The following is a 137,304-nucleotide window of genomic DNA, read 5'->3' as shown; positions in this document are numbered from 1 at the left end:
CCCGGGGAAGGAATGAGGGACGGGAGACTCACCGAGCCCATCCCGGCCCCTCACGGAGCGGAGACACCGGGCGGGAGCCCCGGGGAAGGAATGAGGGACGGGAGACTCACCGAGCCCATCCCGGCCCCTCACGGAACGGAGACACCGGGCGGGAGCCCCGGGGAAGGAATGAGGGACGGGAGACTCACCGAGCCCATCCCGGCCCCGCCCGGCCCCTCACGGAACGGAGACACCGGGCAGGAGCCCCGGGGATGGAATGAGGGACGGGAGACTCACCGAGCCCATCCCGGCCCCTCACGGAGCGGAGACACCGGGCGGGAGCCCCGGGGAAGGGATGAGGGACGGGAGACTCACCGAGCCCATCCCGGCCCCTCACGGAGCGGAGACACCGGGCAGGAGCCCCGGGGAAGGAATGAGGGACGGGAGACTCACCGAGCCCATCCCGGCCCCTCACGGAGCGGAGACACCGGGCAGGAGCCCCGGGGATGGAATGAGGGAGGGCAGGATCCCAGTGTCATAATTAATGAATGATTCGTGTTAATCATAAGAGTTCTGGAGTTTGTATAAACCAGAACACTTTAAAAAAAAGAAGAAAGAAAAGAACATGGACCCCTGTTATATTGCGTATACCAGTTTGTAAAAGAATAAACATTAAAATAATAAAAGGGTTTGCCATAGTCTGAAAGGATTTTTGCAGAATCAGATTTCCTGCCTTTGTGTGATCAATCACAATTTGCTAAGATCACACTTCCCACTTCTGTTTTTATCTCCCAAGACCAGATGGTTCCATGACCAATTGTCCCAAGAGCTGTTCCACAAAGTTTGGAAGTTTCTTTGCCCACCACTGCTCACCTGGCAGAATTATTACAACAAAACAATAACAATTATTGATTACTGCAAGGAAAATAATTCTATAAAAAGGGAGCTGCAAGCCAAGTTGGGTGAAGTGTGGAGTGGGGGTGACCCCTTGTTTTCTCTGCCTATATAAAAAGAGGCCCTCTCCATACTCTGTTTGGTTAAATCAAACTTTATTTTTTTGTAGAAAATCCATGCTTACCTCCAGAAACTGAGGGATTTCCAGAGAATCCCATTCCACATGGGAAGAGAGACCTCCCAGAGTCCAGGTTTCCTTCACTGAATTGTGTCAAAGCAGCCCAAACTAAATAATGCATAAATCCCTCTGTGGTATAGAATAAACCAACAAACCTCATAAATAATAAATAACTTTATTAAAGAATTGCAGTTCCAGATGCTTTCACAGAGCACAACTGGAGAACAGTCTTGGTGTAGCAGAGGGATCAGGAGGGAATATTCACCTCTTCCCACAGTCATTTCAAAACTCTAGTTTTAATTCTCACAAAATGAGTTGTCAGGTGAATTTTCCATTTAACAGCAGCAGCTCTCCAAAATTCCTGCTCCAATTCCAGCATAGCAAACATTGCTGCTGTTAATTACTGAGATTATCTAATAAATTAATTGCAGAATCCAGGGTGGATGATGAGCCCAGGGCTGAGCTCTGACTTTAAGGGGTGTCCAAACCCCCCTGACCTTCACTGCTCATTAAATGGTTCAATTATTGCCACTAATATTGATCACATCAACTTATTGCCACTGATACTTCTCTAATTCAGGGAGAGACCACAAGCTAATAATTGTCCTTCCCTTTTCAGAGCTCAACAAAAGTGCTGCTAATTGGGTTTGCACATTAATGAACATCCATTCATTAAAATTAAATATTCTGGGAAACTGCAGGAAGATTAAATATGATTTAGAGGCTTTGTGGCCAAACAAATATTACTCTCAACTGACTAAACCCTATTTTATCATACAAACAGTACTACATTATAATGGAGCCTTGAATTTATGTAATGCTTTAATGTTATTAAATTATTTAATGTTATTTAATTTACAGAAATTCTTTCTGCTACAGCACAGGGATAATTCTGAACACCTGGAATCCCAGGATTTTCCTGCTCTCAGACACTGCTGGCTCTTCTAAATTCCTAGCAAATGTAGATTTGGGGTTTTCTACCTTCAGTAAAACACAAAGAACACAGAAAGGAGAGGGGCTCCTGTATCCAGGGCTCTTCAGAACACCAGAAATGGTGAAATCATTCCAGTTTAACTCATTTCTCCCACAAGTTTTTCCCATGAGGAATTCCTAGTTGCAGCTGATCTCAGGACACTGTTATTACTGCAGGATAATTAAAGTAATTAAATACTACAGACAATCCTCAAAACAGAAAATGATGGGCCAAGTCCACAGAAAACAAACAAAGGATCAGGAATACAAAGGTGACAGTTCAGGCACAGGAAATGAGGTGCAAGCACAGCTTATCAACATAAAAACTCTTATTAATTTAAAGTATTGCCCTATTTCAGCATCTCCAAGGTGAGTGTGGGGGTTCTGTAACAATTTAGAATATGATTTTAAAGGTATAGATAATAGTGCTTTATAGTGTATTTAAGTTCTAGAAAAATCAGTAATTATTTCAGCAACCCAAAATAAAGGAAATTTACTTTCTGTGCAAGTCAGAGTGGGAAGGAGGAGCTGCAGTACCAGGCTTAGTAAAGCCTGAGATTGGAGCAGAACAACTCTGCACATCCAAGCTGGTTTCACCAGCATTAGAGACATTCCATAAAGTGCTTTTAGGCAGAAAGTTGAAGTGGGTGGGGAGCTGAAGGACACTGAGAAGCAGGAGGAGCAAAGGCACAACACAGAACAGAGATTGGTCACAAATCCAGGTGTATTTGTATGGACACAGCACTGAGCACCAGCACTGCTCCAGGCAATCTCCAGCCCAGGGAATGGGAGTTATTTCTTGGAGCCCTTCAGGGGGAGCTGTGTTCCTTTCACATTGAGAGTCTCCAAGGAATCCCTGGGCATTCTGGATCCTGGAGCTCCAAGTGGCTTCTCTCTGGAAAAAGAACAATGATCACAATCTCCATGAAAAAAAGAAGAATAAAACCTGCAGTTCCCCTTGCTTCAGAACTGGATTTTCCTTCTGCTGCTGGAATTTCCTCGTCCTGCATTTTTACCTTCTTGATCCACTTTCCCTGGGGCTGTATTGGATACTTCTTGCATTTTGTCTTGGATTTTCCACAGTTTCTCTGCTTCTGCAAGGCCTGAACTTCATGATCTCTTTCTGCCACTCCTCATCAAAGGTGTCAGCCTCAGCTGAAAAACAGATACATTTATTTGAAATGTTAATAGAGAAGAAAACATTTAATGAGTTGGGCAGTGATTTTCAACTTTGTGATCCACACCCCTCTACATGTCCTGCAACTGTTTTTTGGGAATCTATGAAAGAGAATTTGGATTTAGAGACTTTCAGTCTAAAAAAGCATTTTAAGGTATCTCAAGCTGGAACTTCCAAATCAAGAATGTGAAACAGTGCAAAGCCTGAAAAGACCTACATTCATCCAGGTTGATGAATTCTTGGTTCATCTCCTCATCCCCAGTTTTGGAGTTCCTGGATTTTTTGACAACATGAGCCCGATCCTGAATGTGGTGACCAATGGCGATTTTCTCCACACCACTTTCAGAATCCTTCAGTGCTCTTCTTGTTTCCTTAATCTGTCAAAAAAAAAGGGAACTGAGTGTCCTTGCAAGTGAAAATGAGGTAAAAGCTCACAGAATGCCAGGATGGTCTGGGTTGGAGGGAATTAAAGCCCATGCAGTGCCATGGGCACAGGGACACCTCCCACTGTCCCAATCCCTGCCCAGCCTGCCCTGGGACACTTCCATGCAAAGGGTTATTTCCTCTCCCAAGAGTTTTCTATCTTTTCTTTAAAAAAAGTCAGGTTTTCCAGGCTTGCCCAATTCTCTCATTTCCTGTGTTGGCTGCAAACACACCAACAAAACACAAATCAAGCCTGTTTTCTTTTAGCCACCAGAGAGGAAGATGAAACAACACCTGAAGTTTTTAAACTGGGTATTAATTATTGGGGGAAAACCCAATACAATTTTAAAATTTAAAAATGCAGCAGAGCCAAGTTTCCAACATTCTCCTTGCCAAAATCCCCAGCGTGAGGAACAACCAATTTTTGGGCTGTGGTGCTGAGTGGCTTGGGAGGCAGGCTGCCCCTTATCAGTGTGCTGGGTATTTTTAGAATCCTGTGATAACAGGGTGTGCTGGAGCTGGGACACATCCCCAGCCAATCCTGCCCTGGCCTTTAGGATCCTGGCTAGGCTTTCATGGCCAGTGCCAGCTTCACATTCCCACTGCCAGTTCCCAGCAGGATTAGACACAACAGCTGCAAGGCAGCTCCAGCTCAGGGTTATGTAAGTGCCTGGCCAAAGGGGTGCTCTGAAGGCAGGGCTTGCATAAATCAGAGACTCTCCTGGAGCTTGAGTGGACAGGAAAAGGATTCATTACAGCAAAGAGAAGGGCACTGGAAAATTGCTGCTCTGTGCTCTGTTTTCCCAGCCTTGGATGGGTCTGTAATTTTTTTTCTGGGGTGCACTTAAAGCACAAGATTACAGAGAGGAAATCAGATCTTTAATACAGAGTAGGGGTTGAGAGCCCTGTGTTTTCCTCAACTCCAAAATTCTCTTTGTGCAGTCAGGGGGGTTGGGCCCTGCTCCCAGGGAACAGGGACAGGAGGAGAGGGAACAGCCTCAGACTGGGCCAGGGGAGGACATCAGCAGGAATCTGGCCATGGAAAGGGTTGTTAAACACTGCAAGGGGCTCCCAGGGAGGTTTGGAGGTGTCCCTGAAGGTGTCCAAGGAATTCCTGGATGTGGCACTCAGTGCCAAGGTGGGGGTTGGGCACAGCCTGGACTCAATCCAATCTCAGCAATGCCAGGATTGTGTAAATCCCAGCAGTGACTGCAGCAAAACAGCTGGGGACACTGCTGGGGACACTGCTGGGGACACTGCTGGGGACACTGCTGGGGACAATGCTGGGGACACTGCTGGGGACACTGCTGGGGACACTGCTGGGGACAATGCTGGGGACACTGCTGGGGACACTGCTGGGGACAATGCTGGGGACAATGCTGGGGACACTGCTGGGGACACTGCTGGGGACACTGCTGGGGACACTGCTGGGGTGTGGCTGGGGACAATGCTGGGGACAGTGCTGGGGACAATGCTGGGGACAATGCTGGGGGCACTGCTGGGGACACTGCTGGGGACACTGCTGGGGACACTGCTGGGGACACTGCTGGGGTGTGGCTGGGGACAATGCTGGGGACAGTGCTGGGGACAATGCTGGGGACAATGCTGGGGACACTGCTGGGGACACTGCTGGGGACACTGCTGGGGACACTGCTGGGGACAGTGCCCTGCTGTGGCTGGGGACACTGCTGGGGACACTGCCCTGCTGTGGCTGGGGGCACTGCTGGGGACACTGCTGGGGACACTGCCCTGCTGTGGCTGGGGGCACTGCTGGGGACACTGCTGGGGACAGTGCTGGGGACAGTGCTGGGGACAATGCTGGGGACACTGCTGGGGTGTGGCTGGGGACACTGCTGGGGTGTGGCTGGGGACAATGCTGGGGACAGTGCCCTGCTGTGGCTGGGGACACTGCTGGGGACAGTGCTGGGGACACTGCCCTGCTGTGGCTGGGGACAGTGCTGGGGACACTGCTGGGGCTGTGGCTGGGGACACTGCTGGGGACAGTGCTGGGGACACTGCCCTGCTGTGGCTGGGGACACTGCTGGGGACAGTGCCCTGGTGTGGCTGGGGACAGTGCCCTGGGGACAGTGCCCTGCTGTGGCTCCTGTGCTGGACCCAGCATCACTCACCCCTCCTGGAGCCGTGCGTGTCTGGGCTGAGGCTTGGAAGATTTTGGGGGGCTCATCCCCCACCTTGGAATAGGACATCATGGAGGAGGAGCTGAAACTGTGTCCTCCACTGGGCTGCATGGACAGGTCATCCTACAAAGCAAGGCAGGCTCAGAAATGCAAGTCAAAACTTGTGGCCAAGAGTTATTCCTTATTATTTTATTATGGAAAATATCCCTTCACAAAATTAACCCTCCTGGCACCACGTCAAACTTCAGTTTTATCAGTTTTATCTTCAAAGAATAATAAAAAAAAATTATAATCTGGGCAAAAATCCCTCAAATCTTACCAGCTAGTTGAGATTAGTCCCATTTTTCTTGGCATTATGTTCTGAGGAATATTTGAAATAACTGGCACTCTCCAGTGTGATAAATTTGAGAATAATTTTTAAAAGAACTCACAAATTTCCTGTGCATTTCCAGCATGCTGTTCCTCATGTTTGACATCATCCTGTCCATTGCAGAAAATGGATCCCCAAAATCTACATCCTGCTAAAAAAAAAGGGAAAAAAAAGAGACTAGAGTTAAACCAGTCTCAGCTGTCCCAGTGCTGAAGTTGGTTTTCACATGCATTTTTTACTCAAAAATCTTTTCAGACTGCACTTCACACACACAGACAAGCCAAAATGCATCTTTTCAAAAGGAAATTAAGGGAGCTGATTAAGATGGAGATATGGGGAAGATGAAAAGTGGAAGATTTGTCACTCAGATGTCACACTGGCCACAAAATGAGTTTATTTAACCAAAATATTCCAATATCCAATTATTTCACAAATGTGTTCATAAACCTTCTGACCTCAGCAGCTTCTGCTCTGAGAGTCCTGCATGACCCTTGAGGGTTTAAATCTAAATAAATTCATTTCCACAGTTATGTCTTTCAGCATTGCAAACTTAAAGCTGCATTTAAGCCCAAAATGAAGTCAAATTAAAGGACAGAAAATCTTCAAGTTATTTTTGGAGTACAAGAAATTGGAATCTTCCTGGACAGATGATGGGTATTTTACAGGATATTGCCAAAGCACAGCTGAAACCACTTCAATCCCATTTTTAGGGTAATTTTATTTTTAGGGGCTGCTCTACCTTACTGTGTCACCCTCACAAAACCATTCTCCAGCAGCACCCAAAGGCTGCAGTTTCCCCCAGGGATTATCCCATGCCCCAGGAAGGATTTTTTTTTTTCCTGGATTTTCTCATTCCCAAAGAATGGGAAACATTGCAAAGAGCACCAAAAGCAATGCAAAGCCCCAGAGCTCAGCCTCTGCCATGCTTTGGTTACACACAGCTTACACAGGAGCTACTCCAGGGATACTAACCCCTCTCCCAAAACCTGCAAAAGGCATGAGGGAAAAGCTGGTGGCCTGGAAAAAAAAAAAAAAAAAGGAGCAACATCTGGAATTATTATCAAGCACAGCAGGAATTATTTTTATACACAGCAGATTACATGAAACATTTCCCATCTAATCAAAATCACTCAGGAGGGGCTTGGCAGTTCATTAATTAATCCCTGGGTATGCAGAACTAATATATTTGTACTGATGATATGAGAAAGTGCCAAGTGGCAGCACATCTACTAAACATTGAGAAGTGTGTGTGGAAAGGAGGTTGGCAAACATCTGAAGCCCACAAGAAGCTTTTGCTGATTCCACACTTCAGGCCCCACCCTGCAATGCTCCATTGCAGTCAGGCAGCACTGAAAGCTGATTCAAATCAACAAATCAAGCAATTATCCCAGGAGGTTGAGTATTCCTGCATGGCAGGGCATGGGATGCTGGGAAACACTGAGGTGTTTCCAGGAAAGCCAGGCAAGAACTGTAATGGAGAAAGAAAGAATTCTCCAATTCTGAAACAGCTTTAGGGATTCTTCTGGTTTCTGTCAGGACAGATTAGGCAGAGCTGTAAATAATAATATATATTTTTTCTCTCAGTATCAAGTCCTCACCAGTAAGAATTATTAGGCATACTCTGTTTTTTTTAATACTAAAAAGCCACTAAAAGCCTGATATTCAGGATAATCATATATCAAAAAAACCCCAATGAACAGCATCTCTTAATATCATTCCTCCTTCCCTAAAAACTGAACCTGCTGGAGAAAGGAAAAGCAGTTTTAAATTTGAATCCTCAGTGGCACTCATGGAGTTGTCCCAACTAGTCTGGTTCTTTTAAAGCAGTTTTAGGCCTGCTGCAATTTTATTAAACACAGAATTTCAACACTAGTCATCAGTGTTAAGTAATTTGAAGGAAGTGTATTTGACATGGTAGCAAAGCTCCATCTTTTCCTACATAAAAATGTGATTTTAGGGGTTTAAAGCCTTGGTGGAGCAGCAGTTTGAGGTGACATGTGACAGCTCTTCAGTGCAGCAGCAGATCCTGGCAGGGGTTGGCAGCTCTGGAATTCTGTGCTAACACAGAGCTCCTGCACCTTGAACTTTTGCTGCAGCCACAGATAAAGAGTTTGGGCCTCACATTTGTCCCTCACTGCAGGAACAGGGACACAACCCCTGAGCTTTAAAGGTGAGCCATGACAGGTTCTTCTTCTAAAGGAAAAAACTGATGTGGCTTTAGGCAGCTCTGCCTAGGAGCAGCAGAGGGAAGCTCTGCCCTCACTGGGTGCAGTTTCTGTCCTTGGCAGGGACTGGGTGAGCAGGGGAAGGAATGTGCCAGTTCCCCTGTGCAGCTGCAGGTGACAGGCTCTGCTCCAGCTCTGGCCTGGCCACCAGCCCCTGGCACCTGCCTCTGAAAATCCAGGGGGATTCACTAAAGCAGCAGGAGGCAGCTGCTCAGTCTCAGCAGGGAAAGGAGCTCCCAACGTTCATCCTCTATAAATACAGCTCTAGATAAGGGAGAGATGTGATTGTCCTGCATGCCCAGAGCTGAAAAACACTTTAATTAAACACAGATCATCATTTCACTTGGTAACACACAGAAATGCTACATTTCACACCAATTTCCCTGAGCTTTAATTCTTACAGGTTTGTATCTAAGGGAATATTAACAATCAGCCCCAGTTCAGAGCATGAAGTGTTTATTCCCAGCTGCAAAGCTGACACAGGGTTTAAAATCCATGGATGGATATTCCTGAGGTAGTGAAACCCAGGCATGTGGAAATCCAACTGAAACAGCTGCACACAAGGGACTGAAGTGCACAGGGAGGGCACAAATCCATCATGGCATTTTGGAATGGGCTGCAAGGGGCATAAGGCAGCCACATCCAGGCTCCTTTTAAAGTCAAGTGAACATAAAAAGGAAATACATGTGCAAAGAAGGTGGGACATTTTCAGTGCCTTTATCTAACAGAGATATTGAATACAGGATATTTATGGAAGCAAGCACTGGGTAAGTGATCAGTTTGTTCATGAAATATTATCTGTTGAGTGATCAGTAACACCCAGGCTCTGAGCAGCCCTGACAGATGTTCAGCAGAGATAAGGAATGTGCCAGGAAGGAACCAACAGAGGAATCATTGCCACTCCCCTGAGTGAGGAAACAGCTGGAAGGAGGTTCAAGAGCAGAGCCAGGCTTGTTTCCCAGTGTGAAAAATGAGGTTCAGTTTCCTGGTAGATTTTCAAAAAGTTTAATAAAAGAGAATAATAAAGCAAAAGGTTATAAGGGCCTTCCACCAAGAGTGCTCCTTAACTCAGAGAACCCTTCCTTAAATATATCAACTTGTTGTATATTCATAGACCTTTCATGAATTATTCTAAATCACCCTGTAAATCAACATTTTTGCTTCTTTTTTTTAACTTGTGGCTCCTTCCTGTGGGTGATAACAGAGATCAATAAATCCTTTCCCTGGAGTTCTGGTGTCTTCATCCAGATAGAATAATCCAAGAATGTGAAAAATTTCCTGATTAACTTTTTACCATTCTCCGAGTCAGTTACATGAACAAAGATTTTTACATCACCACGTTATAGTCCAAAAAATATATTTATCACACTAATTTTCTAAGTTTTATTAATAGCAGAACTCTATTCATACAGCAAAGTTTCCCAATGTTATACATACAGTATTCAGTTGAATATCTGTGAAAAGACAAGAAGGGAAGGGAAGGGAAGGGAAGGGAAGGGAAGGGAAGGGAAGGGAAGGGAAGGGAAGGGAAGGGAAGGGAAGGGAAGGGAAGGGAAGGGAAGGGAAGGGAAGGGAAGGGAAGGGAAGGGGGGTTGGAGCAGGGGGGTTGGAGCAGGGGGGTTGGAGCAGGGGGGTTGGAGCAGGGGGGTTGGAGCAGGGGGGTTGGAACAGGGGGGTTGGAACAGGGGGGTTGGAGCAGGGGGGTTGAACAGGGGGTTGGAACAGGGGGTTGAACAGGGGGTTGAACAGGGGGGTTGGAACGGGGGGTTGAACAGGGGGTTGAACAGGGGGGTTGAACAGGGGGTTGGAACAGGGGGTTGGAACAGGGGGTTGAACAGGGGGGTTGGAACGGGGGGTTGAACAGGGGGTTGAACAGGGGGGTTGAACAGGGGGGGTTGAACAGGGGGTTGAACAGGGGGGTTGAACAGGGGGGTTGGAACAGGGGGGTTGGAGCAGGGGGGTTGAACGGGGGGGTGGAACAGGGGGTTGAACAGGGGGGTTGGAACGGGGGGTTGAACAGGGGGTTGAACAGGGGGGTTGAACAGGGGGGGTTGAACAGGGGGGTTGAACAGGGGGGTTGAACAGGGGGGGTTGAACAGGGGGGTGAACAGGGGGGTTGAACAGGGGGGTTGAACAGGGGGGGTTGAACAGGGGGGGTTGAACAGGGGGGTTGAACAGGGGGGGTTGAACAGGGGGGGTTGAACAGGGGGGTTGAACAGGGGGGTTGAACAGGGGGGTTGAACAGGGGGGTTGAACAGGGGGGTTGAACAGGGGGGTTGAACGGGGGGGTGAACAGGGGGGTTGAACAGGGGGTTGGAACAGGGGGTTGAACAGCCCAGCAGAAGTGCTGAGAGACACTCACCCTGCCAGGGCCCCTCAGGGCCAGCTGGGATCCCTGCTGGGCTCTGGCCTGGCCTGGGGCTCTCTCCCTTCCCTCAGGGAGGCTCAGGAATGGCTCCTGCCCAAAGGGCTCCGAGAAGCTCCTCAGCATCTGCCTCATGTGCTCATGGTGGGCAGCAAAGGGGTCCCTGTGTTCAGAGAGACACTTACTGTAAGCTTACTGCAGCTCAGGGACACCAGGAGACTTCTAACTCCAGTTTTTAATATTGTGCCAAGTGCTTTAGCCAAAATGTTTACTTTAATAGGGCTGCCCTCACTGCTGTCCTGGGTGTCCCCATTCCTTTTCCTCATATTCCCCAGAAATGTCCTTATCCCTCCTTGGCTGCACCTCTCACTCCAGCCTGTGTTTCATACCTGCCACAACCATCAACTGACCCATATTTTATTTATCACTATTTTCACCTCCAACACCTGATATGAAAATAATTCCTTTTAAATGTCCCCCCTTTATCTTCCAAAGCTTAGCACAACCCCATTCACTGAACTCCTCATGTCCCACTGGATCCTCCTCATCCCTCCAATTTTTTTTCTGCTGGCAGTTCCCATCTTACTTTTCCTTCTCCCTGTCCCACATGCTTAAAAATACCCATTATCCTGTAAAATCAGGCCATTTCCATCTCCTGTACTGGAGTTGTGCTTAGGAAAGAGATTCTCACTGCATTTTTGTTTTCCTCTTATTTCCCCCCCTCCTCTCCTCTGCCAAAAACCTGCAGAACTCCACTGGTAATCCCAAAGCTTGACCTGCAAGGAAAACATTGCTCAACTTCCCAACTCTCTAAGTTAATTAGGAATATCAGGTCTTGTCAAGGCCAAAAGAGGAGTAATTCAGGAATTTTTCAGAAGTAGAAAGTATGAGCAGTGCTGCTGCCTGAGGGCCAGGCTGCAATGGAACACTTCCCCCACAAAAACAAACAAACAAACCAAAAAACAAAACCAAAACACTTCCCCCACAAAAAAAAACACCAAAAAAACCCCAAAAACCAGAACACTTCCCACCCAAAGGAACATTTCTCCCACAAAAAAGTCACACTTAACATTTATTTTTTTTCCACTTTCAAGTGAAAAAGACAAACATGAGGTTGGATTCATTTTGAAACAAGATTTTTATTTTTTTTAACACCAAAGCTATGCCCAGACTTCAACTCAACCCAAAAGAGACTTTTGAAGTATTTTAGTGATGGCTCCAGCCCTGGGTGATAAGGAGTTGTGTTCCAGCAGAACCCAAACCCCAGAGAGCTCTGGGTACCAAACCAGAGTTTATCCCTGGAAATAAAAGTTCCTCAGTACCAGGGACAGGGAAATCAGATAAAAACTGAGGAATTCCAGGTGAGGAACAGAAGGGAAGGATCCCAGTTCCCGGGAGTAATTAATAAAAAGAATTAATGTTGTCACACCTCAAAAGAAACATCCCAATTTTGGTATGATCTGGAGCGGGGTAAAACCAATGGAAAGGGAACAGAAAATCCATTTGGAAGACAAAATTCCCAAGGAATTAAACCTTGATGGTTCCAATGACTGAATTCAAACCAGAGTTCCAGGAGGAGGAGCTCACCCTAACAAACACACATGCACTGAACAAGGCAAAGTCTCTGCAGGGGATTTTAAATCCCTGCAGGATTTTAAGATCTTTGCCCAAGCACATATTTTATGGGATGCCAGCAGGTGTAGGATACTCCAATTTAACCATTATTGATTTAAAATATGACCTTTTTTTGGGAGGGAAGATACTTTTGGTGAGAAGGATGTGATTTCTGTTACAGCATGAAAGTGATGAGGAGAAAGTGAGGGTTTGCACACCAAATCTGTGCTCTTCATGTGTTAAACACTGAATTATTTTTTAAATTGAATTCTGAATGGAGACAAACAATTTATACATTTATTGTTCCAGCACTCTGCAGTAACAGAATTTTGTCTAACATGTAATAACCTAACATTAAACATGCAAGTACAATGTCACTGCTCACTTCAGTGCATGAAAAAATCAGTCCTAGAACAATAAACTCCACTTATTACTTTTGTAAGCTGTACTTTGTATTAAATGTGATTCTTTTGATTAGATATCAGATGGATTTTTTTTTTCCCCAACTCAGGAAGTTATGTAAGGCCACAGCTGCAGATTCCCTCTGGAGAGAACAGCTGGCACAACAAACTAAGAGAATTTTAAGAGAATTCTAACTAAGAGTGAGCAGTTGGCAGGGATGGATCCCAGCACCTTTGGGTGAGTGACTGCTGCTCCCCTGGGACAGCTGCTCTCTCAGGCTCCAGCCCAGGACTATTTCCAGTCCAGCACCCAACTCTGTCCTTATCAGGCAGCTGGAGCCTATTATGACACTATTTTGGAAGCTAATCTTATCTGAGGTAATCAGCTCATCTCTTTCTCTATATGCAAAGCAGACTGACAGGACAGTGCTGAGAAAAGGAGTCTCAATTTCCAGCTCATCTTTCACACACACTCCCTGCCCCCACCTCCTGCAATCCTTTTTTTCCCTACACCAGTGGTTACAATAACAAGGGATAAATTAATAAATAAGCAATTGTTAATTCAAATAAGACTTAATTTCTATTACTTTAATTTCATGCAGAAGATCTGCATAGGGAAGTTTCCTGCATAGAACTCACAAGTTGTTATAAAAGCAAGAAAATTCCTAGAAACCAAGAGTGCTAATGGATGTGGCCCAGCTTTGGGAATTCTCCTGGAATGTGCTGGGGCTCAGCAGCAGATTCTCCTCTAAGCTCAGCCAGAGCTCCTGGTAACCAGGAGATGCAGACAACAAACCACATCACAGGGCCTGTGCTCCCTTCCTCACCCACCCCTTATCTTGGCTGCTAATTAAATCCCTGAGAGCTTTATCAAAGATTTAAAATAATAATTAAGCTCCTCAGAGTGCTCTGATCCCATTTTCACCCACTACAAATGACAGTTTCTGACCAAAGACATGAAATGGAGCCAGACCAGGTAATTCAGCAGTTCTGGCTGAGGGGAGAAGCTCTTGCACCAGTCTCTGCTTACATTTAGATCCCAAAGCAAAGAATAAATAAACTGGGCTCAGACTTGAATACACAGACAGGAGCCAGCACTGTGCTCTGGAAATGGAATCACAGAATGGTTTGGGCAGGGAAGGACCTTAGAGATGAGCCTGTTCCTGTCCAGGAACCTTCCCCCAGCCCAGGCTGCTCCAACCTGGAACAATTCCAGGGATTTGGCAGCCACAGCTCCCCTGGACAACCTGAGCTAAAGCAGCACCATCCCCTCGGGAATGACAAGGAGACAATGTGCCATCAGTGCTCTCACACGTGTCAGCAAAGTTTTCATTGAAGAACACCCGCAGTTCTAAGCAGGGCTGGCATTGAGGAGTTCAGAGCCAGCCTGTGGCTGAGTGATTAATTAAAAACACAAATCCGGATGAGCTACACTGCTCAAACCTGCACTTAGGAAACTGAAGAGCAAAAGAAGCTGCAGCCGAGGAGGTGAAGCTCTGCTCTGTATGAAATGTAGATTCAACTCCTCCCTGCTGAGAGGGGAGGCAGCTCAGTGTGCGCTACTGACCCGGCTGAGGGTGCTGAACCTGCCCGGCTTTGGGGGCTCGGGAGGGGCCGGCTGCGGGCACAGGGGCAGTTCAACGGCCCCAAAGGGCCCTGCACCGGCACCGAGCGCTTAACCCGGGTCAGACCCGGTCCTGAAACCCGCACCGAGCGCTTAACCCGGGTCAGACCCGGCCCTGCACCGGCACCGAGCGCTTAACCCGGGTCAGACCCGGCCCTGCACCGGCACCGAGCCATTTTCAACCCGGGTCAGACCCGGTCCTGCACCGGCACCGAGCGCTTAACCCGGGTCAGACCCGGCCCTGGCACCGAGCGTTTAACCCGGGTCAGTCCCGGCCCTGCAACGGCACCGAGCGCTTAACCCGGGTCAGTCCCGGCCCTGCACCGGTACCGAGCGCTTAACCCGGGTCAGACCCGGTCCTGAAACCCGCACCGAGCGCTTAACCCGGGTCAGACCCGGCCCTGGCACCGGTACCGAGCCCTTTAACCCGGGTCAGTCCCGGTCCTGCACCGGTACCGAGCGCTTAACCCGGGTCAGACCCGGCCCTGGCACCGAGCCCTTTAACCCGGGTCAGACCCGGCCCTGCACCGGTACCGAGCGCTTAACCCGGGTCAGACCCGGTCCTGGCACCGAGCCCTTTAACCCGGGTCAGACCCGGCCCTGCACCGGTACCGAGCGCTTAACCCGGGTCAGACCCGGCCCTGCACCGGTACCGAGCGCTTAACCCGGGTCAGACCCGGCCCTGCACCGGCACCGAGCGCTTTAACCCGGGTCAGTCCCGGTCCTGACACCGGCACCGAGCCCTTTAATCCGGTCCCGGTCCCTTTAACCCGCATCGACCCCGCTCCTTCCTCCTGCACCTGCACAGATCCCTTTAACCTTCACTGAACCCGCTTCTCCACCGACCCCTTTAACCCGGTCCAATTCTGCTTCTGGCACCTGCACACATCCCTTTAACCCGGCCCGGTCCTTCCTCCTGCATCTCCCGCCCCGACCCCTTTAACCATCACCGGCCCCATCTCCTCCCACCCACACCCGGACCCCCCTCAGCCAACGGTCGCCCCCAGACACGCACCCCGCCCGTCCGTTCACAGCCCCGGCCCATCGGAGCCCCCGCCGCCTCAGCGCCCCTCAGCCGTTCCCCCCCTGCATCTCACCGCCTCACCCCGCAGCCTCCCGCCCCTCACCTGAAGAAGGGATCGTCCTCAAAGCACCTCCCGAACCCCCCGAACATGGCGGCAGCTGCTGCGCTCTGCGCGCCCCCGGCCCCGCACGGCCCCTCCTCACCGCGCCGCGCGCCCCGCCCGCGCACGTGACCGCCGCTGCCCGCTCCCATTGGCTGGTGCGCAGCGAGGGGCGGGGCTTCCCCGCGCGCCGCCGTTGCCATGGTGACCGCGGGGCCGCCGCTCCAGAAGGTTCCCGGGAATCGGGAAACTTCGGGAATTCGGGAATTTGGGAATTCGGGAATTGCGGCCCCTCTGCCCCTCCCTGGCCCCGCTCTCCGCCCCGGTGCTGGGCAGTGTGAGGCGGGCACGGCCCCGGCGCGTCCCGCTGCTCGGCGATTTTCGAAAGAATTCTGGTTTTTTTCCAGTAGATGGCAGTAAAATAAAGCTGCGGCTTCTCCCCGGGAACTGGCGGAACGGGGAAAAGCAGCGAGAGGCTGGAGTGAAGTATCCGTGACCAGCCGCTCCTGGGAAAGAGCAGAGAGGGAGGGAGCAGGGACAGGGGACAGGGACAGAACAGGGACAGGGATGGGACAGGGATGGAGCAGGGACAGGAATGGGACAGGGATGGAACAGGGATGCTCCAGCTGCAGGATCAGGATTCCAGGGCACATCCCCTTCCCAAGACTGTGGCAGCTTCCCTGCCCTGCTCTGGGTTGGGAAAAGGAAAAAATAACTCTTGGTTTTAGCAGGAAGAAGCAGATAATGGGAAATAATAATTGAAATAATAATTGGAATAATCATCAGAGGGAGGTTTCAGTAAAATCATAGATTTGGGAGATCTTTCCCAGCCTTTATCTCATGGGACATTTTGGGAAGATGATGTTTCAGGAGCAGGAGAATTGGCAGGATTTTCTGTTTACAGGAATTATGTTAAAGAAAATCCACCTGGCTGGTTTGTGCCAAGTGAACATTCCAGCCTGGAATGGCTGCCCTAAAACCAACCAGAGCATCTCTGCTAATCACAATATTGACAAGTAATTAATAAACAACCACTGTAAATGATTTAATCACTACACTAAACACACTGCTTATGGTGTTTTTAGTGTGAACAGACTTTACCTTCAGAGCAGTTTTAAAGTTGTAAAATCTTTTTCATTTTTCACTTTTTCACTTTCCATTTTCCTGGACCCTGTGCAGGACCTGAGGGATGAGATGTCAGTGGTTTTTCCTTTTCTATTTTTTTGGATCCTGTGCAGATTTGAGGAATGAGGGCTGCAGTTCTTGTTCCTCTCCCATTTTTTTGGATCCTGTGCACAATTTGAGGAGTGAGGGCTGCAGTTCTTGTTCCTCTCCCATTTTTTTGGGATCTCTTTCACTGCTCAGCCCTTCTCCAGGGCTGGGGCTGTGCAGCTGCAGCTCCTTTGTGCAGATTAAAAGAGTTGTGGAAGGAACTCTTCGTGCTGCAGCTCTGCCAGGCTGGAGGGCATCTCCAATGAGATTAATGATGTCTGCCTTAATAGAAGAAAACTTTGCATAAATGAGATTATGGCTTCTGCTGAAACCTGCCAACTCTTATTCATTTGCAGTAAATATTATCTTTAATTAAAAGTTTTAAGGTAGCTTGTTCCTGAGCTAATGAGATCTACAGTGATTTCCCTTAGGAATTAATTTACCTTCTTAATTCTTATTCATTTTGGTGATAGGACTATTTAAATCTGCTCCAGACTTCAGAGCTTTGCTGAGCACATTGAGCCAGAACAAAAGGTCATTTTGGCACATTGATGTTTTGTTGGTATTTGTAATTCCCTTGTTCTCTCTCCATTCCAAAGATCCCTGTTCAGGTTCCTGCCCCAAATATTTCTTTCCAACCCCTGAGTTCCTCTGAACTCAGAGTTTTTTATTTCCACAGCCATTTCCCTTTGGATTTGTGTTTTCTGTTCCCTCCAGAGTAAAAATCCATTCTGGTGATACTGAAAAAGTCTCTGATTGTGATCAACTTTTTATATAAAACACACTAAAATCAGGGAGAATGCAGCTGCTAAAAAACACTGGAATCTTTCTGCCTTTCTGGGAAATCATCCACTCTAACTCCTCTCCAAGGATTATTTGGATGTTTCAACACTTGGAGGTGAAAATTGCATTCCTGCACGTGTGTTTGAATGGGCAGAGTGCCAACCTGGAGCCAGAACCCTTCCTGAGGATGAGCACAATGCTGTGGCCACATTTCTATTAATTCTATTAATTCTATTCATTAATTCAACAACAAGAGAACAAGGTTAGCTCCTTTTAAACACAAATACAGATGGAAATTAAACAGTCAATTTTAAAGGAAATACCTGGTTTGTACCCACAAAGAAGAAACCAAAAGAAAACAAGAATTAATGCTCCTTAGCTTGTTATCAGCAGATTTTTCTGTTGAAGTCCAATCTGAGTCTCCTCTGAAGATGCTGGGTCTGACAAGGTTTAAAAGTTGAGTAATTAATTATCCTAATGAGGGAAATGGAGCAATCACAGCCAGCTGTTGGGCAGAAGTGGTTTTGTTAAAAAAATAGCAAATACCTGCTCAGAATTATCCTTAAACTGAACTCTATTTTATATAAGATGCAGGGAAAGACAATTCCTCCTTTCTAGAGGAAAAAATTAATATTATTTTTTACTGTTATTCCAATTTTTTCCCATTTCTCACCCAACAAAAAACCTCCCCATGTGCTCTCTTTGTGTATAATTAGGAAATATCCCTAAAAATTCCCCTTGTGTGTCTGCAGCTGATAAAAGGAGTCACTCAGAGGCTGCAGGAACTCCTAACCCTGAACTTGCAGCACCAAAAAAGGGGAAGAAACACATTTTGGGGCCTGGGCTGGGTTATAAATAGAGCTGTCACCAACTCCTGCAGGCTGCTGCTGATTTTCCTTTTATAGCTCACTGCTTCCTCCAGCCCACCCAAATTAGAGATTATAATAATTATAATAATTAATAATTAATGCTGGCAGGGCAGCAAATGTCCTCTGAGAGCAACCCTGGGGTTGTGTTTTGGCTGCTCTGAGATTTCTGTGTCCAGAACATCTCAGCAAAGTGGGAAAATTGGATTTTTTTTGGCTGTGTTTCTTTGAGGGAACTGGGAATTGGTGACAAATCCCAATGTAAAAAACCAAAATTCCAGGAATGGATCAGCTGGGATGTTTTGGAAGGAATTGCCAGAGTGTCCCCAGGAGCTGATGGGAGACAGAGCCTGGCACATCCCATCCCATTCCCTAAACAGTCAGAACCAAATTTGGAGTTTTTTAAACCCTTTTAATTTTTTTGGGATGTTGCTTTTCAAATCATCTCTACAGCAATGGAGAATTCCCAAGGTTTGGGCTTTAATGAATTCCTGACTTTAATTTTCCAGCATTTCCTTTAATCAGCCCTGATTTTGTGACTTTATCTTCTCCTCTTGGTTTTGTTTAGCAGAGTGAAAACTGAGGGACAGAAATATTCTTTACTGTGACCAAGAGCTGGTTCAGTGGGAGCTGCTGATTCCAGAATTTGAGATTTATTGAAATGGGCTCTGCTGCCATCATGGGCTGGTGATGGATAAAACTTTTGGAAGCACAGGGAATTCTGATCCTGAGCTGCAGCTCATTCCCAAGTCACCAAAAATATAAAAAAAATAAAATAAAAAAACACAAAAAACCCCAACCCCCCCTCCAAATTACCAAAAAATAAAACAAAATAAAAAAACCCCACAAAAAACAAAACAAACAAACAAAAAAAACCCAACCAAAAATGACCAAAAAAACCCCCAGAAACACCCACTGAAAGTGCTTGAACATCTAATGACAGAGTTATTCCTGAAATCCTGGAAACTTCTCAGTGGCTCTGGAGGGAAAAGAAAAAATTCCTGCTCCAGCCTCAGCTCCAGCAGGGGTGAGGAGGGAAAACCCACCTGGATTTTGGTGCCTCCTTCAGTTTCCCAACACCTGTGGGAAGCCACAGATTCCTCTCCAAAGCTGGAGAGACACAGGAGCAGAAATCTGGGATTTGGGGGATTTTGGAGGTTTTTGCCCAGGGAAAATCTGTCTCAGGTTAATGAAGGTCATCAAAACTGAGCCCATGCTGAAAAATCAAAAAAAAAATTCCAAAAAAAAATACAAAAAAAAAAAAAAAAAAAAAAAAAAAAAAAAAATCTCAGGAGCTGCTTGGTTTATTTAGGGCTCCAGGAGCCTTTTCCCACAAATCCAAATTTTCCTGGGACTGGCAGCAGGTGAAGGCACTTCCAGCCCCTGTTTAAATCCTGTGCCCAGTTCAGGCCAAGCTGTGTTTGTTCCAAAGGTTTTCCTGCCTCAGGCTGCAGCTAAAAATGCCTCTTGCTACTTCAGCAGATCTCATTAATTCCATGTTCCAATTAGCCCTGGACAAACTGAGTGTACTCAGTGCACAAGTTATCACAACATCCAGTTACCAGCTCAGGTTCTGGCTGATTTCACAGGAGGGCAGGGATTAATTGTCAGTTCTCATCAGCCAGGAGAGGATTCACTGCTCACTTGAGGGAAAAAAAAATAAAAACCAACCCAGCTTTTATTACACAATTACTTCTTAATTACATTTCTTGCAGCCCCAAACTTCCAAACATTTCACTGTGCTTACCCAGCTAGTGAGAAATAACAGAGTCAGTAAAAATAGGGGTTTTTCCAAGTATTTTGGGGAAAATGGGAGCACCTGGGGGCCCTGCTCTGTTCTCTGGCCAGCAATGTCAGCAGCAAGGCTGAGGGAAACCTGAGAGGCTCCATCCCAGCAGCTCCTATTTCCCTTTGCCATGGACTGGCAGAATTGGGGTGTCCTCAATTCCTCCTCCTCTCCAGGTGGGCTCAGAGCTGCTCTGCCATTTCCAGAGGCTGAAGTGCATTTTCAGTCATTTTGGATTGTGCTGTGACATCAGCTTCTGCCAAGGCACTTGGTGATAAATTCCTGGTTAAATGTCAGATAAAAGCAAGGACTGCAGGGAGATGTGTAAGAACATGGAAATTAATATTTGATTTAAATATCTCTTCAGGTCCCAGTTGCCCAGTTCAGGAATTTGTACAAGGCCTGAAATAAGACTACAAGAATTTATAACAAAATGCTGTTAAATCCACTGGTACAGAACCAGAGAACCATGGAATGGTTTTCCATTTTCATTTCCATTTCCAATGCTGGTTAATTGTGGTTTTAGGATTTTGTATCATTTCAGCTGAGGACTCTGCCCAGCCCTGGGTTCAGTCCCAGCTCACAAAGGTTTCTGGAGTTCAAGGATCCCCACTAAAAATAACTCCCTCCTTGTAACCTGACAAATGGAGAGCTGTCAGCAAGAGAGGGGCTGGTTTTGGGTTTCTGCAGGGACAGAGCTCTGGGATCAGCCAGGGAGTGACTGCAGCAGCAGGAGCAACACCTGATCTGGCTGGGAGAGCTCCCCTTGACAGCACCACTGAGCAGCAACATCTTCCTAAAATATTGCACCAAAAAGAATTGAAAAAACCAGCCCCAGCTCCCTCCATCCCCACAGGGAAGGAGGAGCAGGGAGCATCCCCTGTGTGATGGGAGTGGGGGCTGCTCTGCAGGGATGAGTTTGCTCCTCTGCAGGGATGAATTTGCTCCTCTGCAGGGATGAATTTGCTCCTCAACTCCTGGGGAAAAGGCTCTGCTGGTTCCAGGAGGCAGAAAAGCTCCAGTGGCAGCTTCACCTCCCCCTCCTGCACTGCACAGCTCCCAGTCTGGAAATTTGTGCATCAGACTCCTGAGTGACAAAGGCACAGCTGAAATCCTGGTTTTTCCAGGGAAAACTGACCCAGCTGCTGCTTCCCTTTCCTGTTCAGGAATCTGTTCCCTTTCACCAGCAGCAAAGTGGAAATGCAAAAAAAAAAAAAAAAAAAAAAAAAAAAGATGAACTTTCTGTAGAAAAGAATCCTAAATGTGAGAATATCGGCTCTTCTCCCAACTCTGCTCCAGCAAATTTAGATGTTGATTAATAATCAATAAACAAACAAATTGTACCTTAAATCTATTCACAGCCTGTTGTAAAATTTTCTAACATTCTACAGGGCTGCAAATAAAAGGAATCACTTTACATCCAATAAAATCACCAAAATTATCCAACACAATATATGTGAAAAGAGGAATTTACATCTGGACAGTCCATGGACATCAAACAGATTTTATTTTCTAAGAAAAAAAACATAAAAGGTGATTAGAAAACATAGCAATGATAAATATTTACTATCTGAAAATGCAGAAATGAAACAAGGGAAACAAATTTTTTCCCACTTTTTCCTGCAGACAAGGTCTTGGAATATTTTGAAGCAGGATAAAGTCAAACTAACACTTCATAAAGGAAGTAAAAATGTGTCAGAATGCAAATTCAATACATTTACCTTTTACATCTGGGATCTAAAACAAAAAATAAAACAACCAAAGTCCATTTCCAGAGTCAGCCTCCACTTTTTATCACCACAGACCTGAGAACCAGGAGAAATAATCCCAAAAGCAGCTTCCCAAGGGGATGCTGATGGAGGAGCTCCAGTGAGGCACATCCAGAGGTGGGGCTCAGTTTTCTCTCTCCTGATGTGACAATTCCTTCCAGCTTTGCTGCAGAAATACTCCTGTATTTTATTGATTTCCTGCACTTAGATGGATGATGGGCAGATTTCTGTGGAAGTTTATCCAGGCTAAATTCAGATGTTCAGACTAAATTTTTATTATTTGCAAGTCCCACCTGACCAAAGGGAACTCCATGGGCTGGGAACAGCCACAGCCCAGAACCAGGTGGGTGAGAATTCCATCATTTGGTAACCCACCCCTGACTGTCACAGCCCTGAGCCTCAGTTTCCCATTTACCTCCCAGCCCCCACCTGGCTCTATACAATATTTTGGATTGGGAGGGGTTCAATGATGTTTCATGGGCTGCCAGGTGTTCTGCACCTGAGGAATTCCCTCAAAAAAAAAAAAAAAAAAAAAGGAAATGCCCCTGGCTTTGCTGCCCTGCCCATCTCAGCACTGAGCCTGGAGAGAACCAGGGCAGGACAGCCATGGTTATCCAGGAATGGAGACAGGACAGAACATCCCTGGTTATCCAGGAATGGAGACAGGACAGAACATCCCTGGTTATCCAGGAATGGAGACAGGACAGAACATCCCTGGTTATCCAGGAATGGAGACAGGATAGAACATCCCTGGTTATCCAGGAATGGAGACAGGACAGAACATCCCTGGTTATCCAGGTGGAACAGGACAGAAATCTCTGGTTATTCAGAGGAATCAGGGCAGGAAACTCCTGATTATCCAGGTGGAACAGGATAGAACATTTCTGGCTATTCAGGGGAACCAGGACAGAACATCCCTGGTTATCCAGGAATTGACACAGGATAGAACATTCCTGGTTATCCAGGTGGAACCAGACAAGATACTTCTGGTTATTCAGGTGGAACAGGTCAGAAATCTCTGGTTATTCAGGGGAACCAGAGCAGAACATTCTTGATTATCCAAGTGGAACAGGACAGAACATTTCTGGTTATTCAGGGGAACCAGGACAGAACATTTCTGGTTATTCAGGTGGAACAGGACAGAACATTTCTGGTTATTCAGGGGAATTAGGACAGGACATTTCTGGTAATCCAGGGGAACCAGGGCAGAACATTCCTGGTTATCCAGGTGGAACAGGACAGGAAATTCCTGAATATCCAGGTGGAACAGTAGATAGAACATCCCTGGTTCTCCAGGTGGAACAGGATAGAACATTTCTGGTTATTCAGGGGAATTAGGACAGGACACTCCTCGTTATCCAGGTGGAACAGGATGGAACACTCCTGGCTCTCCAGGAATGGATACAGGAATGGTGGAACAGGATGGACACTCCTGGCTCTCCAGGAATGGATACAGGATGAACACTCCTGGCTCTCCAGGAATGGATACAGGAATGGTGGAACAGGATGGAACATTCCTGGTTATCCAGATGGAACAGGACAGAACATTCCTGGTTTTCCAAGTGGAACAGGTTAGAATATCCCTGGTTATCCAGGTGTAACAGGATAGAACATTTCTGGTTATTCAGGGGAATTAGGACAGGACACTCCTCGTTATCCAGGTGGAACAGGATGGAACATTTCTGGTTATTCAGGGGAATTTCCTCGTTATCCAGGTGGAACAGGATGGAACATTTCTGGTTCTCCAGGAATGGATACAGGAATGGTGGAACAGGATGAACACTCCTGGCTCTCCAGGTGGAACAGGATGGACACTCCTGGCTCTCCAGGAATGGATACAGGAAGAACACTCCTGGTTCTCCAGGTGGAACAGGATGGACACTCCTGGCTCTCCAGGTGGAACAGGATGAACACTCCTGGCTCTCCAGGAATGGATACAGGATGAACACTCCTGGCTCTCCAGGTGGAACAGGATGAACACTCCTGGCTCTCCAGGAATGGATACAGGATGAACACTCCTGGTTCTCCAGGTGGAACAGGATGAACACTCCTGGCTCTCCAGGTGGAACAGGATGAACACTCCTGGCTCTCCAGGAATGGATACAGGATGAACACTCCTGGCTCTCCAGGTGGAACAGGATGGACACTCCTGGCTCTCCAGCTGACCCCTCCTGCCTGCACAGCTCCCCAGTCTCCAGGGCTGGGGCAGGAGCTGTCAGCACACGGGGCTCCCCATCAGCCGCTCCTGGCGCAGAGCCACCAGCCTCTGGAACCACCTCAGCTCTGCCTCTGCCTTCTCCAGGAACAGCTGCAGGACAGCAGGACACACTCAGCTTGGGGTCACCTCCTGAGCACCCACCAGTGCCCAGGGGGAACAGACAGAGGGCATCCAAAAACAGCAATAAAAACAGAGATTTCAATGAATCCTGGAATAGTTTGGCTTGGGAGGGTCTTAAAGTGATAATTATTGGAAAGGCAAAGCTCAGTTATTCATGGGTATGTCCTGATCTCTGCTCTCTGCCCATTCTGCAGAATTCACACTCAGTTTTTCAAGGCATTTTTAAATTGCTAATTCTCAAAAAAACCTTTTATTTCCAACTCAAGCTCTCCCAAAGGGATTTGCTCAAGTTTAGCCACAAGGATTTAAAATTATCTCAAGTCTGGCCCATGTTTAGAACTTTGCAAAAATAGGCAAATTCTGATTTTTCACCAGGTTTCAAATTACAGAAACCAATTTGTCCTGAATTTTTATTTCTCTTCAATTCCCCAGTGATTATACCATTCCCCAGTGATTACAACATTAATTCCCCAATGTCAATAATTATATTTTTTTGCTATAAAATTAATTTATAGCTCCCAAACTCCTGGTGAAGTCCCTGAGGGATTGTTCTGCTGTGTCCCTTTGGTGCACAGCCCTGCTCTCAAGCTAAAGAAAAAAAAAAAAAATTAAAAAATGGGATAAACACTCACATTTGGATGTGCTAAGGAATTGTCATCCTGGTATTTGATGGCAGTGGGGATGTTGGCAGCTGGAGGATCTTTCTCTTTTTCTGCCTCAGTGGTTGCTGCTCCCACATTCCCAGGCTCCTGCTGGAGCTCAGCAGGTTCTGTTGACTGGAAAAGAAACAAACACACAAAACTGGATGTGTTTTATCCCCCAAAAGTTCCCAAATGGGGCCAAAGAAAAGTTAAAATCAAAAGTATTTTAACCCATCCCTGAAAGGATGTTCATGGAAAGATTTCTCAGCAGGACAAAGGATATGAAGTGACAAAAATAAAAATAAAAATAAAAGTTATAGGGAGAGAAGTTGAAAAATGCAGCACTGGGATTTTGAATTATTGCCTGAAGAAACTTATTGGGGATTTCTGGAAAGACAAAAAATTCCACATTCAAGGGGAAACCCCCAGAGATAATTCCAATTTCTAAAAGGAAAACATCCCAAACCCTGCAGGAGCTGGTGGCCAAAATTCAGGGAAATTCTGGGGTCTGGATGTGTCCTGTGAAAAGCTGATTGAAAACCAAACTGCTTCTAGCCAGGGAATAAATACAGATATAAAGTCTGGCTTTACTTAAGCAGGACTAAAATCATCTCCACTTGAACTACAAAGTCAATGGATGAGAATTTTGGGATTTTAATTCTTCTGCTTCTCCTAAAATAAAAAATCTGCAAACAGGTGATTTCCTCAACAGTGCAGCCTCCACCTGGCTCTGAGGGGAGAATGCAGCAAGAAAGGGACTGAAAATGTGACTTTATGGAAGGGAAATTCAACTTTTGGGGGAAAAAAAATGCACCTTTTGGAAGAAAAATGTCCCTTTTGAAAAGAAAATGGCACTTTTGAAAGAAAAATGGCACTTTTTTTGGAAGGAAAATGTCTCTTTTTTGAAGGAAAAATGTCACTTTTTGGAGAGATAATACACATTTTGGAAGGAAAATATCTTTTTATGAAAGGAAAATATCCTATGTTGGAAATAAAATTTCCCTTCCCTTTTGGAAGGGAAATGTCCCTTTTTGAAAGGAAAATGCACCTTTTTGGAAGAAAAATGTCACTTTTTGGAAAGAAAAAAAGTCCACTTTGAAAGGAAAATGTCACTTTTGGAAGGAAAAAGTCCATTTTTGAAAGGAAAAAAACACCTTTTTGAAAGGAAAACATCCCTTTTTGAAAGGAAAATGCACCTTTTGGCAATGAAAAAGTCCCTTTTTGGCAATGAAATTTTACCTTTTTGACTTCTTTGCTGGACCTGAAGGTCTGAGGGATGAAGGTGTCACTCTCAATGGCTTCAATTTCCTTCACTCTCTTCACCTGGTCCAGGAGGGTGGCCTGGTCTGCACAGGGAGGTGACATTGATGGGATGGATTGATTGATTGATGGGATTGATTGATTGATTGATTGATTGATGGGATTAGTGAAATCCTGACAGCCAGGACCTGCCCCAGCCACACCTGAAGGAGATTTTGGGACACAAAAATGCCCAAAATGTTCTTTGACAAGGGAAAACTCTGAGTAAAAATACCAGCAGGGAGGGTGGGGACATTGGAAATGCTGCCCTAAGGATTTGTGGGGTCAGTGGGGAGGGGAAGAGCTCAGAGACCTGCCAGGACCCAAAGGGGCTCCAGGAGAGGGACTGGGACAGGGATGGAGGGACTGGGACAGGGATGGAGAAGGGCAGGGCTGGGTGGGATTTTGGGAATTGGGAATTCCCAGATTTGCTGTGGGTCCCTGGCAGTGTCCCTGCCCTGTCCCTGGGTGGGATTTAAGGTCCTTCCATCCCCAACCATAAATTCCATAATTTTAAACTGACAAAAGCTGCACTACAGCAAAGTCCATAAATGCAACTGCAAGATTGATTTTGGGGGGGGATTTGGAAAGGAAAAAAAAGAATTTTCTACATTTAAACTTGTGTTTGCAAGTTCTGCTGCCTTGGTGCTGAAATGTTTAAAAGAGATTCCCAAGGATTTTTGGGATAAATCAAAAACCCCAATGCCTGTTGAGGGGAGGGAATCAGAATTCACTGAGGGTTGGGATAAACCTGGTAAATAAAAGACCCTGATTAAAGAAGACAGGGATGGAAAGGCAGGAAAAGCAGATTTCAAACCCACAAAATCCCACCCAGACCCTGCACAAACTGATGGGAATGACAAACCAGGAAAGGGGCAAAAATCCCTCAGTGCTGCCAATGACATCAGTGACATTAAGAGGGAAAATGGACTGGGGGAGGCAGAGCCCATTAGGGCAGGGGGGCTTGACAGGCACATTATTGGGAGATAAAACCACTTCCAGCTGTTGTTTGTCAGCTGTCAGGGCCAGGGATTTGTATTTCATAGGAAAATCAAAAATAATGGAGTCAGAAAGCTCCGAGGCTTCAGACAAAAAAAAAAAAAAATCAATATTAACTCAGTGCACAGTGAGTCCTTTTACCCTGTCAGGGTGGAAAAAAGGGAACTAAATCTTGGATTAGGGCTGGGTTTTAATAAAAAGGTGATTCCAGCAGCAGGAACAATTTCCATCCCTGTCACCTTGGCAGGGGGAGGTTCCCAGTTTAACTGGGATCAGCACATCCTTCAGGGATAATCCAAATTCTCTGTTTCCATCTATTGCTGCCCTCCCTTACTGAATGCACACAGCTCTGGGGCTGGAAATTCCTATGGAATTTATCAGCAAGAATCTGGAATGTCACTTGAGAACTTCTTTTGATGCCACCTCAAAACCCTACACACACAATAATTAGAAACAGCAGAGAATCAGATAAAAGAAACAGAGAATTCTATGATTCGACAAATCAGGTGAAAAAAAAAAAAACTTCCCTGTAAGCTCAGCACAAAATATTTTCATTTTTTTTCCTTAAAGACAAAATTTATTCCCCTAAGAGTTTTAAAATCACTGAAATAGAAGCATTAAATGACCAATAACATCTTGTGAATGATCCATTAAGCAAAAACATGTTTTAAATATTTCTTGGATAATCTTTGAGTGCAAATTTTTATGGATTCATTGCTTATCCATAATCCTGACCATGAACATGAATTTAAAGAGATTTTTTCAAGCAGGTCTAACTCCAGAATCAAAGCAATGACAATAAACCTCAAATATTCACCAGAATCTGGTTTTTTTCCTATTTTACTAATTAGATTTAAGGGGTTAATTTAATTTTAAAATATAACACATTTTACATAAAAAGCTTTGAAATACAGAAAAAAAGCTGCTATTTTTTCTTGCTCTTTTGAGTTGAGGATTAAAAGAAAGAAATACCCCCAGATCCCAGGCTAAACAAACAGCTACAGCAGAAAATATTTCCCCTTTGATCCCATTTTATTTGGGGTTATTGGAAGTGATATTTTTATCCAGCTGTGTGTTTTCCAACAGAACTGGGTTTTCACACATCCCATGGTTTTTAATTGATCCCAGTTTTACTCAAGCTGCACAAACTGACAAATGAAAAGAAAAACAAAGTTTTCCCTGGATAATTTGAAGTGATGACACAAAAAGCAGTGGGAAATCCTGGATTCTGCACTAGGCAGAAGAGAAAAGGAGGAAAGTCCAGCAGGACAGTGGGACCAGGTGGCTGTGCCACCTCTGGACTGCAGCTCTGGTTTTCTGGGAATGTTCCTGCCTCAAACCCTTTCTGTTTGAGAGGAGAGGATCAAACCTGATCCCATAGTCTGATCCTCTTCCCAGCCCCAGGGCTGGAATTCCAGGGTCAGTGGGAGCTGCCTGGAAATCCTTCCTGGAGATCATCACTGGAAATCATCCCTGGAAAACCACCCTTGGAGATCATCCCTAGAAAAACTCCCTGGAGATCCCCCTGGAAATCATCCCTGGAAAACATCCCTGGAAATCCTCCCTGGAAATCATCCCTGGAAAACATCCCTGGGGATTATTCCTGGAGATCATCCCTGGAAATCATCCCTAGAAAACCTCCCTGGAAAACTCCCATTTCTGGAGATTCCCCCTGGAAATTCTCCCTGGAGATCCTCCTGGAGAACTTCCCTGAAAAACCATCTCTGGAGATCACCCCTGGAAAACTTCGCTGGGGATCATCCCTGGGGATTCCCCCTGGAAAACTTCCCTGAAAGATCAACCCTGGAGATAATCCCTAGAAATCCTCCCTAGAAAAACTCCCAGGGAGAGTTTCCTGGAGTTTCCCCCTGGAAATGCTCCTGGAGCCGCTCCAGAGGTGAGCCCTCCCAACAAGCCGAGCAGAGCCGGGGGCTGATCCCAGGAATTGCCGCTCGGAGCTCAGCGCTGCCGCTGCCAGGGGGAGCGGGGCTGTCCCGGGAGATCCCCGGAGATTCCCGGGACATTCCCGGGACATCGCCCGGCATCTCCCGCGGCTGCTCCCGCCGTTAGAGGGAGGCACCGCCTCACTCATCAGCGCCGGAGCCGCGGGGCCGAGCCCGAGGATGCTGCGAGCGCAGCACCCTGCCAGGACCCACCCATTGCTGCCAGGACCCACCCATTGCTGCCAGGACCCACCTATCCGCCCTGCCAGGACCCACCCATTGCTGCCAGGACCCACCCATTGCTGCCAGGACCCACCCATTGCTGCCAGGACCCACCTATCTACCCTGCCAGGACCCACCCATTGCTGCCAGGACCCACCTATCCGCCCTGCTAGGACCCACCTATCCACCCTGCCAGGACCCACCTATCCACCCTGCCAGGACCCACCCATTGCTGCCAGGACCCATCTATCCATTCCTGCCAGGACCCACCTATCTACCCTGCCAGGACCCATCCATTCCTGCCAGGACCCACCCATCCATCCCTGCAGGATCCACCCACCCATTCCTGCCAGGATCTATCCATCCTTGCAGGACCCATCCATCCCTGCCAGGACCCATCCATTCATCCTGCCAGGACCCATCCATTCCTGACAGGACCCACCCATCCATCCATCCATCCATCCATCCATCCATCCATCCATCCATCCATCCATCCATCCATCCATCCATCCATCCATCCATCCATCATCCATCCACCCATCCATCATCCATCCACCCATCCATCCATCATCCATCCATCATCCATCCATCATCCATCCATCCATCCACCCATCCATCCATCCATCCCTTCCAGGACCCATCCACCCCTGCCAGGACCCATCCCAGATTTCGGGCTCCAGGACAGTTTCCCATTCCCACTCCCATCCCCTGAGCTCCAGCAGAGTTCCCCACTCTTTCCCAGCTGTTGGGATTTCCAGGGAAGGAACTTTTCCCAGCCAGAGTCACAGAACAACAAATAAACTCCAAAAAGAGAAAAATTAGCCTGTTCATTTCTCTGCTCCCAACTTCACTGCAAGCACTTGAAAATTACAATTAAATTGAGAAAATTAGCAAGTTGGGAGTACCCCAGTAATTATTTACTACAAGGAACACACAAGATTTACAACTAAAAAATGCAAATTAACGAGAAAAACTTCTCCAGACTTGTTTTAAAATCCTGTCAAAGTGAGGTTATCATTAAAATGTATTAAAAATCACATTTTGTGAACACTGTGGTACTTACAGACAGTACCTAAGTTTGCTATTTTGATACATTATAGTGATAATAACCTCATTTTTATAGGATTTTAAACAAGTCTGGACACCAAAAAAACTGGGAGCATTAGATATAAACCACAGCAGAAAACAGGAGGGGAAGTTCAGCAAGCGAGCTGTGAATTTAAGAACTTTAAATTGAAGAAAACACAGTTTAAAGAACACTGAATTTAAGAATTTGGAATTTCAGAAGGTGAAATTTCTCTGTGCAGGTCCCCTTCAGCACTGCCCTCGTCTCAGCCCTGCTTGTTCCTGCACCCCCTTTTTGGGGTTTTTTTGGGTTTTTTTTTTGAGCTCAGCCAGCAGAGGGGTGGGGACAGCCCTGGCTCAGTAAATTTTCTGGATTTGTGGCCAGCCCAGGTTTGTCACTGCTGTGCTCCTTCCTGGGCACACAAAGCCAGGGCTGTAATTCAATGCTCAATTTACCCTTGTCTCAGTGGAGATTTCTCCCCGCTAATTGATAGAAATTAAGCCATTAATCAAGGCACCAGCCATCATTCAACCCGGGGAAGATGAATCCAAACTTTCATCATAACCACCTTCCCCATTTTAGTGTTCATTAGCATTAATTTTTAATGCAATTATGCTCTTCTTTTACGCTGAGCTCATAAATTACTGCTCTTTTGTTGCTCGCTGGCCTTGTAAAATCCAAGGTAATGCTTTGTGCTCTGATCTTAAAGGCAATTACTGCCTGCTTCTATCTTTTCCAGAGCCCTATCCCAAATAACCTCTGTGCTGGAGGTGCAGACTCACCACTGGGGATCCCACAGCAGAACAATCTGTCCACGCTGACACAGGCAGAGCAAGAATTCCTGCTTTGGCTGCTGGATCCAACAGCAGAGAAATGACAGGAAAATGGGATTGTACAATGGATACAGGGAAAAAATGGTGTGGGACAGCAGAGCTGCAGCTTGGAGGCTCTGCAGCTTTTCCAGGGATCACTTTGTGTCGTCACTCCAAGAAGTGCTGCTGGCACGTGCACAGTGCTCCTCCCTCCCCTGGCACTGTGTGGTGACCTGTCTTGGGCTGGTGTGGCCAGAAATGTGGATTCTGTCCCCATCTGTTACAGTGTGGCAGTGATCCTGATCTCCTGGCACATATTATCTGCTCATGGGCATCTTCAAGCCAGCTGGGCAATCATCTTTATCTTCCCACAGCCCATCCTCCCTCCAGGAGATATCTCCTGTTCATGGGTCAGGTGTTAAAAACCAGGTGGGGCAATCATCTTTACCTTTCCCATGACCCACCTTTCATCCAGGAGGTATCACCTGCTAATGGGCCATTGTTAAAAACTGGGTGTGGCAGTGAATCTTATCCCTATGGGAGATATCTCCTGTTAATGGGCCATTGTTAAAAACTGGGTGTGGCAGTGAATCTTATCCCTGTGGGAGATATCTCCTGTTAATGGGCCATTGTTAAACCAGCTGGGCAATCATCTTTATCTTCCCACAGCCCATCCTCCCTCCAGGAGATATCTCCTGTTCATGGCCAGTGAGTCCCAGTGCATGACTGATAAAATTCCATCATCCCACTGGGAGATGCTCCAGCCAGGGCAGGAGCCAAGCCTTTCCTACCCAGAGAAAAACTGAGATTTTGGACACCAAGGCACCTTCTTTCCACTGGATTCCAGAGGAAAGCCAGACCCTTCCACATCATCCCTGGAGCTTCAGAGGAAACTGCACCTTCTCCAGGAGCACTGCTCCAGCTGAGCCACATCTGCCCCTGCAGGAGGATGCAGCACCATGGAATGGGACTGTGCCACCACCCTGACTGACTGACTGTGCCAGCTTGGATTCTGACTCTGGCAGGGTTTGGGATTGTTCTGTGTAATACTGCATTTCTATTTTAATTTACTAGTAAAGAACTGTTATTCCTATTCCCATATCTTTGCCTGAGAGCCCCTTAATTTCAAAATTATAATAATTTGGAGGGAGGGGGTTTACATTCTCCATTTCAAAGAGAAGCTTCTGCCTTTATTGGCAGATACCTGTCCTCCAAACCAGGACATGACCCCACAGAGTCCTCCCAAGGGATCCTGTGCTCTGTGGGGCCCTGAGTCAGGAATTTCCAGCCCTTTATTCCCACTCCAAGCACTGACCCCAAGAACCCCAGCAGGGAAAAGGCACAGCAGCCCCAACCACCTCGGGCTGCCCCCAAACACCTTGGGCTGGTAGCTGAGAAAAGGAAAATGCACATTAGGAAATGTTGCTTGGTTCAAATTATTTTTCTGTTTCTTTCTCAGCCTTTAGCTGGGATATGGAGTAAAGTCACTCACTTCAGCTAAAGGTCTGCCCAGCACCAATAAAATACCATCCACCTCTAAATTCCCAATTTATCCAGGCCTTAGCCAGACTGAAAAGGACAATTCCCAGTGAAGCCTCATGCTCATCCCATAAATTCCCAGAAACACAGCCCTCTGGAGGTACCTGTGCAATGGGCAGATCCACAATTTTTATCCTCACTTTTATCAAAATAAAATCCTCACACCAGGGACTGTGGTTTGAGCAAATGGATCTGGAATTTTGTTCCATACACCACTATTTATTTTCCCCATATAGCCCTGGTTATTTCCCATACATTCCTGTCTATTTTCCCCATATACCCCTATTTATTTCCCTATACATCCACATTATTTTTCCCCATACACTCCTATTTATTTTCCTCACATACCCCAATTTATTCCCATACATCCCTGTCTATTTTCCCCATACACCCCTATTTTTTGTCCCATATATCCCCATTTATTTCCCATATATCCCTATTAATTTTCCCCATATACCCCTGCTTATTTCCCATATATTCCTGTTCATTTTCCCCATACATCCTGTTCATTTCCCATTAATCCATGCTCATTATCCCCATATAGCCCTGTTTATTTGCCATCCATCCCTGTTCATTTTCCCCATATACCCCTGTTTATTTCCCATATATCCATGTTTATTTTCCCTACACACCCCTATTTTCCCCATAAGCCCCTGTTTATTTCCCATACACCACTGTTTATCAGCCCTTTAGAAACAGCTTTTCAATTCATAGCCATAAATTTGTGTTTCAACTGACTGGAGTCCAATAACCAATTCCATGATGGTTTTTACAACCCCATTCCCTTAAGTGACTTCTCCTTTAGCACAAATAAATGCCAGGGAGATGACAGGGGAACACACAACATTAATGAAGTACAGAAATCTGATTTGTTTCTCATCTTGAAATTTGAACACTATTTCAAGACTTTGAATTTGTAAAAATAAATCATAAATTTCTCTGTTTGGGAGATCATAAATTTTTCTGTTTCACTTGTAGAACAGTAAAACTTTAATGACACCAAGCTGTGATTGCTAAAATAAAATCACTCAAATATCAGCTTCAAATATACTTTGATTTTTTTTTTTAAATATTCATGGAATGGTTTGGGTGGGAAAAAACTTAAAGATCATTTAATTCCCACCCCTGCCATGGCAGGGACACCTCCCACTGTCCCAGGCTGCTCTAAACCACAATGTCCAACCTTGGGCACTCCAGGGATTTAGGGGCAGCCACAGCAAATCTGGTAATTCCTAATTCCCACCCAATATCCCACCCATCCCTGCCCTCTGGCAGTGGGAATTCATTCCCTGTGTCCTGTCCCTCCATCCTTGTCCCCAAATCCCTCTCCAGCTCTCCTGGAGCCCCTTTAGGTCCTGGCAGGTCTCTGAGCTCTCCCTGGATCTTTCTCCTCTCCAGGGGAACATTCCCAGCTCTCCCACCTGGACTTTGGGATCAGGGGCTCTTCAGGGAAAGCAGGGAAGCAAAAGAGACAAGTCTGGAATACAAAGGGACAGGAGAGGATGGGCAGGCACAAAGCAGGGTGAAAATTAAGGGAGGTGTTTGGAAGTGATTATTAATTACAACAGCTTTAATAAAAAGCCAGGAATTGATTCCTGCAGCAGCCACTATCCATGGGGGGCATCCATCCAATTCCCAATTCCCTTTCCCTCAGCTCTGGACACACAGAGTGGCCAAGACCCCAAATTCCAGTCACCCTTCCCATCTCTCATTATCATCACGTGCCTGCTCTTCCTGACAAGCCACACTCTGCCACTGCACCAAAACTTGGCATTTTTGATTTTCTCCTTGATCCCTTCCTGCCCCCTTTTCAATCCCAACCCAGCAATCTACAGATGAAACAGAGATAAAAGGAGATGACAGTGTGTGCCAGATGCTGGGGCAGCCTCCTGGGAGCAGCAGCACAGCACCAGGTGTTGGTGTCAGCCTGGTGAAGTGACACTGGCACACCAGGGACAGCCAGGGAGGGGCTCCAAACCTGCCACTGCTGAGGCAAAAATCAGCAATACTGGAAATTCCAGCTTGGAGGAGGCTGAAAAAAATAATCTGTGTCTTCATAGAAAGGTATTATCTGTATTAAACAATTTGGGGGGGTTAAACAGATTGAGTTTGGTCTTTGCCACCACAATGAACTGCAGGAAAATTTACTGAAGATAAATGAGGAGCTCAGGCAGTAACTGATGAACTTAAGGGCATCCCAATCTAGGGTTGAGTAAAGCACTTTAACTTATTACAGACTGACCTCACCCCAGCAAATCTTCTCCTGGCACGTCCAAGCTGTGGTTTAATATCCATTACACCCAGGGAAAGGCTTTTAACTCCCTCCAAAGGAAGTGGGAAGGGAAATCAGTGGGCTGGGGTGTCCTGGGTTGGACTCTCAATCCCTGAGGGTCTCTGCCAGCTCAGGATATTCTGTGGTGGACATGGATGAGATTCTTCTTGGCCAACAGGTTAAAGTTGAATATTTTTTTTAAAAAATAAAAGTTTTAATTTGGGTTTATAGAGTTTATAATGAATTGATTTTCTAAAAGTCGAATCTTTCAGGTTTCTAACTTCCATTATCCCTCCATCAGTCAAAATCACAGGACCATGGAATGGTTTGGAGGGACCTGAAGATTTCAATTTCAGAGTCACCCCAGCAGCACAGAGAGCTCAGTAAAACCCAGGAATGACCCTCAGGGATGGGGTTTATTCCCTATTTAAGGACCAGCTGCCTCCCAGGCACATCCCCACCCTCCTTTGCATCTCTCCCTCCTCCCCTGCCCACGTGGGTCTCATTTCCAAGCCCATTTCCAAATGATATTTCCCAAGCATGTGCCACACGACTTGTTCATATAAATGGAACAAATTAAACTGTCTCCACAGATATCCCCCTGCATTTGTAGCCCTGATTCCTCTCCCTCACACGTGGCCACGACACCGAATTATCTCCCTGCAGAGGTTGACCTCAGGATATTGGATTCTGCCACGGAGCTCTGAGGGACTAAACCAAGGGAAACACTTAATCACCCCTGCCTCTGCAAGGGGGGGGGGGGAAAATCAACTTTAAATTTGCCCTGATGAAAAATCAATAAACCAGTAATTGCTTGGCTTATCACGGAGTGGAGGGGAGAGGAGCGAAGATTCCAGTGGAGTTTTAGGGATCACTAAGGCAGAAAAGGGAAAGATCTGGGAGGGATAATTAAATCTACTCGTGCTGATTTGCTGCCAAATTTATTTCCCCTGAGTATATCAAAATGTAGGAGTGTTTACTGAGGAGGGGCAGAATGAATCAATTCAGCACTGGGCACTGGAAATGCAAATTCTGGGATGAAGGCACCAGGAAATGCAAATTGCAGGATGAAGGCAGCAGGAAATGCAAATCCTGAGATAAAGGTGATGGGAAATGCAAATTCTGGGATAAAGCAACCAGGAAATGCAAATTCTGGGATAAAGGAACCAGGAAATGTAAATTCCAGGATAAAGGCAGCAGGAAATGCAAATTCTGAGATAAAGGAACCAGGAAATGCAAATTCCTGGATAAAGGCAATGGGAAATGCAAATTCTGGGATAAAGGAACCAGGAAATGCAAATTGCAGGATGAAGGCAGCAGGAAATGCAAATTTCAGGATAAAGGAACTGGGAAATGCAAATCCCAGGATGAAGGAACTGGTTTCACACCCATCCCACCCTGCACCACCCTCCCACCCATCCACTATGCAATGACTGATTGCCAAAATCCATCTTTTCTATTCTGCTGTAGTTTAGAACTTCTCTTCCTGGTTTTCTGATGCATCCCCAGCTCCTCCTCCCCACACGTGGCCCTGCCATGATTTATTTAAAACTCAATATTTAAAAATATTATTATTCATGGTAGATTAAGAGAAGCAAGCCCAAAACCTCTCCAATATCATCCAATGTGTTCCAATTTTTTTCTTTTTTTGTTTTTTTTTTCCATTTTTCCTCTTGTCCACTTCACCTATTTGGAATCTTGCTGGAGTAAAAACCAGTTTGGTGGCAAAATCCCCTTGGGATTTTGTCACTTTTCAGGAAGACCCAAAGCAAGTAAACAAAAACCAAACTATGAAAATCCAATCTCTGAAAATACTCCTGGAAAAACAGTGATTTTTTTTGCTAATAGACCTAATTTCATGCAGCAAATTAGCATAGCTCCAATGGAAGTGCAAATGTAATCAAACTGAAAAATTCAAATGAGGTAGGGAGCAGCTTTTTTCTTTCTTTCTTTGCTTTTTAGTCACTTAAAAAAAAAAAAAATCAGCATTTTGCTGTGTGTCCTTCACCAGGCTGGAGGGACTGTGGCAATTAAAACATTTAAACCAGCACAAGCCCCCAGTCTCTAATCTGGAGCTGGGGTCAGCTGTCTGTAAATTCTAATTTGTCCTCAATTTTTTATTCATGCTGGGGAAATGCTGCATATTTAACAGGAAACCAGCAGGAAGGGGCAGCACTGGCCTGGCAGGTCAAATAATTTGATTTCTGAGCAGATTACATGGAACATCCAAGGTCTAATCTCACACCTGATTTGGCAATAAAATGACAATAAAAGGAATGTTAAGACAGCCTTGCTATGGGGTGGGCAATAACCAGTTTTTATGAGTTGGGAAAGGATTGGTTTATTTGTAGAATTATTTTTATTGCAGCTCCTGGGCTGTCTAGGGAGGCTGGAATTGCCTTTTGGTGGGTTCTAGTTAGGGAAATGAAATAAGGAATATTACAGAAATAAAAATTATTTTAAAATTGTAATTTAGATTTTTTAAAAAAAAAAGATTTAATTTAATATGGTTCCAAAATCCAGGCAGCTCAGGGCACCCAATTCCATCATCAGCCCAGGCAGGAAAATTCCACTGGAGCTTGGACACTTCAAAAATAATAATTTCTGACTTCCTGAGTGTTAGTTTGTTATGAAAGAAAAGAGAATTCCTCACCTTCTTCCTTTCTCCTCTTGGCTTCTTCTTCACTTCTCTCCTTGGCTTTCAAGGCTTCATCTGCTTTAGCTAAAAAGAATGAACAAGAGTTGGAATTAATTCAATTAGCCTATCAAATCATGGAAAGGTTTGGGTTGGAAGGTCATTAAATCCCACCCAGTGCCACCATGGATTGCTCCCAATGTCCTGGGACACTCTCAAAAAATGGGCTGGAAACAACTTTATTGCCAAAAAATATTTCCTGGGCTTTCAACCCAACTTCACGTTCCTTTCTGCAGCCCCTCGTGCATGGCAGATCACAACCTGGTTCTTCATTTATTCCATTTAAAGTAATTCCCACAGCTGAAGAATGGCAGAAATGGGATCATGGAGTCAATATTAAAGGCAACATTAATTCAACACAAATTCCCATGTTCATTTTGTGTTGAGCAAAGCCCTTAAGATATTTTAAAGAGGTTTTCCTTCTCTAAACCCCAATTTCCCCAGCCCAGCTGCCCCCAGACTGAACCACAGCAACCCAAAGGTGGCACATTCATAAAGTGTCAGATTTGCTGCCACAGTGAGGAATCCATCAGAGCTATTTTGAGGATAAAACAGAAACAAAACAATATTTCTGCAGACTCTGTTCAGAGTGGGAGTCAGCCAGGACTTGATTAGGCAATACACAATTTTCTCTTCACTCCAAATCACAGCAGCAGCACTTAATCCATGTTCCAACAATCTTCTTTAAAAAGAATCTTTTTCCCTCTAGAAACCTCTTCCCTTATTACTTAATTATCTACCAGTTGCTCAACTGCAGGGGTTTTCAAACACTTTCCTACAGATGTTAAAGAAGATTAAAAATATACAGCACAGTAACAAGGGACTATCAATATACTCTGTAAATTAATTAAATTTCTGTTCTAGCACATCATTTATTCCAAAGCATTAATGTCTCAAAGGAGCCATTCTCTTTTATTGCCATCTCAGTGCCTGATGAGTGAACTAAGTGAGAATAAGTCTCTAATAACATTATATTTGATGAAATATTAAGTTTTCAAAAGTATCATCAGGCCAGAAAGAAAAGAACCAACAAGGACCAGGCCTGCTCAGGGAGGAAAATCACCATAAACTGTGGTCTGGATGGTCAGAGCTGAGTCAGGTTTGCAAATATTTAATCCCAGCAGCTCCTGAATTAAGCAGTAATTTATGAAAATCAAATTCAGCTCAGGAGGGGTGAAGAGGTCGTTGCTTTTTGGAGTCCACCTTAAAATGCACAACCTGAGCAGGGTGTTACAAAGGGATCCAGCGACTGCACAGACAGCTACTTCCATCCCTTTTATACATATTTAGACAACATTTAAAACCATCAAATATTAAAACTTTTCTGCCACTGCAGATCGTTACAAGAATCTATTAAATCCCATAATAAAACCAAACCACGAGTAACTCTAAAGACTTTTACTTCATTTACACTTTATTCTCCTTGGTAAGAGGACAGGGATAATAGAAATTCCATTTCAATTCAATTTGGGTGATATGTGTAATTGTAGATCTACCCCTTGAGTCATGTAAAATGCTCAGCTTATGTTTCTCTCAAATTATCCCTCTCCCATTCCCATCCTGCTCCTTACAACTGTCTTCAATATGTATTAGCAGAGCTCATTAGGCTGGAATTTAATAATGCAAACATCAGGTGGATTTCAAGACCCTCCATTATCAGCACAAGATGGATTGCTCATATAGCTCGTGGGCCAACTGGGCACAATTTAGATTCAATAAACTACCAGGCCTAAATTGGATTTATCTATTCCACTGAGCTACTTTGTTCTTCCTGCCCGATTTGTTGCTGCACAGGAACAATTCATTGTTTATCTCAGTGGCAAAAAAGATATTAAAGCACACAGGAAAGGTGGTGCTGGGCAATGAATAAATTTTTAGCTTGTCTTTGTTAAGCTGGAATCGCTGATTCCCAGCCCTTGTGAGTCAAGTTTAAACTGCTGCCCAGGCAGGGCTTGGCCTTTCAGGGCCTGCTTAATTAGAGGGATAATGGGGCAATTGAGGAAGTATCAGGAGGACAATTCTCCACACAAAATTGCTCATTAACAACAATTTAACTCTGCCCATAAATCTCCGGAGCAGTCAGTCCTGGAGCTCACAGGGCTCTGTCCACCAGCACCAACACAGGCATGGAAACTCTGAGCTGCTTTCAGGACTCAACTCCAAACATCTCTTCAAACATTTCATATTTTCAATGTGAAATTTTTGCAGAATCCCACAATGGGTCAGGCTGGGAGGAACCACAATGGTCAAAGTGATTCAACCTCCTGCTCCAGCAGAGTCATCCTGGAGAGCACAGCACAGGAGTGTGGCCATTCTTCTTCTTCTTCTTCTCCTCTTTCTCCTTTTCTTCTCCTCCTTCTTTTCTTCTTCCTCCTTCTCATTTTCTTCTTCCTCTTTTTCTCCTCCTTTTCTTTTTCCTTCTCCTCCTTTTCTTCTTCCTCTTCTTTTCTTCTCTTCCTTCTCCTTTTCTTCTCTTCCTTCTTCTATTCTCCTCCTCCCTTCTCTTCAACTCTTCCTTCTCCTTTTCTTCTCCTCATTTCCTTCTTCATCTTCTTTTCTTCTCCTCCTTCTCCTCCTTTTCTTCTTCCTCTTCTTTTCTTCCTTCTCCTTTTCTTCTCCTTCATCTCCCTCCTCCTTTTCTTCTTCACCTTCTCCTCTTCTCCTCCTCCTTTCTCTTCTTTTCTTCTCCTCCTCAACGCTGCTATTATTATTATTATTATTATGTTTTAGTGACTGTATTGTTGCTCACTGCCCAAGCACCATTAAAAGCACTTAAAAGAGATTCACTTTTCTCAAACCAAGCTGCAACTAAACAACATTAAAAGATCTTCACAACCCAAGGGTTGGACCTGGAAGGGCTTTTCCAACCTGAACAATTCCAGGATTCCATGGAACCCCTGGGCTGGTGGAAAGGTTTGGGAAGCAGAGTCACTCCCTGATGGGTGGTGATGCTTTAATCCTGACCAGGTGAAATTATTCCAGGCAAAGCTGCTAATTAGGAGAAACTTGGAAAACCATTAATTATCCCAAGGGAGGAACAAGGAAGGGAATGTTTTGGGGATGGAAAGGGTGTTTTGGGAAAAGACTCAGCCCTTCACTAAGATTCCATTTTCCTGTCAAAATTAAAAAGAGAGGAGTGTCAGAACACCCACAACTGCAAACCACCAGGGGTCTGGGAAAATAAATTAATTCAACATAATTGTGGACTTTCCAACTGCTCAAAGCTGAAAATACAAGATGTGTTTGAGGAAAAAAAAAAGCCCAGAAAGTGTAAAAACACACATGGACATCCCATTTAAAATGCAGCCAACCATCCACAGAGCTCATCAGAAAGACTTCACCTTTTTTTTTTTTTTTAAAACACAAACATTTTTGCACTTATAAAATATTCAGTCAGCTCACATATAAAAATACAAGTGGAATCCATTATTAATTTACAAGGCCCTGTTTCATTTACATGCTATTTTTCTCTGGTATATTAAATTTATCAAGGCTTGTGGAAATCCTCTCTGCTGAATATTCATAGGCTGACGTGTAAAATTATCTGCAAATTCCAGCACAAATTCCAAACAACCATTTGCTCAGAGAATTCCTCTGACAGGAACAGAGTCCAGGAATTCTGAGTTCCAGAGCAAAGGTGACACCACCACACACATTTTTAATTTAAATCACCCCAGATTTAAGCTGGTTTTTTGTATTCTTGCTTTTAGTAACGTTTCACCCAAAATTTTAACAGCACCAATAATTCTTGGAGGGTTTTTCCAACCTGAATGATTCTATTAATCCATGATCCCATAAATCCATGGAATTCTGTGATCCCATAAATCTGTGTTTTGGGTGGTCACTTGTCCAGTCCATCATGTCCATGGTCATGGAGCCATGAGAGCTCCCACCAGCCCTGTCCTCCCAAAAATTACACATGAAACTCCCCAAAAATTAAACGTGAAACTCCAAAAATTACACATGAAACTCCCCAAAATTACATGTGAAGCTCACCAAAAATTAAATGTGAAACTCCTCAAAATAACATGTGAAATTTCCTGAAATTACACATGAAACTCCAAAAATTACAAATGAAACTTCAAATATTACACATGAAATTTCCAGAAACTCCAAAAATTACAAATGAAACTTCAAATATTACACATGAAATTTCCAAAAATTACACGTGAAACTCCCCAAAAATTAAATGTGAAATTTCCCAAAAATTACACATGAAACTCCCCAAAAATTACACTTTAAACTCCAAAAATTACACTTTAAACTCCAAAAATTACACATGAAACTCCCCAAAATTACACATGAAACTCCCCAAAATTACACATGAAACTCACCAAAATTACACGTGAAACTCCCAAAATTACACATGAAACTCCCAAACATGTAAGTTCTGCCCTTGCTGCCCCACAATTTAATTACACCAGACTCTAATTACAGATATTGGAGATCCCTGAGCATGAGGGAGGAGCTCACTGCCCCTCCCCAGCTCTGCCAATCACACTTAAAAATTCCCTAGAAACCTAAATCTGGTTATTTTAAGATTCTCCAACTTCCTGATGGAACACAGTGTTTGGGAGATGTTTTCCCACTGATTCCTCCTGGTGCAGGAATGTTATTTCTCACCTCTCCATTCCTGCCCAGCTCCTTTCCCTGAGTCATTTTGGAAAATATTCCTTTGGGATAAATTTCTCATTATGGCACAGCTAAGGAGCATGAGGCTCACAGCCATGAGGGTTTGTTTTTTTTTTCCCCAAATATTAAATTTTTGATTGAGGATATATCCAGCCATGTACAACCCAACACAGGCAAACCCCAAATGTTGTCTTATTCCAAAGCAAACAGAGATATTTGTAGTTATTCTGTGTAACCAAGATATTTGTTTATATCAAGCACAACCAAGATAATAATGAAGATAAACCCTTTCCCACCAAACAGGCAGTTTTCCCCCAGTGCCTTTCACTGCTGCCATTGTCAGGAATTTGGGGATCACCTGCTGGCTGGAAATGGCACAGGGCTGGCACAAAGCCCAGCAGGAAAAGAGAAAATATCCAAAATCCCACTCAGAGCCACTCTTGATTCCCGATGGGTTAAAATATGAAACCAACTCCTCTGGAGGGAGGGAGGCACCTTCATCCCTGGCTGGAATATCAACAGGGGCAGAAATCTGGGAGGGGAAGAGGCTGGAGAGGGACAGGGGGTGCTGGGCAGCTCAAAAATCCCATTTTTTGACAGCTAAAATCCTGTTCTGGAGAGCAGCTCCAACCTCCCCAAAGACTCCCCTGATCCTGCTGTATTAAGACTGCCTTTCTCATCACTTAATGCTTATTTTCATCACTTTGCTTCAAATATTGATAATCAATTAGGGCTACGTCTGTTTTGCCACAGAATCTGTGTCACAGTCCATCAGCCTGTCAGGGCCAATTCACTCCTCATTCAAAGTTAATTTTTTCTCCATAAATCCGCCTTTGGAGGAGTCATTAGGCTCAGAACATAGCCCGAGGTGCAATCACCTATTCTCTTTCATGAGAGGCAGGCAGGGAAGGTGAGGGAGATTATTAGAACTTTGGAATGATCACAAAGCAGCGTGCTGCCTGTCAGATCCCCCCAACATTTCATTCATCTGCCCAGCTCGCTGCCAGCCCTGCTACACGGACATTATTCATGAGCAGCTGGGACACGCTGAGTATTCCCAGCCTGGCACTGATGAAAAAGCCCTGCCCCTCCTTTGCCTGGGAAATTAATTCTGTGCTCAGAACAATTAGGGATATTACAAACTTGGTTATTTTTAGGTTTTCCAAAAAATCCCCCTTTAAAAGGTGGTTTTATTTTTGGTTTTTTAAGTATAGATGTGGCCATTCCAAATGAATTTTATCATTTTATGGTACTGGAGAATGATGTAAAAATCTGTGCCCCTCTCGGAAAGAGAAATCAATTCTGTGCTCAGAACAATTAGGAATATTACAAACTTGGTTATTTTTAGGTTTTCCAAAAAATCCCCCTTTAAAAGGTGGTTTTATTTTTGTTTTTTAAGCATAAACGTGGGAATTCCAAGTGGTCAAACACTGGATTTTATCATTTTATGGTACTGCAGAATGATGTAAAAATCTGTGCCCCTCTCGGAAAGAGAAATCAATTCTGTGCTCAGAACAATTAGGGATATTACAAACTTGGTAATTTTTAGGCTTTGCAAAAAAATCCCTATTTAAAAGGTGGTTTTATTTTTGTTTTTTAAGCATAAATGTGGCCACTCCAAATGAATTTTATCATTTTATGGTAACTGGAGAGTGATGAAAAATCTGTGCCCCTTTCTGTTCTGACCACAGAATTAATTTCTCATTCAACCAGGAATATAAAAAATTTGTTTTGTGCTGTTATATTTAGGCCTTCCAAGATATCCCCCTTTAAAAGGTGGGTTTGTTTGGGTTTTTTTAAGCATAAATGTGGCCACTCCAAATGCTGGATTTTATCATTTTATGATACTGGAGGGTGATGAAAAATCTGTGCCCCTCTCTGAATGAAAAATTAATTCTGTGCACAGAACAATTAGGAATATTACAAACTTGTTCTGTGTTTTTATTTTTAGTCCTTCCAAGATATTCCACTTTAAAAAGTGTTATTTCAGAACTGGAATTTTTTTAGCCCACTCTAGAGGGTCAAACACTGAATTTTAAGGTATTGTTGAACCACATGCATTTCCTTTGCTATGGAAATAGTTTGTTGGTTGGGTTTTTTTAGCAGTTACCAAATGAGCAGCTTTGCAATGTGATTTGTTGATACTTTTGTAAAATGAAGCCAAAGGAGAGCCCAGGCTGGATTTAAAATTTCTGCCACCTGAAATGACAGCCCACTCCTGGTGCAAAGCAGTGGGAAACAGATTTCCACAAACTCCATTTATTCCTATTTCCTTCCAATGAACATGTGATGGAAATTTTTAGGTAGGAATGGCAGAAATGCTGGTGCAAGAGACAATCACCCACAAAATAAAATAAAGCACTTTTTCCATGCACATTCCCTTCCTACATGCTGGGGGTTAAGATGAGGCTACTTGGAGGAAAAGTCATTTCCATCTAATGCAATCACATCAAGTAGTTCCTTGAATCTCATTACAGAAATCAAAAGAATAATCATTTACATTTTTTTTTCCCTTGATATTACCAGGAAAACAAATCACCAAACTTCTCACAGCCCCCAGAATCTCCTCCCCAAATATTCTCCTTTTCCAGAATTAAGGGCCAGATCCTCAGTGAATTCAATCTGGCACAATTCCACTGACCTGGGCTGAGCCAAGCACATTTATTCCAGCTGAGGATCTGGCACTCCCTATTTATAATAATAATCCTGAAGAAGACTTAATCAGCAGATCTTGGCTAGGTACATTCATCCATTATTTAGTGCATCCCTAATTTCTTTCTTTCTTTCTCCCACAGTTTCTCCCCACCAAATGCACACTGGAGGAAAAAATTCAAATAAATAGGGTTTAACACTTGAGGATTAATTGGCTTCTATGGTTCCTGACTCATTGCAGGGGCTGCTGTTAAATATTCCAAGGATTTGTTTCCATCCCAGGTGAGGTTGTACATGATCCACCTGGACATCTCCTAACCAAGACATGTTTCACCTCAGATCTGCTCCCCCAGCTCAGGAAAACAGCAGAAAAAACTGGATGTGACTCTTGTCACCTTGGATATTTAGTCCTGGGGAGGAAATCAGTTCTCAGAATAATACAGTAAATAAATTCAATAAAAACTCCAATTCATTAATCCACTAAAAACTCCAACAGAAGTGTTTAAGCAGCACCTTCCAGGTGAGATTCTTTATGGGGAGAGGAGAATCAGGGAATTCTTAGGGCTGGAAAAGCTCTCTGAGATCATCCAGTCCAACTGCTGATCCAGCACTGCCACATCCACACATTTTCTGAAATTTCCAGGCATGGACACTCCACCTGGGCACCTCCTTCCAAAGCCTGACCACCTTTTCCAAGAATAAAATTTTCCTCAAATCTAATCCAGATCAACTTGAGGCCATTTCCTCCAGGGGATGAGGAAGGAAGAGCTTCCTCTTCCTCAAGGAATGAAGAGCCAGGGAAATTAAAATGATGGGCTGGAGTTAAACCTTCCCTTAAACTACTGAGACAAAAGAAACAGCAACATTTAGGAGCAAAAAAATAAATTCCATAGATAAAAATTGATGGAGTAAAAGTTCCCTTATTGCTGTATCCTTCAGGAATAATTCCCAGCTCAACCAGAAAACCAAGCAGCAATCCCTATGAAAAACTCCAGTTGGATTCTATTGATTTAAATTGTTCTTAAGCCACTATTTGTGCCAGAGTTGTTTCTCTCCCCCTGGCACCCACGGGTGGGGAAAGGAGAGGACAAAGCAGAGGCTGTGCTTTGGTGAGCAGGAGGAAAGATGGATTTTTGGGGTTTTGGTGGGAGCTGTCCCTGCCCAGAGCCTGCAGCCTCCCTGGAACAACAAAAGGAACAAACAAATGCTTCCAAAACCATCACACAGATTCTGAAGGGTAAACTGAGGCTGCTTTTGTCCTCCTCAGTGAGTTCAGTGCTCTCTTTCCTCAGCCCAAAGCACAACCTTGGTCTGCACCCTGCTGTGAGCAGAGCTCCATGGATTGTGTCCCATCCCTCACCCCAAAAACACCCAAATCCTCGTGGATCTGCCACCCACTGCACGAGAAATCACCTTGATCCTGGACTGCCCACACACCTCCCCATGAAAACACACCAGCTCCTCACTTAACTCCCCAAATAATCATATTAATTCAAAAAACACTTCCTCACTTAAAACACAAACACTAAAACAAATTATTTAAATGATTTCTGGGAAAAAAAAAAAAAAAAAAAAAAAGGCACAGTGCCTCAAATACAATTGTCATTTCAGGCTGCAGATTGGCAGTGACAATCAGCTTTTCTTCCTGGGGTGAGGGCAGAATTCAGCCTGACAGCTTGTCAGCAAACTTGAAAAATTCACTCCCAAAACTTCGATTCCAAAGGAGCCCTTCTTTCATCTGCCAATTTCCCAACGTTAAGTGGAAATCAAGCAGATGACAACTGGTGTGGCTGTGGGAAGGAAGCAATAAAGGAGGGAGCAGCTGATTGCAGCAAACAGCCCTGAGAGGAGCCAGAGCAGCCCCAGCACCTTGGGGGGGCTCCAGGAATTTCCAGCTCCTGTTTCCCAACTGAGTAAAAACATCAGGAGTAAAAGCATAAGGAATAAAGGTGTGTGATGGCTCCTGTTCCAGTATATTTAATCAAAAATGGAGCACAATTAATATGCAAATCGTGGTGCAAGGAAGCATTTTAGAGGAGTTTTTGAAGAAATGAGGAAATTTGTTGACCCTACGTGTGATCCTGTCCCACTTTGACCATGATGTTAATAAAAATCCTTGGTGGCAAAATACAAAAAAAAAAGATCAAAAAGCTCTTTTAAAGTTTTTGTTTAAAACCTCTGAGTTTGTAAGCACCAAGACACAGAAAAAGAAATTAAATAATGCAAAGAGAAAGAATATTAGCACCAAGGAGTGTTCACTCCCAAAGATGATGAACGGGGCACTGGAAAATCAGGAAAGGATGAGGTGGAAAACTTGGGGGTGAAGATGCTGTGAACTCCAAGGATTCACTGAGAAATCATCAGGCAGGCAGCCAAAAGAAGCTGATATCTGGCACCAAAAGGGGGAGTGAGTGTCCAGGAAAGATCTGGGATCCCTGGAGGTGATGCCAGCACACTCTGGATTCCAGCCCAAAAAAAAAGATGGGAAACTCCAGTTCCCAGCTTGTACCCTTAACTCCCATAACCATTTACTGTATCAGCATCATTAAATACTCCCCCAGGATAAAAGAGGGAAATATATTGCTTAAATATTCAGTGGCTGGCTGTAAAATTTCATTGGGGATTAAGTGATGAAGATGAAGAAATGCTGCTGAAAACAAACAATTTATCTTGGCTGGGTGCTCCTGGAGCCCTGCCAGAGGCTCTGTGGGTTGGAATTCAATAACTGCATTAAAAGAAAACTACACCCCTACTACACACCAGGCTGAACAGCCCTGAGTAAACAGTTTGCTGCAGCAGCAGGTCAATAATTCAGGAAGGAATTTGGGGTATCAAGCATTTTTCTGAAGTGCTGTGTTTCTTAATGTATTTCAAATAAATGCTTGTTTTTGAAAAGTTCAACTACAGCCCATTAGAGCAAGTGGGAAAAACAGACAAATCCAAGAGGGGAAACCACCAAAGCTGATTTCCAGGAGAGGAGTGAAGAAAGATTTGTCATCAGTGAGGAAGTCAGTGCCAAGGGCACGGAGCTGAAAATACACAGGTGCATTTTCTGAGCTCATCTGCAACCTTGAGAGATCCCAACTGGCTCTCATAAGTCTGGGCAGCATCATTTTCCCTCAGACACACGTGCATCCATATATTTGTATAAAGCTGTAGCAAAGTAATAAATAAACAGCCTTACTCAACAGCACAAGTCCCATAGACTTGCTCCAATTAGGTTTTCATTTCCAGCCAGCTTTGACTTGAGATGGGAGAGGGAAATACTTCAAAAGAGCATTTCTAATTTGAAATGTTAAAGCCTCATTGGGTGTTTCATGGGTTTAGCCATGAGGAAAGGGAATGCACAGAACTGTGTGGGACTGGCAGTGAGCACCATCATCCTTCACCCACCAGAAGGATGCACGTGCAGCCATGGCATGTCTGGGTATCCTTTCTGTGGAATTTGAGCTTTTTAATGAAGGTGATTGTGTTAATCACACTTTTAATTGCACTGCTCAGTCACTCAAGCACAGAATCATGGAATGGTTTGGGTTGAGAGGGGTCTTAAATCCCACCCAGTGCCATGGCAGGCACACCTCCCACTGTTCCAGTGTCCAACCTGGCCCTGGGCACTGCCAGGGATCCAGGGGCAGCCATCAGAAGGTGGCAGTTGTGGAACTGGATGGTTTCTAAGGTCCCATCCAACCCAAACCATTTGGGGATTCCATAAAAAAAAACATTTAAAAAACATCATCCCCTTTTTCAGACAACTTCCATCTTAACATTTTCAGAAATAACATTAAAAGATTACTTTTACAATTTGTACAAATGTTGCAAAGCAGGGTAATACCTACCTCCAAAAATCCATCTAACTGCTTTAATCCCTATTTTCTGCCAATACTGGATTCCCACTGCTTTGAAGAGCTCCCAGTCAATACTACCCAGGCCAGGCTGGTGTGAGTCCTCGTGCTAAGAGCAGGCAGTGAAGCAGTGCTGGGCACAGGTTAGCCCCAGTCTGAGCCCCATCCCCAATTCCCATTCCCATTTCCAATCCCATCCCCACATCCCCACCCCCAATCCCACTGCCATCTCCAATTCCCATCTCCAATTCCCATCCCCACCCCCAATGCCCATTCCCTTCCCATCCCATCCCATCCCATCCCATCCCATCCCATCCCATCCCATCCCATCCCATTATCCCATCCCATCCCATCCCATCCCCACCCCCAATGCCCATCCCATCCCATCCCATGTTCCAAGCTCTCTCCCTGCTCTCCTGCCCCCCTCTGATCCATCCCCTCCCATCCCTGGGCTGATCAATGCCACAGCCTTTAATGACATCCCTGCTGGCAGGAATCACTGAGCAGCTTTGGGGTCACCCCTCTGCCCCCCAAAGCCAGGTCGATGCTGCAGCTGGGAATTGTCCCAGGTCAGGAGCTCTGCTCTGCTCCCCTCCCTGCAGCTCCAAACAGGGGGTTGATTACTCTAATTAATGTAACATTATCAACAGATCTTCATATTGATCCTAACCCTCCTTTCTAAAGGAAAGCTCTGAGCTCAGAGGGAGGGAACTGAGATGAGCCAGGTTAATGGTTTTAATCCTGCCCCACTCCTAAAAGTGCCATTGATTCCTTACATTGATTCCTTAAATTTTTGTTAATATTTACTATTTCATATGTTTGCATTTTCCTTTGTTCCAGTAACATTCATTACTTTGTTACCAGCTGAATCAATTTTAAAAATATCGTGAACACACACATCTGTTATTTTCACTGAGATGAAATGAATAATGAAGTTGAGTTTTGATTTTAAACTTAATTTACTAAAAATAAACTAATAGAATCATTAAGGTTGGAAAAGACCTTCAAGGCTGTCCAAGAATTATTTATGTTGTTGTTAAAAGTTTCTTTCCATAGCAGCTGACTAAAACATTTAAACATGAATAATTGCAAATATGATGTACTGTCAAACAACATTTCATGTCCAGGAGAAAGAAAAACGAGATGCTAATCCAAATGACAATATAAATGACAAATATTTTAAATTTTGGAATTTTTCCCCTTAGCTTCCATTTTCTTATTACCAGGCCCAATCCCACAGGGATCAAACCATAAAGGATTTTCTAATCCCCAGCTTTGTCCTTTAAAACTCACTTAGCCCCAGCCCAGGCTGGCAGCTCCCCCCACTCATCCCTTTTCCCCAGGTGCTCTCCCTGCTCTGCTGAGCTGCACAGCCTGAAAAGCCCAGCCTGGAGCATCCCTGGGGATCAGAGCCCTGCAAGAGCCCCAGGCTCTTCTGGGGCTGCTGGAACTGCCCTGCCCTGCCAGCCTGGCCTAGGGGAGAAGGGACAAACTGCCCTAAGGGACAGGAGAGGGGACAGGGAACAGGGAGAAGGGACAGGGAGAAGGGAACAGGGAGAAGGGAACAGGGAGAAGGGACAGGGAACAGGGACAGGGAACAGGGGACAGGGAACAGGGGACAGGGGACAGGGAACAGGGACAGGGAACAGGGACAGGGGACAGGGGACAGGGGACAGGGAACAGGGAACAGGGACAGGGAACAGGGGACAGGGGACAGGGGACAGGGGACAGGGGACAGGGAACAGGGATAGGTATAAGGGACAGGGAACAGGGATGGGAAGAAGGAACAGGGTCTGGGATAAGGGAGAGGGACAGTGACAGTGAAAGGGACAGGGAACAGGGGACAGGGTCAGTGACAGTGAAAGGGAAAAGGAACAGGGTCTGGGAAAAGGGACAGGGATAAGGGACAGGGGACAGGGAGAAGGGACAGGGAACAGGGGACAGGGTCAGTGACAGTGAAAGGAAAAAGGAACAGGGTCTGGGAAAAGGGACAGGGATAAGGGACAGGGCCAGTGGCAGAGAGGACAGGGAGCAGGGACAGATAATTTCATTTCAGCTTGCATATATATTCTTATATATACATTATAATTAATATATATATATGTAATATATTACTGTTAATATATTAGTGGTTAATAATATATGGCTAATATAATATATGATGAATATATTATAATATATATGGCAAATATACTATTTAAATAATCTATATAAAGCAACCCCTCACATGCCACATACATCAGGTGCTGCTGCCTAAAATTTGAGAGAGGGGAAAAAAAATTTGGGAAATTCCAAGTGATGTGGTGTTCTAAGGGAATTTGTGCTGAAATTGGTAACAAAACTTGACACTTTTTATAACAACCACATTGCACTGAAAGTTCTGCACAAATCTGGTTCTAGCCCCTTAATGTCTTTAAAATATTTGGTGTTTCTGTGTGAACCCCTTGGTTTTATCCCCGTGCTCAGTGGGATTGTGCTGCTGGCAGAGCCCTGCCCAGCCCCCACGGGGGGTAAAGCCACCAAACCCATGGCATTTGTCACCCTGGTCACCAAACCCATGGCATTTGTCACCCTGGTCACCAAACCCATGGCATCTGTCACCCTGGGCAGCAGCAGCCAAAAAAAATCCCATCCAAAATCAGCTCCTGAGCAAACAGCCAAGCTCGGGATCCACACAACCCCAAACCTTCCCCATTTTCTCCCTTCACCCTCCCAAGTTTAATAAACAACAAACCCATCATTTTTTAACACTTTAACCAGCCAGAGCAGTGATTCATAACTCTGTCATAATTAAAATTTTATGGCAAATACACACAGCCATCAGTCATCCAGGCGGGAACGTCCGAAAAAAGTGGAATTTCAATTTATAAACCCGTGCAGGGTTGGATGAGCTACACTGAATAAAAGCACATTTCTAGGGAGTTATTGAACTGGGGAAAGCAAAAGTTGGTTGGGTTTATTTTTTTTAAATCAAATACAGAGGAGGTTATGAATTTGTTGGCGCAGTGGCCCCGTGCAGTGACTGATGGTTAAAAAGGGAAGGAAATATTATCCTGGGTTTTCTTCCAGAGCTGCACTAACCAAGTTTGGGGGTGTCCCTGGTGCTCCCTAATGCTACAAACACAGATTCTTGAAATTATTAAAAACTCCAAAAAGTAGAGGGAAAAATCCACAGCAATGCCAGGGGATAAAAGAGGCAAATCACTAAAATTGGCAAATTGTGAGATACACATGTACAGAAATATTTTAAAATAAAATAAGGTAATATGGATTGATCCCATTTCAATTAATTTTATCTGGAATTCTCTGAATGAATGTTAAGAATGGAATTGGTGGTTTGGGATAAACACACATTCAGGGATTTCCAAAATTTGTACTTGGTTCTCCTGCAGATCCATCCTGGATCCAGACATAAAATAAAACCCTCTAAAAACATGGATCAGAATGACTTCACTCATTTAATATAGAGCTGGCTTTAGAATATTGTAGAGAATAAATAAATATTTGCATTATTTAGATTTGTTTCATGAGCTGCTTTTTTGCTTAGAAATAGAAGAAATTAAAAATGTTTCAATACCTGTTTCTCATACCTGTCCTTAAAAGGACTTTTTCCTAAATCCCATAAATATTTCACATCACCTGGGAAATCCCTTCTGCTGGCTATGAGAGCAGTTGTGTTCTACAGAGCTTTGAGAGGGAATGGATGCTCCATGGATTTACAAAAAATATCATTTTTTAAAGCAAAATTGACATCACATTCTACCCTAAGGCCAGGAATTCCCTGTAAGAATATTTAGGGGTTCCCAACACTTTTTGCCACCATATCAACATCAACATTTGAGATTTTTATCCACTTTTAAGATGAGAAAAATATCATGGGATGTGCAGGGAAAAGTTGGATTGAGTTTTCCAGTGCAAATGCTGAGTTAAGGGATGGGCATGATGACTTTTTTTTTTTTTTCCAAGCCTAATGATTCCATGATATAATTTCCTGACACAATCCCATGATATAATTCTGGAAAAAGAAGCAGTTTGTATTTTCACACACACACAAAAAAAAAAAAAAAAAGAAAAAAAAAAAAAGAAAACCAAACAAAAAGGGAAGAAAAAAAAGCTAAACATGACACTTGGAGCTTCCACAAATTGTTATTCCAGGTCTCCCCAGTCCATTAAAGGAAGTAATTGAATCAGTTTGGGTTTTCTCAGCAAAATCTCATTCAGAGAAATTTTATTGCCAGCCATCTAAATAGTAAATACTTATTATCCTCTGCAAATGAGGTTTTGCTTGCCAAGGGCAAAGCTGGGGCTGTGATTGTGGAGCCCTGTCAGAGGCAGCAGAAGGTAAAAAGGTTATAAAGGCACCATTAGTGCCACGGGAGGGGCCCTAATTGGGGCTTTGTCCCGGGCTCAGGCCCTGCTAATGGGATGCTTTAGGGTTTCTTTGGTGGCAGCCCCAAAGAATCACCCCACACAGCTGGATGGGGACATTTATCTGCTGGGGACACAGCCTGGTTCAGCAGGAGGCTGAGCTTTGGGATAAAATATCCAAAATTCAGCTGAAAGGTGCAGAGGAGGTACAGCCACTGAGGCAGAGCCAACAAATTTGGGGTGGGAGGGAGTTTAAATCCCATCCAGTGGCACCCCTGCCATGGCAGGGACACTTTTCACTGTCCCAGGCTGCTCCAGCCCCATCCAGCCTGGCCTGGGACATCCTCAGGAGGTGGCAGGGGGACACCCACGCTGAGAAATGGCACAAAAACCTTGAGAATAAGCTGGAAAATAAACTTTAAAAAGTCAGCCCATACTGCAGGGAAAGCTGGGAATGGTACAGGTGCAAAGATAATATTGAGATTGATAAAAAATAATGTATTTCTGACTGGAGTGGCCCAGAGTGCCCAGCCTTGGAGGAGCCCATGAACAAAATGGGCTTTGAGGTCCCTCCCCACCCAAAACAGCCTGGAATTCCATGTTCTCTTCCCCAATTTATTTATTTCCTTTCCCTTTCAGCTTTACCCACACCTGAGAGCAGAAAATCCAGACACAAACCCAGCACTGCTGCAAGTTGGGGATGTGCAGGAGGCAAACCCAGAGCTGCAGGGAGGGACAATCCTAAAAGGGCTGAAGGGTCTTCAAACCCCATCCAGTGTCACCCCCTTCTGGGACAGGGACATTCCCTCTGCCCCAGCCCCTCCAGGCCCAATGCAATCACAGTCTCCTCTTGCTCAAAAAGGCTCAGCACTATAAAATCAAACATTTCTCAGAGAAAACTCCCCAAGGGTTTAAGATCAGCAGCACAAAATGCTCAAACACCTTTAAGAAAGTGCCATGATTGAATAGTTTTAGTGGTTGTTTTCAGAACAGGAGGGGATACAGGATGGCTTAAACAAAGCAGCTCAGAAATCTTCAATAATAAATCACAGTGCAGCCACAGAGAAGAGAAACAGAACTGCAATTAAAGGGAGGAGCTGCTATAAAGGCACCTAATTTGATTTTTCACATAAGCTGTGTTTTGAAACACTTCTTTTTTCCTTGCTGGGGTGATCAATATGAGAGATTGGCAAAGGACACGAGTTTCCATTACTGCTGCCTTTTACTAACAATGCTGTTCTGCCATTTCCAGTGGGCTTGTGGCAAATCATTTGATGCAGATTTAATCCAGTGTGAATTCGCCTTGCTTCACATTTGGAGGAGTGGCAAAACTTACTGTTTACAGGAGTTTGACACCTGCTTTTCAAGAGTGTTATTTCAGCAGAAAACATTGCATAAAATCCTCTCCAAGTCACTGAAGTTAGCAAACACCCCCAAGAAAATGCTTCAGAAAATACAGATATTAAATATTCATAGAATAAAGGTGTGTAAACAACAAAAAGAAAATAAAATCAAATTTTCTAATCAGTCTTTTAGTTATGAAATGTTTCACTTTAAAAATATGTTGGAATCCTGTTTCTATCAGCCTCTATGACCCCCCAGATTTATACAAGCCTGAGAACTCCCCTTAAACCACCCAAAAATCGCTGTCAATGACAGGCAGCAGCCTCATAAAAATCCCACCAGGATTGAAAAAAAACCTTGCCAAGCCCCCTCTGCTCCACACCAAGATTTATTCAGCCAACACCTCCTAATCATCCCTAAATCTAATGGGACACAAATGCATTTCATCAGAGATGAAAATCTGCAGCGAGCACTCAAATGAAAATCAAGGAATTATTACAATCCCGTGGTTTGCCTTGCAGCAGGCATTAATCAGAAATCATAATAAATCCACACAGCACATTCAGGCTGCACATTAGTCAGGCAGTTCTGCATGAGAACGACGTTGACTAATGGGCTCCGAGTTGGAAGGGTCAATCATAAACTCATCAAATGCTTCATTTAATTTCTTAATTTGGACAAACACGATTTGTTTATGGGAGAGATATCAGGTGTTCCTGAATGAATAATGGCTGTGAAACCAAAGTCCATTAATCAGGGCTTGATTACAAATGACTCTGAGATTGTTTGTTCTAATTTCATTCATTTGGGGCAACAAAGAGAACACGAAAGCACTTGGCCAAAATGGCACACTTAGCTCTCCATGTTTAATAAAGCTGTGATAAATGGGCTTTCAATAACTGAAACAAGGGGGTTATTACCCATATTAAATACTGCCCCTGAAAAAATTAATATCTGGGAGTTCTGTGCAGGCACAGAATGAGGGGCTGGGGGTGCTGAACTCGTGTGCTGGCATTCCAGGTTTTCCTGAAAGGATGGATGGGAAAAGCACAAACCCAGCAGGGCTTCATTTCTACTGCCTGTGAAATATTTTAAGAAAATGATTAAATTATTTGGGGTGGAAGAGACCCCAAAGCTCAGCCAGTGCCATTCAGGGACATCTCCCACTGTCCCAGGCTGCTCCGAGCCCAGTGTCCAACCTGGCCTTGGCCATTCCCAGGGATCCAGGGGCAGCCACAGCTTCCCACCCCCACTGGGATTTATCATTAATCTAATCTAATCTAATCTAATCCAATCCAATCCAATCCAAAGGCTCCTTTCAGCAAGATGATTCCAGCACACTTCCCATGTGGAAATCAGAGAGGCCCCCAACACCAGAACAGCACCAGCCAGAGCAGATGGGGCAACTGAAAACCTTTTTCTGGGCATCCAGGCTATAAAATCCACCACTGGAATTTAAACCTGTGGATAAAAACACTCTCCACTTTCACTTGTGGAAAATCTCAACATCCAAAAATGTACAAGGGGAATTGTCAAGAACAAAGCTCCTGGACACCCATTCCTGGGATTCTTGGATGGCCAGAGCCCAGAGGGGGCAGCTGGGCACAGAGGAGGCTCTGACAGATCATGTAAAACATGAGAATTAAATATTCCCCCATCAATATTAGGAAATAACATCTCCCCAAAGGCTTGCTAAAAACCAAACGAGCCCCACGACCACATATGGTTTGCACAGCTAAACCAGTGGATAATTAAATTACAGCAAAGTTGCTAAATATGAATTGATATAAAACTTCAGCTAACTGAGAAATTGTCTTTGACTGCAGATCAATAGCAGGCCTGCAAGATTCATCTGCACATAATTAGCAGAGAGATTTGCATCAAAATCCTGGATCCCATATGCTGCAATATTACTGAAACCCATTAGGCACCATGGAAGCCTGAGATGCTTTTGGTGTCACACACAGAAAAAAAATTTAAAAAAAATAAAAAAGACCTTGGGAAAAAAAAAAATCTAACAGAAAAATAGAAATTCTAAAAGCTTTAGGATGATTTCTGAAGGTAATAAATGTTCATTAATTAATAAACTTCCTCTAAATTCTACTTATAGGCTCTGGTTGATATCATGGCATCCCTACAACTCCTCATTGGTTTCTTGCTGTAAAAACAAGTTGATATTCTACACAAATGGTTCAAAGCAATTTTTTTTAGTCTCTTGTCAGAACCTAAAAGAAGTCCCTGAAGTGAACAGCTTTTAGACACCAAGAGAATGATATTATACATTGCAAAAGTGAATTATTTCATTTCTAACACATTTATTCTCTACCTGCATTCAATTAAAAGCCTGTATTTTTTCAGCAATCCTGCAAATTAATTAAAATTAATTATTTAATTAGTTACTATTATCCAAGTGTTTACTTCGCTCACTGATACCATAAACAGCTGCACTTCAGAAATCACAGATTTTGTAAGGACAACACCATTAATATGTTAAAAAAGCAATTAATTGGAGTAATGACTTTTTTCTACAGCTGTCACTTGGTGTGCAGAAATTGTTATTTTTTTGGAAGTCTAATGAGATTAATGAAGCTTTGCCAAGAGCTCAGGGGCAAGGAATGGCTGAAGAAATGTCTCTGTCCAGCTTGGCTGTGAAGCTGATTGGCGTGGAGCACCCAGGTGAGCTCAAATACTTTCTGAATTTTCTGAAATTCAGTCTGAAAACACCTGAAATCCCCACCAAATACACAATATAAAAAGTAGCTTCTTCTCCTAATGTACACTTTCTTCATTTTTAAACTAATTCTTTAATTCTTCTGTCACTCAGAGCTTTTTCAAGTGAATGAAAGGGATGAAATCAAGGGATGAAAATTCCTCTCCTTACTGGGAATTCAGGAAATGCTCCACAAAACACCCATAAAACCCTTTGTAGCATCTCCACATTTGCCAGAAAGAGAAAATTGTTTTTCTCTTTGCTCTCCAAATAGAGATTTTATATAAATAGAAGTAAAATCATTTATCTAATGTCTCAATTCCCTCTATTAAAAAAAAAATATTTAAAATCAATAAAAATTCTAATTTTATATTAAATCAAACCTACACAGCAACTAAATTAATATTTTTTTTTTCAATATTCAGAACTTTCGAGCTTGTTAAAAGTTCAAATTCTTGCAGTTTGTGGGGCAAGAATTATTTTTAACACCTGCTTTAAATTTCCACGGAACAAATAAAATATTTTAAGCATTATTTCATCCTTTGTGCATATATAACAGCACGTTATCCACCCTTCTAAAATTCATTGCACAATTAGAAATTCAAATTCAAGCCAGCGAGCTCTCAGTGGAAAGAACACAAATAAGAACAACTGAAAGAAAACCATCATCAAAACGAGAAATCCATACACATTTGATAAATTTGGCAGTTGAAAAGAAGCCCCAATAAAAGGAAATTTTTCATACTTGTTGCCACCTGCCCACCCGACTGCTTTGCATAGCTAGAAAAGAGCAAAACAGAGGCCAACCTATTTAACTAAACAGTTTTTATTAAAGAAAAAGAAAAGCAAGGATCTATAAAGTAGCAAGTGATCCTATTAGTTCCACCAGACTAAAATCATACAGTCTACGTATGTGGTCCTTTCAGCCACATCTGTTATGAGCCATTTTGGTACCCAAAAGCTGAGAATATTTGCCTAAATTTATCAGGCACTGAGTGCAAATCAGGCTTTTTCTCCTCAGTAACTCTTGGTAGAATGGGTAGATTTAAAAAAATAATTAAAAAAAAAAGTAGTCAGAATTATAAAACATTTGTATTTACTACAGCTCAGGCTGATGGATTTGTTGTATTTCATGAATTTCTCTTTGAGGAAAAAGTAAAATGAAATAAAAACGCAGGGCACAAAATTAAAGGCAGCGACCTGGTAGCGAAATTGAAAGAAAATGAGTTAAATATCCAATATCCAGAATTGGATCTGATAAATGGCAAATGTTTGGGGTTTATTTGGGATTTTTTTCCCCTATTTTCATCACCTCCCATTTAGTGCCTGAAGTTTCCTTTAGATAAACTCCGGCGAATTGCTGGCACAAAACGCCCTATTCTTGACTGCTCTTTCAGCCAGAGATTGAAATGCAGATCCCAAAAATAGATCAGTCACTTATTTCAACTCTAGACCTTTGAAAATCCAGATCAATTGCCTTTTGTCATGGTCTTTATATGGAGAGTAAGAAATTTCTGCTCAGCACCATGGAAAAGCTCCCGGAGCCCTTTGGAAGGGGCAGCGCTATCGACAGCTTGAAACATCCGTGTGTTGCTTGATGGGAACTTATTGACATTTTGGGAATATTCATCCACATCTTAATCTTGATGAGAGAAAGCACAGGTGACATACAATTTACAGCACATTTTTAGCAGATTTCAGGTTCTGAGGTTCACCCTGAGCTCTTTGGAAGGGGCAGCGCTATCGATAGTTTGAAACATCCGTGTGCTGTTTTATAGGAATTTATTCACATCATCCATGTGCTGTTTTATAGGAATTGGACATTCTGGGAATATTCATCCACATTTTAATCTTGATGAGAGGTGCCATATAATTTACAGAATGCTTTAAGCAGATTTCAGGTTCTGAGGTTTGCCCTGAGCTCTTTGGAAGGGGCAGCGCTATCGATACTTTGAAACATCCGTGTGCTGTTTCATAGGAATTTATTCACATCATCCATGTGCTGTTTTATGGGAATTTATTGACATTTTGGGACTATTCATCTATATTTTACTCTTGATGAGAGAAAGCACAGGTGCCATATAATTTACAGCACATTTTAAGTAGATTTCAGGTTCTGAGGTTTGCCCTGAGCTCTTCAGAAAGGGGCAGCGGTATTGAGAGTTTGAAACATCCATGTGCTGTTTCATGGGAATTTATTGACATTTTGGGAATATTCATCCACATTTTAATCTTGATGAGAGGTGCCATATAATTTACAGAATGCTTTAAGCAAACTTCAGGTTCTGAGGTTCGCCCTGAGCTGGGGATTGAAGATTTGAAAACTTCTGCTCTAAAATCAGCGCGGACACAAACCCCCGGCTCGGATCCTCCGCGTCCCTCGGTAATGAAGTCTGGGAAAGAAATCACAGACACCCAAGTGGTTTGGCAACTGTAAGTGACAGAAGCTGAGCTAAATCCTCTGTTGACACTGGGGATTATCCGGGCGGGGTGTGCTGGTCAGGGGACGCTGCTCCCCGTCCGCCCGCGGGGCAGCGGCACAAAGCCCCGGCCTGGTAGGAAGTGACCCAGAAGGAGATGGTGAGCAAGGATTTACACAAAGCCAGGCTGCCTCAGAAAAACTCCATATGACCATGAAGTGGCCGGCAGGGCCTGCCAGGAGGCCTAATTACAGCCCTACAGAGCCCCGCTAACAAAAGCTGCGGAGCTTTAGCCCAGGGATGATCTGCTTTAGACTGACTTGAGAGAGTCCATATAGAGCCAGCAAAAGAAAGAGGTTTAGCTTGGAAATTCTCCCAAGAGACAAAGCATTGTGGCTCAGTCTGGAAGGCCCACATGGAACATACTTCAGATGGGCTTAAACATCCCACCCTGTCCAAATTAACATTCAACTATTGCCTGCTTAACATCTGCTCGGGCACGGCGGCTCGTGGGAGGTTGTCAGAGCAGCCTAAAAAGGCTCCCTGGCACCTCAATATTAAGAAATCTGATTCAATAAATGGTGCAAATATGAATTTGTAGCTGGGAGCAACAACTGCTGAGGAGTGATGGGTTTTAGAAAGCAAAACTCTCAGTTGTCTGGAGAATTAAAGTGTTTTGGTACCTCCCGATATTGTTCTGCTCAGTGAGAATAAAATACTGGCATTAATCTACATTTTAAAAGAAAAAAAATATTTAACAAAGTCAACATGAATGCAGGTCTTGGAGAAAACCCTTCTCAGCACTACTACCTCAATTACTACTACCTAAATATAAAAATGACCATCTTACCCTCCTCACCCCCAGACACAGGTGAATATTTTTTATTTTACCTGCTCTCCTAATGAGAGACCAGAATCACAATTCCCATCTCCAAACACACCAGGAAAAAAAAATCTCTGTAAAAAGAGCCTGTTTTACTACTTGCTGATTTCTGCCTTTCAGAGCAAGCAGTTCCTATTTCCTAAAATAATATCTAGGTTAAATTCTAAAAGCAGATTTTCTCAAGATCCTAAATATCTCCACAAGGGAAATTCAGATAGGGGAATACAGAATTAATTTCAATCATATTGAAATAGAACATCACCACAGCAGCAGTGAACCTGTTGATCCTCAGCTCCTCAAGCTGCTGGGTAATGGCTCAGCATAAATTTATTTTTAAATTTGAAGACTAAAAGGTGCTAATTTTGCCAGGAGTAAACACAAAAATATACCAAAACAACATTTCCAACCTTTTCTCACAGCAATTAAATAAAAATTAAAAGCAATGGACAGAATGCAGGATTTGGGGAAGAAGGTGGGGGATGATCCCATAAATTTCTGCCATGACCAAGACTTAAAAAAGCCAAGAAAGAAGTTAATTCTGTATTTTGGATTGCAAGAGACACAAAGATATTAAATCTCTTCTGTTCCTTATTGCAGCTTCAATCTAAGATCCAGTCCTCAATGGTGGATATTTAAATTTAACAATGTCACAGACCTTTGATAAGCTTTGGAAAATTTTGGAGCCCAGGTCACAATGATATACAACCCCCAGTTATCTTTTGTACATCTCCCAGGTGTGAAATTAAAAAATGAGATGTGATTGATGGCAGCAGAATACACAAATTGTGCTTTTGAGGTCAGGGCTGTCACATCCATTTCATAATTACATGCTTCAAAGATTTATTAAAAGTTCTGGAGAACAAGGAATGTGTTGGAAGAGAGACAATGCAAAAGGCTGGATGGATTTTGGAAAAAAAAAAATTACATCAGCAATGTGAGGAGATTCTTCAAAACAGAGGGTTTCTAAAAGGGAAAAAATAATAAAAAATATATACTGATTTAGAACAATGCTAAAATAGAAACAAAATTGCAAAAAAATAAACAAAACCAAATATTTGAGAGCACAGAATAAAATCTCAGTAGCAGCAAGAGCCAGAGGATAAACATGAGGTTTTAGGGTAAAAAAATGGCTTTTAAAAATTTCCTTAAAGGGCTTTACTAAATGCCAACAATGATGCAAACCAATTTAATCTTAACCTGAAATTTAAGTGTCAAAATATGGAGAGCAGCATCAGCACCTGCCAAGCACAAAGGGATAAAATCCCACCTGAGAGCACAAAAATGAAGGAAAATTTTGAGGATTCTTTTACTCACCAGCTGCCTCCAGCACCAGCTGCAGCCTGGCCTTGGCCTGTTCAGCAGGAGTCTGCAAGAGAGGAAGGATCAGCTCCCACCTGCCACTCCAGCTCCTGCCCCAGCCAGCCAGAGGAACTTTCAGACAGGAATCTGGAAGATTCCATCAAAGAAACCTCCAGAACTGACCCCAAACCAATCCCACACCGTGGCTGTGGCACCATGACCAAGCCAAAGCCAGCTCAAATCCCAGCCATCCAACCCCAAATCCCAACCTTCCAAATCCCAACTGTCCAATCCCAAATCCCAGCCATCCAACCCCAAATCCCAACCTTCCAAATCCCAACCTTCCAATCCCAAATCCCAGCCATCCAACCCCAAATCCCAACCTTCCAAATTCCAACTGTCCAATCCCAAATCCCAGCCATCCAACCCCAAATCCCAACCTTCCAAATTCCAACTGTCCAATCCCAAATCCCAGCCATCCAACCCCAAATCCCAACCTTCCAAATTCCAACTGTCCAATCCCAAATCCCAGCCATCCAACCCCAAATCCCAACCTTCCAAATTCCAACTGTCCAATCCCAAATCCCAGCCATCCAACCCCAAATCCCAGCCATCCAACCCCAAATCCCAACCTTCCAAATCCCAACCTTCCAATCCCAAATCCCAGCCATCCAACCCCAAATCCCAACCTTCCAAATTCCAACTGTCCAATCCCAAATCCCAGCCATCCAACCCCAAATCCCAGCCATCCAACCCCAAATCCCAACCTTCCAAATCCCAACCTTCCAATCCCAAATCCCAGCCATCCAACCCCAAATCCCAACCTTCCAAATCCCAACTGTCCAATCCCAAATCCCAACCTTCCAATCCCAAATCCCAACCTTCCAAATTCCAACTGTCCAATTCCAAATCCCAACCTTCCAATCCCAAATCCCAACCTTCCAAATTCCAACTCTCCAATCCCAAATCCCAGCCATCCAACCCCAAATCCCAACCTTCCAAATTCCAACTCTCCAATCCTAAATCCCAACCTTCCAATCCCAAATCCCAGCCATCCAACCCCAAATCCCAACCTTCCAAATTCCAACTCTCCAACAATCCAACCCAAAATCCCAACCTTCTAAATCTCAATTCTCCAACCCCAAATCCCAAATATCCAACCCCAAATCCCGACTCTCCAACTCCAAATCCCAACCCTCCAAACCAAAATCCCAACCTTCCAAATCCCAGCCCTCCAACCCCAAATCCCAGCTGTCCAACCCCAAAACCCAACTGTCCAACCCCAAATCCCAACCGTCCAAATTCCAATTCTCCAACCCCAAATCCCAACCCTCCAACTCCAAATCCCAGCCTTCTAAATTTCAACTCTCCAACCCCAAATCTCAACCTTCTAAATCCCAATTCTCCAATCCCAAATCCCAACTGTCCAACCCAAAATTCCAACCTTCCAAGTCCCAATTCTCCAATCCCAAATCCCAACCCTCCAACTCCAAATCCTGACCTTCCAAATTCCAGCTCTCCAACCCCAAATCCCAGCCCACCAAATCCTAACTCTCCAACCCCAAATACCAACTGTCCAACCCCAAATTCCCAACTCTCCAACCTCAAACTGCAACCTTCCAAATTCCAAACCTCCAACTCCAAATCCTGACTCTCCAACTCCAAATCCTGACCTTCCAAATTCCAACTCTCCAATCCCAAATCCCACCTGGCTCCTGGGTGACCCCATTCCACACAAACACACCAAACCCCACAAAACGCTCCAGAACTGGATTTAACAGGATTCACATGGGGAGTTTTTCACCCTTTTCTCCCCTCTGCCATGGATGGGGTGCCACTGGATTGGACTTGATCTCCCTTCCAACCCAAACCATTCCATGATTTTAATCAGGCAGAGCTCTTTGCCATCACTGTCCCAGCTGGTGATGCCCTGCATGGCCTCACCACCCTCGTGACAATGACAGAACAATTCCATTTCTGCTCCAAGAACTTACAGACTGCTCCTTCCAATAGGAGAGGTGCTGCATTAAACTGCAATTTAAATGAAGAGCCAGATTTTGGTTGTACAGAGTTCTACTATTTTTAGTTCAGATTTTTGCTGTTTGCATAAACCCAGCATTACTGGGCAGAATTTATTATTATAGCTTCGATATGGATCCTACCATCAGACCTGACCACTAATCCTGGTGGCAGCAAGAAATATATTTAAATTTATCATAAATTATCTTCCCATTTCTTTTTCTTGCCATGAACTGATCATTGCAATCTGTTCTGGCAGCTTGAGTATGTCACAGAGGAAAAGCAGAATCTGCTTTTTATCCTGAACCAACTTGCCCAGCTTCAGTTTCAGAGAAACTTTACTTGGGTTTGTGGTTCCTCCATTCCATGACAACTGTAAATTAAAAAAATCCCACCAGCATTAGTTGAATTTGGCAAAATTTTGCAGGACAAGCAGAGAAGGAAAAGTATCTGGTGTCAAAACCAGCTGTGCTTACATCTGCACATGAACAGTCCAAATCTTTGTGCACCTTGTGCATTTTGGCACCCCAAAATACAAATTCCTATTCCTACAGCACTTTTCCAGTTCAGATATTTAACCAAACCCCCCTGGATCTCTCAAATCCCTGGATCTTGTTGGCCACACAACCACCACTGACTGGGGAAAGTTCCACTGGCAGTTTTAGGATATTCCTGTCCAGCACCACCACACCCAAACCTGGAATTTGGGAATTCCAAAGAGGCCAAGGAGACTCCAGAGGAGAAGCAGCAGGAGCTGCTCAAACATCACTAAACAAGGAGCTGCACACCTGATCCTGCTGCTCTGAGGGCTCCAAACACCTTTTCCCTCTCCTCCCATGGAATCATGGATGTGTCTTGTTTATAAGGGAGACAAGACTCAAATTCTTCTTTTGCTCAGCAATATCTCACTAAGAGCAGCCCAGGCAGCTGCTCTGGGGGAATCTTCCCCTTTGCCCTTGCCCCAGGTGTTAATTACTCCATGGGCATCATTTACCCATCAGAGAACTCAGCCCAGGCACCTCTTTATCAATCAATAACCCCTAACCAAGGACTGAAAAGAGAATTTTGAAATAAAGGTGACTGGCTTGGCCCCAGAAAACATCTCCCCAATTGGTGGATGAGGCCAGCACTCAGAGAAAAGAGAGGATTTCAGCTGAAAACCACAATTAGAGCCCCAAACAAGCCAGGAGCAATGTGTGAGAACAGCTACCCCAGGTCAGTATTGATCTAGGGGGCCATTAAGTGGAAAAAAATTCAGCAAGACCCTCAGGAAAGTTCAAAATGGTGAAATGGTTGGTGGAGGAAACATTACCAAGAGTGATGTGGAGCAAAATAAATCCCTGTGCTTCCCTCGTGGTCTTAAGCATAACACAGAAAGAAAAGGATTCAAAGAGAGTAAAAGGAAAAATAGAATTATTTCTGGTGCCAGCTGGTGAAGGAGCCCACTAAATGTAAAAGGAGAGGAATTCCCTTAAAATTCCTTAACAAGCACTCTGCAAAATGACCTGAGCTCATCCCCAGCAATGAATTTAAAATGTCTGGTGAGAACTGGAATCCCAGTTCAGGAAAGGATGGTGCACACAGACACCAGCACCCACAAACAACCTGGGATTCCAAACTGCTTTTCACATTTCAAGCAAAAATTGGATTGGATCATTCAGTTTTTAATGGCAGCTGATTTATGAAGATGTGGCACATCCTTAACTTGCATTTCTTTGCAGTTCATCCTCTGCAGGCCATCACTGCTCCTTTCATAAATAGTTATTTTAATAAAACTACACTAAACCAGCCTGACAACTTTAAATTTAGGGGGTTTTGTGTAAAAATCCCCACACAGTGCTTGTCACTCAGTGCTGATGTGATGGAAAGCTCCAGAAAAGCCAGGAGACCATGGTTGGCTTTCCAAATATTCCATTTCAAGGGAGAATCATCTTCTCAATTAATTAGTTAGATTAGAATAAACACTTGAATTCAGCTTTAGAATGCATTTTTTAAATACATCCAGGAATATTTTAAATATTCCTGCTATTAGGGATGAATGGCAAACGTTCTTGACAGAGGAAATAATATTAAAGTGAAAACTTGAGAACACTGAGAAAAACTATTTGAGAAACATGAAGTTTATAAACAGAGTCCAAATTTCTGCTGGAGAAATCCCAGCCACTGGGGATATGGTGGGGCAGAGCACGTGGCTCTTGGCAGCACTGAAAAACTTTTTTTATTCCAGCAGTTCATGATGCTGAAGCATTTTGAGCTGGGATGTTGCTTCCTGAATTTTTTATCATTATGAAATTTCATATGGAAAATGTCTGAAATGTGCTAAACCTGGATAAATTCCACTCCTCCTGCTCATCCTTGGGGTAAAATTTATCTACAGGACTTTTCTGTCTTAAAACATCTGGATAAAAGCCCAACAAACTTCTGGGGATGGTGATCAATTTTGGGTTTTTTTTTTTTTTTACATAAATCTTTCCTCTCAGCATTTGATAAAAACCAACTCATCCCTCGATATTCCCAGGAAAATCTGCTACCTGAAACTATAATTCCATGTTTGACTTGCAGAAAGGATGTCAATTTTTAGTGAAAATAATCAAACTTCAAATTTAAAAATGGATGAAAATTGGAAATTTTGGGAATTCAAAGCAGTTTTTGCAGCAAGGGCTCCTTTAAAAGGACCAGAAAACAACAATGGATTCATTTCAGTGAATATTCCTGAGAAAAAGCAAGGGAAAAGGGAGTGGATACAGCAAAATGGATTAAAGACTCAGCAGAAAGAGGGAGAGCTGTAAATAAGATTTGAAAAAAATAATCTGTAAATCCAGGTATTTTAAAAAGGAAAAATCCCTGCAAGTGTTAAACTTATAAAGCCATAAAAACTCAGTGTGAGTTTTTTTTAATAAGAGAGGAAATGCAGATAATATTGCACTAAAGGCTAAAAAATCACCTCCCTTCTATTTCTTTTCTTGCACCCTGGAATATCATCCCTTAAATTTACATTTGCATGGAAATACAGCCACAATCACCCAAAAATTCAACATTCTGATCAAGAGCTGACAGAACAGAGATTTGGACATTATTCTGTAAATTCATCTATTTCTTAACCTTCAAAAATTAAAGGTAGAATGATCCCCACAGCTTACAAAAGGTGTTAAATTATTAATATTTAACTCTTAATTATGGATTTTTATCTTTTATCACTGTTTCAAATTTCTGCTGCATTATGTTGCAACGAAGTCGTGGGAGAATATAAAAATAGCAGCAGATAAATGCAAGTCCTGAAATGAAAATTTTTAATTAACACATCATAAACTGCTTTGCAAACAGCTCCAGCCAAGGCTGGAGCACAACCAACAGGTAACAGGGATTAATTAACAAAAGGAGCAGTTAATATTTAAATTACTGCTTTGTTTTTTCCACTAAGAGAGGAGTTTTCTCTAAATAAATCAGAGCTTCCAGAAAAAGGGAATCTCATCCCCTTTGGAATCTTTGCATTGAAACGCAGCAATTGAAAAACAATGAAAAAAAATTGAAATTGAAAAGCATTTCAAATATCACAAAGATCCAGTGGGTTCTAAATAAGCAATCTGTTTCAAAATTATCTGATAATCTAGCCCAAATCATCCTTAATTACACAGGAATTAACCTGAACCTAATCAAGATTAGATACTTGGAATAACAGAACATTTTCTGTCTGCTCTCAGCTTTGATGATGAACTCACCCCCTCTTGCACCAATTTTTATTTTTTGGGCTGTCACAGATTTGCTGGTTTAACTTTTCCAAAAACAACTTCGTGCTTTTGGCTGCTGCTTCTGACAAATAAATACAAAATAAAATCTGCAGGGCAAACCATAATTATTCTGAGGAGCACCTGCATAAAATCAGGGCGCAGAGATTTGTATTTTAGGTGCAGACCACAGAGAGTTGGGCAAATTTATGCTTCATCTCGGTATTGTGCCAAGATCCCTCTTCAGCATCTGCAATAAAATACCTTCAGATCAAAAGATTTTCGTGCAAAATCCTCATAAGGGGAGAAAGAACCCCCCTAAAAAGACAAATTTGCTGGTGGCCTCGATAATTAGATTAAAAAATCAATTACACTCCTGCTTAAATGTTTGTTAGCTGGAGAAAACCCTCCCAGGAAATGCATTTAAACTTGGGCACGGTGAAGCAGCCACTGCCCTCCATAAAGTTCCTTTATATATTTTTCCACAATATGCACAAAACCAGAATATGAAATCAGAAACATTTTACACATTCTCATACTTCAGAGAGCACTAACAGCATTTTACTCGTCGAAAGCACTTTATCTTCATGTCTCTATAAGGCAGAGTTGGTGCATAATAATGTAATTTATATTGCCTAAATGTTATTTTGGGAGCATTGCATCATTTCTCAAACTTCATGACCTTTACAATTTTCTAAACTTTTATTTCCCTCATTATTCTGAACAGATTTCATTACATATTTTGAATGTAAACAACCCTGAATAATGATGGGCCCCATTACGTATGTACAGCTCTGACAATGGCGCGGGGCCGAGATGGAAACCCGCCGCATTAATTTACCTCTCACCCGCCGTAACTGCACTCCCATAAAAAGTTTTATACTCAACTCACATAAATCACGGGGAAGAAAAATGAGAAAATCTGGTGGCTAACTCATCTTCCACCATTCTGCGAAAATGAAATTCACTGAAATACCTATCAAAACTGCAATCATCAAGAGATAATGTCTTCTTAGGTCTATCTGCACTTTCCGATTTAATTTCCTCCATGCCCTTGACATCCACAGATACCATTAAGATTAAGAGCAGCGAGTAACTGGAGCAGTTCTCAGATTTTGATATATGGGGCCCAGGCACTAAATGTAATATCATCATTTGAAAATTAATGCAATATTTCTTTTGTTAGTTTTTTCCCCCCCCCCGCTCGGAAAGCGGGATGAATACTCGGGGTTCTCTCCAGTAATTTCCCCATCAGAATGCCGTGCAATTACGAGGAGATGTGCACCTGGGCAGAGGTCACCCAAATTACTCCATCATTTAATGAGCACCGAGATCAAACCCCAGCACACTGTTGCTGCCGAGAGACGCCTCGCAGCCTGCTACATCAAATCTGATGGAATCATTAGAGTAATAAGCAGGAAAATCTGTTTGCAGATTAACCTCTGGTTTCACGCTGCTTTCATCTAATGGGGCGCTGTGGAAATCTTGTCAGCTTTTCATCAGCCGCGATCAAATTACGGGAATTGCGAACAAACCGCGATTGGGAACAACACCCGCACGTGCCGGGGGTTCCGTGCAGGTGCCAGGGAAAATCACACTCTGGATGTTTTACAGCCTTGATGGCTCCAGCTGATCGCTGCCCGAGGAATGGGGATGTTCCCATGGCCTTCCCAAATTTACAGCGTTTGTGGGGTAAATGTGAGCGGGAAAGCAAAGCAAAGGCACGCAGGGCACGGGGATGAAAGGTCACAGGGGCATCTCTGCCTCGGTGGTAAATGAGAGTGATCAAAGTTTATTTTTTAATAAAGACAGGGGGACATTAAAGTGTTTTATGTGGAGTGGCTCTGGTTTCAGAGCCCGCCGGTAATGGGGAGTGACAGGGAAAAACTCGCTGCTCTCACAAAGTTTCCATGAAATTTGTCGCTGCCGGAACAACAAACTGCTGCAACCCTTTGAATATTCTGCCATGAAAACGTTCTGCCTCTGATGGTTTGATCACACTGTTGTTTGATTCACATCTGCAGCTACCAGAACAAATACAAGTGGAATGTGCACATGAATTTCAAACACGTTGAGTGCCCCTCAGTTCCTCCAGATCCACGGGCCCCTCTGCAGGAGCAGCCCCTGGAGGCAAACAGAGCCAAACAAGATGCATTTTTCAATGGATATTCACAAGCCATTGATCTTCTGCAGTGATTACCTGATCTGAACCTGAAGGAGCTGGAAAGATTTCCAAGGAAAGGTTTTCAAGAGGAATGCTTGGGATGCCGACCTTGGCACAGCCAAAGCTGAGCTGGGGACACCAGTGGTCCCCTCTCAGTGGGGACACAGCCAGAGCCAGCACTGCTCCTCAAAAAGCACCTTGGTGCCTCCAGCTGGACACTCAGGGGCTCTCCAGCCTCTCCAAAGGGAAATTTGGCATGTCCCTGGACACAAATGTCACCTTGGCCATGGTGGAAAACCTCTCCACCCTCACCCTCACTCCCCTCCTCTCACAACAGGACAACAATTCAAGAGACACACAAGAGACAAGTCAAGCCTGCAGAGCATAATTGACCAGCATGGAATTTTGCCAGGACAGCAAGACAAACATAATTACTCATATTAAGGGCGTTAATTAATTGTTTGTGAGCACAAATAATTGGCTGCTTGGTTCACAGCTCGTTAGGAAGCCAAGGACTCTGTCAGACGTCGCTGCCCCGTGGCCACAGAGCTGTGACACCACAGGAAATAAATATTGACATTTAATTTAAATAAATACCTGATCAAATATTCACACCAAAGAAAGGAGAAGGGCTCTTGGTTGAGATTTGGGGTTTTTTTGATTGACCAGACCAAAGAAAGACATGGACCTCAAAGCTCAGCCATGGCAGGGACACCTTCCACCATCCCAGGCTGCTCCAACCTGGCCTTGGGCACTTCCAGGGATCCAGGGCCTCTCATAAATCCCAAATTGTAAAACACCCTGTTTTTTACAGAAGGGATCCAATAACAGATCATCAAATCAAGATTAAAACTCTTAAGGTGGGAAAAACTTCCTTACAGGCATTTGGAGATGCAGAAATTAAAGCAATAGTGGCTTAAATCTTTGGAGAAATATCCCTGTAATTTACTGGAGTCCAAAAGGTCTTTATGAACAAAATGTTGAGGTATGGAACAACTGCCAGCACAAATATTCCTGTCTGTGGGTGCCTTGGGAAACAGTTTGTTTCCTTGAGCCCCCATTCCCAGGACAGATTTTGTAACAAAGGGAAAAGGGAAAAAAAGTCTCAGATTTTGAGGTTTTTGACAAATCTTTCAGGAAAATGTTCCCTGTCCACAGTAGGGGGTGGAATGAGATCTTTAAGATCCCTTCCCAGGGACCTTTAAGGTCCCTTCCTGCCCAATTCTGGGATTCTAAATACAAAACAGCCAATTTATTTAATGCAGACATGATTTTATCCCAAATTATCGAGAGTTAACCCATACAGCACTTCAGGCACCATCACTCCACAGGGGACATTTCCAGCACCTTTTATCCCAATCCCAGAGAAACCCTGAACACCACTGAACTCTTTTCCTGCTTCCCATCTCCCCAGGCTACTCCACACCCATGGAGCCTCTTCCTTCCCACTTTTTGTTGTTATAAATCAGCCCTGCAGCTCCTGCTGTGGCAGAAACCCCAGTTTAGAACCAGCCCCAGGCATGGGCAGTCTGTCAGGAGGGGAACAGCTTCATAATGCATGAGGAAAATCCTGGGAAGCCACTGGATAAAAACTCCCTGGAACCAGCAGGGCAATGAAACCTTCCCCAAATTTATTGAAGGGATTCACCCCACAGGTGAGACACCCCTGGGAGCAGCTCTTTATTCTGTTTGATGATTCCCAACACACTTCACAGGACACTGTTAGAAAAGGGGAGCTCCTGAGAACTGTGCCAGGATCTCCATCCCAGCAGGATCTCCATCCTTTCCATGCCACCATGATCTCCACCCCACCAGGATAAACCATTCTCTCCATCCCACCAGGACCTGCATCCCACCACAATCTCCATCCTCTGCATCCCAGTGTCTCCATCCTCTCCATCCCACCAGGATCTCCACCCCACCACAGTCTCCATCCTTTCCACCCCTCAGGCACTCCAGAATTTTCCATTCTTAATATTCCAAGGAGATATTGGTGCATCCAAGCTCTTCCCAATCCTTCCCCAGTGATTCCCAAAATGAGAAGCAACAAGAGGAAAAGCAATTCTGTCCAATGACACATGATGGTTTTAACAGCTCTGTGGAACAGCAGGGACTATTCAAATATTCCATGAAAAAAAATCAAACTCTTCTCAGGATGGATGTGCCATTAATAGTGAATATTTTAATTTAATGGGATTTAATAATCACTTTAGATCAACTATTTAATGTTCCACTGATTGCTGGTACCAACATGTGAGGCCCAACCAGCTTCTGACTTGTGACAAGATTTTATTTTCCTCAGTCTTGATCAACTGATGAGTTTTTAATGCTAAGCCTGGCTTACCATCACTTGTGGGTTTAATATGTTTACTTAAACCAGAAATATTTTGCACCTCAATTATTATTTCCTACTGCAGCCCTGAATGGAATTTAAGTCAATCCATTATTCATAAAGCAAAGACAAGAGAAAACACAAAGCTGTGCACTTCTTTCAAAGCCTCCAAATGACTCAAACACACCATATTTATGCATGCAATATTTGATTGTGTCCCTGGCTCTTTTTTTTTTTTTAATTTTTTTTTTTTTTTTAATCACAAGTTTGTTGTTTTCAGATCAGGATATGCCAAAAATCCAACACCAAACAATTTTTGTTTATAATTAAGGCAATCATCAATCCAAGGATTGTAGTCCGGTTTATTTCATCTCGACATCAAAAAAAAGTAATTTAAAAAAATTAAAATTCCCTTGAAATGGGGAGATAAATGAAAATGTGAGTGCCTTCACATAATAACAGTAGCCTGACCCTCTGGGAAATGGTTGACTTTCTCAATTCAAGGTATTCAAAGCTCATTCAAAAGTGTTCATTTGGAATGCAGATATCAAAGATGATGCAAATGTTCAAGAGAAAATTAAAACTTACCAGATGTTCTAATCCAGCTTTGATGTTTGCAGAGTCCCTGTAAGAGAAGAACAAAAGTTCTAAATAGTTGCTAAACCCTTGTCTGCAACAATTTCTGTTTAACTCTGAAATGGCAAAGCTGAGTAATTTCTCCAGTGTGTCAAATTTTTAATTTTAATACAAATATTTACCTGCAACACTTGAAAATTGATTACCCTAATGCTCAATGACAGAATTAAACCCTCAGATATTACCTGCCCTGAAATTGCTACAAACTGCAGCAATGCCACAGGATGCACATTTAAAATCAACATTTGCAATCTAATTATGCCACTATTTACACTGGAAGGAACCAGCCAGGGGAGGGGCTGTTTATCAAATCCACATTTGGAACCTCCTGGTTCTGTTTTGCCACCAAGTCCAAGGAAATTCTGTGCCCCTTTCCAGGGTGATGGAGAGAAGGAATTGTGATTAATTCCGTGGTTTGTGGCAGCCATGGTGGAGCTTGGAATCAGATTCCTGAAAGCTGCAAAAAGTCCGAATGTACAGAAAGAAAATGGGAAGAATTTTACATAAAGGCAGCTGCAAAAAAAAATGGAGCAAAGAATCCAAGTAAAAACTCTGAAAAGCAAAAATTCAGAGGGAAAATTAAACTGTAACACATCCTACTATGGGAAAAAAAATTAAATGGGAAACAAATTAAAACTTCCCCAAATTCCAAACCATCAAACAAGGAGATGGTTCCTGCTCCCATCAGCTCCAGGTTTACCTCATTCCAACATCACTTCTTGGAAGGAGAGTCACTGCCATGGCAATAAAGGAGAAACCAGCCCCATAGGATTGCACGAATTAGTTAACACTACAATGAATTATTAATTATTAGTACTAAAAATGCTAATTATTTATCATTTCCTAGAGCTTTACCAAAAATCTGCTATGCAGCTATTTTTTCTTATTTAAATGACATTAATGAAGTGGAGGGGGGAGAAAAAAAATGTACTTTTGTTGTTTGAATTTGAAGGAAGAATTGATTCTTTTCAGCCCTTCATGATTTATCCCATATTGCTGAGCCTGGTGGAGGATCCAGGGAAAGCTCAGAGCCTAAATGAGAGCTGGGGAGGGACTGGGGACAAGAGATGGAGGGACAAGACACAGGGAATGGAGGAGGGAAGGGATGGATGGGATATTGGGAAGGAATTTTTGGCTGAGATGGAATTCCCAGAGAAGCTGCCCCTGGATCCCTGGGAGGGCCCAGGGCCAGGCTGGACACTGGGACTGGAGCAGCCTGGGATGGTGGGAGGTGTCCCTGTGCTCAGGTGTGTTGGGTTGCAATAAAGGAAGTGACCAGAAATGTCTATTCTATCTGTTAAACCAGTGGGGCAGTGCCCCTGATCTCCTGGCACATATTCTCTCCTAATGGGCATCTTTAAACCAGCTGGGCAATCATCTTTATCCTTCCACAGCCCATCCTCCCTCCAGGAGATATCTCCTGTTAATGGGCCATTGTTAAACCAGCTGGGCAATCATCTTGATCTTCCCACAGCCCATCCTCCATCCAGGAGATATCTCCTGTTCATGGCCACTGAGTCCCAGGGCATGGCTGATAAAATTCCATCATCCCACTGGGAGATGCTCCAGCCAGGGCAGGAGCCAAGCCTTTCCTACCCAGAGAAAAACTGAGATTTTGGACACCAAGGCACCTTCTTTCCACTGGATTCCAGAGGAAAACCAGACCCTTCCACATCATCCCTGGAGCTTCAGAGGAAACTGCACCTTCTCCAGGAGCACTGCTCCAGCTGAGCCACATCTGCCCCTGCAGGAGGATGCAGCACCATGGAATGGGACTGTGCCACCACCCTGACTGACTGACTGTGTCAGCTTGGATTCTGACTCTGGCAGGGTTGGGATTGTTCTGTGTAATACTGCATTTCTATTTTAATTTTTCTAGTAAAGAACTGTTATTCCTAATTCCCATATCTTTGCCTGAAAGCCCTTTATTTTCAAAATTATAATAATTTGGAGGGAGGGGGTTTGCATTCTCCATTTCAAAGAGAAGCTCCTGCCTTTATTGGCAGACACCTGCCCTTCACACCAGGACAGGTGGGATGGGTGGAATTTAATCTCCCTTCCAACCCAAAGCATTCCATGATTCCAGGATCCCTTCTGGAGGAGCTCCCTGGCATTTAAAGGTTGGGATGCTCTGGGAGATGATGCAGGGCAGGGCTGGGAGGAGCCCCCTGTCCCTGCCATCAATATTTGTGCACCTCAGCCCAGCCCGTGCTGAAAGCAGCCTTAATTCAATTACAGGCCTCAAAATTGATAAAAAAGGTCCTGAAGTGGAAAATGTGAGGAGATTATTGGCAAATGAATAAAGATTTGTATCGAACCAACACACAGGAGCAGAGCAGGGTTTGGTGGGGCTGTTTTTTAATCATCCCCTGGCTCAAACCTTCTGGGAACAGCGAGTTTCCCTTCCCCTCCTGCAGCACATCGATTCCTGAATTAGGCTGCAATATTAAATAATTAATATACTTGCCATGATTGATGTTTTGCATTAGTTGAATATTAGGTTATCAATCAAAATCCACTTGGTTTAATGCAATAATATTGAAAAAGTGTCACGGGCTGTTCAGCCAATTTGTAGTTGAGGCAGCCCAGACAGGAATATTGGTGTAACACAAGGCCCCAACACAGGAAATGCAGTGCTGCAACATCCATAAGGAAAACATTATCAAACTAAGCAGGACAAGGCTGAGCTTGTCCTAAATAAACCTTGGGGCACCTGTCAGTTCCAATGAAAACCTCTTCCCAGCCCCAGGCTGCTGGGCATCAATCAGCCAGCCTATGGCAGGGTTTTATCTTTTAGTTAAGCAATAGATTATATTAGAGATCTCATACAATTATATTCTGTAGCCTAGCCTGTATTACATTATATATACAATGCAATACATTATATTACATAATTGTATTTACAGAAGTATAGCTAATAATTATGTATTTTAAATACATACTGTAAATTGCATTATCAAATTTGTTGTGTTTGCATAATTATGTAAAATAATCACATATTTTAATTTTGGTATTTGTATCAAATTATACAAAATAAGACTCCCATTGATATTTCTTATGCTCTTTTAGGCAAAATCAGACCAATGGCCACAGCTCAGCCTCCCACACAGCCTTGAGTGCCTGCAGGATTTCAAACCGTTAAACACCACAAACAAAAGCCAGGAGCAGCTTTATGCACACCCAACATTCCAATGCTCACAACATAAAAGAAACCATAAATCTGTATTAATTTGTATTAATTACCAGGTAATTATGTTTTACTCCATTTCACACCCCACAGTTCCCAATATTTTTGCTTTTCACACCATCTCCAGTGCAGCACCTTAATTTCTTTGGTTCATTAGGCAACTTTGATTTTATTCCTGAGATTTCCTTTTTTTTTTTTCTATCAGAGAAACTTTGAAACTTTTCCCCACTGCAATCAAGGATTTGCAGTAAAACACTACTTGACATGCATATATTTAAAAGTAAATATCACACTCAGGCTCATCCAAAATGCCAGGGGAAAAAACTCCAGCTCCATTTGAATCCTGGTCATGAGGGACCTGTAGCAAGAAGCTGGGAATTCAATTGAGGAAGTTCCATGGAACTGGAGGAGCTTTAAGTTTTTCCTTTCCAACCCAAACCATTCTGGAATTCTCCACGTTTTGCCAGGTTTGGGATTACTTAAATCCACAGTAACTAACTGAGGTGGTGTGACTTCCTTTGCCAGTAAATTAAATTAAAAGTATTCCCTAAGACTTGCTGAAATCATGATTTTAACCTGGAACATATTCATGTTCATAAAAATACTCCCTGTACCAAAGTAAACATTAATCAAGTGAGCTGAAAAATGTGCAGTATCCTCAAAATTCCCATTTAGGTATTAAAAACTGCTTCAGATTCACATAAAATGTATTTTCTAGTGAATTTATAGCAGTTCCAAGAACTGTAGAACTAATACATAATTAATTAATAGCTAATAATTGTCTTTGCCACAGATTTTGAGTTAGAAGCCATAGACTGCAGGATAATCCTATGGATTATTTATATATTTATTATTATTTATTTTTATTATGGATATTACAGGACAATTCAGGTCAAAGGGCCTCTGGAAGGTGCAGAGTTCCTGAGAAGAGAATTATGTTTCAATGTGATCCCAACACTTGATTTCTACCTCAGGATATCCCAAGATGAGATTTTGCTGAACTTTTTTTTTCATTTTGTCATTTTTTGCTGCAATTCAAAACTTTCCTGCACAACAAACTCATCAAGAAGAGGAAATGGTTTGGGAATACTACACCCTGAGAGGAAAAACACCCATTATATATTTTTTTTTTTAATTTTTTTTTCTTTAAAGTGTGCAATGTTGTTTTATTCTTACCAAGTATCAACTTCAAATGATCTGGAGCTGATCCTGGAGTGAAAAGATTCCAAACCCAGTGGATCCCTCACTCCCAATCATTCAGATAATTTATCTCAGGAAAAACCAATAGGAAGTTTGGTCAATTACTGATAAATTTCAATGCAACCCAAGACACAAACACTGGAATAACTTGGAATTGCCAAGAACTTGGTGGAAAATAATTTAAACCAAATTGAATCATGCTAAAAACAGGGACTTTAAAGAGGACATGAGGTGAAACAATTTCCATAACTTGTTATCCTAGAAAGAAGAAAAACCAGTACCCAAGAGACTTTATCAAATATTCAAGAGAGGGAAATATGTAATAACCCTGGCTCAGAGAGTAAAATCCAAGATTTTATTCAATATCAGTGCTGAAACTAAACAGAGAGGGAAAACCCCAAAGTACAGTGGGATAAAAGCAGCATTTTCAAACAGATTCTACAAAAATATTGTATTTCTTTGCATGCATTTCTCAGGTAAACAAGAAACAAAACAACCAAAATCTCCTGGTTTTGTTTCATGGAGGATTCAGATCAGGTATGAAAATCTCATAAATTATAACAGATAAAAATAACCACAAAATATGAAAATAACCACCCCAAAATCTCCAGGTTTTGTTTCATGGAGACTTCAGGTAAGGAATGAAAATCCCATATAATACAAGAGACAAAAATTATCACAAGTCAGGAAAATAACCACCCCAAATCTCCTGGTTTGGTTCCATGGAGGCTTCAAGGTCAGGTATGGAAATCCCATAAGTTACACAAGAGAAAAATAACCAAAAGAGGTAAAAATAACCAGAAGAAACAAAAATTACCAGAAGAGATAAAAATAACACCCCAAATCTCCTGGTTTTGTTTCATGGAGGATTCAGATCAGGAATGAAAATCCCATAAACCACAAGATATGAAAATAACCACCCCATATCTCCTGGTTTTGTCTCATGGAGGACTCAGATCAGGTATGGAAATCTCATAAATTACAAGAGGCAAAAATAACCACCCAAAATCTCCAGGTTTGGTTTCATGGAGACTTCAGCTCAGGAATGAAAATCCCATAAACCACAAGAGATAAAACAACCACCTAAAATCTCCAGGTTTTGTCTCATGGAGGACTCAGCTCAGGTATGAAAATCCCATAAATGTCCAAAGCTGATTTCTCTGTCCTGGTTGCCTCAAAGCCCCTCCTCAGCTCAACCTGGCAATTCCTGGTGATCCCATCACCTGCAAGTCCTTGGGGTTGGGCTTGGTTGGGTTTTTTTTCCCTGGTTTTGGGTGGGATTTCTCCTCCTGTTCCCTTCACAAGCAGCACAACCTCGTTCCTCCCTGTTTGCACTGCCAGCAATCCAACATCAGGAATGTCACTGTCTCTTTTAACCAGCCTCCAACAAATCAGACAACTTTGGCCTGCTTTACCTTCTCTGTAATATTATTTAGTAGATATTCAATTAGAACACATCCTGTAGGTGAAAGTGTAGGAAAATATTTCCATCAGTGAAGGTTGGAAGTGCTGCTAATTAGGCTGCAGGTACAAAGCAGATCCCAAAAGCAGCAGCCAGCCCAGCAGTGGAAATGCCCACAAGGCTGGGCTGAATATTAAACAAAGCCCAGCAAGTTGCAGTGCTGGGAAGAACAACTATGGGAAAAACTCTCTGGACTGGTAGAGAGTGTTACAGGTTAATGAGGAACATAGAAGGAGAGCAGAGTAATTATCATACCCAACACTCCCCATCTGTGGTGGGATGGCTGCAGAATATCAACAGAGCCCAGCAGCACTGATCACACACTGGGCCAGCAGCAGAAACACCTGAGAGCTGCTGAGAGCTTCTCCTGTGCCCGTGCTGCTGAGGAATATGAAATGCAAGTGTAAGTCAGGGAGGAAATTTCAATGTTCTAAGCGCTGAAACAATTTGAGCACAATCAATTTTCCATTTGCTGAAAGCTTCTAAATCCCCCTCATTCACCCAATTACTACTGTACTTAACCTAATGAAATTTTATTCTGGGGGAACAATACTATTCTTTAAACAAACAGTTGGAAAAAAAAATATATATAAGATTAAAAACTTCGAGACAAAGAATAAACTCCTAGAGAAAAGATGCAAATAAAATTGCTATCATAATCTTTTGTTTTTTATTTGCAAGTAGAAGAGTGAAGAGAAACAAAAGCATGGAACATAGCATCTGTCATATCAGAATATAAAAAGATGATCCTGGCACCAAATGAAAAAGCTCTAATTCATTTGCAAATCAAGCCTGCCAGTTCTATTTCAAGCTGGCGGTAACTGTCAAGAGTTAACAAGATAATCACTTTCAATCCTGCCTTCAATGCTACATTACACTGTTATTCCATTCAATAAGGCCCTTCTTTGGGGCACTGGATGAATGGTTTTCATTTCAAACTCACACAAAAAGTTGCAGGGGAAAGAAAAAAAAAAAAAAAAAAAAAATCCATGGGGCTTAGGAAAGAAATCCCTTTATGGGCATTTATCTGCCGGCACTTGCTTTTGGGCAAAATGAGATATTTGGATACATTGGTGTCCATTCACTTCCTCTATTCCTTCAGGCCCTCAGTCTGGTGATAAAAAAAAAAAATCCCACAAGGAAACCTCAAGCCTGTTTAGTTTGGGTTTGTTTGTTTTTTTTTTTAAACTATCTATGCTCGTTAAACAAGTTTTGCAATAATCTTTGGTAAATGCTTCACACCACACTGAAATTACATTGGGTTTAAATAGCTCCATCTTGGTCTAAATTCATTATAAACTGCTCAAAAATAGTAAATGCTCATGAAAATTGTGCTGAGGGAAACATTTGCCAGTTTGCTCATTAAATATTCAGTAAAAATAGAGTTACCAATTAAAGGCTCTCTGCCTAGGAAACAAGGCAACCTCCAGTTTATGTGAATTCATTATTTGTAATTCTTTTCTAAGACTCTGTGCCATGATTTCCTCCCAAGAGGAGAAAATCTTGTAGAAGTTTATTAAGTATTTTAAACTCATCTGCTGGCAACCCAACTTTCCACTAAGACCTGTGAATAAAACTTTTCAAGCTTTTGCTCAGTGCTCAAAATTCACATTACAAGACACAGCCTTGGTTCCTTCCATTGCACAGATCTCATTCTGTTACTGCAAATTCAGATTTAAAGGTTGACATTGATGATCTTGGAGATCTTTTCCAACCTCAAGGATTCTATAAAGCTTCTATATTGACTTTAGAAACAAATTAGTCTTTTTTTTTCCCCAATTTTTTTCCTTCTTTAATCTCCATAGATCTCAGTTCAGTGAACAAATTTATATTTAATATCTGAACTGAGCTTATCTTATCCAACCTATAACCAATGCAGAGCTGTACATATTTTTAATTTACTTTATTAAATAGAAAAATCCCTCTCCCCAAACCCAGGGACCCACCTCAGCCATCACTTTTATTCTATTTGCAGAGCTCAGATTTTTGATGGTTTTTCCAGCCCATCTCTAGAAGTCAGACAACTTCTTCATGCAAATTGCTCCTTTCTATTCAGGCTTTCTTTTATGAAAAATCTGACCACCACAACTTACAGATTTATTTTTGTTCTTCAAAGCTTCCAAACACAGAGATGTTCTTACAATTAAAATAATATTTTAACAAACCCTAAATGCCTCTATCTCTTCTTCCCAAAAAGAAGAATCTAAAATAAAAATTTCAATTAAGAATTCACACAATTATAATTTTTGACTTTGAAAGAGCACAAGATGTTGCACTTAAAACAGAAATTAAGAGGAAGTGAGAGATTTCAAACATCTGGTCAGGACTTTAGGGAAAATTAATAAAGTCCCAAAAAACCCAGGAGAAATTTGGGATGTGCTCCTTTCCTCTTAAACCAGCAGCAGGATGACACCAACACTGCTGGAAAATAAACAATTGATTCAAAAATAATGAACCAACAACCAACTCATTTCCCCAGCTCAGGAGAAGGAGCAGCATCACCCTTCCATGCCCAGATTTTAAGCTCAAAAACTAAAAACAGGTTTCCAAAAATCCCTGAGGAGGAGTGCAGCCCTTGGGAATCACAGTCAGCTGAGCCCCAAAAATTCCCAAAATTTGCTGAAATTCCAGCACCTGGGGCTGCATTTGATCCAAATTTAGCACCCTGAAAGTTCATGCTTTTCTAGGTATCCCCTGCAGGGAGGGATAAAAATCCAGTTTGGTTTGAGCCAGACTTGGGTTTAATTCCTCTCCTTTCTCCACCCAGCCTGGGCTGATATCTCAGAATATTTCAGATGGGTAACACAGATTTTCACCCCTACACAAAATCAAAATTTCCTTATTCCAGAGCAAATCTACTTGATCTGAGAATATTTCATCTCCTCAGCTACCTCAGCTTTTTTGGTAAGAAGAGATTTGAGTTTCAGGCTTTCATTTGCAATTTGTTTTTCTTTTTTTTTTTAAATCTCAATTTGATGTAGCCCCAAGGAAAACCTTTGGAATCCTCATGGTTTCTCCAAGATGGTCATTGCAACCAGCCCAGCCTCACTTCCAGTAAGGAAGGAAATTTTATCTTCTAACAACTTCCATGCTGGGCTGTGCTGCAAGATAAATTTATAAAATTTTTAAAGGGAGAGTTAAAGTTGTTCAAGCTTGAGGGGGAATTCCTCAAGTTCCTTGGCCACAAATGAAGAGGGAGAAATAATATTTCATCAAAATTAAACAAAACCACAAACTGATTGCATGTCTCAAACACATCTGACCAAACCCAAGCCTAAGAGACAGTGATAAAAATAGCCTGGAAGTGCTTTGAAATTAATAAAAACATGAGGAGGGGAAAAAAAAAATTAATCAAATCAAACTCAGCTAATTGGAGCTGATGGAGGAGATGGGCAGGGATCACTAAAGGGATCCCATAAATTTCCACCTTGGTTTTCCCAGGGCTGCAAACAGCATGGTGAGAACAAGCAAAGATCTGCAAGCTGCCCTAAATCACAATTTGAGTTTCTGGTAGAAAATCTGACAGCCTAAAAATAATAAAAAAAAAAACCAACCCCAAACCACCAAGCAAAGCTGGCTGAGCTCTTTGTGCTCCTTGAGTTACACCAGAACCTCCTCCAGGCTCCACTTCTCCAGAATTATTAAATCTAAACTTCTTCCCACACCACATTGCTCTTGTTTTTAATAATTTGTTTTTACCCTTTGACTGCCAGAAAAACCAGCACCATCTGTTTGCTTTGGCACTTGCCAGGGATGGAACAAACCCCAAGGAATGTCCAGACCATGGTTTGGGTTGGAAGGGAGCTCAAAATCCATCTCACTGCAGCTCCCCCAGCACAGCCAGGCAGGGACACCCTCCCCACACATCTCCCAAAAGAATTTTTTGTGTTCTGGCATTTCTCCAACAAAATCAAAATAATTAGTGTTGCACATTATTGATTTACCACCAAAATGAGGGCAGAAAAAGAGAAAAAATGTAAGACATGTCTCGTTCTACAGCCAAGATTTCCTGCAAAGTTTGGTTTTTTTTAGTATGGAGTGAAGAGATTCCTGAAGGAATTGAGCACCATAAACATGGCAGGGTCCAAGGGAATTTGGATCTTAAGGAATTTGGAGGTTGATGGTTAAAACCAACACTTCTGTTGCATCTGAAAATCTTGGAAGTGAAGTAAAATATTCTATTTAAAAAAAAAATATATATATATACACTTATTTATAAATGAGGCAAGAAAAGACCTCCAAGATTATCAAAGATTATCAAGTCCAGCCTTTGACCAAACCCCACAATTGGATTAGATTAGGAAATTTAAATCAAATTTTTGGATCACTCCAGGGCTGGTGACTCCACCCTGTAAATGTGCATCACTTAATTAGTGGCTTGTCTTCATTTTCTCTGTCTTCACTCAGAGTCAGGATTAAAAACACAAAGAAAATGAATTTTCTCACGTTTGGGCTTGGTTGTTTATTAAATCTTATCTAAAGTACAGAGAGTTCTGCAACATTTCTAGCTACCAGCTAAAAGTGAGTGAAATGGAGATTAATTTAGTTGGTTACAAGGTCTATTAAAGCTAAACAGTCCAATTGAGAATTAACACCTGTATTATTTATACTTTTGGTCCAATAACCAAATATCTGTGACCTGCAGTGCAGCACTGCAAAAACCAAAAACCACCTGAAATCATGGAGAAGGAAGAAGACAGAAAAAAGACAAAACCCAAAACTCTCCATCTTGTCCCACACCTATTAATATATTATAAAACCTTCAAATTCCATGTGAAATCACACATTTCTATTTAACCACACACCCAGGATTTTAACTCCATCACCCAAATTTGGAAGCTCCTCCAAGGCCCCAGGTCAAAAGGAGTGTTCTCCTGGGGGTCAGTGTCAGAAAGCACAGAAATTCAAAAATCCCAGATTTCTGGGATCCAACAAACCCCTTCCAGTGCTTAACCAACCCTCCAGGGAAAAAATTCTTCCCCAGGTCCAACCTGAACCTCCCCTGGCTCTCACAGACCCCTGAGGTTGGAAAAAATCTCCAAAAATCACTGAGGGAACCATTCCTGCAGAGCAGACTGCTGCCCCAAGTGCTGCTGGTTCACACTCAAATAATTCTTTTTATTTTTACCTCAAATTTCAAGGTGGCGATTTCAGCCAGCCCAGAGTCAGCTGAGCTTGTGTGAATTGAGTTTTTATAATTTCTGAAAGGAGGAGCAGCCAAAATCTCCTTTGTCAGCTGGAAATTCTGCCTGCCCATGATGCTCCCAGCATTAAGGATTTTCCACTATCACACAGCTGAAGTGAACAATGTTCAAAGTGCAGGTAAAATGGGGAAAATCATTTCAACTATTTGAAATATTTTTCTTATTTCCCTCTCTGTAAGAAATGCATCCAGTCTCACTGATGTCAATCAGAACAACCTGAATTTTTTTGCTAACTGCTGGTGGAAGAATGTGGTAGGAAACATTGGAATACTTGTGGCTGAAAGGGATTAAAAGAAAATTAAAAATTTAATAGATTCAATGAATAATGTTATCATTTAGAATGAATGTGCAAAATGAGAGACTGACCTGCACAAATAGCACCTTGATATTGTTGGAAAAAAGAAGCCTCACATTTTGGCTTTCTCCCCATTTTCAGTATGGGCTGAAAGCTGCAGTTTCAATTTATAAAATTATTGTGTCTTGCAGAGAAATGTCACCAAGGGGTGTCCCCAGAACTGGAATTATTCCAAACAATCAAACCCACCCATGGGCTCAGCACAAAGCAGGGTAGGACAAGCCACTGCTCAACTTGCTGTCAAAGCAAGATATTCCAGAATTAAATCAATATTTTTGGAAAACTTTCAGGCCTTCAAACTGGTCAGAAGGTTCTGGTAATGTAAATAAATAATGTATAAAATAGATATATTTAAAAATTCCCCTTCCTCTGGTCATCATGGCTTCAGTCAGCCAGCTCAGCATTTGGGTGAGTAACTTTTACACCAGTAGCAAACACAGAGAAAGGAAGAAACTGGAAGAATCAAGTGAAGAAATTTAAAAATAAAGTTGAAAATTTTGTACCTATGTACAAGAGGATAAAATAATTTAGTTGTCTCTATATGTAATTTATTTTTTTTGTGCCCAGCAGCACAAATCCAGCCCAGCCAACAGCTGGAGTGAACAATGTTCAAAGTAGAGGTAAAATAATTTCAACTATTTGAAATTTTGCAAGCTCTGCTTCATCTCTGGGATTCAAGGTGGGCTTTTCCTTGTCAATCTGTAATGACAGAAGCTGCACAAAATAATGGCAAAAGCAGCAGTAAAATGTCCAGTTTTGTACATGCAGCACAGCAAAGCACGTGGTCCTTGGTGCACTACAGAAGGGCCAAAGATAATTTTGAAAATTAATAAATTGGTTTTTTTAAAGCACTTTTTCCCATTCTATCTCTGGCATTTATGTCATGAAGCAATGAGGAAGGTGAAATCAGCACATCCTGAAGCTTCTCCTGCATTTGCAGGATGTCACAGACCTGACTGGGAATGACAAAAAGCCAAGTGCTGGGAAATATTTGAGAAGCTGTAATAGCCCAGTACCAGATAAATTTTTTTTAAATTAAAACACAGCCCCCAAAGTCAGAGCCAGGGGAATTTGCTATCTCTTGGATGTGGAATTGATCTGAATGCAATTACTTTATTCTTTTCAGCTCTGTTTGACTTTGAACTAAACATCAATTAATGCACAAACAAGATCTGTTAACTCCAATACTGATTTTTCCATAAAAGATGAGGAGCAGCTTCATTGGCCTTCACTGAATGGCTTTGAGCAATCACAACCATCACCCAACTTCATTTTCCAGTGGTCACTTAAACCCTTAATTGTCACCATGAAAACTCCCCCAGCCTCAGTTTTAAAGCCTTAAATTAGCAAACAAGACATCACATAACACAAGCTCCAAACTGGGACCTTGCAGTGCTTCAGCTGCTTCAGCCATTGAGCCATGGCCAACAGAAGCTCATTTGAATAATCAATATGACAACCTTATTTTTCTAATGCAAACAGGATTGCTACAGTAAGGTGTCTCAGTGCCACATCACAGCCATGGCCTCTTTTAACCCCTAATTAGATTTAGGTGATTATCCCTGCTCTTCCTTACAAGTGTACAGCCTGGATAAGGGATGACAAAAGCTATCTGCCACTTGCTCAGCCTCTGCAGGCTGCAGGTTATGCAGGCAGATACAGGGGGAAGATCAGCCAACAATTGTTATTCATATCATCTCCAGTTTGGAGATAGTCACAGTTTGCCATCCACAAATAGCCCAGAGCATTAGGTAAATGCAAAATGCTTAAGAACAAGGGGGGTTACACAGATGGAAATTCAAGGTGATGTTGGGGAATTATGTTTAATTCAAATTGGTTATCACAAAGGAAAACTATGGAGAGGTGGTTTTGTGCCTCACACAGGAAACCTTGTCTTTTCTGTGCATTGTGTGCTGGTGTGTAACATTTTACATGGTTGTTTCCACCAAAATTTAAAAAGATAAAAAAAAAAGAAATCAAACTTAGAAACAGCAATCCCAAAAGAATTACATTGCTCAACAAAGTCCAAGCAGACAGAGAAGATCTATTACAGAAATGTAATCACATTTCATTTACAAGAACTCTTATCTCAAGCACTTAAACATAACATTTAAACAGTTTTCCATTTTATTGTGCTCAGTATTGGAGCTAATAAGATAGAAAAGTATAATCACGTTAGCAACATTTCTATTGCATTACATAAACACAGCCTGAGATTAAAGGCAGGGCAAGGGGAAGGCAGCCTGGAAAACTGAGCCCTGGATTTCTGCTGGCAGACAGGAATATCACTGGGATCGTGTGTGGAAAGTGCCAGGCTGAATTTGGATCCTGACTTCCCAAAATGGCCCTTCCCAGCCTGACTGCAAAAGGGATTTCACCACTTGCTCTCTCTGGGAAGTGTTTTGGAGCAGGAGGGAAGTGCTGGCTCTCACTGGAAGGATCATTCATGCAAGACCAGTAACATTTTCAGAATTGCTAAAAAAACCCATTTGGACAGAGCTTTGAAAAGCAATGAAGGGGAATATTTTTTTTTAATTTTGCATAAGTTGTGGTGAAGCAGCTCCAGTGCAATCCCTGCACATCCTTCATTTCCCATGGAGGAGCCATTGCAGCTCTTCCCAAATTTCTGCTCCATCCAGGGCTCAGGATGGGGCAAGGCTGGGGGGAGCACAGAGCTCACCTGGGCCAGCAGAGCCATCCCAGCATGGATGGAGCAGAAATCTGGGAAGGGATTGGAATTTTCCCTGGGAGCCTCTCTGGTGCAGGGGGAATCTCCTGGGACCAGTCCCTGCCTGCTCCTCTGGTGCCACCACAAAATTTGCTCCAAAACCTGCAGAGAAGGAAGAGAACCAACCAACCATGGAGAGCTCAGAGCCCCTTTGAGAGCCTCAAGGGGCTCCAGGAGAGCTGGAGAAGGATTTGGGAACAAGGGATGGAGGGACAGGACACAGGGAATGGATTCCCACAGCCAGAGGGCAGGGATGGGTGGGATTTTGGGAATTGGGAATTCCCAGAGAAGCTGTGTCTGCTCCTGGAAGTATCCAAGGCCAGGTTGGACATTGGAGCTTGGAGCAAATAAATATTTCAGAACTTGGGAAACTTTGTCAGGAGAAAATTTCTCTCCTGTAGCAATGTGAGAAGGCACTTCCATGAGTCAGAATATTTTACAGTGCAAAGTAAAATTTTCAGAAATTATACCTAAAACCTACAGCATATAAAATTTCAAGCCTACAACATCAAGACTTAATTATCTATTACCAATTTACTGAGTTATTGTAGCCTGAATGTTTAAAGAGAAAAGCAGCAAAATTATTAAAATTTCCTTTAAAGCTCATGGAAGGAGTTTCCAACAAGCTCTGGGACCCAAAGCTTGTTTTGTTTTTTCAAATCAACTAATTGATGGACTTTAATCTTTTGTCCTCCTAAGTAAAAAGCACATTGAGACCCTTTAAATCAGATTTAGTGGCTCCCACTCCATATAAACCCTTTCCTTCTCTTCCATCTTCGTGCTCCTGCCTCACAGGGGACCTGTAAAATAACTCCCAGCAGAAACTCCCAGTGCAGCAGGATCCAAAACTTCACCCAGGTTTTGTTAAACACTGTTTAGCATGGTCAGGAAATAAAGGCAGAGCAAAGGAAGAAATAAAAAGTAAAAAAGGGAGATGGCAGAGGCAGGCACATGAAGGTTCTCACTCCTGTGCTGAACACTCTCCCAGAAATGCACTGTCTGTATTTCCCTGATATTTTGCAAAGCACAAGCAATGCCCACCTGACAAGAATCAATGGAAAGAGCCCCTGGTCCCTCTGGGCCACAGCATGATCCCATTAAACAGCCTCAAAAGATCCTGACCTGAGCCCAGGCAGACGTTCCTGATCAATCCCTTAATCCATCTGGAGAGAATGGACTGGTCCTGCTGCTTCCACTGCAGCCATCATTCCATAATTCACCATTACATGGGCCTTGTATTACAAGAACTTCAGCTGCTGGGAGCAGCTGAGGAGTGAGGCAGGATCCAGGAGAATCCAAGATGTTCCCTCTGGGTCTCCCCATTCCTCCCCTGAAGTCTCTCAGGGCATTTCCCACCTGGCATGGATATTTAAAGATGTTGGTTTTTATACTGCCAATAATTGATGGCTGGAGTGGAAGTCATTCCTAGATTTTTTTTTTCCTCCCAGAAAAAGTACAATACATCAGGTTGCCATAATCCATGGAAAAAAGGGAATAAAGCCAAGAGGATGCTGAATTATTGTCACAGCCCATGGGCTGATGGGGAACTGAAGGTGTTTGATGCCAAGAAGGATCAGAGGATTCTCAATGAACAGGGAAGGACAGGAAGGTCAAGAGCACCCTCTGCACCTGGAAATATCTGCTGGGAACCACACAGAAGTTCTCAGAATGGAAAATTGGGGTTGGAAAATTTGGATTTTCCTTTTCTCCACAGGAAGATCCACGAGCTTTCCCTGTTCAATGGAAATTTTCTCCAATGAAAGGGTGTGGAAGCAGAACAAGAAGCACAGGTTATTGCAGGGTTTTACTCCTCTGAGTAGGAACATCCTGCCCTGCACAGAACCAGAGCTGGAAGTAAATCTGGAATTACAGAGAGATTTGGGCTGGAAGGGACCTTAAAATCCCCCAGTGCCACCCCTGCCATGGGGACACCTCCCACTGTCCCAGGGGCTCAACCCCAATGTCCAACCAACCTTGGACACTTCCAGGGATCCAGGGGCAGCCACAGCTGCTCTGGGAATTCCATCCCACCATCCAATCTACATCCCTCTTCTCTCCATTTAAAATATTCCCTTGTGTCCTACTGCTGATCAACAATTTAGATGATTTAAGTTTGTCACGTTATAAAATAACCCAGAAAGGTCCAAAATTAGACCAGGATTAGAAATGCCTCCTCCAAACAAAGATTCTCCTTCCTAACCAAAGCCATGGATGGTTTCTAATCTCCATAGCAGGTAAACCCATTCCAGAAAATCCAAAATACGAGGTGCAACAGCGAGTTGAATATTGCAGTGTGAATTCCAATTTCACTTTACCACAGCATTATCTTTTCCATGGGCTGTCTGTGACCTGCTCTGAGGAGCAGTTTGCTGCTTTGGGGCTGGGTTTTCCCTAAATCCTTGCTGGGCACTGGTGGTTTCAGTGCAGGATGCAGGAGCAGGGTGCAGGGTGAGGTGATTACTGTATCTCTGCTGTTCAGTATCTGCAGGGTGTCTCGGTGCCACTCCAACTCCTCAAAGCCAGTAAAGAGATTACAGCTCACACTAACTGGATTTGCACAGCTCAGGATCATTCACTTTGGATTCCTCCTGCCCAGATTAAGGCAGGCCATTAAAACAATAGTCAGCTGCTCTCTCAGCACAAGGTGTCCCAGGGAAAAAAAAAAAAAAACACAAAAACCAACCCAAAACTCTATGTTTACATTCAGAGCCTGTGTGTGTTTGGACATGAGGGCAAACAAAACCCTCTTCCAGCAGGATCACTCCCTGCTCAAGGAATGATTCCACTAAAAAGCCAGGATAATGCAAATTATATAGTTATAAAGGGACAATCGTGGTGGCTGGCAGTTTTAAGGAGCAGATAGTTTGGAAAATTTTAAACAGCTTAAAAGAATGTGTGTCTTTGAAGATACTGCCTTCAAATGCATTCCAAAACCTATTTCTGGAAATAGGGAGAAATATAATTCCCTCAACATAGTCCATGAATTTAGCAGGGAAGCTCATTTGACAGGCATCACTAACTGACAGTCTGAGCCACAGAATTCAAACACAACACTCAGATTTTTGTACTTGGCACAAAAACTACTTAATGAATGACAATTAAATGGTTGCTCTGAACTAAAACCTATTTATTTCCCAGAGCCAGTGTCTCCCCAGCACCTCCTGCACAGTTTTGCTCCACAGCTCACACACGTGTCCCATCCACGCTGGCTTTTCCAGCTGTCTGGGAGTGAAAGGAAAAGAAATCATCCCATATGCTGCTGCCTATTAAATAAATGGCCAGTCTTTTGAGTCCTAAAAGGGGATTTTTAGCAAACAAAAAGAAAAACAAGGCCAACACAGCTTAGACAACAATAGCAACAAATCTCGGTCAAAGGCAAGTGACCCTGGAGCTGCTCTGGGCATATGGAGGTCTCAGCCCTTTTCAGGAAAACCCTTCCTCTGCTTCCCATTAGCCTTTGGCTGACTTACTGGCAGGAACCTGTCCTTGTTTGGCCTCTCAGCTGCTTCCTGCAGCCTGCCAGCAGAGCTGGGGACTCCTGATCCATCCCCCACACATGGCCAGTGCTCCTGGGCTCTCAGCATCCTTCCCTGGGCACCCCAACCTGCTCAGCTCCTTCCCCACCAGGATCCTGGCAGGCAAGGGGTTAAACCTCACTGCCCTGAGGTCACCCAGACACTCACCAACACCACCAGGTGACTTCTCCATCACCTGCTTCTGTCACCTCCTGTCTGGAGGTAGAAGGGAAGGCTAAATAAGCAATAAATAAATTAATTAACCAGCAGAAGAGGTGTTCTGGTTTTATTGTGGGTGACTCCCCTGCCATGACAACACATCCTAAAGATCCTGGAAACCCACCTGGAATCCAAGCAGGTGCCTGGCAGTCATTGGAGCATCCCAGGATGGACAAAGGGGCTCATGAAATTTTAGAAGCTGTTCTTCAAGAAACTACCAAGAGAAATCACTGGAACCAAGAACCTGTAAACTTTACTAAAACACTTCTCAGCAGCACGACTGGAGCTCTTGTTAAATCCTCAGCATTTAACCCAGATACAAAATAAGGATTAAGGAAAGGCTTTTCCCCCTCTAACAAAGGATATTTCTGCTACAAGCATCCAAACTACTTTCCACCACAGGATGGAGTAGTTTGGTTTCAGCACTCAAAATGCAGTTGTTAATTTTAAACAGATTTTAAAGAAGGTCTCCAGTTTTTCTAGGAATTTCCATGTTTAAGAAACTACAATTGCCACCAGTCCATTTCTACCACAGGAAAGGCTCTGCCACCATTTTTCTGGAAGCAGGAAATGTTTCCTCCTCTAGGATGCTGTAACTCAACAACAAGAACATGATCAAGGCTGAACCATGGCAGGAAAGGCTCCAGCCCAGTAGCAATCCTTATTTATTATATTTGGGATCAAAACTTCCAAAATGAATATATTTTCCTTTTGGACTCCTGAGCTACAAGCTAAACACAATGTACTTTCTATTTTCCTCACAAGCCTCTTTGAAATCAACTCCAAAGAGAATTCAAATAACCAAAGAGAACTCCTGAATTCAGTGCAAATTAAACAAGTGTTGTGGCATCCTGAACATCAATTTGCATCTGCACGTTTCTGCTCCTTGGGAAATGGATTTTGTCAGGTAAGAATTTGAAGAAAAGGCCTTAGAGAGACAAAAATCAGCCTTCCCAAGCCTTCAGTTCCTGGTGTAACACGTGGGATCTTCCCTCCCAATCAAACACTTCCACCACTGGTGAAAGGCAATGAGATCTCTCATTTCCCCCAATGAATTTTGCATGCAAACGTGTCAGCCCAGCCCAGAGTTTCCTGCTGGGAGGGTGATAAATGTTTAATGCAAACAGCACTCCCAGCCCAGTGTCAGAGCCCAGCTCCCACAGGGCCCCTTTGATGCAGCACAGCTCCCCAGCAGCTCTGGGTGCTCCATCACCTCCATGCAGATCAGGGCCAAGCACCACAAATGACTCCCCACTGCACTGGGGGGGAGAAGGAAGGGAAAAATAATCATGTGCCAAGCTCCAGGAGAGTCTGAATAAAGTCCAATATTCTCAATTCACTGCTGATGTTTTCTGCAAATGGCAAAAGTTTCATCAACAGCCATCAAACACCCACATCCCATCCTGAGGCATGGATCCAACCCAAGGGATTTGGGGAAATGCCACTGGAAAAGGGCCACTGGCCAAGGGCACCTCAGGGAAACCTCACAGACCTGGAGGGGGGAGATGAAGGGAAACTGGAAATTGTGTTTGAACAACTGCTCAGCTCTGTAATTCTGACAGGACACAGGGAATTGATTCCCTCAGCCAGGGGACAGGGATAGATGGGATTTGGGGAAGGAATTGCTCACTGGGAGGGTGGGGAGGCTTGGAATAGAATTCCCAGAGAAGCTGTGGGTCCCTGGCAGTGTCTGGAATGAGAAGGGATTTAAGGTATTCCCATCCCAAACCATTCCAGGATTCTGGGATTGTCAAAGTGTTTAAGCAGCTGTGAAACCATTAATGCCCAAATGTATCAATAATCTTATTAAGGAGCAGCAATTAAAGCAGTGGTCAAGTCTGATTAATGGTTCACCACTTCTCTTCTCTGAACTGAGGAGCAGCTCTTAATTTATTCCATTAAAAACTGTCAAAATCACTTGGAGAAGTAATCCAAAATTAGTAAGAAGTAATCCAAAAAACTAGTACACAAGCAATTATGAGACCCATAAAATCCAGGAGGAGTTATTTAAAACAAGCAAGTTTTTAGTAGCCTTTCCCCCCTCAATTTAACAATGAACAAGGAGTTTTATGAAAAACACAGAACAACAGAATTTGCATGTTTTGAAGCTGATCAAGAACTTGAAACATCAAAATTCAACAGCACACCCAACCAGGTCAATGAAGACACGTGTGCAGGTTGCTTTAAAACAAGCCAATTTCAAAAAGCATAAATAAAAGATGAATGTAATGCTTTGATTAGTTAAAAAAAAAAAATAGTGGAGAAAACATTGTAGTAGTGTAAAAGCCCTCACAGCTGAATGGAGATGTTGCTGGTCTAAATGTGGGATTTGGGAGTGGAGGGAACTCCCTGGAGCTCCCAGCCCATATTCCAAGCTGGCTGGACAAATGGAACATCCCTTAAAACATTTCAGGATATAAGAGGAGAAAAGTTGAGCTGTCTCATGCCCATCTCATGAACAGCTGGTACTTCTCCAACAGCCCAGAAATTCAGTGCTCAGCATTAGAGAATCATCACTGAAATGGGGAATGCCAAAGGACAATGCCCAGAATAATATTTTTAAACATCATTTTAATGTTTTACTTTTGAAATTTCTCTTCAGATGTTCACTGTGATAGGATCTCCCTTGAAAGAACCTAAACTGCCCCAAAAAACCTCAAGCACAAATGTTTCACCCTCACATCTACAAACACACCCAAGCCAAGGACAGAAAAATCATCATTAGGAGCCACAAACAAATTTGCTGCTTAATTAGTGAAAAAAAAAAAAAAAAAGCATTTTGATTCTGTGCTTTGGAGGAGCAGTAAAGCCCCAAATATACAACATCTCTCAGATAAGCTGCAGTGCTGCCAAGCTGAAATACCTCCTTTTATGCAAAGTTAAACTATAAAGTCAAGCAGCACCTGAGAATTTATGTTGCAGCTTCCCACAGTCTGGCTTCAGGCTGATCTTCATTACAGCTATTTTGAATAAATACATTCCAAACAGCCATGAATTTAAACTGGGAACCAGACCTGGTCCTTGAGGTGCCTTTGAGGAAGGATCTGCTCCAAACACTGAGGTCACAGGATTGTTTTCACTACAGATTCCCTGGTGCTGGAGGTTCTGGAAGGGTTCTGTTGAATATGAGATTTTTCAGTGCTGATCTAGACTCTAGGTCTAGAAATTAATCTGCTTGGAGAGCCTAAACTGGATCCAGCTTAACCAGGAATTTTCCTGCTGCCTCAGGGAACAAGGGGAAAATTCCAGAAGCCAACAGAAGTTCACATGTGGGTGGAAGATGCTGCTCTAGAAATTCCCCAGGAGACTTTTTCAATGGGAATCCACCCAAGGGAAGGTCATGAACTGACACATCAGTGTTTTCTTTTCCCACTCATCTTACATAAAACACAACTTAAGGCAAAAAGGAAAATTAACATGAGTGAAAAGACACTGAGCTGTTGACTGGTTTTGTTCCAATTCCCATTTTGTTTAAATAAAACACAAGGCAAAAAAAGGAAAATTAATACATTGTGGGAGTCCAGGGTGTTCCCCTGGTTTCCCTGGCAGGGGTCTCAGAGACCCTGGCATGGTGGAAAAATCATTGCAGGAAGAATTACAAGTAACAAAAAATAAGAGTATAAGTTAGGTTGTTAGAAGACAGAAAAGTGAATTCTTAGAAATGTTTGCATTAGGGGGTTTGAAGGTAATGTGGAGGATTTTGGGTGTGGTATGTCTTTTCTTTCTTCTTCTTCATGCCATCCATGTTAGTGCCAGGCTGGCATTACTGGATTGGTTTGGGACAGGATTGGACAGTGTAATAGAATTGTCATGTATTGGAAAGCAATTGTAAGCATTAGGTATGTAATTTATAGCATAAAAGATAAGTCCTGCCCCAAGAGCAGAGCAGTGTGCCTGGGATCTCAAGCTGAACACACCACTGTTAGCTAGAGAAAGAATTTCTTAGATTAGGAACAACAAACAACCTTGAAAACCTGAGAGAACAACCTCCTGAACCTTCTTCAGTGACCAGCTGGGAAATCCTGAACTTTAAACCTCCGACAGGTCCTGCTGTGGGGATCTCAGCAGGAGACCCACAGTGACAGAGCTGTTGCCTGGTGCTGCTCCAGCTCCACCATTCGGTGTTTCACTCACCCAGCCTTGGTGCTGTGAGCGTCCCTCTCCTTCCCTTTGGCCCTGTCCTTGGCTCTGTCCTTGTCCTTGTCCCGCCGCCGGCGCTCCCGGGAGCCGCTGGGGCTTCTCCTGTGGCCGCTCCTCTCGCTGCTGCGGCTGTAGGAGCGCGGCCGGGACCTGGGGGCACAGAGCAGGGCCTGTCACCCACGGGGAACTGCAGCAGGACAACCCAAAATCACCCACGGGGAACTGCAGCAGGGCCACCCAAAATCACCCACGGGGAACTGCAGCAGGGCCTGTCACCCACGGGGGACTGCAGCAACACCCAGATCACCCACGGGGAACTGCAGCAGGGCCTGTCACCCACGGGGAACTGCAGCAGGGCCTGTCACCCACGGGGAACTGCAGCAGGGCCACCCAAAATCACCCACGGGGAACTGCAGCAGGGCCTGTCACCCACGGGGGACTGCAGCAGGACCTGTCACCCACAGGGGACTGCAGCAGGACCACCCAAAATCACCCACGGGGAACTGCAGCAGGGCCTGTCACCCACGGGGAACTGCAGCAGGGCCACCCAAAATCACCCACGGGGGACTGCAGCAGGGCCACCCAAAATCACCCACGGGGAACTGCAGCAGGGCCTGTCACCCACGGGGAACTGCAGCAGGGCCTGTCACCCACGGGGAACTGCAGCAGGACAACCCAAAATCACCCACGGGGAACTGCAGCAGGGCCACCCAAAATCACCCACGGGGAACTGCAGCAGGGCCTGTCACCCACGGGGGACTGCAGCAACACCCAGATGACCCACGGGGGAACTGCAGCAGGACCACCCAAAATCACCCACGGGGAACTGCAGCAGGGCCACCCAAAATCACCCACAGGGGACCTGCAGACACACCCACATCACCCACAGCGGACTGCAGCAGGACCCCAAATCACCCACGGGGAAACTGCAGCAGCATGGAGTGCAACCCATGGCCAAACACCTCAACTCAACCATGGCACTGAGTGCCACACCCAGTCTGATTAAACACATCCAGAATGGCAACTCCGATACCTGGGGAGGGTACCTGGAACAGAGGCTGGATGGAGTTACAGGAGTGAAAATTATTGATTTTTTTTAAAAAACTCCTTAGATTTATTAAAAGGCCTTCAAAGGATTCACCTTGGGCAGTGCAAGGCGGGGCCAAGATGGCAGGGCCAAGATGGCGGGGCCAAGATGGCGGGGCCAAGATGGCGGGGCCAAGATGGCGGGGCCAAGATGGCGGGGCCAAGATGGCGGGGCCAAGATCACTATTTTCACACTTTTCTAAGTTTTGCTCCATTTCCATCTTGGGGTTCAATCCCAGCTGCAGGCACTGCACTCCCCCCTCCCAGATTCTCCCCTCAATTCTCTGTTTGCACTTTTTGGGGCTGGAGCTGCAGCGTGTCCTTGGTCCTGGGCTGGACAAGGATTGTTGTGTGTGCCTGAGCTGGGAGCAGAACTTGGGACACTTTGTGTGGAGTTCAGAGTTCTACACCAATGCAGTACAAAATATAGAAAATAAGAAAGCTAAAATTTAAGACATCAACTCCACCACCTCCCTGGGCACACCATTCCAGTACTTTATCACCCTTTCCATAAAAACACTTTTTTCCTGATATCCAACCTGTATTTTCCTTGGCACAGTCTAAGACTCTGTGCTCTGGTTCTGCCTGGAGAACGAGACCAACCCCACCTGGCTAAAACCTTTCACACTCCCAGCTTGGTGCCATCTGCAGATTTACAAATTACAGACTCAATCTCCTCATCCAGGTAATCAATTAAAATATTGACCAGCACAGACCTCTAAGGGACACCACATGATCACAAGTTTTTCACACTTTTATAAATTTGATCTAATTACATATCAGGGTTTAATCCCCCAATTAGAGCTTCAGATAATGAAGTTATTTCCCCCCAGTTTGCTCCCTCCTAACTCAATTTTATTTTATATTTTTCAGGACCTGAGACAGCGAGATGTCCTTGAGCTCCAAGCCTGGAGAGAAATTGTTTTGTCTGAATAAAATGAGAGAACAGGAGCTGACAGGCCATGGAGTTTTGGAGTTATACACTAAAGCAATACAGGATCTGAAAAATAGAAAAGCTAAATCCTAAGGCATGAAGTAGACTGACAGGGAAAATCTGACCTGGGGAAGAGATTCTGATTAAAACAGGTTCAATCTTTTCCAGGATCTATTGGATTATCTAAATAAGCAGAACAGGAGCCACCAAAACTCTTGTGAGAAGCAGCCAGGCAGTGAAGGAAGGAGACTCCTGCAGCAGAGAGAGGATCCCCAAAGTGTAAAACACCAAATTAATCTGAGAAAAGATCACCTGCAATTCCTTCACAGAGACATCCAGATCACTTCTTTCTCCAAAAACCACAATGGGTGAAGGCAGACTTCAAGCATCAGTAGGTCTGGTTTGCTACCAAGAGTTTCATCTCCAGGTTTTAGAAGCTTTTGGCTACTCAGCCCTGAGTAAAAACACTTTTTTAGATGCTGTAAAGGTCCAGAGTGAAAATCTCTGAGATTCTAGTGCTGTTTTCACATCCTCAGAACAACCCTTGTCACCAGCACTGCACCTCAGCCTTGTAACAGTTATATCTTATTATTCAATTTTAATATATTTCACAATACCTTTAAACTGAAAATTTAGCAAAAAAAAAAAAAAAAAAAAAGATAAAAAGAAAACATTGCTCCTGCTCTGAAGAGAGATGCAAAATAAAGAATACAACACAAGATTCATCCATTAACAGAATGGAAAAAAGATCAAGAAGTATTAGGACTGGTTCTTGGTGTGTCCAAAATGCTGTCATTATTCTTGAGTTTCTTGCAGAAGATTTTCTGAATTTTATTTAATAATTTATCATGGATCAAGGCTACCTGAGGAGACAAGGGATATTTAGGAAAAATCAGGTCCAGTTTTTCCTTGGGTTCTCTCACCTGAGCACCCTGGCCTTGGGAATGTAATCAGAGGGACTTTAAGGTCCCTCCCAAACCATCCCAGGATTCTACAATCCCACAAAAGTTCTGATGGCACCTCATGCAAAAGTTTCATTAAGTACTGAGGGAAATGGGGACATTTTTAAAACAGTACAAAAAGTTTCTTTAGCACCTCTTGGAATGTGCCAAATCACACAGAAAAAAAAAACAAAAAAAACCACCCCTCCTTTTATGAAACAACAACTGCTTAATAAAACCCAACAATAGACTGAGCAAAAGAAAATCCTCCATCCAGATGAGGCAATAAATTACATTTCTGGAATTTGTCCAGCACATGGGAGTTCAGGTCCCTGTTCCTGCCAGGAGCAGCTCCAGGGGTCAGGGCTGGGTTCCTGTTTCAGCAGCTGGTACCTTCCACCAGCAGCTCTCCATCCTGCTCCCTCCAGGAGCATTAATTAATAGATCAAATTACCACTGCACTGCTGTTGTTATTAACTGGAGAACATTTGCTGGCTCAAAATGGATTTTTAGTGTGTCATCACAAATGTAAAAATGTCCATCCATCCATCCTTACTCCTCAAGCAGAGGCAGTTTTGACTTTGACTCATTCTGGAGATGAAATCTCATTTTTGGTTGGCACAGATGTTTTTACAAACATCACAATGAGGCAGCACAGATTTACAGAGCACTGCCCCAAATCCATCATTCCCAGGTAACCCTGATTTCTCAGAACTCTGAGGTAAGTCCAAAACAGAAAACAAACAAAAAATTAGCCCTGTAGCAACACAAACCACTTTTAATTGATCCTCACTTGAGGGCACAGTCCTCCCACCAGGAATAACTGAGGAATCTAAAATATTGATTGCTAAACAACTTCAGTTCCTCAACTCAAATCTAGAGTTCACTTCTACCTTCTGCAGGTGTAAATAAATTCAAGCTCAGGGAGGTTGGGTGCTCAATTCCTGAATTCCTGTTCATCCCCATGTCTATGCAGAACTGGTGGCAGGTGACATTTATATACAGAAAACAGCTTTTTAAAATTAAAAAGAGTTTTTGCATCAACTTTCTCCATCCCTGGCAGTGGCCAAGGCAGGGATTGGAGCTTCCATGTGTCCCAGCACCCCCACAGGGATGAATTTCTTCCCAAATTTCCCTTTCCATCAGCTCCAGGCCATTCCCATCTCTCTCCTGTTCCTTAATTCCTATTAAAGTATCTTGCAAATCTACAGGAAATCAAGATAAAACTTCCTGAAATGGAGCTCCCCAAAGTCATCTGAGTCCCCAGCTCATCACCAAACCACAACACAAGTTCACAGATCTGGCAGAGAAGACAGATTTTCTATTTTATCTGCTGTTGAAAAATAACAAGAATCACAATTACTCCTATTAAAGCAAGACCCCAAATGTTCAAATTATGGAACTACCAGAGGAAAAAAAAAAAAAACAAAAAACCAAAAAATGAAGCTGGAAAGGGGATTTCTAGCATGGATCCCCTTCCCCCCCAAACAACACCCAAAACACCCACCCACCATGCCAAAGGTTAAGTCATTTAGTCAAGTTCAAAGATCTTCAAAGAGTTCTTAGATCCAGATAAGCCCATATGTTCCCAAAATTCTGTGAAAAGCCATTACTTTCCAATCTGCTTTTCATGTCTAAGTTGCAGAACACACAGATGCTTGGCATCACTCAGGATCCCTAAATTCTCACACCAGATAATCAAGGCTCACCAATAACTTCCCTATCTGAAACCCCAAAGAAATGGCTTTATTCCATCAACACTCGGGCCCCTTGTAAAAATTGAAAGTCTCCATAAAAGCCCATTCAGTTACTGCACAATAAGTGTTAATTTGCTAATTTCTTCACAGGTAATCAATTAAAATGTAAAATATTGGATAAAATTAGTTGCACTAAATTTAACAGCTGCTCCATAAGCATAATTAGTTTCACAAGGGCCATATGTACTCTGAGCAGAGGCTGAGTTGAAACAAATAAGCGGATTTTAAAACAAGTTTGAGGAAATCTGCATTTAATTAGCAGGTGGGCACTACAACTGCATAATGTTTTTATACATTTATATTTATGAAGTGACAGAAGATCTAAAGGCTTTTTAAAATGGCGTTTATTGTTTGAATGGGAACTGTTTTGCTGCATGCTAAAGTGATTTAAATCCTTATAGCCCCGCTTTGAAAAAAATCATAAATGGTGAAAGAAAACATGTGGAAAACTGTAAAACTAGAAAGAATTTGCGACAAAAAGCAGAGCCACATACCATAACCAAAAGGAAACTACACTTAATTAAATGTACACTACATCTGGAATATCAGCCTAATAAAACGTGCAACTATTAATTCTCATTGTTCTGAAGGAAATGAGGTCAGGGGCGTTTAGTATTTCCCCAATTATATTGCACTAAAGCACTGAACTCTGTCTTACAGGTCCAACCTAATCTCTTCAAAAGGTTACAACTGCAAAAGAGAGACTTTTCCAAATGGCAAGAGGAATTAGAGCCCAAAAAAACCAAGACAGGGTTTGTTTTCTTCCCTTTGAGCTCTTCCAGGGAAGGCAAATTTGTGTAAAAATAATTTTGTTTTCTAGGCAAACAGCAACCCCCATTCCAGAGAGTGGTGTTGAGATGTCAACTTCTCCCCTGGAATTCTTCTAAGCATCTCTCACCTGCCACAAGCCTCATTAGGTTATTTTCAGCTCAATGGCCACAAACAAATTCAGGGCTCTTGAATTCTTCAGCCATAAATCCAAGGGCTGGGCCAGAACAATGCAACAACTAAGGCTGGGTGCTCAGACTGCAATAAAGCCACAGTGCAAACACACAGGTAATTGCAGCAAAATGCCATGTTCTCCTTCAAAATATATGAAGGGAAAGTTCCTTGTTTAACTCAACTTCACCACCAGGAAAAAAAAAAAAAATCGTGGTAGGAGTTATTGGAAAGGTAAAATAATTTCAGGTATCAATTGCAGGCATACAGAGTGCAGAAATTATTAAAGATGGGGGTATAAAGCAAATTTAGCTGGCCCTATAAAACATAGCAGGTCATTATTAGTTGGCAATTTTAAAATGCATGTCTTTGAGGAAGTTAAATATAGAAAATATGTATCATAATATTACATTTTTAAAGTTTACTGTTCAATATAAGGTGAGTGATAACAAAACCAGGCAGCAGTAGAGTCAGAGTTTAAAACTGAAATTAAAGGAGGAAAAAGTTCTTTCAAACCAGCAGTTTGGACAGTTGGTAACTGACAAAACATTCCAGAATAAGAATATTCAAGATTTAAAAAATGATCCACACAACTATGGAAATATTATCATATTGATTTGATAATGATAAGCAGTGACAGTTCTGGGATTTTTCTGCCAGAGGAAGGAATTTCCTTGCTGTATCTTTGTGTGGCAAATAAAAAACTCTTCTGCTTTTGCCTCACCTTCCAACTTTTTGTACAGCCAGAAAAGTTGGGTGTTCTCAACCCAACTGAGCTTTTTTTGCTTTGTTTTCAGATTATTGGAAGATATTTAATATTTATTTCCCTTAACAACCTTAACTTTGGTTTTAGGTGGAAGTTTCTAAGTCCCTGCAGTGGGTGTTGCACACATTTTTTAGGGTGTGTGAGGTTTTTGCCCTTGAACTCCAAGAGTGCTTGGAATGAGAGAGGACAGGACAATGCACCAATTTCTGTATTAATTTGTCTCTTTATTATTTTCTTTCCTAAAGATTATTAGAATTAGATTGCAGATTTTTCTGCTCAGTCATGGCATGGCTACAGCAATAGAGGGTCAGAATAAATTCCTGCTTTGGGACACTCTGAGAAATTCTGGGATTTGGCTGGCAGAGGAAGGAAATTCCTTGCTTGCCTCGTGTGGCAAATTTTGCCAAATGCAGAGCTGAAAAAATGGATTCACCAAACACTAGCACCAACCCAGCCCAGCAATTCTCCACTTTTAAATTCTGGAAATCCCATTATCAAACATTTGAGGAGGTAAAATTCCCATAAATGTAATTTTGAAAAGGTACAGCCACTGGAAAAGCAGCATGGAGAGCACAGCTGGAGAGAAGAACCAGGATGAGACATTCCTGGAATTCTGCAGCAGCTGGTTTGACACAACTTGAGTTCCCTGGGAATCCAGGCACAATTCCCTGATTTTCCCTGGGAATCCAGGCACAATTCCCTGATTTTCCCTGGGAATCCAGGCACAATTCCCTGATTTTCCCTGGGAATCCAGGCACAATTCCCTGATTTTCCCTGGGAATCCAGGCACAATTCCCTGATTTTCCCTGGGAATCCAGGCACAATTCCCTGTTTTTTCCCTGGGAATCCAGGCCAAACTAAACCCAAAAATAGACATCACTGAGAGATAAATCATGGATTAACCTGCTGCTATCCATCAGGGAGATAAACCTTTTATTTCCCTTGTCAATCTGCATAAAGATTCCTTCCTAAAATTCAACCTCAAATGAAGATCATCAGATCAGATCCCACCTGGATTTACCTGAATTTCCCTCACACCTTCTCAGAGTGTGTCCCAAAGCAGGAATTTATTCTGACCCTCTATTGCTGTAGCCATGCCATGACTGAGCAGAAAAATCTGCAATCTAATTCTAATAATCTTTAGGAAAGAAAATAATAAAGAGACAAATTAATACAGGAATTGGTGCATTGTCCTGTTGGATAAACAGCCAAAACTCTCCCATTTCTTGTCCTCTCTCATTCCAAGCACTCTTGGAGTTCAAGGGCAAAAACCTCACACACCCTAAAAAATGTGTGCAATACCCACTGCAGGGACTTAGAAACTTCCACCTAAAACCAAAGTTAAGGTTGTTAAGGGAAATAAATATTAAATATCTTCCAATAATCTGAAAACAAAGCAAAAAAAGCTCAGTTGGGTTGAGAACACCCAACTTTTCTGGCTGTACAAAAAGTTGGAAGATGAGGCAAAAGCAGAAGAGTTTTTTATTTGTCACACAAAGATAAAGCAAGGAAATTCCTTCCTCTGGCAGAAAAATCCCAGAACTGTCACTGCTTATCATTACCAAATCAAAATAATATTTCCATAGTTGTATTATGAGGATTGATTCTATTTTATACTGAATTTGCTGTGTTTTGAGGGGAAAAAAAAAATGGGCTGAATGGAAGTTTAAATGCTGCAATCCTGGAGGAAAAAATTCTCACATAAATAAAAAATTCTCACATAAATAAAAAAAAATTTAAAAAAAAGGGGAAAAACTTGAATTCAGCAGGAAGAAAGGAGCACCATATTCTATCAGCAAGCAGATCCATCAGAGTCTGTAATTAATTCTCACAAGCACGTGCAGTTATTCCCTTCTCCAAACAGCTGGAATCTATTTGGAAAAAACAAAGGTGCAGCTTTTTTTTTTTTTTTTTTTTTTTGCAGGACTCTGGATAAACAGATTATTCCTCTCTGCCCTGGCAGCAGGGCCTGGATGGATCCCAGAGCCATGGAAATTCATTTTCCAGATGGAATCACCACCCAGGTAATTGTTTGTTGTAAATTTGACAACACCTCTGATATTATGGTGAAATGTTAAGATTTTCAGGTTGAGGTTTTCCCCTGTGCCTCAGATTAATGGCAGGTAAACATTGCTCCTCTGTCTGCCTGGGATAAACCAAATATTTCAGATTTTGGGATCATAAAACCTTCAGGATTGAGGCCCCAGTGATGGTCTGAGGTTAAAAATTCTGTAATATTTGTGTGTCCTTACATCCACTAATTGATATTGGGCAGCTGAATAGAATTATAAAAAAAAAATCTGAAATCGGGTTATACATCAGGACACTACCTGCTCTCAGAAAGTGCAAAAAAACCTAAAAAAAATCTCAATTTAGGTCATGCAGCACCAGCACTGACAACTGAGCTCTCAAAGTGACACCAGCATGGAGCCAAAATTGAAACAAAAGGGGAAAAAATCTGAATATTCCTCATTGTTCAACACTGCAACACCATTTAAAAGGGAAAAAAAATCAACAAAAAAATAACAAAAACAGCAAAAAAAAATCTGCTTAAAGATAGGATTTAGTCATTTCCTAAATCCTAAAAATAAATATCAAGTTTGAAAGACTGGGAATATTGAGACTGATTGGATTTATAATGATCACAAATAACATCTGGATGAAAAGTTGTGTCTCTGTTTTTTCCCCCAGTAAAATAAATTAACTCATTCTCTGTGCTCACAATTTTCTAAAAAGGGAAATTTTAAAAATTCAGTGATAACCTGACAGGTTGAGATGTAAATTTTATGAGATGTGAAAAAAAAAAGTTAAGATATTTGATCTGTACTTTTAAGCACTTTCATGTTTATGAAGAATATCGAAAAATTTTTAGAATATATAATTTTTCTAAAATAAAAACAAAATAAATTCAACATTTTTAGTGAAACTTGTTGTAACTGGACTCTACAAATGAAGTCATGAAGAGGCTTTAGAAACACACAATTAAAGCAAAAATATTTCACACCAAATCTTGTGGAAGGACAAGAGAACAACATGAAGAGTTTGGATATTTTGTGTCTATTTTCCAGTGTACCCTCTATAATTTATTATAATTAATAATATAGTTATATAGTTAATTATCTCAGAGATAATTTTATCCTTTCCCTGCAAGTTGGATGCTGCTCCATTAAATATTTTGCATGTAACAAACACAAAGCAGGGTTTGGGTTGAATTTTCTCCTGGATGAAAATTGAACAATTCCATTGCTGGAGACCACAGAGCTGCCACTTTAACACCCCAAAAAAATCTCCTTTATTGGGAATTTCCACCTCTAACCCTGTCCTGGCCATCCCAAAACCCAATTCTTCTGGCTAATAAAAAACTCCAGGGAAGAAATCCTAAATATTTCCTTTATTATTCTAAAAATTTATGTTTTCCTCATGGAACATGCAATAATTACATAAAACATTGTCAAATAAATCACAGCAGAAATCTGGATTGTTTTTAAAAAATATATAAAGCAACAGAAATAATAATTATATTTTAAAATGTGTTTTGACTGTTCTGACCAACTGATGATGCTGAGCACAAACTGGGTGGTGTCAGTGTTAATTGAAATGGGGAATAAAGGTGAATTATGATGTGATTTCTACATACCCAGGATTTGTTTAAAAAAGGGTCTCCTGCAACTTCCTTCTAAGCTCTGCTTTTTGTTTAAAACACAAAAGAAAAAACAACCCAGGAAACACTGACAGGTTCCTGACTCTGCTGTGGACCCCACTCACCTCCATTTCCAGAGCTGAAGGCAAAAATTCAAATTAAAACTGAATTATTTCCATCAATTTTATATTATCCCTAACCTCTAAGTTGAGGAATTGCAAAAATAATTCTGTCCCCACAACTCTGAGAAGATTCACACCACCAAATGTTAATTAACACCATTAACACCAGCTGGGGATGTTGGAAGGGAAGGAATAGGAATATTTCAGATATTTCAGGATTTTAGAACTGAAATGTGTAAATTATATTGAATTAATGTACAAACCACAGGAAATTTGTCTGCCACCCCTCCAGGAGTCACTGCTGGCCTCAGGTGTTACTGCTGTGGATTTTGAATTTTTTTACTGATGGATTTTTTCATATTTCTCCATTTTTTTCTCCCTCCCTCACTGGCTCCTGCTGCTGCTCAGGCTCTGGGATTTAGGAGCTGTTTTATATGGGCATTTTTTGAGTTTGCTTTTTTAGAGCATGTGGATTTTTTTTTTTTTGGCTTTAATGTGTGGTTTTAATTTATTTATTAGTTTTAATTTAGGCTGTGGTTTTTAATTTTTACAGTCAGTGTTGTTAACTGGTATATCAGCAGTAGGTGGTTTTATTGGATGTTATTTAATTAAGCAGGTAGTTTACTTATTACAAAGATACTTTATTAGTTGTTATTTTATTATATATGTTATTATATGTTGTTCTTAAAAGAAAACTATACTTTAAAAATTATTTCAACACCACACATAATATTTACTTTAATATTTTAGACTTTTTTAAAAGTCTAACTTAATTTAACTTCCCATTTTCCATATGATATGGGTGCAATTAAAACTGTAGTTTCACCCTAAAATGCATTTCCTAGTTCTGATAATCTACAGAACAATTTCCATCACTGTGTTTGATAGGACTCCATAAAATAAAATCCCTAATGAATAAGAAAAGTTATTGGTATTTTACAACATTTTTCTGTATTGAATATTTGCTTACAGAGTGCTCTAAAAATTACCTTCAGAGAAGTCTGACTATTAAACCAGTTCTCAAAAAATTGAAATAATTCTTCAGTTTTCCTTAAGGCTTTGTTTTTATTTGAATTGACACTGCCACAGCTCATTTGCTTTAATCCTTTATCTCATACTTCAACCAATACCTGTTACCTCAACCAATATCTCATAAATAAATGACATTTTGGTTATTTTTTTTGGTGAATAACTCTTTTTAATCCACCTTACACTTGAACCATAATAACAATTTGGGCTCTTCATTAATTCAAATTCCTCAAATCCCATTTTTTGGGGGCCAAAATGGCAAAGCTGACCTTTTCTTCTCCCAGGCTGCAATTTGCTGCCTGTGTTTGCAGGAGTGGCTCCTGTAGCTCACAGCACCCTGCAGATGGTTGTGATTACACCCAGAACTCTTTCCCTGGAGCATCTTGTGCTCAACCTGACAGAGATGGAGAAATCAAATCCCACCAGACTGATCCAAACAGAGATGGAGAAATCAAATCCCACCAGACTGACCCCAACACTCAGAGATGGAGAAATCAAATCCCACCAGACTGACCCCAACACTCAGAGATGGGGAAATCAAATCCCACCAGACTGACCCCAACACTCAGAGATGGGGAAATCAAATCCCACCAGACTGATCCCAACACTCAGAGATGGGGAAATCAAATCCCACCAGACTGACCCCAACACTCAGAGATGGGGAAATCAAATCCCACCAGACTGATCCAAACAGAGATGGGGAAATCAAATCCCACCAGGCTGATCCCAACACTCAGAGATGGGGAATGGACTTGCACGTTTCCAATGGAATTCTTGCTGAGCCAACACAGGTTTTTTGGGATTATTCCTGCTGCTGGGAGATGTGCTGGGATATTAGAGCTGTCAACAGCTTGGAAATGGATGTCCCCAAACTCCCCAGCACTGGGGACAGCAGGATTTGCTGCTCCTGGCTGCCTCTCTCCACGCTCCGAGCTGATTTTCCTCAGAGATTCCCTGCAGAGCCTCATCTTGGGGGAGAAACTTCCACTTGGGACCTGCAGGTGGGGAATTGCTGGGAGCTGCTTCAGGGAAGCAATGCCAGCAGGAAGGTGCTGCAGATGAACACATGGCAGAGCACTGATGCTCCAGAGGAAGGAGGTTTGGATTCCCAGGAAGCTCACGTGCCCCGAGAAGGGCCGGCGATGAAAGCGCGCCCGGCCCCACGGAAATCCAAACACAGCCACAGCCACAATTATTTTACTAATTGCTAATGAATACAGTCAAGTGGCTTCAAAAAGCCAAACTTTGCTTGGACTACTTCGGGTTTTGACCTCTGCAGGAGCAAATGCATTTCAAACTGGAGCCCAGCAGAAGTGATTAACGGCGCCGGCCAAGGCCAGCGCGGAGCGGGAGCTTTTTTTCCATCTATCACATGGCCCCAAGGATAGTTAAATGAACCTTAAAATGGCTACAAACAGCTCAATGACTACACAGAGTCCTGCCAATTAGAAATAATTAGGCAGTCATTTTGGTGGTAAGTCTTTTTAAGTGCATACATAATGATGCAATGATGCTTATTAGCGAGCTCATAGGAGCTCTGCTCAAACAGCCTGGAATAATTATGCAACTATCACAAAGCCTTGCACATCTCTGTACTTCACCTTAATGCATTTAAAAATCCACTTCATTACCTCCAGTAATTAATCCTCCATTAATTGCAGGAAAAGCCCAGTTTACCCTGCTTCGTTTCTAATTATCTTATAAATAGTTATGGTTCTAATTAATGTGTTCATTAAGCTGAATATCTTTCTCAAAGCCATGCTCAGAGCAAAGGTTCTGCTTTTGAGAGAAAAAGCCTAACTAGCCATAAGGTGAGGCCATTTTGGTTGTATTTGCTTTTATTTTAGTATATTCAACCTCCTAATTGGCATTTAAAATCTAATTTGGAAGAACTTCAAGAAGACTATATAGGAGAAAAATAGGAAAAGGCTTTGCTTTTTTTTTTTACCCATTCCCCAGTCAAGAAGCTCAGAGCTTTAACAGGAAAACTTTTAGCATCTCTTTTTGATATAGACTGGGAACAGATTTTCAGTGCTGTGCCACAGATTAATTTAAATCCTATCACAATTCAGTTTATCCCTGCCTGTTTCCATAGAGAAGAACCAAAAACCACAGAAGAAAAATAGATACCTAAGAGTTTATACAGAATTAAAGAGAATAAACCCAAACTGCTGGCCTTGCCTTCATTTCTAGGATATAAATCCATAGCACAGAATTACAACCAGAATTTACATCAGTTATTTCAGCTCAGCATGACCTGACCCTTTAAATTCATTGAGAGGTTGCCTTGCTAAGAAATATGGATATGATCCAATAAAAAACACAACTGGAGAATATCTTACAATAACACCTATGGATAAGGGAACTCCCTACTGAAACATGTCCCAGGATTTGGGGGCTTCTGCAAAAAAACAGACTCAAAATCAAATTCTACAAGAATACAATCAAAATATTTTATAGTTACAATTACAATATAGATACCAAATTCCTGTATTTTCCTAGATTTTTTAAATATACGTTCTATATCTAATACACCTGTCTTCTGCAAAAAAAAAAATCTGAGTTTTCCCATCTTTTTATTAATATCACCAAATATTTAACATTAAATATTTTCTTCAGTTACTCACACTGTATTTTAACAGCAAAAGGACAAAAGCTCTGCATGTTCCTACAAATTATCCCATTTCTTTTGGGAACCTTTTCTTCCCAGAACATCCCAGCTCAGGAAAATCTGCAATCACTGAAGTCAAGTGCAGCTTTGCCAGGGCTGAGGTTTGAATTATCAGCTCTACACCTTGCTCTGGAATTTTTGGGATGGAAATTGGGAATATCCAAAACTCAGGGGTTGAGGTGAGTGGGACACCACTCCCTGTCCCACTGCCTTGGGCACTGCCAGGGATCCAGGGGCAGCCACAGCTGCTCTGGGAATTCCATCCCAGCCCCTCCCAGGGATTAATTCCTTCCCAAAATCCCATCCTGGGATTCCCCTGGCAGTGGGAAGCCATTCCCCCCTTGCTCTCTCACTCCACACCCAACACAACCTTTCCATATCCCTTCTGTGGCACAAATCCACATTTTTTGCCTTCATCATTTTAAGATTTAAGATTCTGTTCCTGCCACACATATCAGAACAAGTGAAAGATGGGAATAAAGAGTAAATTTTTACTACTAAATTCTATTATTTTGTGTTTCACAGTGGGGAAAAAAAAAAAATCACTCCTAGAAATGAACCCTGGAAAGAGCAATGATTTCCAGAGCAAAGAGTTACACCAGGGCATCTTAAGACATCTGCTTTTGCAGGGCTGCCTCAAGAAACACAAGAAATAACAGATTCTATTTCATGCTAACAGAGTAAAAAGAGAATTAAAAAGAAAACAGTTAAAATACATACTGGTTTAGAATGTAGACACACTGAAATCAAAAAAGCAATTCCCCACTAAGGGGAGTTGTGTTTTCTTGTATTCTTGAGCTCCTTTTCCAAACAAAAAAATGAAGCACTAAAAAAACTCAACACCCTGCAAAGACACTTTTCCCAAACCAATGAAAGGTTCTAGAGAAATAAGCAGGTTTAATTTTAAACCCCCTGTGTGTACATAACACCTGGGCTGCACAAAAAACCAACTTTTGTGTCATCAGGCTGGAGCCTGAGCTCCAGAACAGCACTTATGCATTCAGAGCTTTTCTAAAGCTCCCTTTTTTTTTTTTTTTTTTTGGTTTTATACCAATGAAAGGCATCAAAGGGAATGTCACTGGCAGCTCTGTGGCCTTATTGATAACTGCAGGGCCCTGGGCATTGCCTTGTGAAGTTTAATTTCCCAAAGTGATCAATTAGGGCTGGGCAATGAGCTGAGCAGTGCTTGGTGCTCCAGGATATCTCCACTGCTCCTGCTCCACCTCTGGGGCTTCCCTGGACAGCCAAAACCACAAACTGATCATTCCTTCTGAAAAAAGTCAGTTATTACAACAACAGCAACAAGATATGTTTAGACATTGGTGCTGAAACAATCAGAAATGCAAGAAGATCCTAAATAAAAACTGCAAGTTTGGATTTACTGGGGAGAAAAATAAACATGAGCTGACATCATCAGCAGGATCACACTCAGTAATGGCAATTCCACCTTCCTGCCTCAAGCTTTTATTTGAAGTTTGATGAAAGAAATGCTGCAATATCTTAATTAAATCTATTTGCTAATGGGTCAAAGGCTTGAAACTTTCCCAGCAGTAAAAAAGGAGAGGGGCAGGTAATATTTACACTGATTCCTCCCATAATTGCACCTGAGTGGGTTAATTTAAAGAGCAAGGATGGGGTGAAAAAATATCCTAAGCTGCAGATCAATACTTGAAAGGAATAGTAACTGCAGAGGCTACTAGGCAAAAAAAAATTGCTAAAAAAAAATCTAAGAATTAATGATAAGAATACAAATTAAAGAATGCTCAGTCCCATGGCCAGATCTCTGCCCTCCCCTGGGACATCACCAGCTTTAATCCCACAGCTGCATCACCCTGAAATTCACACCTTAACACCCCTAAAATCAGCTCCTAGCTCCACACAACTGCAGTGGATATTTGCCCACCACTGGAGACATTCCATTCATTTTTCTTCCTTTTTTTTTTTTTAATCAGTCTCTACATCCTCCTGCTCCTCCAACAACTCTCCAGCAAATTCACCCCTCACAATTTTATTCTTTATTCATATGCTGACCACTCAAAACACCCATCCCTTTTAATTTCCTCTCTCCTAAAAAGCTTTATTTTCCTTTTAGGCTGATGCTGTTTGAGGAAATCCCTCCTGAAGTTTTCATAATGAAGCTCCTGCTCTGTAATCCATGAAAAAAATCTCCACCAGTGCTGAGCAGGACAGACAGACACAAAATTACTGCAAATTGTGTTTTGACCCACTAGTTCTTATCAGCTGTGAGGTCTGATAGGTTTTAATGTGCAAAGACTCCAGCACTTTAATCCCACACTGAAATAATTGTATGGAAAAAAGGAGATTAACTGAAGACAGGTACCAGTAACACAAATACAAAAGCATTCAGTGATATATTTAAAAAGTCTTACAAACTGTGCACTATCAGCCCTTCAATAAAATATCTAACAGCAATTTTTTAAGAAGGTATTAAAAAAGGAAATTCTCAAAGACCCCACAAAACCATAATCAGTGGGGTTTTACCCTCAGTTGTTTAATGACCCTTCTCACACTGCACTTGAGGAGCCTGGTTTTAAATGGTACAAATTAATTGCTGAACACAAAGAATTCTGCCAGGCTGGGAGGGCTGAACCCAGGTTTTAATTCCAGTTCTCACTGCTGGGATAATGGCAGCTGCTTCTGCAGCCCCAGACCTATTGCAAAAACAGCCCTGCCCCTGGATGCAACAACATCTCAATATTAAATTAATTACACTGCAGGAATGGGAAAGAAATAAGGTGTAAAACCTGCTCAAGCACCTCCTTCAGCCACCCTGCCAAGGCTCAGCTCTCCAGGATTACTCCCCATAAAAATCCTTTTTTCTTCTTCAATATGTATAGATGCACTTGCTGGTTTAGTGTCAATTTTTAAGTTGAAGTGCATTAAAGATATTTTCAAGCAGCAGTTTGCAGTTTAACATAATGGGAGAAGCCAAAGACATCTGGCAGACAATAAAGCAAACTTGCATATTCACAGGCAATTCCAGTGGAATGCTCTGTAATCACAGGATTGGATGAAATCAGGGAAGAAAGGTCAACATTTTTTGGTTAATTCTATTTAAAGCTCCGTGAATTAGAAGATTTGTGCTGCAAGTTGTGCTGCAGAGTATTTTAGATGTGATTAACTCCCAGAACAATCAGAATGGAAACTCTCCCAGCACTCCCAGGGCTCCAGGATGCTGTGAGAGCCCAGCTCAGCAGCAGAATATTCTAATAAGAACTCTCCTAATCTTCACCCAGCAATAATTTCAAGATGATATTATTATTCTCATTTCCTTGAATAATATCCATACTCCAGGGCCATTTTCCTTCTCATATTCAATATCAGGCATGCTCCTATCAAGATTCCTTTCTTCATATCCTGTCACAGTATCAATCACTGCCTGCTGTCCACTCAATCCACTTTTGATTTATCAGCCTCCCTCTTTCTGGACTCCATAACTCGACCCAAACCATTTTAGCAAGACAGTGACAAATAACACCCAGGATCACATCAACCTGTTCCACTTAGTAAACTAAGGAACAGGAACTGTGACATCCCTCCATAAGTATTCCCTGCTATTCCCCAGCCTGATGTATATTAATGAGGAGCTGCTATTTGAAATGCTCCTTCCACATCAGCATCTAATATGATCAAATTAGGAAATGGGATGATTTATTAAATTCTGGGCAGCTGAAATATTTCCTTCCCAGCTCTGGCTGCCTGTTTGTAGAGAGGGAGCTGTTGCTTCCAATTTTTATTTTTTTTTATTTTATTTTTTTTTTTTCCACAGGAGGATGTGCCCACGCTTCGCAGACGAATTATTGGCTTTAAAAAGATTGCAAGGAGGCAAAATGTTATTAAGCAAATGCTCAGTAAAACAAACTAAATCGGTTTTAAAATTCCTAATTTAATGTAAATCTTGGTTGTTTCTGCTGAAATTCAGTTTGTGATCTTATTAAGTCTTATTTGCATTGTACTCCCCTGCTGTAGGACAGTTTGGAATTTATAGCATTACTGGGAAGCTCCACTTTTTTGATTTTAAAAATGCATCTGAAATAGAATAATTATAATATGCACAAGTTTTCTTATGCTCTCAAATAAAGTACGAGCAACACTGGGAAGGCTCACTTTTTTAACTCTAAAAATCCATCTAAAATAATTATAATTTGCTTGAGTTTTCTTATCAAATGAAAGCAACCAATTATTGGGAAGCCCCACTTATTTAAAAATGCATCTAAAAATATAATAATTATAATATGCACATGTTTGCTTATCCTCTCAAATAAAAACACAATCATTGCTGGGAAGCTCTATTTTTAAGCTCAAAAAATGTGCATATTATAATTATTTTAGATGCAAGTTTTCTTATATTCTCAAATCAAAACAGCCAATTACTGGGAAACCCCACTTCTTGAAAAATGCATCTAAAATAGAATAATTCTAATATACACAAGTTTTCTGACTCTCTCAAATAAAGTAAAAGCAATACTGGGAAGCTCCACATTTTTCACCCTAAAAACTGCATCTAAAATAAAACAGTCCACACAATTTCTTAGCTTTTCACATAAAACACAATCATTATTGGGGAGCTCCACTTTTTTCACTCTAAAAATGCATTGAAAATAAAAAAAAAAAATGATAAGCAGAAGTTGTCTTCTCCAATAAAGTACAAGAAATCAGTTTAGCTTACAAACAATGCCTATTTAAAATATCTCAGGCATGTCATTATAAAAATCCAACTTTTCAAAGTAAAACTTGATGTGTCTCTGTGCTTTGCAGTGCTGGAGAACTGTAAATCACCTGCTCAAATAAAACACCTGTGTTAGAGAAATTATTAAAAAAAATTACATTATTTTAACACCACCTTCACTACCTTGAAAAACAAATTAAAAGCTGGTAGAGGATTGTGGGGAGAAAAGATATTCCAGGATACAGAACCTGCATGATTTATACCAAAAACAACTCCAGGGATTTTAAAGAGATCAGACCTTAACTTCCAACAGGAAAATTATTTTAATTTTCTAGAGGCATCTCATGAGTTCCTCAGCATCCTTTTATTAATTATTTACAAGTGTTTTCTTCAGGATTTACCTTGAAAAAAAAATCACAGGAAAATAAATTTTCCCACTCTAAACAAAATAAAAAAAATTAGGAATTACAGATGGAATTTATGACAATTCCATGCCAGCACTGTAAATACATTTTTAGATATTTTCTCTGACATTGTCACACATGCCCCAGGTCATGCAGAGAGATGGGGAACTCTCAATCTTTAATCACCTTTTCCCACCATTTTTATTTTATTTTTTTCTACCCCTCCATCACATTCCCTCTCTCCCCCACCATCTCTTTTCCAGCCTGAGCAATCCTGAAGTCCTTGGGTTGAGTGATTTGGAGGCAGAAAAAGAGATTTTTTGGCATCACTGCAAGAGCTCAGCACTGACAACCAGCACAAGCACAGGCCTGGAATAGCAGCTTTGTGCTAAACCAAGATTTTACTCTCCAAAAATCAGATTAATCCACAGCTGCTCAGTGCCACATTACAGCAGACTCATAAAAAAAAAAAAAATCACAATAAAGGATGGAAAGTGTCCTGTTGGGTTCAATTTTAAGCATTTGGATTCTTTTGGGATCATTCAGGATGTTATTTATCAAAATTTATCCTCTGTGGGTGTGAATATTTAAAGCATTTAAAGGAATGTGCAGCTCTGCCCCTCTAGTGCTGCACACTCAATACATGAAATATTTAATACAGAAAGTATTTGATACACAAAATACCTGGTACCTCAAATATCTGATACATTAAATACTTGATACCTAAATTCCTTATACCTCAAATATTTGATACATAAAATACCTGATACACAAAATATTTGGAACCTCAAACATTTGATACACAAAATACCTGGTACCTAAAATTCCTGATACCTCAAATATTTGATACCAAAAATTCCCAATGCCTCAAATATTTGATACCTAAAATTCCTGATGCCTCAAATATCTGATACATAAAATATTTGATACATAAAATACCTGGTATCTCAAATATTTGATACAAAGTATTTTCTAGCACTAGTCACATTTTTCAAGTTTTTAGGCACCTAATTTCCATATATTGCAACCATGATTAAAATCAAATCCCCTGGAAAAGTGACCATTAAACCATAGCTAGTGAGATCTGCAATTTGTATTTATTATATGTTATTTTATATCAACTAAATCATAGCTAATGATGTCTGTGACTTAATATATATTATTTTAATGCAATAAAAAGCATTTTAAATTAATTTATCACAGCTCCTAGTACTGAGCATGTGACACACTGAAAAAAATATTCCTTTTCTCCTCATTCTTCTGACATTTCTGTGGGTCCAAACTGATTTTCTAGGGAAAAAGAAGTGAATATTCACAGCTCTGATGGGGAGGATACTCCAGGAGAGATCAGGCAGTTTAATTTCTACATTTATTTTTAAATCTAGATAATCAAATTTCTGCTACAAAGGCACTGCAGCAATAAAAGGTCCAAGCAACTCTTCCAGTGAACAGCTGGGAATAAACAGAAATAAGAGAAAGTGGAATATTCACATTTTCAACAACAATTTTTCAATATTTAGAGGCAACATCTCCTAGTTTTAATATGGAGACCAAAGGTTGAACAAATTCTCAGTGCAGGCACACAAAATCACCTGGCTGAAGATTTTAAATATGTGCCCAAACTGCTTTGATCTGCCTGATCCACTCAATGATTAATTTAAAATCAGCAAAAAATGCTAATGGGAAACCTGGTATCCAGGATCAGCTTCAGTTCAACCTCTTAATTGAAAAATACACACAAACACAACTTGAGCATCTTTTAATTGAAGAAGAAAAGCAGATTTTGCAACACCTTTTACAATTTCTAGTTAAGATCTAGATATTTAAATTGTGGGATATTTGTTTGTCACAAACCAATGCACACAAACTTTCACTGTAGACATCCTCAAATATTAATAAAAGATTGCATAATTAAAGACTCATCCTTTTCCAAGAGGAACACAGGTGAGGAAAATCAGTTTATTCTGAACTTCAGGGAGAGTATGTGTGGGAATTATGGAAAGCAGGAACAACAAAAAAAAAATTCACAAAATATTTCCAAATGATTCTATGACACCAACAGACCATGTTTATGGTTTGGGTTATTTTTTAGCTTGAATGAAATGCAAAATAAATATCTTGCCTTCAAGATTATTTCACCAGGGTAATGAGTGGAAAGCAATCAGGAGACCCCAAAAATTAGGGATTCTAAGGGATGTGTGCTTTAAACCATCACCTGATTTCCATTGATTCCAAGCTCAGGATTTCCAGGAGTGTTTGTGCAGTAGAAATAACTCTTTTTTTCCCTGGGGGGGGGTCTCTTACCTCCTGGTTCTGCTCTTGGACCTGGACCTCTGGCATCTGTAGGATTTGCCTCTGCCCCGGGAGCGGCTGCGCTTCCTCCGGGAGCCGTAGGAGGAGGAGCTGCTGGATCTGTGTCTGTGCCTGCAACAGAGCCAGGGTCAGGCTGAGTGCCCCAAAAAACCCCAAAAACCAGGGGAAAATCCCCAGGGATTGCTGAGAGAACAGAGCCAGGGGCAGGCTGAGTGCCCCAAAAAACCCCAAAAACCAGGGGAAAATCCCCAGGGATTGCTGGGAGAACAGAGCCAGGGGCAGGCTGAGTGCCCCAAAAAACTCCCAAAAACCAGGGGAAAATCCCCAGGGATTGCTGGGAGAACAGAGCCAGGGGCAGGCTGAGTGCCCCAAAAACCCCAAAAACCAGGGATAACCCCCCAGGGATTGCTGGGAGAACAGAGCCAGGGGCAGGCTGAGTGCCCCAAAAACCCCAAAAACCAGGGGAAAATCCCCAGGGATTGCTGGGAGAACAGAGCCAGGGGCAGGCTGAGTGCCCCAAAAAACCCCAAAAACCAGGGATAAACCCCCAGGGATTGCTGGGAGAACAGAGCCAGGGGCAGGCTGAGTGCCCCAAAAAACCCCAAAAACCAGGGGAAAATCCCCAGGGATTGCTGAGAGAACAGAGCCAGGGGCAGGCTGAGTGCCCCAAAAAACCCCAAAAACCAGGGGAAAATCCCCAGGGATTGCTGGGAGAACAGAGCCAGGGTCAGGCTGAGTGCCCCAAAAACCAGGGGAAAATCCCCAGGGATTGCTGGGAGAACAGAACCAGGGTCAGGCTGAGTGCCCCAAAAAACCCCCAAAACCAGGGGAAAATCCCCAGGGATTGCTGGGAGAACAGAGCCAGGGGCAGGCTGAGTGCCCCAAAAAACCCCAAAAACCAGGGGAAAATCCCCAGGGATTGCTGAGAGAACAGAGCCAGGGTCAGGCTGAGTGCCCCAAAAAACCCCAAAAACCAGGAGAAAATCCCCAGGGATTGCTGGGAGAACAGAGCCAGGGGCAGGCTGAGTGCCCCAAAAAACCCCAAAAACCAGGGGAAAATCCCCAGGGATTGCTGGGAGAACAGAGCCAGGGTCAGGCTGAGTGCCCCAAAAAACCCCAAAAACCAGGGGAAAATCCCCAGGGATTGCTGGGAGAACAGAGCCAGGGTCAGGCTGAGTGCCCCAAAAACCCCCAAAACCAGGGGAAAATCCCCAGGGATTGCTGAGAGAACAGAGCCAGGGGCAGGCTGAGTGCCCCAAAAACCAGGGATAAACCCCCAGGGATTGCTGGCAGAACAGAGCCAGGGTCAGGCTGCAGTGCCCCCAAAAACCTGGGGCAAACCCCCAGGGATTGCTGAGAAAACAGAGCCAGAGGTGAGGCTGGCACTGCTCCCCAGAAACCACAAAACACAAGGACAAATACCCAACAATGCCTGACAAACAGAGCTATAGGTGAGAGTGGCACTGTTCCCAAAATCCCAGAACAAACCCCCAATAATTTCTGGCTAAACATGTACAATCCTGGGGTTTGTAGGGTGCTCCAGAAGCCTCAAGTCCCACTGTTCCCCTATAACAAATAACTCACATACACAGGGACACTACTGTGTTGGTCCTCCAAACTCCCCATCCCAGGCAAAAAATAAAGTTTGGGTGGGGACCTTAACTACTATTAGTAGTAATCAGTAAATCAGGGTTAATTTATTTCATTTGAGTTCATTTAAGGGCAGTTCTCTCCTGAGTCCAATCAGGAATCTAAAGGGCCTCTTCCCTTCCCTCAGTTTTGTTTATTCAAAGAATAAATTCTTCTACCAAAGAAAAAGATGAAAGAAAATACATTAAACCCAAAATCCAAACCTTAACACTTCTTCTCCATCTCCCCAGTAGTTAACTAATTAACAATTACAATCCTCCCTATTTTTTGGCCTTTATATGTGATTAATATTAAAACACAACACCCCAGAAAAGCTGCTGGAATTCAGGATGTGCTCAGTGATTATCCAGCATGAAGGAAAGGGCTGCAGGAGCTGGAATGATGGAAGGGATGCAGAGTTTAAGTGCTGAAGAACAGGGAGAACCTGGAGAACTTCACCCTGTGATCTTCATTCCCTGAATGTGACAGGAATGAGATGTTCCTGCAGGATAAAGGACAGGAATCCCAGAAACTGTTGCCTTTGATTCCTGAGGGTCAGGGACAGACCCAGCATGGAACACAGCCTGAACTGCCAGGAGGTCCCAAGGGCAAAGCCAAGATCCCAAAGGCAGAGCCTTGGATCTTTCCTGGGTGCAGTCTGAGTGTCCTGGTGTCCATCCCAGCCCTCAATCCTCTTTGGTTTTCCTGGGAACTGGCCATGGCTCTGCTGGAATAATGGGATTGAAGCTGCTCATGGCTGGGATCACAGCCCATGGCACCCTGGGGAGGATGGAGATCCCAGCAGGAGAAAGGGCTGGGAATAAAACCCTGATGTCCCTCCTCAGCACATCCTGCAGCCACTCCAGAAAGGTTTGGCAGAGCATTTCCTCCTGGATTTACAGGGCACCAGGAGTGTTTCCCAGCTCCACTTCCCAATAAATTCACCAGCACAAGCCAGACTGAAGCAAACAGGATGGAGCAGCAGAAATGCTCCAAGGGCTGGAGCCAGGCTGGGAGAGCTGGGAATGTTCATCTGGAGAAGGGAAGGATCCAGTGAGAGCTCAGAGCACCTTGCAGGGCCTGAAGGGGCTCCAGGAGAGCTGGAGAGGACAAAGCATGGAGGGACAAGGACACAGGGAATGAATTCTCACTGCCAAAGGGCAGGGATGGGATACTGGGAAGGAATTCCTGGCAGGGATGGAATTCCCAGGGAGCTGTGACTGTCCCTGCATCCCTGGAAATGTCCAAGGCCAGGCTGGATGAGCTTGGAACACCCTGGGGCAGTGGAACCTGTCCCTGCTGGGAGAAGAAAGGAAGAGTTATTTTATCTCCTGGGATTTCTCACTCTGCACATTCCCTGCTTTATTCTCCTGGGTGGGGAGGAGGTGTGGATATTTCTGTTCACGGTGCTGGGTTGGGGGTTTTATTTTAACAAAACCAAAAACATTTTCACATCTCTTACGGTTCAGAACACTCTGTGCCATAAAATCCCAACCCTTCCAGCTTCCTGCTGTCATATGGAAGAGCCCAGCTTGTAAAAACTCCTACAAATGCACCTTTTCTCATAGGAATGGGACCAGGACTGGAGATCCCGAGAGCGCGACCTGGACCTGGATTTCCTGCCCGCCTTTTTCCGCCCGTAGCTGCGGCTGCCCGAGGAGCTGCTGGAGGAGGAGCGCCGCCGGTGCTTCTTCTTCCTCCTGCTCCTGCTCTCCTCCTCCGTGTCCGAGGAGCGCCGGCCCATCCTCCACCTAGAAAACACCCAGACATTCCCAGCTGGCAGCTCTGCTGGCTGCGGTGTGTTTATGTTTATAGGAAAATAAAATTACGTGGTTCGCTCTGCTCCTGCCCCTGTTCCCGACCTCCCCGGCTGTCCCCTTCTGTCAGGGAGTTGTGCAGAGCCAGAAATCCCCCCCTGAGCCTCCTTTTCTCCAGGCTGAGCCCCTTTCCCAGCTCCATCAGGAATTCTCCAGCCCCTTCCCAGCTCCGATCCCCTCTCTGCTCCTCCTCTTCCCAGCACAGACGGGTCCAACTCGCTCATTTCCTCCATCCAAACTTTTGCCCTTCCTCACACTTTTTGGCAGCACCTCCTGATGCAGCGGGGAAAGCCTGGAGCAGAACAAAGGAGAATTCACCATTAAGGACACAGAAATACTCCTGGAGCCAGCGCCGGGAGCTGCAGGACTCAAGGAACATCATTCCAGAGAACATCGTCCACGTTCTGCTCACGGCCGTAGAGCAATCCCCAGGCCAGGGGACACCGGGAATGCCCGGGCAGCTCCCGGAGATGGCTCAGGGTGTGCAAACACAACCCGCAGCTCAGGGGCTCCTTCTCCTCAATCCCCGGTGAACCGGGGCTGCAATCCCCGGTGAACCGGGACTGCCATCCCCGCTCAGCAATGCTCAGAGCAGCCCGGACTCCCCGTGAGGGGCTCCACGGCCGCGCCCGGCGCTCTGGGCCCGCACCGCCCTCAGCGGAGGCCGCGCTGCCGCTGGGCACCCCCGGCCCTGCAGCGGCGGCCGATCCCTCCTGCCGTGCCCCGCGGGCCGTGTCCCGTGTCCCCGCTGTCCCCCTGTGTCCCCTTTTTCCCCTCCCTGTCCCCCGTACCTGGCGGTGCGGCCGCGGCCCCAGTTCGAGCGCAGCGCCTTCCGGGGCGCGGGCAGGCAGCGCCAATGCAGCGCCGAGCGCGGCCAGGCCGTGCGGCGAGCGCCGAGCCATCGATCGGAGCGGCGGCGAGCGCCCACGCGGGACCGGACCGGACTGAACCGGACCGGCACCGGCACCGGGATCCCGCTGCCACGGGGGGGGGGGGGGGCAGAGCCCACGGAGCCCTCTCTGCACCGTGCAGGACACGCCGCGGGTGACGGGCAGGAGGGGAGCGTGGGTGGTCCCGCTGCCCACGGGGGGTGCAGAGCCCACGGAGCGCTCCGTGGGCAACACGTGCACCGTGCCCAACACGGCGAGCCACCGGCGAGTCCCGCCCGCTCCGTGTCCCGCCGCGGGTGACAGCGGCACGGAGCGGTTTTCGTTCCGTCCCGAAGAGTTAAAGCCCGGTCGGGGCTTTACGCACCGCAGCCGTGCCCGCCGGGCTCGGGTGGGCACGGACCGAGCCGGGACAATGACCAGAAGTACAACACAAAGATTTAATACCTTCGCTTAATTCGATTTTCTCACCCTATTTGGTTTAACGCGAGCTCCCCAGCACGCTCTCCCCGCCACGGGAATGGCGAAACGCGCGTGGGGATAAACGAAATGTCAGGGCGGAGGGGCCGAGGAGGGTCAACGAATTCGGTGTCACCGAATCCCCCGGTGCCCGATGCCCCCGGTATCGAAAATGCCCCGTGTGAGCGGCTCAGGGCGCGGGGGCACCGGGACTCGCCGCCTGTCGCGACAGGCTCTGAATAAACGCCGACACCACCCCCGGTACCGAACCTGCCCCGGTAAATGAACGCTCCGTTATATGAAGTCATCGCCCCAAAGGTCAATGAAAAATCGATACGCAGGCAAGAGTTAAACAATTCTGAATAATTTATTAGAATTTAGCAAAGGTGGGAGAGAGGCGAGTTCCGTCAACGAAAAGTGCTCCGTGGTGGGAATTAAAAAAAAAAAAAACAAAGAGAAAACAATATTAGCGATATCGGCGTGTTTGGCTGTAATTGATGCCTCGCTGCCCGCCCGCTCCTGTCGCGGCCGCGTTCCTCGCTGTCATCCATCCCCTCGTTCGTTCGGGGCACTCGGGCGCCCGCCGAGGAACTTTGGGGGCTCCCGCGGGGCCGGGGCCGCCCGGGCTGGCCGTGCCCGGGGCTGCGGGGCGGTGCGCGGAGCCTGCGCGCCCCCGTCGCCCCCCCGCGCGTCCCGGTGGCCACTCCCCCGCCGCCCCGGCCCCTCTCCGCGCCGCGCTCGCCCGGGACCTCGCGCACGGTCCCCGCTCCTAATTAAATTAATTAGGGCGCAGCGCGCGGCGGGCGGGCGGTGCCGTGGCCGCAGTGCCCCGCGGCGGGCGGGCGAGCGGCGAGGACGGGAGGAAGGAAAAGGGAGGAAGGAAGGGGTCCATTCAGAGCTCCGAGGGGAGGTAATTCGCCGGGAACAAGGGGCCGGCTTTGCAAAGTATAAATAGTGCCACTTCAATCGCGGCGTCGCTATCAGACCCCGGGAGCCCTGCACGTCGGGCGGCACGGCCCGGCCCGGCTCGGCACGGCCCGGGGCGCCGCCGCCGCCTCCTCCCCGCCCCGTGGATGCCCGCCCGGGGAGCCGGGGCAGCGCGCCCCTGAGCCATGGAGGAGCTGACGGCGTTTGTCTCCAAGTCGTTTGATCCCAAAGCCAAGGAGAAGAAGGAGCTCATCACCTACCGCGAGGTGCTGGAGAGCGGGCCCCTGCGCGGCGGCGGCGGCCCGCGGGAGCCCGGCGGGGCGGCGGCGGAGCCGGGCCGGGAGGACACGGGCAGCCCGCGGGGCGGCCGGCCGGGCGCTCCCCGCCGCGAGAACCCGACGCCGCCGCCGAGAGAGCGGCCGAGGCGGCCACCCCCAAGCTCAGCGACGGTAACGGCGGCACCGCGGGCTCCCCCTTCCCCCGTTCCCTTTCCCCTTCCCCCGTCGGGGTCGCGGGTGGACGGGGGTTTGCGGGGAGGCTGCGCCCGGCGCTGATGGGCGGCTGCCGGGGGTTCTCCTATCCACGGGAGATCGGAGGCCAGCCTCGAAGTTTTTAGATTAAAATTATTTAAACCCGGATTTAACTTGCTCAAAACGCGATCTTGTTCCCGTTCGGCATCCCACGGGAAGCCGCGCCGCCAACGAAAGCCCGGCCCCGCGGGCCCCGTTCGTTCCCCCGCGGCCCCGGGCTGCGCGGACTCGCGTGGGGTCGGGCCGCGCTGCCCACGCTCAGCCCCGGGTTCCAGCAGATCCGCCCGCGGATGTTCCGCTGCCGGGGCCGCTCTCGGGCGCTGCGGGAAGCGGCCGGGCCCGTGCCCGTGCCCGCGGGGGACCCGCGGGTCGCTGCCGCCCTTTTGTTCGGACCGGCGGAGCGCCCGGAGCATCCCCGAACGGGAGATGCTGGAATAAAGCGATCGGTACCGCGGGGAAGCCGCGGCCGGACCGGGCCGGGCGGCCCCGGGGGGTTCGGTGCTCGGGCCCCGCTCTCCGGCCCGGGGCGCATCTCCGGCCGCCAGCTGACCGAGGAGAAAGGAATCCCGGGGGAGCGCGGGGCGCGGAGGGAGCGGCGGAGGCTCCGGGACCTGTTGCTGCGCATCCCCCGGGAGCGCGGCGGGGCCGGAGGGGAGGGCTCGGTGCGGACCCCGCTTTCCCCGCAGAGGTTACCGGAGGCAGCGGCGGAGCTCGGAACGGCAGCGGCCTAGCGCGGCCCGGGCGCACAGGCCCCGCTCCCGGCTGCCCCGGCCCCGGGGGGCTCAGCCCGCATCCCCCCGGCCGCCGGGAGCGCAGGGAACCGGGAGAGCCCCGGTGCCCCGGCCCCGCCGCTCTGACTGCTGTGTCGTGCCCAGTGTCCCCAGAGCTGAAGGAGCGCAAGGAGGATGCGAAAGCGATGGAAGACGAAGGGCAGACGAAAATCAAGCAGAGGAGGAGCCGGACGAATTTCACCTTGGAGCAGCTGAACGAGCTGGAAAGGCTTTTCGACGAGACCCACTACCCGGACGCGTTCATGCGGGAGGAGCTGAGCCAGCGGCTGGGGCTCTCCGAGGCCAGGGTGCAGGTAGCCGCGGCTGCGGTGCTCGGGGGAAGGGACAGCTCGGCAAGAGCCGGGAAAATGATGGGGACGAGCCCCATCCTTCCGTCAGGGAGCGGAGGCAGCTCCCCGGCTCTGCCAACTTCACGGCCTCGCAGGGTTTTGCCTGCCCGGGATTTGTCTCCCCGCGTGTCCCCGTCCCTCCGTTCTGCCGTGTTTTAGCCCAGCTCCGCTGTTATTCCATCCCTGCCTCGGCAGCCGCTCCCGGTCCCCGCCTCATCCATGGACACACCGATTCCCGACATGGATGTCGCGATCGTAACCTGAATTAGAGAGCGCCAAGTGAAACAATGATATCGGGATGTGTTTTCAGGCCGTTTCTCCTCGTAGTTCTTAAATGTTGAAACGGCACGAAAATTGAGCGAGGTGCTTTGTTCGGGTTTATGAGATACAGAAAGTCTGGGATAAACCCGAGATATTTTGAGCTTTCTCCCCTCCAGGGAAGCCGCGGCTTCTCCGGGTTTAACCTGAGCTTTGCACCCTCCCAAAGTTTTTTCCAAACGGGTTCCTGGGCTGCTTTCTGCGAGTTTTGTCGGGATGAGCTGAGGAGCGGGGAGGAAGGGGATCCCTCAAATGAGAACAAATGTAGCTGCTCCGGTGTATTTCCGTTCTGAAAATAAAAGAAGAGAAAATGATGGTCATTATTTGTTGGAACACATGGAGAAGTTTTAGGCCAGGAACATCTGCAGCTGGTGGAAAGTATCGCTGTAACAGATACTCCCCCTCAATCTTTGTGCTCGCAGGCACCATCTGCACCCAAGTATGCGCTCAGTCCTTGGGGGGTTTCCCTGCATCGTGGAAGGTTGTGAGGACAGAGGCAGAGCCGGCATGGGGAACCAAAAAAACTCAAAACGAGCAGCTTTTGTCAGAGCCTAAACCGGAAAAAAAAAAAAAAAATTAAAGTCTTAAGTTTCCCTCTTCCCCCCCCCCCCTTTTTTTTTTTGATTGTTTGGGGTTTTTTGGTTTTTTGGGTTTTTTTGTTTTTTTCCCTGGCTGCTCGGTTCATTTTTGGTTAGTTGGTTTTTAATTGTGTTTGTTCGTAGTGGGGGTTTTTAATTTATATTTTATTTCTGTTCACCAAACCTTAACAAAACCAAGGCAAAAAAAGTTGTTGGCTGTGGAAAATGGAGCAGGGAGGTGCTCGACAAAGGAGGCGGCGGCGGCGCATAATCCGCGCTCCCATGATGCCAAATCGCAGGGTGCATAATAACTTTTGGAGATTTACATAGATTAAACCCATTCCCTAGAAATCCTCCCCGAAAAAAAAAAAGAAAAAAAATCCGCTTTTCAATAATATTTTGCCTCGTATCTGCTCTAATTTGTAAATGATGGAAGGCGCGTTTGTTTCCACGGGAGGGACGTGGTTCTTGGGCAGATTTTCCTTGGCTGGAGAAAATGACAGGGCGGGAGGAATTCCCGTTTATATCCGTCTCTTCGAGTAAGAACTAAGAAAAAAAAAATGCAATTTTTATCTTCGTTTTTTTCTGGCCGCGGGGGAAGGATTCCTTGGCCGATGTGGCTGCTGGGATGCGCTGCAGAGCCCTGGGTTAAAACGGAGATGTTTAAAGCCCGGCTCTCCCCCTTTCCCTCCCTCCTTTCTCCAAACCAGCACAACTTCAGGCTGGGAATTTATTTTAACGGTTCCATTTCCAATATTAAAAGTATGTTCTTGTCTAACGGGGCAGCCTCTTCGGTGCAAGCAAATTAGATTATTATGATAATGAGATAATTATTTCGCTTCTGTGCTACTCTCCAGCGAACAGAGAAATTCCAAACTTCTTTTGTAGCGAAGCTTTTAGGACCGTAATTCTCCCACACCCCTCCAAAAAAGAAAATAAGAGAAAAAGTCACAAAACCCGGTTGCTGTTGAGTTTTTCTGCAAGATACAGCTAATTAATGAATTTATTAATGAGCACGAGCTCCTCAGGCCATTATCGCCCGTTAGTAGCGGGCATCAAGCGCGATTTCAGCCTTTTGGGAGCGTGATGCAGAAAGAGGAGAAATCATTTCCCTGGGGCGTGCACTGCGCTCTTGGCGATTTTCGGAGATTTTTGGGCTCTTTTACCTTTCGGAGCTGGGGAGCGGGATCTGCCCGGGAGGGGGGAGCGCACCCGCGGCTTTGTCTGGGAGGGTTGGGAATTTATTATTATTATTATTGTTATTGGTGGTGGTGGTGTTACTCCGGGCGGGTTTCTCGGTTCCCTGTCCCACCCCGTGTCCCCCTGCCCGCAGGTTTGGTTCCAGAACCGCCGGGCCAAGTGTCGGAAGCAGGAGAACCAGCTGCACAAAGGTAGCGGGGCGGGGGGCGCGGCTGTGCCGGGGGTCCCGCCGTTGTCCCCAGCGATGTCCCCTCGCTGTCCCCACCCTGACCCCACCCCGTTCCCTCCCCAGGGGTGCTCATCGGAGCCGCCACCCAGTTCGAAGCCTGCCGGGTGGCTCCTTACGTGAACGTGGGTGCTCTGAGGATGCCCTTCCAGCAGGTACGGCTGGGTGGCCGGGGTGGCCGCGTGGCTCTTTTTTGGGGGATCGGGGGGGTGACCCGGGCCACCCTCCGCTTGTCGCCCGCAGGTGCAGGCGCAGCTGCAGCTGGACAGCGCCGTGGCCCACGCTCACCATCACCTGCACCCGCACCTGGCCCACGCCCCCTACATGATGTTCCCCGCGCCCCCCTTTGGGCTCCCGCTGGCCACCCTGGCCGAGTCCGCCTCCGCCGCCTCCGTGGTGGCCGCCGCCGCCGCCGCCAAGACCACCAGCAAGAATTCCAGCATCGCCGACCTGCGCCTGAAGGCCAAGAAACACGCTGCTGCCCTGGGGCTGTGACCGCGCCGCTGCTTGCTTTTCTTTATTTTTAATTTTTTTTTTTTTTTTTTTTTGGCAAAAAAAAAAAAGGGGGAAAAGAGTTAAAAAAAAAAAGAAACGAGGGAGAGGAGAAACGGACGGGAGATATATACTTATTTAAGGAATTAGAGGACGCGCAGCTGGGAAGTTCACAGGTTTTGAAACTGACCTTTTTCTGCGAAGTTCACTTTAATACAAGAAATTTGATAAGAGAGGCGGGCCTCCTTTCACGTTGCATCAGGTACTTGAGTTTAACAACTACGTCTGGAATAGCGACAAAAAAAAAAAAAAAAAAAAAGAAAAAAAAAAGGAAAAAAATGAAGAGAGAAAGATGACGACGAACAGGAAAAAAAAAAAAAAAAGAAAAAAAAAAGACAATGATTTCTCTGCGAATTTCTAATGGGAAACTGTCCGGGATACTTCCTCCAGCAGCATTCCGGGTTGCATGTATTTGTATTTCATTGATGGAGTCCTTTGATTCACTTGCACTTCACCCTCATCTTTAGTAGAAAAAAAAAAAAACCAAACTAAAAACAAGACAACCACAAAACCAAACAAACAAACGTGGTTGGGTTCTTTCTCCTTTAATCTCGGAGGGAAGCAGGCAGAGAGAGGCAGATCAAGCGTTACCTTTTCCACTTTCAAATCTTTGTTGGTCGTTTGCTGTCCCACCTCTGAAATAAAAGGGAAAGGAAAACGCCAGGAGAGCAGAGTTCGCCTCCCTTTGCCGGGTTTCTTCTGTCCCGAGGGCAAAAGTAAATGAAAAGGAAAAAAAAAAAAAAAAAAAAAAAAAGAGTATTTAATTCCCAACCACCACTTGACACCACGGCAAATTCCAATAAGAGGTACTGGGTACATGTAAAATATGTTGATACACACGAACAAAGTTTATTTTGGCTATAACTTGTGAATTGATAGTTGACTGTCAAACATTTACATTTTATCTCATAAAGGTGTATCTATTCACGTAACCTTGTGATTTTTTTTTTGGTTATTATTATTATTATTATTATTTGAGAGACGTATAGCTATTTAACCTGGGGTACCCTGCAGTCAGTGATTGTTATCCCAGATTTTGCCCTCTGACCCTCATGCTTATTGCCAAGACAGAGGGAAAGCTCTTCTACGCGAACTTTGGTATGGACGGGCTTTGTATCTATTTGTTCTCCATGAAAACAAAATTATTTATATTGACCATATTTTTTCTAGTGTATTTTAAGTTATTTTAAAAAGAAAAAAAAAAAAGAAGAAGAAAAAAATGAAAAAAAAAAAAAAAAAAAAAAAACAAGATGCTGTTATCTCATTGCATTTGTTGTCAGTACAATATATTTTGTTTCACTCAGGTTTGCTTCACCTTTTTTAATCCATTTTCGACGTCACGAATTTCAATAAGTGCCAAGTAATGAATTTAAGACACTTTGCGACCTATTGACTGAAGGGGGGACGGTTTGGGGGACGGTGCCGGGACTGTCGCTGCGCATCCATCGGTGATGTTCTTTTTTCTTTTCTTTTCCGTGTTCTCACCTCTTGTAGAACTCGCACGTTTCTTTCTGCTCCGTAGATATCGCGACACGCCGATAGCGCTCAGCACGACGAGGAAGCGCCGCTCGCCTCCGCGCAGCTTTTTAATTTATTTATTTTTTCCTCCCCCCCTCCCTACTTTCTCTGAGTTTTTCCCGAGTTTCGGCCGCACGAACGGAACCGGGACGCGGCACTGGAAGCTCCGTAGCGATCGTGTCTTTACGAGTTCTGTCAGGTTCCCTCAGGTAATAAAAGCCAGGAAAGCGGAACGGCTCGGAATCTTTTGCAGGGAGGGATGCGGGGGGATCGGGAGCGACCCCCGAGCGCTGCGGGCTGGGCGCTTCCCCCAGCCGGGATTCTCCTCCCGGAGCTCCGGGAAATCCCGGCGGGAGGAGCCGCTCCGGGGGCAGCGATGGATGGGATGGAGAGGGATGTGCAACCCCCCAGACCCCGGCGGGAGAGGGGCGGGAGGGGCTGGAAAAGGTTGGGAAGGGCTGGGATGGTTTCCCCGGGCCGGCTGCGGCAGGACAGAAATAAGGACAGGGATAAAAACAGGGATAGGGACAGGGATAAGGACAGAAATAAGGACAGAAAGAAATAAGGACCGGGATAAGAACAAGAATAAGGACAGAAAGAAATAAGGACCGGGATAAGAACAAGGATAAGGACAGAAATAAGGACAGAAAGAAATAAGGACCGGGATAAGGACATGGATGAGGACAGGGATAAGGGCAGAAATAAAAATGGGGACTGGGATGGGGACATGGATGAGGCCAGAAATAAGGACCGGGATAAGAACAGCGATGGGGACAGGGACAATCAGAGCCCTCCCGGCAAAGCCCGGAGTCAAAGCAGCTCGGCCGTCCCCATGCTAATAACGGGCTGGAAATGATAGATTTTACATTAGGTAAAAACGGCTTTATTCCAGCAAAAGTAAGATAGTGCTAATTATAAAGTCAATGAAAGTAGCGGTGGTGTCGATTGATCCCGAATAGAGCAGTTCATTAATATGTGCATGAGAGCATCGCGGCCTCAGACACCTCTCCCTCCTCCAAATTAACCTGTCACGTCCCACCTGCTCTGCCTAAAGCACAACTGGTTCGGCTGGAGCTGCCCAAAACCCCTGTGCAGGTTTTTGGGGGGGTAACACAAACGTGATGGATGCAACGGGAACCTCAAACCTCCCCTCAGCTCTTGGTGGGTCTGTCTTTAAGATAGTTGTAATAAAAAGTGAGGAAAAATGGGCTTTCACCCTATCAGGGAAGGTGATTGGATGGTGTGAGAGAACTGTGTGGTTTTTAGCACAGCTGTGATTAAAATAAAATACTCTTAACGGGATGTTTTTGGACAGGAACACTCACATTCCTGGTTTCCTTGGATTGGAATCCGTAAAAAGTCTACAGGCCAACAGAAGTTGGCCAAGACTCTTCTGTTTCTATTTTATTTCTTAGAGTGTCTGAACCTCTCTAAAACCCCGTAAATTTCCCCAAATTTAATTATGGCTATTTCACGAACCAGCCAGTGCTCACGGTCTGTGCTTCCTGCAGATAAAATTTTTGTAGGAAAAATTTCGTGGGATTGCCACGGAGACGTGCAGGACCGAAAAGGGGGTTTGGAGAAGGGATCCAGAAATCCTGTAGGAAGAGGAAAAACAAACAAACAAACAAACCACCTGTTTCTGTAGGTAGGACTGCTCCCAGCAGGACTTGAAGGAGCAATTCCCACATTTTGTCGTGTCCCTGCAGCAGCACGAGTGAGGAGAGAGGGGCAGGGAGCTCCAACCCTGCAAATTCCTGCTGGAAAGGAGAAGGGAAGAAAATCCCGTGCAAAAACCTGCCTGCAAACCCGGTGTTCACTCCCTGCTCAGCTTCCTTCCAGGCTAAGCTTTCAAAGTTGCCTTTTGGAGGAGCAGCATCAGAAAACACCCGAGGCTTTGGAGGAGGGAGCTGCGGCTGGGTAGCCACAGAATAAATGATGAGTCGTGCTAGCAGCACACCCTGTGATCCTTCCTGCCCAGTCAATATTGATACTTGGTCAATTTTGTGGCTGTTTGCCCTTGGATTCTCAGCCCCTCGCTATTTCTGAGCCTGATTTCCCTCGCTGGGAGGTGCCAGCAGGTGAAGGGGCACCTTCAAGGTCACCTCCTGTGCAGGTTTAAGGAATAAAAGCAGCGGGTCTGGATCACTTTGGTGGTTCTGAGGTGAGCAGCAGAGTTCTGGAAAGTGGAAAAGTTGTGCTCATTTTTCAGCCTTTCCTGCATTCAAGGTTTTTTTCCTGGAGGGTGCAGTGAGTGTTCCCAGCCACGGGAGCTGTCACTACTCACACTTTACACCAGCACTCAGCCTTCTCTCCAGGTGTTCTTTAGGCAATTAACTTGGTGTGAGTGAAGGAAATCCTCAGAATTTTCGGCAGCAGAGTCTCAGAGCTCCGGTGGCACACTGTGGGGTTTGAGATGCATTTCTGCTGCTTTGCCAGCTCCTCCTCATTCCGGTGCTGGCCCCAATCCCTGCAGCAGAACCAGCAGAGCACCAACCCCATCCTCTCCCTCAGCTTATAACACCGGGTCTGCTTTGAGCAGGTCAAACCCTTTCCCTTCCCGATGCGAGGCTGATTTTGGGTTCTGGGAGTGCCCGGCGCTGCTGCCTGCAGGATCTGCGGGAATCTGCAGAATCATCCATCCGTGTGAGCATCCCGGGCTGAGCCCACACCCAGCTCCCGTTCCTGCTGCACGGGCAGCCCCTGCTCCTGCTTCGTGCTCACCAGAGCCTCAACTTTTCCTACAGAGGGAAGGGAAGCTTTTCTCTGATCAGGGAGAGATGTCTGGGAATGTTTTCCTTCCTAACAAACGCACCTCGTTCAACACCCCCGTGCTTTCAGTTGCCTCCTTTTACACAGGTAAAAATCACCCGGGGAAAAATTCTGGGAGAGGATTCCAAAATGTGCAAAAATGCACACAGGGAACGAGTTTGGCCATCTCAGCAGCCTGAAAGCATCGAGGATATAAAGCTGAGGTTGATAAAATATAGTGCCAGAGCTTTATGAACATCTTCCTCAAGCTCATTGAACAGAGAACAGTTTTAGTAACAGTTTTAATAATAAGAGTTTTAGGAATGCAGCTGCACCACACACGTGTGTGCTGCACCCCTGGGTGTGTGGGGTCACTTGGGGACACTTAGGGTCACACTGTGGTCCTGTAGGGCATCCCCTGGGTGTTTGGGGCCCTTTGGGGTCACCTGGGGTCACACCACAGTCCTGTAGGGCATCCCCAGGTCTGTGCAGCCTCTGGTTCCTGCACTCCCCCTCCCTCTGCCAGGTCCTTGGAGCTCCCACCTTGGGTTCTGCATCTTCTACAGGAGGCAGGAAGCATCCACAGCTGCTGAGCTGGTCAGGAGCTGCTCACATGCAGCTGCTGGTGTTTGGGATGTGTTCAATGTGTGTGTCCCCTACACCAGAATTGTCACTCGAGCCTTTTGGCTCCCTGGATTTACACTAAGTAATTTCCTATCAATGGGAAATGGGAATTTTTCTCAGAACTTGGTGGCTGTGAGGTCACACTGACCCCCCCCTTGCCCTGTCTCTACACACTCTAAAAAAAGCATCTGAAATTTGGAAGCAACCAGAAGAAGACACAAGGACTTTTCCAGGGAGTTATTTTAATTTAGTGACTAAATCCTGACGAGGGCTGGCCCAGGTGGCCTCCCCTGCTCCTCCCAGTGTGCCAGAGGATCCAGGAGGGGCTTTGGCACCCCAGCACAGACAGCAGAGTGCAAACTGTTATTATTAACAACAACACACTTCCCACCCTCTCATTGTCCTTTGAGTAAATATTTAGGCAGTGGAAACTTGGCTTGCACTTCCCCAGATTGGCAATCTGCTGGAAACTGAGATCCTGCCTGGATCCCCTTACAAAATCCCTGTGAACACTCAGAACATCTTTTTCAGCACTCCTCTGCTTAATGTACACATTTTAATTATTATGCAGATTCTCCTTTAGGAAATATTTGGATTTGGAAGTGTTTGGCCATGTGGTAATCTTTAGGAAGAAGGTAAACATATTCTTTGTTAAAGAAAATGTAAATAAAGAATTGCCCAAAAATATCTCAGAGAGGTTAAATGCAGGACAATGGGAACCACATGGAAATGTTCCTGCTGTCCCTGGGCAGGAAACTCAGGGATGCTTCCAGTGACTTTGGTGGAATTCTGCAAGTCCTGACCCCATAGAAAAAAAAGAAGCAATAGCGTAAGGAATTAGCTGGGTTTGATGGATTTTAAATCACAGAATCCCAGACTGGTGTGGAAAGGATTTCAGTGCTCATCCCATCCCACCCCTAATGGCAGGGACACCTCCCCCTGCCCCAGTGTCCAGCCTGGCCTTGGGCACTTCCAGGGATCCAGGGGCAGCCACAGCTGCTCTGAGCACCCTCACAGCCAGAAATTCCTTCCCAATATCCCATTTATCCTTTGCCATCTCATACCTGGCTTGGATCACCCCAATTTTTTGAAGAGCCATCAATTCACAGAGATACCATGGCTGAAACACCATCCCTGCCCTGCCCAGGGATGGAGATCAGCCACAGGATCCCTGCCCATTTTTAGCTGCTCCTGCTCCTTGTCCAACCCCTGCAGTGGGATTTGGGTTATTCCCACATGCTGGAACTGCAGGAGAGCATTTCCTGGTGGGACCTGCTGCTTTTCAGGCCAGTTCCTGACCTGCTCTGTCCTTCACCCCCTGCAGCAGCACGAGAAGTGACAGAAATTTTGTTCTGCCATTTGTTCTTGGTGGGTTTTGTCCCTGTTCCACTCAGCTGACAAAGAGCTTTGCAACATTTAGCAGATGACAATTTTTACATGTGTAATCAGTTTAATTACACAAGCTGTTCACAATGTTTTCCTACCCAGGTAAAGGATTCTGTATGAATTTCAAAACTAATTGCAGCACGTTAATACTGCTAAAGGAAACAGGAGCATTTGCAATTCATATATTATTTTACGTTCAGATGTAATTAATTTGGATTAATTTCTAATGAACTCATTTTGCTTGTAATTAAGAACTTCTTTTCCTGGGCTGGGGAAATGCCTGTGGATTTTCCCTCTGAGCTCTCTTGCACAACATCTGCCCTGAGCTGTGTCTGTGGAACAATGGAGAGGCAGATTTACAGGGTGTCAGCTCTGCTCTGGGCCTGCAGAAAGATGAATTAATCCTCCTCCCAGAAATGGGACATATATACTTCAAACCAATTGTTATTAGCCAAGATATGGCCCAGGCTGAGTTCTGTGTGAAGTGCTCCTGTGAGTAATTTATCCCCAGGGCTCTTTAAAGAAAGAATTAATTTAATTTTTTTTTTCAAGTTGTGCATAAGTTCTTTAAGTGTCCTGCTTAGTTTTCAGGAAAATAAAAACAAACACTGACCAGGATTTGGGTTTGTTTTTAACTGTTTCCCGTGTGCTCATACAATCACTGGTCATTAATGTGGGGAAATCTCTGGGGGTTCAATGGACTTCACATGTTGTCAGGGAGGAAAAGGTGAGCTTGTTCTTGGCTAAATTCAGAGAACTTGGAGCAGAGATGTGGATTAATGCTGGAGAAAAACTGGAGCAACAACTGCAAGAGAATAACTGGAGCAGAAAGAAGAATTTTTGTTCTGCCACTTGCAATTAAAAGTCAGAGAATCCCAGAATGGTTTGGGTTGGAAAGACCTCAAAGTCCATCTACCAGGGACAGGGACACCTTCCACCATCCCAGGTTGCTCCAAGCAAAGTCCAACCTGGCCCTGAAAAATGCTCAGATTTTTGTATTTTAACATCTTTAAAATTGGGACAGTCACAACTTCAATGTGGAATTGAAATTGCAAAAAATTCAAAGAGAACCACAAGAATTCTGCAAGAGGCTGCACTGGGTCCCTCTGTGGGCAGCACCCCCTGGTCCTGTGCTCTGAGGAGGAGGAGGATGGAAGGGTGGCCTCCAGCCAAGCTTTCCAGAAAAGGAGCTGCAGAATGTAAATGAAAAAAAAAAAAAAAATCAGATTTGGGCACAGAAGAAACGCATTGGCCACAAATTGCATTTTTCCTGATTTCTGTACAGCTCTCCAATTGGCACAACCTTGTTTAGCTTCAAAGATCTAAGAAAATTCCAGCCTAAGGCTCTTGGATGGTGGCTGAGAGTGGCTCTTATCGCTGAAGTCCTGGGGAATAATTTAAGGCCAAATGCCCATCCCAGCTCTCTTGCTTGAGATTCCCAATGTTTGCCCTGGGACACCAAGGAAGGCAGAAAATGTGAGCTGTCCTTAGAGCATGAAAAACGTGTAAAATTGTTGAGTGCAGTTCCAGCTCCTGCAGAGAAGCTTCCTGGAGCATCCCTGGGGGTGTCCCAGGCCAGGCTGGACATTGGGCTTGGAGCACCTGGGACAGGGGAAGGTGTCCCTGTGCCCATGGCAGGGGAATGAGGTCATTTTAAAGGTCACTCCCCACCAAAATGCATCTGGGATTTGAAGTTCCTTGGAAATAAACAATCTGAGAACACCTCCTGCTGTTGATCCTTGAATGACAACGTTCAGGAAAGAGACAAATGAGTCAATTCCACCAAATTCCACCCCAAAATCTGGGGCCCAGTGTGTGCTGTGCAGCAGCTCCAGCCCAGCCATGCCCAGGGTGGTGGAGCCACATCCCAGCTCTGCTGCAATGGTGAGGGAACAATAGAGCTCCCCTGACAGAGGGGCCAAAGCAGCAAAAACCAATCCCTGCACACAGAGAAAAACTGGGGTGAGACATGGATGGGGCATGAGCAGCTCCTGGTGTGGGCCAGGGAGGAGGTGTGACAGGAAAGCAGGGAAAGAGCTGGGAATGTGGGATGGTGTAATGGTTCTGAAAGCAAAACCAGTGAGAGACTCCAAGTCAGAAATACAATGTAATAGGAAAAAAAGAGGAAAATAAAATACATGCAATAGTACAAAAGAAAACCACTGACAGAGTCAGAATAGAACCCAACACCCTGCTGGTCAGGGTGGTGGCAGCAGTGCAGATAAAGGGTCTTGTTGAAGCAGTGATCCTGTAGAAAGATTTGGTAGCTCTTGTCCTCTGGAATCCAGTGGAAAGAAGCTGCTTTGGTGTCCAAATCTCAGTTTTTCTCTGGTAGGAAAGGCTTGGCTCCTCCCCTGGCTGGAGCATCTCCCAGTGGGATGATGGAATTTTATCAGTCATGCACTGGGACTCACTGGCCATGAACAGGAGATATCTCCTGGAGGGAGGATGGGCTGTGGGAAGATAAAGATGATTGTCCCAGCTGGTTTTTAACAATGGCCCATTAACAGGAGATATCTCCCACAGGGATAAGATTCACTGCCACACCCAGTTTTTAACAATGGGCCATGAACAGGAGATATCTCACTCTAAAAATCACTGCCCCACCTGGTTTAACAGACTTTTGGCCACATCTTTACATTGTAACCCAGGACAGATGGGGAGTTTATCATCACTGCCCAGGCAGGGTGGGAGCCATGGGCAAAACCAGGAGCTTTTCCAGGTCCTCTGGCTGCCCTGGCTGTAAATAAACCCCGATGGGTTCATGGAATGCTTTGATCACTCATAGATTTTTGTTCCTGAATGGAACAAGCCAAGAGAGCCTGGGCAGTGTGTGCCACACAGGCTGACTATGCTGAGAGATCCTGGAAATTCAGCAGGTGGAGGTGGGAAGGAATATCCAGAGTCTGGCCCTCGAAATATCCTTGTACTTGTGTCCCACAGGAGGACCTGAACCATGGAGTGCAACCAGGAAATGAAATCTTCCTGTTTTTCATTAATCCATATTCCACTAATGGCCACTGACTCCATCATTCCCAGGGACAGGAAAACACAACTGGGGAGCTGGGGGCTCCCTGGAGGGATCTCAGCTGATGAAGGGCATGGACATCATCCTCCTCCTCACCAAATCACCAGCAAGGCAATTCTAAGAGTGAGGGTGATGGAAACCTTGCTGGAAAGGGGATGTTCAGTGATGGAAAGGAAGACAGAAGATTTTAAGCTTTCCATAAATATTTTTTCCCTCCACCAAGATTTGTGCAGAGAGGCACAGGAACTGCCCACCTTACCCTGGCTACCAGCAAACTGTGAGCATTAAAATACAATTAATGCAAAATACCATGTAATTAGACGTGTATTCCCTCATTTGCAGCACATGGATGATATTCCAATGGGTTGTGACTCCATGGGAAGTCTCGTGAGCAGCACTCGCTGAGCTCTGTCTGTGTAAGTGGAACTTCACAAAGGATAATTTTTATTTTTGCCATCCATTCCGAAGAAAATTCAAACCTAAGTAACAACTGATGTTGGAGCTCTCAGCAGAGCCGCTGGCCGCCCAAAATAAACTGTTGGTTTAACATTTATTTGTGTGCAAACCCAAACACATTTGTTTGCAGAGATCAAAGCGGGCTCCCAGCTCGTGGCCGTGGCAGAGCCCTGCAAACCCTGCCCGGCTGTTTGAACAGCCTGTGTTTAAACACAGCTCTGCAGCCAAAAAATCACAGGGAGCCCCGGGCTCCAGGGGCACCCAGGACCCTTTGTAGGCTCCGGGGGGTTGCAGAGGGGGGAGCAGCCCCGGATCAGTCGTTCCCAGAGCCTTGATTTCCCTCTCAAAGCGCAGAACAGGCTCTGCTCAAGCGATGTGAGGAGATTCCAGCTGGGAGGACGTGTTGGGATCTTAAGGCTCATGCTGGAGCAGCTCCTCTCTGAGATGAATCCCAGCATCTTCCCCTTCTTCTCCTGGAGGGGAGCAGAGCTGCAGCTGCCCAAAGGGACCTTCCAGATCATTCTTCTCATCCCATCCCTTGGGAAGCAGCTGTGACATCCACGGGGAATTGAAGTGCATCAAAATCCTGGCAGTGCTGGAGCTCAGTGCTACAAGGACTGCAAGAGCCTCTGAATCAGAATCACCTGGTGTTCAGACACTCCCCACTGGGCAGACACTTGGAGAAGTGGGTGTAAAATTAATGGTATTTAATAAAGTATCAGCAAGGGGAAAATATCAGTTCAGTATCAGAGAGAACAGGGTGAGTGCTCTGGCTACATTTCTGGTCCCACTTCTATCATCACTTTATCAACATTTGGATACAAAAAAAAAAATTTAACTCCAGGAACAAGCCAACCTTCTGAAGGACGTGGTGGATTTTAGCTGATGTTGGTTTCTGCTCAGTGAAGCTATTGGCAGTTGCTGTGTACAACAGGGTTGATCTTTAAAGCATCAATTCAGGGGTGTTTGTCTTTCCCCGTGCCTGCTGTCTGCAAATCCTTTAGCAGGCAGAGATCTGGGGCAGTCCTGACCACAGCAGCATATTTTATTTGTTGAAAATCAGTTTTGTATTGTAATAAAGAATATTTGCTGTGGCAGCCTGGGGTTTTTTTCTGGAGACTGATTTATACCTGTCCAGACAGCTAAAGAAAAATGCCTTAAGACTTAACTGCACAATTCTATTATCCTAAGTATTGACTCTCAAATTCCTGTAGTGAACTGACTGTGAATTTCTGATTAAAAAT

General features: G+C 44.0%; 3 protein-coding genes and 1 long non-coding RNA gene across 11 annotated transcripts; 2 read left to right on the top strand and 2 right to left on the bottom strand.

The window, feature by feature from the left end:
- Positions 1–1,210: 1,210 nt before the first annotated feature.
- Positions 1,211–15,630, bottom strand: MLF1 (myeloid leukemia factor 1). Of its 4 annotated transcripts, XM_079315154.1 has the most exons (8): positions 15,488–15,630; positions 10,719–10,884; positions 7,104–7,148; positions 6,193–6,282; positions 5,753–5,884; positions 3,418–3,577; positions 3,040–3,178; positions 1,211–2,918 (listed from the first exon to the last, which is right to left on the bottom strand). In XM_079315154.1, exons 1-8 carry the CDS (start codon positions 15,532–15,534, stop codon positions 2,816–2,818), a joined length of 882 nt encoding a protein of 293 aa, XP_079171280.1. In that variant the 5' UTR covers positions 15,535–15,630; the 3' UTR covers positions 1,211–2,815. The 4 variants fall into 4 exon arrangements, with proteins under 4 accessions (XP_079171280.1, XP_079171281.1, XP_079171282.1 ...); XM_079315155.1 differs by lacking the exon at positions 7,104–7,148; XM_079315156.1 differs by lacking the exon at positions 7,104–7,148 and having other exon boundaries at positions 6,193–6,279.
- Positions 15,631–22,535: 6,905 nt separating this feature from the next.
- LOC306806713 lies at positions 22,536–23,589 on the top strand. 4 transcript variants are annotated; one of them, XR_013775540.1, is made up of 3 exons: positions 22,536–22,698; positions 22,830–23,161; positions 23,380–23,589. It is a non-coding gene; the product is annotated as an uncharacterized lncRNA (long non-coding RNA). The 4 variants fall into 4 exon arrangements; XR_013775541.1 differs by having other exon boundaries at positions 22,797–23,161; XR_013775542.1 differs by having other exon boundaries at positions 22,764–23,161.
- A 508-nt stretch (positions 23,590–24,097) lies between these two features.
- On the bottom strand, positions 24,098–120,361 carry RSRC1 (arginine and serine rich coiled-coil 1). Of its 2 annotated transcripts, none has more exons than XM_079315159.1 (10): positions 120,292–120,361; positions 119,240–119,434; positions 116,046–116,165; positions 94,757–94,912; positions 72,705–72,741; positions 61,892–61,943; positions 37,685–37,753; positions 26,119–26,225; positions 24,871–25,014; positions 24,098–24,208 (listed from the first exon to the last, which is right to left on the bottom strand). In XM_079315159.1, exons 2-10 carry the CDS (start codon positions 119,425–119,427, stop codon positions 24,116–24,118), a joined length of 966 nt encoding a protein of 321 aa, XP_079171285.1. In that variant the 5' UTR covers positions 119,428–119,434; positions 120,292–120,361; the 3' UTR covers positions 24,098–24,115. The 2 variants fall into 2 exon arrangements, with proteins under 2 accessions (XP_079171285.1, XP_079171286.1); XM_079315160.1 differs by lacking the exon at positions 120,292–120,361 and adding an exon at positions 119,756–119,792.
- A 1,402-nt stretch (positions 120,362–121,763) lies between these two features.
- On the top strand, positions 121,764–127,320 carry SHOX2 (SHOX homeobox 2). The gene is given in 6 exon segments (XM_079315559.1): positions 121,764–122,118; positions 122,121–122,222; positions 123,179–123,387; positions 125,653–125,710; positions 125,812–125,900; positions 125,989–127,320. Coding segments are annotated over 6 exon segments (870 nt in total). The 5' UTR covers positions 121,764–121,958; the 3' UTR covers positions 126,241–127,320.
- The last annotated feature ends 9,984 nt before the right edge of the window (positions 127,321–137,304 follow it).

The sequence above is a fragment of the Erithacus rubecula genome, assembly GCF_903797595.1.
Source record: "Erithacus rubecula genome assembly, chromosome: 11".
Lineage (NCBI taxonomy): Eukaryota > Metazoa > Chordata > Aves > Passeriformes > Muscicapidae > Erithacus > Erithacus rubecula.
The sequence above is the reverse complement of the archived record's forward strand: the minus strand, read 5'-3'. Positions and strand labels throughout refer to the sequence as shown.

Bases quoted from the DNA above. Each gene is read 5' to 3' on its own strand.
- MLF1 (XM_079315154.1), bottom strand. From the start codon at position 15,534: ATGTTCGGGGGGTTCGGGAGGTGCTTTGAGGACGATCCCTTCTTCAG. The intron at 5,885-6,192 runs GTGAGTTCTTTT...CTTGCTTTGTAG, and splicing joins TGGAAATGCACAGGAAATTT to GATGACCTGTCCATGCAGCC. The intron at 3,578-5,752 runs GTGAGTGATGCT...TTTTTTTGACAG, and splicing joins CACGCACGGCTCCAGGAGGG to ATTAAGGAAACAAGAAGAGC.
- RSRC1 (XM_079315159.1), bottom strand. From the start codon at position 119,427: ATGGGCCGGCGCTCCTCGGACACGGAGGAGGAGAGCAGGAGCAGGAGG. The intron at 37,754-61,891 runs GTGAGTAAAAGA...CATTCTTTTTAG, and splicing joins GCTGGTGCTGGAGGCAGCTG to CTAAAGCAGATGAAGCCTTG. The intron at 24,209-24,870 runs GTGAGTGTTTAT...GCTGTCCTGCAG, and splicing joins ATTCCTTAGCACATCCAAAT to CTGTTCCTGGAGAAGGCAGA.